We start from the raw sequence: 144,179 nt of genomic DNA, 5'->3' as shown, positions 1-144,179 counted from the left end.
CTCAGGTGGGGAAGTCGGGAAGAAGTATGGCCAATGCCACCAGTAGCCATAGTTCAGTCCTACGGTTCCTCATAGGATAGACAATTTAGGACAGTAATGGTGTAACTTGCATGAGAAAAGACAGAGCCCTGGTTCTGGGCATTCGTGTTCTTTCTACTTGCAGGACAGGTCCCCAAAGATCCTTGCCCAGCCAGATCTTTCACCTCCTGCTTGAAATTCTCAGAAAAACTAGAATGTACTAAGGACGTAACAGTTTGAGATAAGGAGGCGCTGTCTGGGCAGCCCAGGCTACAGTTTTGTCCCTCCTGGTACAGGACGTCCTGCTATAATTGTTCTCAGGGATTCCAGCTTCACTTAGAATATAAACCCACAGTGGGATGCTTTTGTGGGTCTCAGAGCCACTGTGCAACATGGAGCATGTGCAGAAGAGACTCTTTTCAGCCGAGGCAGCTTTCCTGAGCCTTGGGGCACTGGTTCAGCATGGCCTCTAGGTTTCTGTTCATCCATGCCGCCTGTCCATGATTAATGAACCCGCTTTGCCTGACTTATGAGAGATTCTTCTGTCTCACAGACCCAAGTGGTAGAGAGCCTTTACGATACCCTTTGTTATGGGAGTCAATACATTCTGCCTTTCCCTAAGTTGGTTGGTGTTAGATAATTTTATCCTGTGCAATCAACATCCTTTCACACATAAGCACATTCTGTCACTCAAGCATATGCAGTTGATGGGTTCCAGACTGAGATCAGCTATAAAGGAAGTGGAGTCCAAAGTAGAAAAGGTGGGACACAGCTCTGAGAAGTCCAAGAGAGCAGAAGGAAACAGACGGGAGAGATCTGTTCCTCCCAATATTACAGGGGAAGGGACTTCTTTGGGGGAGTACTGGGTATTGAACTCAGGGGCACTGGACTACTGAGCCACATCCCCAGCCCTATTTTATATTTTCTTTAGAGACAGGGTCTCACTGAGTTACTTAGCGCCTCGCCATTGCTGCTGAGGCTGGCTTTGAACTTGTGATCCTCCCGTCTCAGCCTCCCAAACCACTGGGATTATAGGCATGTGCCACAGGGCCCAGCTGAAGGGACTTTAAAGGTAGGAAGAACTGACAGTTTAGCTTTCCAAGTTCCAGACCAGAGATAAAATCTGAGCTTCTAGACACCTAGCCATCTAAAAAAGATGTCGAAACATCTAGACTGCAGCTCATTCTATGACAAGTGGACCCCACAAGCTAAATGGAATTTTGAATAATAATAAGAACACATGTTTGTAATAACAATTTCTCAATAAAAATGGTGACAGGCACTAAAATAAAACTCGGGTAAACTTTTACAGCTAAGAAATCAAGTAGATTTGCTCTTTTGTAACATGAAATTAGATGAATAAACATTGACATTCCTGAGAAGTTACTGGCAAGAATCACTTTTCAGATATTAAAACCAAGATGCCGAGAAGTAATTCCTTTCCTGAAAGTATTCCAGAAAAATCAGAACCCAGAGTATTTTCCAGAATAAAGGTAACTAAGGAGGCTGCTATGGACCAAATTGAATCCTTCCAAAACTTAAACACCAAAGCCTTAACTCCCAGTGTGGTTATTTGGAGGTGAGGCCTTTAGGAAGTAATTAGGATTAGATGAGATCATAAAGCCGGGGTCCTCATGATGGAATTAGGGACCTTATAAGAAGAGGAAGAAAGTAAGAGTTTGCTCTCTCCCTCTCTCTCTCTCTCTCTCCCTCTCTCTCTCTCTCTCTCTCTCTCTCTCTCTCTCTCTCTCCCTCTCTCTCTCTCTCTCTCTCCCCCCCTCACTCCCTCCCAAAACATTCACTGAGGAAAGACCATGTGAGGACACAGTGAGATGACAGCTGTCTGCAAGCCAGGGAAAGAGTCCTGCAACAGCAGCACATCAACCAGCACTTTCATCTCAGACCATCAGCCACCAGAACTGTGAGTAATAAACTTCTGGGGTTTCTGCCACCCTGTCTGTGGTGCTTTGTTATAGCACCCTGAGCTGACTGATACGGAGGCCAAGATCACAGTTGCTGCAACCAAGTGCCCCAGGTCTTCTGGCTTCTTGCCTGGATTTAGAGTATACTATGGCATTGTCAGATGAGGCCGCAGACTACAAGCCTCCTCTTCTTCATGTGAGAAAGAAATGAGATAAGAACGGTCCATCCCTGAAGATCTGGATGCAGTCAACTGTAGAGATCTTTATAGAATCCTGAGACTCTTTCTACCCAGCCTCAGTAGCTTCTTGATCTGCAAATACTTCAAACAATTAGATTTTTAAAAAATATAAAGCCTTACTATAAATGATAAAATTCATTTTCAAAAGAAGGGAAAACCCACAAACTGAAGTCAGAACCTCCTGGTTCAGAAAGTTCACAGCCACTGGTCTCTTCAGAAAGTGTCAAAGCTTTCCTTATAGTCTAAAAATACATTTTTTATTCTATTATGGAGAAATGGCAGGTAGATTTTGTTAAAGCATGAAGTCGTTTTTTAAAAAAAGAATAAGCCACCTTACTTAGAAATGTTTTTTGAGACCTGGAATAATTTTAGCAGTATTGACATTCTGCTCTTGCAAGCTTACTTTTTGAGTCATTCTCCTGACCTTGTGTGATTGAATTGAAGTGCAAAAGTTATTTCTGAAAATTGGTTGCAAACATATGCAATGAAAGGGTAACCAACCATGCAAGCAATTAATTAAAAGAGCTCCCACTTAGTTCCATGTCTTCTACGGTAAAACACTTTCAGAAAATTGCTCACATTATAGACTCAGATGCACATAGTTAATTTTTCTAAATCACAACCACATACAATTACCCTAAGAAGCTGTTATTTGTGTAGTGTCCGCCCCCCATCATGAAAGCTAGTTTCCTAAGGGCCCTGGGGTATGGTTTAATTTTGAGAAATGCTAAGCCAAAAATAGGGTGGGAAGGGAGAAATTATAAGTAAACATATGAATGTCATTATAACACTCTATTTACAAAAATTAAACATACAGACAACATATGCAGTAAATTAATTACCAATGATAGTTTGATGTGAAAAATATATACCATGAAATCGACCATCTTAATAAACTCTGAAGTGTATGGCACAGCATTGTTAACTGCAGGTTCAATGTTCCACAGCTCTCTAGAACTTTTTCACTTTGTATGACTGAAACTATTTCCATTGAATAGCAACTCTCCATTTCTCTCTCTCCCCAGTCCCTGGCAATGACCATTCCTCTTTCTCTTTCTATGCGTTTGACTACTTTAGTTATCTTAATAAAAGAAACCATGTAGTATTTGTCCCTCTTTGATTGCCTTATGTGCATAATATCCTCCAGGTTTGTCCATGGTGTAGCATCGTCTTATGGCAGATTAATATTCCATTGCAGGCATATACCACATTTTCACTCAGCAGCTAATGTACCCTTAGGTTATATCCACCTCTTGGCTCTTGTGAGTAACACTGCAGTGAACATAAGAGCTCAGATCTCTTTACTTCTTTTGAATAAATACCCAGAAGCGTGATTACTGAATCATACGGCAGTTCTACTTTTAATTTACCAATGATATTTTATGCAAATTAAATCTACATTCATGCTTTTCTATCATTGAGTTCTATTTCCAATCCCTAAAAACTAGAAACCTTTTGCAGTGTCCTTTCTTTGGGATATAATGAAACACTTGTTCCTTGTCTTTATCACTGATATTAAGTATGTGAATTATTTTTCATGTTTTGTTATGACATGGAAGCTTTTATTCTTGCAGTGATTCTAGAGATAGAGACCAAGTAGGATGTTTGAGATGCTTAGACTGTATTCTTCTGCAGCATGGGTTAGCTGGTGTTTCTTAATACCCTTTCCCAATACTGAGAGTTATACAACCTTGACATGCCTAGCATCATTTTAAGGTGAATCAGGACCAACCAGCTCCTCAGCGTCTCTGCTATGTCCCTCTCTCCCATACATAGGAGAATGTGTTTGAAATCCTGGATTAAATGTTTCCTTATCTTCCTTTTTCCCAAATTTTGGTGGAAACCCCTTCCTTCCAGATCTGCCATTCACTTATCTTCCTCATCTGTATCCAAGCTCCCAATGTTATCACTTTCTAACTCACAGACATAAGAAATGAAGCTCTTGCAGCTGAAAACATGGTATACAGGAGCGTATTTTTGCATCGTACAATATGGTGGGGAAGGAGTCACTACTCTCCATCAAAACCATGTTTTAAAGCAGTCTTGAAATTTGGAAGCAACAGTTGTGAATGTCTGTTTAGGCTACTTACTAAGTTTTAATTCTGTGCAAAAGATCCTGAGAATCCATGAAGAATAGAAGTATAGAAATTGTAGCAGATTATATTTTCCAAAGGTGACCACAAAGTCCCACATGCCCTTCTTGCAGTGTGACTTTGACAATCCTCCCACACTGAGTTAGATTCCCTGTTTCTGATTCTTAAGTTTGGGTGGACTTATAATTCTAATGAAAAAGGATATTACATGACTTTAGAAACTAAGTCATAAAAAATTATATAGTTTCTCCCTGGTTCTCTTGGGTCACCTGCCTTTGCAATTCCAACTCGACCTATCAACTACCTATTTGCTGAAGCCATGATGCTAAGAAGGAGCTCAAAGTATCCCATGCAGAGAGGTTGCATGGAAAGTCCCAGGGACAACAGGAAAAAAGAAAGATGTCTGGTCAACCTTGGCTATTACAGCTCCTGTCACTGTCTGGCCATGTCCCCATGAGAAACAGAAGCATGAACCACCCAGCTAAGCCCCTCCTGATTTCCTGACTCACAGAGATCATGAAAGTTTAGGGATGATTTGTTACAACAGTAACAGATAAATAATACAGAATTATCATTTCTCGTTCTGCCTTTAAAATACCATTCCTATTTTTCTCTCAACTTCTTACAACTAAATATTGAATGGAATTGATGTTACGTAATTTTTAATATAAAGTTACTTAGATTTGTGATACAGACTCGAAGGTAGCATGTCCCTGGGTTCAAGCTGAGTTGAAATACTAGATGCTATCTGTTAACCACATGACCTTTGACAACTTACTTAACAGGATGAGAACTGTGATTATTTCCACCTCCCAGCCCCATTTCAGTCACCCTATACTGGGTAACAGCCAGGTAGTTCATGTGAGAATAAAATTCCCTCAACTCCGTGGGTAGACTTGGTGATCCAAGGAGCCAATCATGATAATCCCATCCCAGCTGACCCAGTGATGATGTCAAGTCTAAATCACTCCATGCAGGGAATACTCACCATTAAGTGTGACCCAATCACAGCAAAGCCAGTAGCAGCTGTGGACATGACTTCCTCCCTAGAGATAGAAAAGGTAATGCTGATTCTGACAAACGGAGGCCGCCATTTTGTAATGCTGGCAATAACCAATAAGAAAGTGAAGCAACACATTGACTTTGACCATGACAAGGTAATTGCAGAGAAAGTGACCCACTACAATGACCAAATCACACCTGAAACTCATGGCTTTTATTGAGTCAACAAACCTCTATTATTATTTAGGAAATTTTGAGTTGAACGTTTTGTTACTTACACTTTAGTGTCTCTGTGCCTCAGTTTCCTATATACAATATGAGTATAATTGCAGTATCTTCATTGAATTGCAGGGAGTGTTTAGATCAGTACCTGGCACAAAGAAAAGAGCTTAAGAAAGTAATATATATGCAAATATTTAGCAAGGACTCAAGTGCAACTATTATGCAACTATAGGATAAAAACAAATTTATAACTTGAATTCAAAGACAGCATAGAGGTGCCTTCCTGTAATCCCAGTGATCTGAGAAGCTGGGGCAGGAGGATCTCAAGTTCTAGGCCAGCCTAGGCAACTTAGGTCATTTTAAAATTAAAAATAAAAAGGACTGGGGGTTTTGCTAAGTGGTAGCATGTCCCTGGGTTCAATCTGAAAAAAAAAAAAAATTCAATTCAATTCAAATAAACACAGGCACTGGAAGTACATGGCAGTATTTTACTATAATGTAGTTATTCTGGCAATTCAGAATATGCCAATATCAATTATCTTATAAACTCATAGAAATTAACACAGAAAATATGAAATTCTCATAGTGAGCCTCCTAGAACATAGACTCCACCATCACAGAATCCAAAAACATCAATTCAATACCTATCCAGAACATTCCTATGAAGTGAAGAGGCATAACAAATGTGATTCTTAAATCATTTCTGGAGAAATTAAATCAGTTGAGGTTTTCATTTTCTATCCAGAAATACCATTTCATTTAAAAAAAGAAAAGACAAAAGAGAACTTCAAAAAATTGAAAGAAAATTTAGTTTCACACCATGTTTCCTAATAACAGAGAAAGGATTGATAAAGTCTTTAAATAGAGATTGTTATATTCATCAATTTATTACCATTTTCTCTTATTACCTCAAAATTCAAGCCACTTCTTAAGACTCTTTTCATAAGCCATTACCTTTAGAGGACCAACTAGCAAGCACAAAACCGCTGAAGGTAGCTTAACTTCATCAGTGTCCGTGGTTTCAGGGTCAGGAGTCATTCATGATGAATAAAGTTGATTGTCTTTATTTTATTGTCTGTGTGATAAATACTGAGGGTTGAGCAACTGATACATTTTCTAACTTGTTAAAATAGTTTGTACACTTATCTACAAAGCTGCATTCCACTGGGTTCTTTTCTTTGCCCCAAACTGTAGTTGTACTTATCATGAGATTCTCATCCTGAATGTTCTCAGTCAAAAACAACTGTAGCATTGATTAGGTTTATATTTGGTGGGAGATCAACATTACCTGCCACTTCTTTGTCACCATGGTGATGGAGAAGAAGCATTTGACAGATCAGAGATGCTGGCTTTGGGTACAAGTGAGACACTGGGATTGACAGCAGCAAGTCCTGGCTTAATCCCAAGCTGTGTGCATCATCGAGATTCAGACCTGCATGATTTGGACTGCTGGAACCTATCTACTGGAAGTCTCTTAACAGGGGAGCTGAGATTTAGCAAAAAGGGCAGAGACTCAGGCAGACAGCTGTGACCTGGTCACTAATATCCTTGAATTTGGGTGTCTATTACTCTCTTTTGGAAATAGATGAAATGTCTAGAGGAATCTCTCTTCTGGGTTTGTTCACTTGCATGCAATCCCTACAAATGGACCTCATCAATATGCACTATGATGTTGTCTCAATTCTCTGAATACTCCCTAAGTGTCTGTTGCTACATAAATAAATCATCCAAAATGTAATGACTTAAAACAAAAATGGTGACTCACAATTGAGTAGGTCAGGAATATCGGCAGGTCTCAGCTGGGCGATTCTTTGCTCTTTGAGCTGATGACTCGGGTCACGAGATGGTGTTCGCCAGGCGGTTGGAGGATCTAAGAAGGCTTCACTCACAAACTTGGTGCCTCATGGAATGTCTGGAAGACTGGCTCAGATAGACCACTCTTCTTCTCCATTACAGTCTCAGGGCTTTCCAGGTGTTCTCTCCAGAACAGTAGGGAGACTGCTTACATGGCTCAGGACTCTAAGAGTCCAGGGTGGAGGCTGAAACCCTCTCATGACCTGCACTTGGAACTACTGTAGTCATTCCTACCACACTGTTGTTGGAGCATTACAGTCCAGCCCAGACTCAAGAAGGGGGAAGTAGACTCAAGCTCTTGGTAGGGAGAAGTTCCAAAAAAAGAGTGGCCATCACAATGCCCTCCCTCTGCTGAGTAAAGTAGACTGGAGCCCAGATGAAGATTCAGGTACAAGACAACCTGCACCCCCATGAATAGGCCGCAGGTGGGCTGGTCCTGAGATGCCTGAGGTGGATGACCTCAGCTTAGAAAGTTTGAACAATTTGAAGCATGCTTCAGAAGTCACATGCTCCTCCTGAATACCTCACTGACCAATTTTAAAGCTCAGCCAGCTCCAAATTCTTGCTCTGTCATTCTCCCCCATCCATCCAAATCTTCTCCAAGTTAAACAGGTCAAGAATCTCTCTGAAGTTCAGCCAGGTGGCACATGACTGTAATCCCAGTGACTCAGGAGGCTGGGGCAGGAGGATGGCAAATTCAAGGCCAGCTTGGGCAACTTAGTGACACCCTGACTCAAAGATAAAATAAAAAGGGGTGGGGATGTAGCTCGGTGGTAGAGCACCTCTGGGTTCAATCCCTGGTACCACAAAGAAAAAAATCTCTCTTAGAATCTTTGACTCCCTTAGGGGTTTAACCCATCAAACAGTCTTTAGAATTGCCTTCTAAGGAGATTCACATCTATTCAAAGATGAAATGAGGTCTCATCAGAAAGGCAGACTTTTTGACCCACCCAAAAAGAAAAAAGGAACTGCGTGTTTTAAAAAGTATAAATACTTGGTCAGCTTCTGCAGAGAGCTTCAAAGAAAGAATGTTATGTCTGAACCAGAATGTGAACATAAAAGTTGAACAAAAAGATAACACAATAATGCTAGTTGGGCAATCCCATCTTCCAGATGCAGACAGGCAGAGGCAGAACCACTTTTTCAAACTGGATTGTAAACGCTTGGCCCTACCGACATGCTAATTTGAAAATGATTTTATTGCTGTGCTTTTCAAGACTACATTGGAAACATCTGTCTCCTGAGAATTGACTGGGAAAAGATTACAACTGAGTATCAGAGATGGAAATGTCCGTTGTGGTTACCTCGTGTCGAAGGTGGGGGAGCACTCCTGGGTGTGGGAAGCATCTTCTATGCACCCCATTATTTCCTAAACTATAATTAAAACCATGTTATGGGTATATGAATATTATGCACCCGGAATATTATGCATATTCTCTTTATAAAACACACGTTCACCCTTTTAGGCCCCACCCCCCAAAAAATATGCAACCAGAAACCCCCAGGCCTCACAACCTTTTGCTGAAAAGATTCAAGTTCTGTCACCTCCATTTCCGGGAGTTCTGAGTTAGCCCTGGATCCCTGAAAGGCCCATCTTTTCCCAGCATCCTCTTCTCCAGTGGTCCTCACAGGATTTATATAGGTACCGGGTTGTTCCTTAGGCTTTCTTTCTAATGGTCTCAGGGAAGTGCCCCAGAGTCAGGATGCTACCCACAGCTTTCCAGACCTGCTGTTCCAGAGTCTGGTTTCTCTATCCTTTTTACCCCCTCTCTGGTTGCCTCTCCCACTCTGGCTGTCACCCACCTTAGAGCACCCTCACCTCCTAATGCCCAGGATCTTCCCTTCAGACCTGTGGGAAATGCACCCTCATCCTCTCCACCAGCTCCTTCAGAGAAGTCCCATCACCTTAGTTTGAGGTGAGTTCCTCAGCTGGGTATCGTTGTTTTCTTTCTCTGAAATCCCTCTCTTCCTCAGCATCCACAGGCACTGGGCATTGCTGGAGGGGAGGGGTGCTGGGAGGGAGCCACAAGGCTGAGGGATGGCCAAGCACAGCTTCATTCCTCACCTTCAACACCTGTACCTTGGTCAACCAACCTGCCATTGTGTCAGCCTGCCAACAGGCCCAGTTTTCTTTTTTGACTATTGTTATTATTTTTGTACCTTCACATTGGCCCTGTTTCTTCTCACACATCCCACCAATGTGAGTAGAGCATAAAATAGAAAGACGATCGCCACATAACTTTCATTACAGTGTATCTCCATACCTGTTCTATTTCACTGTTGTTAATCTCGGTCTGAAATTTTTAGGCTCCTTTTAGACATGAAGAACAAGAAGCCTGTGGAAACTACTTATGTCTGTTCCCTTGGCCGGCCAGATGCAAGGTGAGAATCTGAGTGTCAGGAGTGAGCATTTGGCATCGTCTGGAAAACACAGCTGCAGAAGGATGATATGCAAAAGCAGGACCTACTGGAAACGTCCCATGAGGGTCAACACACGCTCCACAAAATACAAGGCGGGGCTCTTCAGGCTCCATTGGCTCAGGAATCAGGCACTCACCAGAGCAGTATCTAACAATGCAAAGGGGAGTTTGTACCTTAAGGTCCTTTTCCTTTGGCTGTGCATGGAACATCACAGGTAACTTAAAAATTAAAAGACATCCCAGTGACACAGCCCCTGGCCCGAGAACGTAAGGATACATACAAAAGACCCACTTTGGACACTCTAGCATTCTAGGGCTCAAATATTCAGAGAGTGATCCCAGTTGCTCATGCTTCTTTAGACTGACCTTCACGTCCTCGCTCCACCCACTTCTCTCTCGCACCACTTCCTTCTCTTCATCCCCCTTTCCCTGTCTTCCATGCTTCAATCATAGTAAATTTTTCTCACTTTCTCAGTCTTTGATTTCTATACATTCTCCTACCACCCTCTCAGTCACCCTCTCAGTCACCAGGAAATCTCTCTTAAACCTCAAGTTGAAGTTAGACACAAACCCCATCGCACATTTTAATTATTGACTTTTTGTGAATACTCCAAGCTATAAGTTTCACAAACCAAATCTGTTTTCCCTTCATGCATTTAGCTAATATATATTGAGTCCTTTTGCTGTGCCAGCCTCAACTCTGACCTAGCTCCCTGTCTGACACACTATAGATGCCTATAGATTGGTCAACCAGATGGATGGATGGATGGATGGATAGATGGACAAGTATGGCAGGTAGGAATATGTCAGTTAGAAATGTGTTCAGCTGCCAGCAAAAGAAAACCTAAACTATGGCTAAAGTAAATAATGAATGTACTAGATTCACACAACAAGAAGACAGTGGGCTATCCAAGGTCCATCTTCCCATTCTCCACCTTTAGTGTGTTTTATAAATCAAATTGTCTCCTCCCCAGCTATGTTCAAGTCCTAAAACCTAGTACCTGTGACTGTGATCTTACTTGAAAATATAATCTTTGTAGATATAATCAAATGAAAACAATAAGGTCATACTGGAGTAGGGTAATCCCTAAATCAAATATGACTGGTGACCTTATAAGAAGAGAAGGAACACAGACCCAGGAAGAAGTCATATAACAATGGAGGCAGAGATTGGAGTGATGTAGTTATAAGCCAAGACAACCAAGAATTGGCAACACCACCAGGAGCCAGGACGATGTCAGGAGGATCCTCCTCTGGAGTCTTTAGTGAGAGGATAGCCCTGTTGGCACCTTACTTTCAGACTTTGAGCCTCCAGAACTGTGGGAGAATAAACATCTGTAACTTTAGGTCACCCAGATTGTGGCCATGTGTCCCAGCGGCCTAGGACGCTAATACGATGTTTGGCTTTCATCCTCCTACCTGGAGAAAGGCAATGACATGTCCGAGGCATCACATCTGTGGTCTGGTCAGGAAGAAGGGAAGGAGCTGAAGTCCAGTGGGTCATCCCAGTCTAGTCCACACCTTTAGGAAACTTACTTGGAACAGCAGGGGACATCACATGGACTGCTTCAAATGGCCACCCTTTAGCTGCAAATGAATCTGATAAAGTGACTATTTCAGTTTTCAAATCTGTATTTGAGTGAGACCAGGGGTATTGCACATGACCTTGGGATTGCCCATCCACAAGGAGGTAGCTATATTAAGCATATGGCTGCCCATTTGGGTTTCATGTCAATACGCTTCCCATGTCTCTCCTCCCCACACCCTGTGTGTCTTCACTAAAACCAACATAGCATTCATGAGAACAAGCACTGCTGGCAGGTTTGAGTATTACGATTAGGAACAGGTACTTTACACATAGTGAGTGTGGTTGTGATAGGTGAGAAATGTTCCTCCCTTCTCTCTCATCACCGTAGCCAAGGCTGGCTCCAGTCAAGGAACATGCTGGCGAAAGTTGTGTTCTGTCCACTCTCCCCTGCCACTGTGGTTTCCCTGCCCAAGTGCATCTACCCGTCACCAGAAAAACATGCAACCAACCATTGAGCCTCAAATGAAATTGCCCATAAACGGGGTCAGCAGAGCCCGCAATCCCTCCGTGTTTCATTTGTACACTAATTAAAAATCATACAAATAATAAAATCCCTTAAAAAGTCAACAATGCAAAGATTTATATAGTAGAAATGAGGAGTTTTCCTACTCCAGCACCTTCTATCCTCTGCACCCACATCACATGCTCCTTGGCAGCGATGACGATGTTAAGAGTTTGTGTATTTCTTCCGGCTGCCCTCATCCACACACTCACACTCACACACACACCATAAACCACAGGTAGGCATTTTGTATTTTTCAAAAATGAGACGACACTGCCACCCACCTGTTCATTTACAGCGTGTCTTGGTCTTGAAAGGATTGCCTATGATTTACACAGGACAGGATCCTTCACCGGAGGTGGGCTGTGCAGTAGGTGCTGTGGAACAGATGGGTCACACGATGCTGCTTTCTGCCAGCTGAGTGACCTCGAACAAATTGTTCCCTTCTATGGTCAGGTGCTTCTTCTGTGCACTGGTGATGATACATTTACCTGCAGGGCTCTCAGGGAGGATTAAGCAGAGTGTTTAAGAAAAGGCCTTATGTAAGTATCAGCCCCTGATGAGCAGTCATAGCAGTGATTTCCAAATTCTCTATCATAATATCTTAATAAACAACTTGTGGGTAGTTCTGCCTGAGCTCGTGTGAGTATCTCTGCGGGGTCGACCTGCTCCTGGAAGTGGAATTGCTATGTCAAAGGACACACATTTCAATTTTGCTAAGTGCTACTAAATTATAAAAGGGTAAAAGCACGTATCGATTTGCACCTCTACTAACACTTCATATTATCTCCTCTCAATCCATGGGTTGGAATGATGTTTGGATGCTTTATCTTGCTCTTCCCTGATTCCCTTCAAGTCGTACTTTTCACATGTTTTTGAGCCAGTTCCCACCCTTCCCTTTCTTCTCTGGATCCATGAACCATGGGTTTTGCCTATTTTACCTCTAGGTTACTTTTCTTTTTCTTTTTGAGTTGTATTTGCTTTCTCTATATTATGCCTATTTGCTTTTTATGATTATACACATTACATATATTTTTACCTAAAGTTATTCATCAATTTTTGTGGAAAATTCTGATGATCTTTTTCCTTGGCATTTTGTGTCTTGCTTATAGGAAAGATTTTTTTCCACCCCAGCATTAAGGAAACAGCGTTCATTATCTGAGCATAATTCATATCAAGACAAAGTGACTTAAAGTGAACCTAGTTCAGGTGCCCTTCAATAGATAAATGGTTAAAGAAAATGTGGTATATATACACAATGGAGTATTACTTAGCCATAAGAAAAATGACTTTATGACATTTGCCAACAAATGGATGGACTGTCATGGTTAAGTGAAGTAAGCCAGACCCAAAAAACCAAAGGTAGAATGTTTCCTCTGATAGGTAGAAGCTAACCCATTATAAGGAGAGGAAGGGAGGGGAAGAATAGAAGTGCAGTGGATTAGACAATGGGGAAGGGAGGGGAGGTAGGGGGCATGAGCAACGGAAAGACCATAGAATGAATCTGACATAGTTTTTCCATGTACATATATGGAAACAATACAGTGAATCCCCCCACCATGTACATCCATAAGAATGGAACTCTGACTAGAATAAGATATATTCCATGCTTGTATAATGATATCAAAATGGATTCTTCTGTCATATATAACTAAAAACAACCAATTTTTTAAAAAGAAGAAAATCAAAGGGAGATCAGTAGAGTGAAGGAACAAGGGATTGGGAGGAATGGGGGAGGAGTGTGCTGGGGAGTGATATTGGCCAAATTATATTGCTACCTTGTGTGCAAGTACAGATATGAAACAACAGTTGCCATCAATATGTACAACTATCATGAGCCAATAAAAATGTGCAAAAGAAAAATAAATAAATAAATAGAGAACCTAGTTAAAAGAGGGCACCTATTTTTCTTAACAAATAATGAAAAATTAGTTTGGGTTGAAAATGTATCTACAAAAATTAAAGTATGTGTTCTTAAGTCTAACAAAATCTTTGTTGCAATTTCAGGCATCAGTTCACTTTCAACATAAACAAGAAAGAAAGCAGAACTTTGGGGATGGATTTATTATTTCTGATAAAGTTCTATGATTATTTAAGATCACCTCCTTCATTTTTTATAACCCATTTTTACCCCCCAAAAATTCGCTTCATCAATTCTCCCACAGTCTCTCTTTCTCCTTTGCTATTTCAGTCATTCCCTTTGGAAGAACCTCCTCTTGATTTTCTTCTCAGCTCTCTTCCTCATTCCTTAATCTGCATGGGTTCTTGAGCCTTCTCTGTCCACGACTTTGCATCAGAGTTGAGCAATGATCCACCATGATTATTCTCGACTTCATGAAAAATCTTAACCTTGGTTGCCAGATTCACATCAGTTGTTTGCGTTGGCCCAGTATCACTGAGTGTTTATAACACCAGACTGTAATCAGAGGTATTTGGTATCTAGGATGGATGTTTGAACAGAGGAAGATTTTATAGGTGGCCAATCCTTAGGTGGCCAGTCCTTTAGTTAATGCTTTCATGCTGGGTATTCTTCTGCATTTTGGTGCAACTGACTCTATAACTTCAGGAACTTGGATCATGGGTTCTGGGATAATGAGGATTCCCTGAACCTACTTAACTCACCCCACACTGAGGTATTATGCAGAACACTGTTCCGGGAATAAGTAAGGGAACTTGTATCATGGTATTCCCTTTATGAACAGCATGTTTTCTTTTTTCAAAGACACTGACCAGCCCTTCCCTGACCCCATCCAATTGCATGCTCACACACATAGGCCACCACTACCGGTCTTTTCTTTCTAGTAATTTCCATGATAACCATGAATGGTTATTTCCAAAAACATTGGGGCCAGACCTAAACTTAATATCTGTAGAGAAGAGGAATCTTGGTCAGGAAATAAGTTCAGAATGATACAGTGAATACATGGGCCTCATTCTCTCACCTGACAACCAGTGAATGAGGGTCAAGTTTGGAAGAAAATGAATTCCCGCTCTTTTCAGCTCTGGCTGTCCTGAGTCAGGAACTGACCCAGGCTAGACCAAGTTCTCAAATATATGAGAACAGCTGCACTGGGCCTCTGATCATGCTGGGCTCTAGAAGGAAGGAGGAAAAATGAAAAAGCTCAGACCTGAGTCCTCAAGGATCTCACAATATCATTCATTATAAGTAACATTGCACTTAGGGTCATTCATTAGCATAAATGGGAGAGGCCATCAGGGGTGGTGACCCAAGGAACCCCTTGGAGCTTCCTTTGGGGTCCCCATGAGAAAGACCAGGCTGTACGTGGCCTCCCATCAACCAGAACTTTAACTGGAGCAATCAATGGGGAGCACTTTCTGGCTCTGACCCCTACCGCTAGCTGGTTGTGATGGTTAATTTCATACATGACAACTTGGCTGGGACATGGTAACCAGAGATTTAATAAAAAATCATTCTAGATATTTCTATGAGAATTTTTCTTTTATGGAGGGATGAGCATTTCAATGAGCAGACTGCACAGGTTCAAAGCATAGATGTTACTGAAGATGATTTGAAGAAAAGATCCTGCTTGTAAAGCCTGAAAATCAGTGGTCTGGAGCAGCGGTCAGCTAACTGCAGCCTGGACTGGCCAAATCTGGCCTCTCACCTTCCTCAGTAAGTAAAACCTCACTGGAACCCAGCCACACCAGCTCATCGACCTATTGTCCAGGGTTGTTTTGTGCTGCAACCACAGAGATGAGTAATTGCAACAGAAACCATATGGCCCACAAAGCCTAAAATATTTACTTTTTGGCCCTCCATGGAAAAAGTTTGCCAACTCCTGATTTAGAGGAAAGACATCTGAACATGGACAAGCTCAAATATTTGTGCTTCCATGGAGGTAGAGTTATGATTCAGAGGCAAGGAAGGTCAGTAGCCAAAATCGTCCAACTTCACCCTTAAATTTCATTCCTTCCATCACCTTTTAAAATGCAAACCACTGATACCTGCTTCCCACCTGCTCCAGGAGTGCTGGGGAAGCAGCCTCCATCCTCCCTCTCTTCCTCCACCTGCACAATTCCTCACACATGGCTCACTATAGGGTGGTGAAGTTCATATTCCAGGGCATGGTACCTAAGGTTATATTTTTTGTCTTAAAGAGGGCTCCAAGCAAATGGGAACTGCTCCCAGTTCTGTTTAAGGCATCCAAGGACAGCCTGCATCTGTCCACGCCTTTGCATTAAGGCTCCTGAGTTGAAGGACTGTGACATCTCCTGTGGTTACCTCATTCCCACCAACCAGAGCCTCTCACTGGGGAGCAGGATCATTCTCTGGCCTTGACATATACAGCTAGCTGGTTTTGATGGTTAATTTTATGTGATAACTCAGCTAGGACATGGTAACCAGATACCTGGTCAAAAATTACTCTGGATAACCAGGCTTGGTGGTGCACATCTTTAATACCAGTGACTCAGGAGGCTGAGGCAGGAGGATGCAAGATGGAGGTCAGCCTTAGCAATTTAGCAAGACCCTGTCTCAAAATTTAAAAATTAAAAGTGTTGGGGATGTAGTTCAGTGTTAAAGCACTCCTGGTTTAATCCCAGGTGCCAAAAAAATTACTCTAGACATTTTTATGAGGATTTTTTTTTTAATGAGACGAGCAGTTAAATCAGTGAATGGGAGTAAAGTAGATTGCCCCTCCTAATGTGGAGGGGCCTCATCCAACCAGCTGAAGGCCTGAATAGAACAAAAAGATTTACTTCCTCCAAGAAAGAAGATATTCTACCAGCAGAGGGCCTTTGAATTTCTTCTGGGTGGTCAGCTCATTCTTGGGCCTCCAGCCTGCTAGTCCACACTGCCAATTTTGGACTTGCTGTAATTGCATGAGCTGATATCTTAAAATAAATCCCTGGATAAATAGATGATTGATTAATTGATCGATAATAAATAGATAATAGATGGATCAATAGATAATAGATATACACATATCCTACTGGTTCTGCTTTTCTGAAGAACCCTACTTCCTTTCCATCCTTACAAATTCAAATTGGGGAAGGACAAGAAAGGTTCAGGTCCAATCTCCAATCAGCATCACACGGCAGGCACTTTGAGGGTCCGCGACCACCTATCCAGGGCCACTAATCCAATGAATATTCCATTTGGATCCCTTGGATTTGTTCTCTATGAATTAAAGAGGGGCGACTGATGAGCTGTTGGCGCCCCTAACCTTAAATGTTAATCACAATAACTTCAAAAGGGATTCGAAATTCATTCAAGGACAGAAGGGACAGAAGCCTGTAGCATTCTTTTTCCCAGAGATAATGCATTTCAAAAGAGAACAAATTGTACTGAATTTCCTAGTAGTCATATTTTTCTTCTTTATACTTTGTGTGAATTTTCCATATTTTCTTCGATTAGTAGGTATTATTTCTGCATTCCTTATAATAAAATTTAGATTTCATATGTTTAAATACTTTTTCCTCTAAAAAAAAAAAATAGTCACTATTTTCCCTTGTACCTGATGTTGAGTTGACTGGCATTCATTCCCTCTAAAGCCAGAACTTGGGGCTGGGGAGATAGCTCAGTCGGTAGAGTGCTTGCCTTATAAGCACAAGGCCCTGGGTTCAATCCCCAGCACCCCAAAATAATAATAATAATAAAGCCAGAACTCAATCTCACTTTTGTGGACTCATGCATAGTCATCCCTTGGGATCTGCAGGAGTTGGGGGAGGTTTGGTTCTAGGACCCCCCACTGCTTGGACACCAATACCCACAGACATGCAAGTCTCTTCTATCAAATAGTGCAGTATTTGCATAGAACTTAATCCCATGGTCCTAAGTGCTTTACATCACCTCTAGATGATTTATAAGACCTGATACAATGTAAATGCTGAGTCTGTAGTTGTTATGTTGCATTGTTTAGGGAATAAAGACAGAAGAAAGTCTGTGTGCTGCTCAGTACAGATGCCATTTTTATTCTGGATACTTTTAATCCAAGGCTGGTTGGATCCACCGATGTGGGACCCAAGTGCCCACTGTACTCACGTATTGATTCCTCCGACCCTTCGTCCTTGGCACCCCTGAGCTTCCTGTTCCACGCACTGCAGCAGGGGCTGGGCCTTCTGCGGTCGGTTGGGTGGCTGAATTCCATCCCAGTGCTGCCCTGACTTGTTATTCCAGCCCGGTGTGGTCACTTCATCTCTCTGTTTTGTTGGAGGGGGCGTGTTTTTGCTTTGGAGCATCTTTTCCTTTTTGTGTGTTTTATGCTTTTGAGGTATTTTTTAAGTCAACGGGGTGGCCTGGGAGGCAGTTAGGGCAACCCCGTGAGCACTAGGCCCTCATCACTCTGGAGGCTGAGATGGAAGCAGCTTCCGAGGAGAGAGGCGGAAGAAGCTTCTCTGAGTTGGTGTCTGTCGTCTATGCTGAGCCCACTTGCTTCCATGGGCGGTCACCACATTGTCACACCAGAAGAAACCGTCCCAGGAGCGCAGGCACGAGGAAGGCAGGGCCGCTTTCGTATTTCAAAGGGAGACGTGGCCAGTCTGTCAGCTTCAGGAGAACAAAAAACCATGCGAAGAAAGAGGGAAGTTACATGGTGGAGGATAGAGACAGGTCCACACTCCTCCAGTGGCACCAGGCTGGGGTCGTGTGCTGTTCTCCCAGCACAGGGGGTGGGAACAGAAGGACATGGATGAGCCCAGGAAGTCCTCTACCTGGGTGGCGGGAGGGAGGCCATGAGGGGTATGGGCACTGTGACAGACAAAGGAAGGAGATGGCAGGAATGCTGAGCCCTGCTTGCTTCTGTGGGAGGTCACCACACTGCTACATGACCAGAACAAACCGCCCCATGAGCTCAGGGCACAAGGCAGTGTTGCTTTTGTATTTTAAATTGAAACCGGCTCAGGCTCCACCATGCCAGATTAGCAGGAAGTTCAATGGCCCCTGCTTGTGGCTTCCCACCAAACTCTTCTTATTATCCCCAAACCACACATGCCTCTTCGGTCTCCAAGGCCGGTTCCATCCAGTGACATTAAGCAAATTGCAGACAATGCCCTTGGGGGCTAAAGAGAACCACAGTCCCCCTTCCCCTGAGAAGACAGCTGCTCCAGAATTAGTTGCCCTGCCCGGAATTAAAGATCACAAGAGCTACAATTAAGTATTCACTCAACCTGTCTGATCCAGAGAGGCCACTGTCACTACTGTGGGTTTCAAGATGTACGGATTCTTCAAGGCTGAAAACTCCCACTTTTCCAAGGATGTCTTTATATGGGGAGCTCCACACTCACAATCAATCCATCTCCATGGTCCTACTCAGAAGCATGTACCTCAGACCAGGCAGGTAGACGCCCCCGCCCAACACTGTATCAGAACCACTTCTCCCCCATGATAACCTAGGCCAGGTCACCAGGGCAGACTCCCCTTCCCTCATGAACAGAAGCCACACAGGGAGTCATCGGAGTTTCCTTCCGCCTCTGGACCTGCCACAGTGGGAGCCAGCTCAGCCTGGAGAAGTCAGAGTGCCCACCCTCCAAAGAGGTAAGTCTGGGGTTTCCACCCCTTTTCCCTAAGGAAGTGTGTTTGTCAACTTTGCATCACTGTGACCAAAATCCCTGACAAGAACAACTTAGAAGAGGGAAAATTTATTTTTGGCTCACAGTTTCAGAGATTTAGTCCATGACCAGCCAGCTCCATGGCTCTGGGCCCCAAGGTGAAGCAGAACATGATAGTTGAAGGGTGTGGTGGAGGGAAGCTGCTCACCTCATGGCAGCCAGGAAGCAGAGGGAGAGAGGAGAAGGTCACAGGCAAGATGCACCCTTCCGGGGTACTCCCGCAGGGACCCACCTCCTCCAGTCACACCCCACGTGCCTGCAGTTACCACCCACTCCAACTAGGATGGACTGATTAGGTTACAGCCCTTGTGACCCAATCATTCCCCCATAGGAGCTTTGTGGGTGGCACCTCATATCCAGTCCATAACAGGAAGTTACTTATCTTCCTTCATTTTGATGGCCACAGTGAAAGGCAGCCTCATCGAGTCACCAAAAAGGCCCTGCCCTATCCCCCGTGTGCAAAGCCCTCTGCACATTTTCATAAGCAAAAGTCTGACATGATTTATTCTGAGACAGAGAAAACCTGACTTGCTATCTCCATCTAGACAGAGAAATAATAAGCAAAGGCAGCTTCTCTCCATAAAAACGTGATTAATTTAAAATGGATTATGCTATAATTCAAGTGGTAGAGAACTTGCCTAGCACATGCAAGGTACTGGGTTCCATACCCAGCACCACAAACAGAACAACGAAGGCTGAGAGTTGAGTATCAGATTTGTGAATGTCTTTTTCTGTCCTTAGTCAAGCAGTTTGGGGACAAAACCGTGACTGGGAATAGACTCAAAAAAAAAAAAAAAAAAAAAAAAAGAACAAAGAAAGTGAAAATGAATGTAGAAAACTCCTGGGGAAGGTTTGTGGTAATGGTAATGGGCGATAGCAAGAAAGGATCGCAGGGTTAAGGTAAGAGCTCTGAGGATTCATTTTGCTCTGAGGTGGATGATCTCTCAGCAGACTTGAGTGCTGCTGGGAACCAGTCAATAGAGGGAGGAAATCGATGCCAGATACAGGAGGTTATGAGCAGTGTCTTCGAGTACATGGGAGACTATGGCATCCAGTGCACAAGAGGAGGTGCTGTTCTTAAGTCAAGTACAGAGTAATTCATCCATTTTTCCAGGAAAAGACCAACTGGAAAAACCATCAGCCTTAAGTTCACAGGATTTTGTGTAGGAGTTGCTTTTCAACGTTTTGCCATTAGGTGGCAGTAGACAGCTTCATATACAGCAAACCCTTAAAGAGCACCTTCTGGGAAACTAGGAAAAGTTGAAGCTGATTTTGGCTATATTTTTAAGGTCACAGCAGGTGTTCTGAAGGGCATGTTGCTGCCTCCTCATCTGTCCTCATCTTAAATAGCATCTTCCCAATCAGCCCCTACCTGAAGTGTCACCAAAGAGGGCCACAAAGTTCTTCTGGAAGAAATGATACCTGTCCAGACTCAAAGGATGTACAGTGTTGACATGCTCTCACTCATCTAAAAAAGTGGAACTCATAGAAACAGAGAATAACCTGGTGGTTACCAGAGGAGGATGGAGAGATGTTCAACAGGTACAAAGTTTCAGTTAGAGAAGAGGAAAGAAAACATTTTTAAAGATCTATTGCACAGTGTGGTAACTACAGTTAGTAATAATGCCTTGTGTATTTCAAAACTGCTAAGAGAGTGAATTTCAATTGTCTCACCACAAAGAAAGCATAAATAAGCGAGGACATGGATATCTTCCTTAGCTTGGTCTAATTATTGATATTGCATACATGTGCAAAAACATCACATTGTGTCCCATATATATATAGTTATGATTTGTCAATTAAAAATAGTGAAAGAGGGCTGGGGATATAGCTCAGCTGGTAGAGTGTTTGCTTTGCATGCACAAGGCCCTGGTTTCAATTCCCAGCACCACAAAATAATAATAATAATAATAATAATAATAATAATAAATTTAATGACAATGGCATTTTTTAAAAAAAAATTGTTCAAAACTTACAAAGAACTCTTAAAAGATGACAATTAAAAAGAACCAATAACCTGGTTGAAAAATGGGCAAAAGATCTTAACAGACAAAACACCAAGAAGATATATACATAGCAAATAAGCATATTTTCATATGCTCCACATCATATGTCACCAGGGAAATGTAAATCAAAACAAGGAGATAACCCCTTAATGCTCAAAACACTAGAAAAAATAGGGATAGTAGGAACATATCTGAACATTGTAAAGGCTATTTATGCTAAGCCCATGGCCAACATCATTCTTAATGGAGAAAAACTGAAACCATTCCCTTTAAAAATGGGAACAAGACAGGGATGTCCTCTTCTACCACTTCTATTCAACATTGTCCTCAAAACTCTAGCCAGAGCAATTAGGTAGACTAAAGAAATTAAAGGGATACGAATAGGAAAAGAGGAACTTAAGCTGTCACTATTTGCAGATGACATGATTCTATATTTAGAGGATCCAAAAACCTCCTCCAGAAAACTTCTAGACCTCATCAATGAATTCAGCAAAATAGTAGGCTATAAAATCAACATGCATAAATCTAAAGCATTTTTATACTCAAGTGACGAAACATCTGAAAGGGAAATGAGGAAAACAACTCCATTTGCAATAGTCTCAAAAAAAAATAAAATACTTGGGAATCAATCTAACCAAAGAGGTAAAAGATCTCTACAATGAAAACTACAAAACATTGAAGAAAGAAATTGAGGAAGACCTTAGAAGATGAAAAGATCTCCCATGTTCTTGGATAGGAAGAATTAATATTGTCAAAATGGCCATACTACCAAAAGTGCTATACAGATTCAATGCAATTCCAATTAAAATCCCAATGGTGTAACTTACAGAAATAGAGCAAGCAATCATGAAATTCATCTGGAAGAATAAGAAACCCAGAATAGCTAAAGCAATCCTTAGCAGAAAGAATGAAGCAGGGGGTATCACAATACCAGAACTTCAACTATACTACAAAGCAATAGTAACAAAAACAGCATGGTATTGGCACCAAAATAGACAGGTAGATCAATGGTACAGAATAGAGGACACAGACACAAACCCAAATAAATACAATTTTCTAATACTAGACAAAGGTGCCAAAAATATGCAATGGAGAAAAGATAGCCTCTCCAACAAATGGTGCTGGGAAAACTGGAAATCCATATGCAACAGAATGAAACTAAACCCCTATCTCTTACCCTGCACAAAAATCAACTCACAATGGATCAAGGACCTTGAAATCAGACCAGAGACCTTGCATCTTATAGAAGAAAAAGTAGGTCCAAATCTTCAACTTGTTGGCTTAGGATCAGACTTCCTTAACAGGACTCCCATAGCACAAGAAATAAAAGCAAGAATCAACAACTGGGATAGATTCAAACTAAATAGCTTTCTCTCAGCAAAGGAAACTATCAGCAATGCAAAGAGAGAGCCTACAGAGTGGGAGAATATCTTTACCACTCATACTTCAGATAGAGCACTAATTTCCAGAATATATAAAAAACTCAAAAAACTCTACACCAAGAATACAAATAACCCAATCAACAAATGGGCTAAGGAAATGAACAGACACTTCACAGAAGAAGATCTACAAGCAATCAACAAACATATGAAAAAATGTTCACCATCTTTAGTAGTAAGAGAAATGCAAATCAAAACTACCCTAAGATTCCATCTCACCCCAATTAGAATGGTGATTATCAAGAATACAAAGGAACAATAGGTGTTGGAGAGGATGTGGGGGAAAAGATACACTCATACATTGCTGGTGGGGCTGCAAATTAGTGCAGTCACTCTGGAAAGCAGTATGGAGATTCCTTAGAAAACTTGGAATGGACCCACCATTTGACCCAGCTATCCCACTCCTTGGCCTATACCCAAAGGACTTAAAATCAGCATACTACAGAGATACAGCCACATCAATGTTCATAGCTGCTCAATTCACAATAGCCAGACTGTGGAACCAACCTAGATGTCCTTCAATTGATGAATGGATAAAGAAACTGTGGTGTATATATACAATGGAATATTACTCAGCTATAAAGAATAATAAAATTATGGCATTTGCAGGCAAATGGATGAAATTGGAGAATATCATGCTAAGTGAGATAAGCCAATCTCAAAAATCCAAAAGGTGAATGATCTCACTGATAAGCGGATGATGACACATAGTGGGGAGTGCGAGGGGGGCAAGAATGGAGGAAGGAGGGACTGTATAGAGGGAAAAGAGGGGTGGGAGGGTGGGGAGGAAGGAAAAAATAACAGAATGAATCAAACATCATTACCCTATGTAAATGTATGATTACACAAATGGTGTGCTGTTACTCCATGTACAAACAGAAACAACATGTATCCCATTTGTTTACAATAAAAAATTAAAATTAAAAAAAAAAAACAAGGAGATACCACTAACACACCTATTAGAATGGCCAAAATCAGGAACACTAATGACACCAATTATTGCTGAGGATGTGGAGAAACAGGAGTTCTCGTTCATTGCTGGTGGGAATGCACAATGGTAGAGCAGCTTGGGAAGGCAGTTTGGTGGCTTATTACAAAACTCAACACATTATTGTGATATGATACAGAAATTTCACTTCTCAATTTTTATTCAAAGCAGCTAAAAAGTTACCACTATGCCAAAACCTGCACAAAGACATTTATAGCATCTTCATTCATAATTGCCAAAAGTTGGAAGCAACCTCGGTCCTTCATTAGGCAGATGGATAAATAAAAATGGAATGTTCTTCAATGCAGGAAAGAAATGAGCTAAGAAACCGTGAATGGATATGGAGGGAACTTAAATGCACATTACTAAGTAAAAGAAGCCAATCCGAATATATAATTCTATATCATGTTGCTATGGGTATAGATCTCCTGCAAAACTGAGCCCGCTGCAAAGGCTCCCCTTCCACCCGATTCTTGCAATCATGCCAGGAAGATTTTAGACATGTCACTCAGGCTAAGAGTTTATTGGAAGGGTTAGGAAAGGGAGAAAGGGAACGCTCTCAAGGGAGAGAGTGGGTCCTCTCATACAGAATGGGGATGGGGTGTCCCTCCTGCCCTCCAATTTTATTGGGGGTTCCAGGGAAGTTTCCAGAAAGCCCACTCAGGTTCACTTCCTGATTTTCCACTGACAGCAGGAGGACATCAGACTTTAGGTCACTGACAACTCTAGGTCACTTTGGTCCATGCTGATGGGTTCTGATTGGCACCTGTTCTTACAGATTTTATGATTAGGGCGACTTATCCTTATCTCCCTGAGTTCCAGAATCTCATCTGTGTAAGGATCACACACACACAAAAAAAACGTTTAGAGTAACTTGAGGTTTTGTTTTTTTTTTTTTTAAACAGTATTTAGGACCTGCATCTCTCCTGCAGATAACAGGCTGTTGGTTGAGGAATGTAACATCTTGTCTGCTTAATCCAGGCAGAGCTGAGGGTAAATTGCTTTTTACAAGAGAGAATGTGGGGGTCAGCACAGTGGGCCCATTTTATAGAATTACTCCCTCCACTCAAACCTTTCTATCCCCTATCAATACCAATTATATGACATTGACATTGTTGGGGGCGGGGGACACATGCTGTAAGATTGCAGTGGTTACCAGAGTTGGGGGGAAGGAGGGATAAATATGTAGGACACAGAGGACTTTTCAGGCAGTGACACTACTCTGTATGACATTGTAATGGCGAGCATATGTCATACACATGGCCAAACCCGTGAGCGTGTACACCACCAAGAGTGAACCCTAACATAAACCTTGAGCTTCGGGAGATAATGCTGTGTCAAAGTAGCTCATCAGTCGTAGGTGTTCCACTCCGGTGAGGATATTGATAATGGGAGAAATTATGCTTGTGTTGGGACAGGAAGTACAAGCAAAATCTCTGTACTCTGAACCTATCTGCTCCTAAAAGATAACAAGAAAAAATGACAATATGGTCTTTAAATTTTATTTTTTCAAGGGCTGGTGGTTCTATTGGGGATCAGAGGAGAACTTGGCAGGGAAGTCAAGGCAATTCTGGGCAACTATCACTGCAACTGAACCGAGAACCAAGATTGGCAGAAAAAACTATGAGGACGTGGTTGCAGCAACGTAGGCAGATGTTTGACCTGAACCAGAGCAGGAAAGTGTGAGGGACGCTGGAATTTGTAAGAAATACATATAGGGTCTTGCTTTTGTTCCTGGACACTGCTTCCGAACCCCAGGAATCTCTGAAGCAGTGTATCTTTTGGGAGGCTAACGAGATGTCTGCTGGCTGGCGACTCTGGGATGGCCTTGGAAGGGGGCTGGTTGCTAGGGAAACCAACCCTGTGATTAGAGGGTTGAACTTCCAGCCCACCTCCAAGGAGGAGAGGGGCTGTATAGATCACCAATGAAAAAAATCTTCTCCTGTCTGGTCACCAAATGTCCAAGGAGTTCCTGGAAAGGAGACCTTGACTTAAGACAAGTGGGATCCTTGGAATATGTGAAGGAAAACATTTTCAGCATGTGCCAATCAGAAACAGAGAATTCAGGAAAGCAGAGACATGAACATTCAAAGGAGAATGTAAGCTGTCCCGAGAGAAGCCCCTCCCTGGTCTGGCTTCTAATCCTCCTAGAGGGACAGCAGCTAGGAGCAGGACTGGAGGTGGCTGAGGACACTAGCTGCAGATTAGAGTCTGAAGGATGCAAGAGGATTCGGGAAAGAGGCAGTTTTACTCATAATCATGATGTTTGGAGCAGAGGTGGAGGCGGAAGTTGTGGGGCTAGTTGTTGACAACACAGTCGAAACAGAAGAGTGAGTGACATCTGCTGGGCAGAGCATATCGAAGCAGCAAGGACGTCAACCTTGAGACTCACCAGTCGATAGGATGGGCAAAGGACAAGAAGCCCCTCCAGAAAGAGCAATTGGAAAAGAAACAGGATAACATGGAGCTGTGGGGTCCCAGGGAGCAGTGAGTTTCAAACAGGAGTATCCGTCTAGTGGTCCGCCATAATAAGGCACCACAGACTGGGTGACTTCAACAGTGGAACATTTTGTCACAGTTCTAGGAACTAGAAGTCCAAGATCGAGATGTCATCAGGACTGGTTTCTCCTGAGGCCTCTTCCTGGTCATCTTCCCCCTGTGTCCTCACATGGTCTTCACTGTGTGTGTCTGGGTCCTGACCTCCTCCTCTTCTTCTTCTTTTTTTTTTTTTTAATGATTTTTAGTTGTTGATGGACCTTTATCTTATTCATTTATTTATATGTGTGCTGAGAATTGAACCCAGGGCCTCACACATGCTAGGCAAGCGCTCTACCACTGAGCCACAACCCCAGCCCAGACCTCTCCTCTTATAAAGACACCAGTGCCATTGGACTAGGGCTAACTCTAATGACCTCACTTAATCTTCAGGCTCCGTCTCCAAACACAGTCACATTCTGAGGTGCTGAGGACCAAGACCGAAACAAAATTCAGCCCACAACAGGGTAGAGAGAGTTAAACGTAGCACAGAAACCTGGAAATTTAAAGAAGCACCGGGATTTGGAAATGGAGAAATCACTGGTGATCTCAGCAGAGATTAGTGGAGTGAGATGGCAAAGGGTTATGGGAAGTTTTTCAGTGAAAACAAACACGCTTTTAAGAAATGTGAACAAATGTATATGCATAGGAGCTTAAAAGATGAATTATTATTGACTTTGATGACTTTTTCATTTGTAAAGCAGAGTATAAATATATCCAGCCCCAAACAACTGAGATGTTATAAATATCACGAAATGATCTCAAGAGTAGAATAATTTCATTTATTGAGCACTTTTTCCCTATCGGAAAATTCATTTCAACCTTAAACAAACCTAGGAATCTATTTTATCATTTTCATGACTGAGTTGAGGGACTGAGGCTGCAAGCAATGTGCCCATAGACGTCACTGCAGGTGGGTGGGCTGAGAGTCACCCTCCCAACTGTTTCCAGGGGCTAAAGCCCCTGCCCTGAACCATTTCATTACGTTGTCTGAATTTAAAGTCAACAGTCATCAAATTTACTAAAAGTTTCTGTAAGTCATTTACTTGGATCTTGGAGCACATTTGCCCATAGCCAGGTTTCCAACAGTCCACAGATGAACATGGGGTTAAACTACAATGTATGGGGGAAGCTGTTTATGGTTTACCAAAAAGAGAAAAATCTAAGGCCTTTGCCAAACTGGTGATCAAATAAAATAGAAAAATAAGAATAACATTGAGCTTGTAAAATGTATCTTAAATGCTAGAACTTGATTAAAAGTTGATAAGGAAGGAAGTTGAGAAGTTTAAAACCCCTGATTCTTTATATCCCGTCTAATTGACTGAAAAGTTGTGGCTCCCTTCCTCCCTTCTTGGTTCAAGTCATTCATTGGCCTTGATGGTGGGATTTTCTTCACTCATTGATGGAACTTTTAAGGACTGGGAATGTAGTTCAGTGGTACAGCATTTACCAAGGATGCTTGAGACCCTGGGCTCAATCTCCAGCACTGGAAAAAAAAAAAAAGTAATTTTTAAATGAATAAAAATATTTTCTTGAGTCAGGTACAGTGGCACACACCTGTAATCTCAGCAGCTCAGGAGGCTGAAGAAGGAGGATCACAAGTTTAAGGCCAGCCTTAGCAACTTGGTGAAACCCTAAGCAACTAAGTGAGACCCAGTCTCAAAATAAAAAGAGCTGGTGGGGAGCGGGGTGTGGCTCTGTGGTTAAGCACCTCTGGGTCCAATCCACAATACCCCCCAAAAGTTAATGAAATATTAAAAAGTTAATATATATGTTATTGAAATATTGAAAGTTAATATATATGTTATTGAAATATTGAAAGTTAATATATATAAAATACTTAGAAGAGTGCCTGGCATATGTAATTAGCTTATGTGCTGGATATTCCTCTAGGCTATGTAAATATATTAACTTGTTTAATATATATAACAACCCTATCATTACTCTTGGTTCCTGCTGGGGAAGTGAAGGTCAAGAAAGACAGGTAACTTTCTCAAGTTAACAAGGCAGGACAACAGCAGAATCAGGATCCAAACTCACTCCCCATTAACCCTTTTCAACAGGAGGGAAGGGTTAATGAGGATGAGTAGCCCCGTGTTGCGATGTCGCCTGGGCAAGCAGGCAGTGCTCTGGGTTTGGTCCGACACTAGCCTAGAGGCTGCTGTGCAGGTATGCTTCACCTGTGATTAACATCTAAATCAGCAGATGACCCTCCATGACATGGGTGAGCCTCCTCCAATCTGTTGAAACAACTCGCCTCACAGCTGCAATACAGAAATTCTGCCTGAGTCTCCAGACTTCTGACTCAAGACTTCAAGGTTAGGCTGGGGATGTAGCTCAGTTGGTAAAGTGCCTGCCTTGCATGCACAAAGTCCTGGGTTCAAGGTCCTGGGTTGAATTCCCAGCACCACCATTAAAAATGGTTAAAAAAGACTTCACAAGGTCAACATGTACCTGAATTTGCAGGCAGTTCTCTGCCCATTTCAACTTTGCCACCCACCACAACAATTGTGGGAGCCAACTCCTTAAACTAACACTCTGAATATGGATAGATTAGAGATCTAAATCTATCCAGAGAGATCCAGATAGATCAATCCCGTTGGCCTACTTCTCTGAAGAACTCTAACTAATACATGTGATCAAGATTGCCCAAGGTCAACAAGAAAGCTCTGAGAGTGACCAAAGCAAAGGAAAATTGAACCTACTACCACCTACCTGAGAGGACTGTGGGGAAGGGTTTGGGTAGGCTGTGCTTGGGACTGGAAGCCAGCTGGTAGTGTGAGACCACAACAGTGTGGCTTCTCACCAGCGACGGAAGGATGCTGGAGAAGGCTGGAGAAGGTCAGAGTCCTCTTTCCCCGACCCCTCTGGGTGGGGGTGGGTGGAGAAGGCTGCATTACATAATTTGAAAGCATCCAAGAAAAATCGACATTGTCAACCTGGGGAATCCTTTTCACAGACGTTCAGAGACTAGTCCGTCAACCCACTTGAAACCAGAGATAAGATCCTACCTGAGATACTGCTGGAAATGGCGCTGTGTTCTGGGCTCTGTGTTCTCACATGAGAGGATTTCAAGCCAGACTCGAGACTTAGTAAAAGTATAGCAAAGCTTATTAGAAGGTAAAGAAGAAAAGGGAGAAGACTCTCAAGAGAGAGAATGGGGTCCTCCCAGATAGAACAACCCACCATTCACTCCTTTGTAAGTTCAATTTTATTGGACAGGAGGGGAAATTATTCTAGAGAGTCTTGCCCAAGCCTCACTCCCAGCTCTTGACTGACATACCAGATTTCTGAAACTCCAGAGCTCATGTTCCTACCTAAAGGCAACTCTCGGTCATTTAGGTTTGTTCTTAAGGTTACAGAGGCCCCCATTATCCAGGCTCCACTGACTCAAGGTGACTCATGTTCTTTTGGTTGGTGGTGGAATTTTTGACCTGCATTGCTCAGTCCTGAGAAGGAAGGTCAGTGCTGAACTTGTCACTTCGTTAGTCAAGGGTTGTCACATGCAATTACCTTCGTAAACCAGAGCTGGCTCAGGAAGGCCTCGGGTCGGGGCTTCAGTGCTGAGAGTCAGTGGGCTCAGGCTGTAGGGCTGACCCTTCAAACTCAGACTCCCACCATTCTGGTCTCCCTGCTACCTGTCACCTTCACGACGCTCATCTTCACGCCTTCCTTCCTGATGATCTGTTTTCTAGTACTGGGAATTTTTGCGCTTAGCATCGTACCTTTGCCTTGCACATGCTAGGGGAGCACTCAGTCGCAGAGTTGAAAGGACACCCCCAGTCCTTTTTATTTTATTTTATTTTTTAAAATTTGAGGCAGGGTATCACCAAGTTGTACGGGCTGGTCTCAAACTTGGGATCCTCCTCTCAGTCTCTCAAGCGACTGGGTTTATGTGTATACGTATCATCAGGCCCCAGTTGGCCTGTTCTTTTGACGTATAATTCACATATGATGAAATGCATGAGTTTTGCATATGCCATTTGATGCATTCTGACCAACGTGCCTGGTCATGCCACCACCACCACAATCATAATATAGAACATTCTAGCATCCAGAGAGTTCCCTGGTGCCCCTTTGTAGTCACTCCCCTCCCCAACCCAGACGCAGCCCCTGGTAACCATTCTGCTTTCTATCACTGTGGTTTTCCTTTATTAAAAAAAAAAAAAAATGTATATTAGCAGAATCACACAGTATGGACTTTTTAAAAAAATATGGAACACTTCACGAATTAGTCATCCTTGCACAGGGACCATGCCCTTCTTCTGCAGGGTTAGTAACTGTGCAGAAGTGAGCACGATTTTGTGCCTCGCTTTTTGCACTTATCATGGTACCTTTGAGATGCGTCCATGCAGTTACAGTACCCACAATGCATTCTTCAGTGTGCTGAGTAGATTTCCTGGATATGGCAAATTGAGTTCCAGATTCCCACTGTACCTTTGGGTTGTTTCCCATCTTTGTCTATTATGAATCAAGTTCCCATAAACATTCAAGCAACTGCCTTGGTGTGGATGTGTGCTTTCATTTCTTTGGGGTAAATACCTGGGAGTGAGATCAATGAATCACAAATAAGGGCATGTTTAACTTAATAAGAAACTGCCAAACTGTTTTCCAAAGTGGCTAGCTGTGATTTTTAACTTGCAGCAGAAGAAAGGAGACAAAGAAAAAAAAGAAAATCTTGCAATTATTTAGTTAAAATCAACAAGAAAATGGTTTAAAGGAAGAAAAGCAGATTGGAATTAGAAGTAGGTTCTAGGTCTACATGCTACAAAATCAAGAACTGACTAATTTAACTTCTTTGAATTAACATACTGTGGGACATGCACAACTCTTTTCAGACTTCAAGTCAGAGTATGCCAAAAATGCATTCCTGAGATATTCTTTAGGTCAAATGAATTTGGACTCAATGTTCATATTCCTTGGACTAGAAGGAAATATCCTCAGTCACTCTTAGGGTTCTTTTCCTGACTCCAGGGAAATGACAAGGTGCCACCATCTTACCTGGGGCCAAGACAAAGAACAGGGTCCAGCAGTTATCAGCCCTGATGCCTCTGAGACACCAATGGTCTCATGCTCACGCCTCTGTGTTAGAAATTTTCTAAGTTTTTTCACTCAATCGTGGAGGCTGGCCTGAACAGTTCCAAATGTCCAGTGTCCTTGATACTCCTGAGATTCTTGGGACACAGGAATATTGGATAAGACTGGGAATCCCCTAACCCTTTCCCTTCCAAGGCTATCTCACTCCTGGGATCAGGATACAGTTCCAAAAAAGAGCTATGTAAATAAAAAGCAGGAAAGGGCAGACTTTGGGATTAACTTCTACTTTCTGCCCAAGTAACCTGTTAGCCGCTTGAATTGGAGAAGAGAAACAGAAAGATGGTGGGAGAGAAAACATAAATCAGTGCAACAAAAACTGTTCTGCCAATACAGAGTAATGCGTACGAGGCACTCATGTGAATGTGGCCAGATTCAAGATGGAGCCACTGTGGCCAACCCTGACAGATGAGGCTGGGGAAAGTCATGGAGGGAGAGATCTCACTCACAATTTGCCCGACAACAGGAACTCTCACAGCACAGTTAGCAGAACGGGGACAGTTAGAGGCTTATACAAGAACACTTGACTAATGCATTGACTTGCAAGCCCGACACAATGCAACTAGACCGTTTTACCCAGGAACTGCAACCACTTGCCAGGTGGAGCTTGCCAGTTCCTGCATAACACCAGAGTGTCAATGACCTGTCTTTCAAACACCTCACATAACTTTTTTATTTTCCTAATAAAACCCCAAACTTTTTTTCATTCCTCAGGCAATAGAGGTCACCCCAACCTGTGCATGTGTGTCCTGAGTTGAAATCAACTCTCAACTTAATTTTTTTTAAATGTAAAGAAATCTACAAAAAAAAAAAAAAAAAAGAAAGAAATCTACAAAGAACACCAATATTTATTTGGGAGTATCAAAGCATTGCCAAGAGATTACACATGCCATAGTCAGCTGTGGGTACATTCACGGAGGTTGAAGCAGAGGGAAGTTTTTAAAGACAAAAATGAGTTTTTAAAGATTACATCTCTTTGTTTCCCCTGATTGGACCCTGGGGTACTCTACCACTGAGCTACATCCCCTTCACTTTTTATTTTTTATTTTGAGACAGGGTCTGTCTAACTTGCTGAGGCTGGCCTCAAACTTGTAATCCTCCCACCTCAGCCTCTCCAGTGGCTAGGATTACAGGCATTACCCCATATATTTTGAAACAAGAGAGTGGCAATCAGCCCAAGGTGAACAGACAGCTGCTGGGCAGATGTCCTTGTAGAAGTACTTTTTGGCATAAGGTTTCAGTAGCCTCTGTGCAAGCTTGTGGTTCTGCTAACCTTTTGTGATGATCATTGTCAGGCAATGGTGACCAGGAACACTTTCTTCCTAACCGATCAGCTTTATTTGCTTTTTTGTTAGGGTTGGTACAAGTGACTCCATTTTGATTCTGACAATGTTCACACTGTTCTTTATTACCAAATAAAAGTTCCTTTACTGGAAATTCATCTCTGTATTTTTTATTTTGACAGTTCATAATAATTCATGATTTTGAAAGTTAAAAAAAAGGAACACACACAACTACAAGAAATAGTGATGCCAAATGGCTAAAGGACTACACATCCTGTTAGCTCATGACCTGCCTGCTACAGATGATACCTTTCAGAAAACACTTCGGCCTCATGAGCCCCTGATTACTCACCCAGAACCAGCAGCATCCTTAACTCAAGAAAGGCAAAGTCTGCAGGCTGGGCCTGGCTGAAGTTGAGAGAAGAATGTGGAGACTAAAGAAGGATGGGACCTTCTAGAAGGGAGAGGTCACCTGTGTGCTTCGACAAACTGGGGTGGGAATTGGGTTTTTTCTTCACCATGGACATATTCTTTCCATCCTCGATTTTCAGCTTTTTCATGCAAGAGAGTAGAAGCTAGTCTTGGATAGAGACATTGAGAAAACTGTGGAAGAGGAACCGGAGGTGCATAAAGATAAGAATGCATGCTACATCGCAGGTGCTGATCACCCAGTTCCACTTTTAGGAAGGTAATCATGAACAGTGCTTGCAATGTTATCTCAGTGGATAGTCTTGTGACATCTCTGCCAAGCACTATGAATGGATGGCAGTGGAACCCTACCAGTCACGTGACTTTCAAGGGGCCTGAGAGTCATTCACTGGAGTATCTGACTTCATTGAGACTCTCACAGCTCAGGACCCATTACCTCCATCTTGCCAGATCCAATGGGATCCTCACCCCATGGAATCACTCAGTAGTCTCATCTCGGCAGATGGATGCTTCCTCCTGCCACATCCCTTGTGCTGGCTTTGGGACATCACCAGGCTTCCTTCTTTGTCCAGCCACTCTTTCTCTCTGCTGCCCAAGTCCACGGTTGACCTGTAACTGGTGGCATTTGCATAGCCTGGCCCTCCTCCAGTGTCCTCCTGGATGGTGACATTTGAAGGTCACCTACTTCAAACACCATCTCCTCCCTGACCAGCTGCTGTCTTCTACCTCCCTGCAGTTCGAAGGTCACTTGTCCTGATCCGTTTACTAAATTCCCCCAGCCAGAAGCCACGTGAAGAGTGCAAGAAAACCGATGGAACTGCAGAGTTTCTTGGGTTCCCTTCTCTTGCCTCATTCCTGACAATCAGCCCTTTCCTTCATTCCATGACCGTTTTATGAATTTTTGCTCTTACTCTGGTTGTTCACACTATTAGGTTTTAGAGGGAGAAAGATTTTGAGATTTGAATCAGAGGTCAGAGACCATATGGATATGGTCTCATTGAAAGGAACACGCATTTCTATTGTTATCTCATAAAACAGCCTTAGTATAATTTTCCTTCCCATTCTTAATCACAGCTCCTTGTGATGATACATTTATCTGGGAAATGATTTTTTAATTTTCTTCCATTAGTTGGAAATTCTAACTAACGAAGGCAAAGACTTTATATGCCTTGTGGCAAAATGCCTGACACATGGTAAGTGTACGTGATATGTCTGTTGGATGGATTAATGAGTTAATCAGTCGATCAAACAATCCATCTATTACTGGGACTAGGTTATCCTCTCCAGCTCTTCTCCAGTAGCACAGTGACAGTTGCTCATGCTCCACTCCCCACCACATTGACGTGAGCGAGTGTGTGTGTGTGTGTGAAGTTAGCATCAACAGGCCATTTGAGTTCTTTTGATGTGCCAGAAACTCTTTTCTCTACCAAGGGATTCAAGATGTGACTCCTTCACATCCCCATAAAGTTTATGGGGTAGAAGAGACAGTATTTAGTAAGTGCCATTTGAAAAGTACAGGCAAGTGGATAGAAGAGACTCCTGGTGTTCCCTGTCACACAGGGTCATTAGGATTACTATAGTTGACATTATGGTATTCTATATTTCAAAATAGCTAGAAGGAAGGACTTTGAAGTTCTCACAACAACAACAAAATGAAAGCAATGACTACATGTTGCATATCCTGGTTTGATTATTACACAATGTATATATGAACCCCCATAAAATACACTATTATTCTGATGCCAGATACTAAGATAATATATTTTTATCTCTAGTATTGAGTATTAACTAAAACCATGTGAGAGAGAGGGATGATGCTCATGAATTTAATGAAAGCTTGGGTAAAAGTAAGGACAGAAGAAAATCCTTGTGTGTGTGTGTGTGTGTGTGTGTGTGTGTGTGTGACTGGTGACTGAACCCAGGACCCCATGCATGCTGGGCAAGCACATTACCACTGAGCTACATCCCTAGCCCAAGTTTATAGAACCCAGGACATCTGGTGATCCTCTGATAACATCAGGGTATGTAATGCCTGTGCATCAAATAACTCAAAACATGTGACTTGCTGTGATGTTTAACTTGCAGAAAAGTAATGTTTGTCTAAAGAATTATAGAAACTCACCCCAGGACCCCAGGAAGTCAAGGTCAATTGCAATGTTACAGCAGGGGTGAGGGAAACATGTTCTGGATGAAGAAGATCCGCTCAGCATGTCGTCTTTTTACTCTATTCTTTATCCCAGTCTAAAAATAACTTTAAAAATTAACTCAACAAAACGTAATGGTTTTTTAAAGGCACTAACACTGTGATTAGCCATCTAGGTCTTCATCAGCAGAAACCTTCTCTACTCGTCACATATACCTTGTCCCGTAAAGAACAAATGAAATATTTCTTTTCTAGAAAATTCTTTGCTCAGCTACCTCCAATCTCTTATTAAATATTTGTCTCAAAGATCAGAATTTTTTAAGAGGAAGCATGATGTCTTAGTCGGTTTTCTGTTGCTACAACAAAGTACCTGGGACTGGGGTGTGTGTAAAGAACAGAGGTTTATTTGGCTCACAGTTCTGGAGGCTGAGAAAGTCAAGAGCATGGCACCAGCACCTGGCAAGGGCCTTCATGCTATGTCATTCCATGGTTAAAGGCATCACACGGTGAGGCAGAGCAAGTTCGCTAGCTCAGATCTCTCTCTCTCTCTCTCTCTCTGGTACTGGGAAGTAAACCCAGGGGCACTTTACCCCTGAGCTACTGAGCTACATCTCCAGTGCTTCTTATTTTCATCTTGAGGCAACACCTTACTAAATTGCCTGGGTTGGCCTTGAATTTGAGATCCTCCTGCCTCAGTCTCCCAAGTAACTGGGATTACAGGCATGTAGCACCATTAAACCCAGGGGCACTTTACCTCTGAGCTACTGAGCTACATCTCCAGCGCTTCTTATTTTCATCTTGAGGCAACACCTTACTAAATTGTCTGGATTGGCCTTGAATTTGAGAACCTCCTGCCTCAGTCTCCCAAGTAACTGGGATTACAGGCATGCAGCACCATGCCCAGCTCTCTTCCTGTTCTTATAAAGCCACCAATGCCATCGTAGAGAACCACCTTCAAGACATCATCAATTCCTCATTACTTTCTAACGCCCCACTTCAACATACCACCAGCATATGAATTTGGGGATGAAGTTTCCAATGCATAAACTTTGAGGGTACACATTCAAACCGAAGCAAACTGAGTGTATTAAAACCTGGTTGCTTTAAGCAAATGAATAAGACTATAATTCTCCAGAGTTAACGTATGAACTAGGACTAGGCTTGCAGCATCAGAACCACCTGTTGGGGTGCGGTCTTTGTGACAGTGAGATTCTGGGGTTCTCTGATTATGTAAATGTACCATATAAATGTGCTGCGCCTCTGAGGGGGGCACTCATTTTGATCAGTTATATATTGTCAGGGCTCAAAACAAGATACTCCAAAAAATGGCACCTTGGCATGCTACCTACTTTGAAACGAAGGATACTGAGACTGTGTCACAAGCAAAAGGCTTTCTCTCACATTCTTGCATTCCCCCCTTTCTCTTTCCCCCATCTCCTTCCCCAGCACAGGTCAAAAAAACTAGAACCCCTCTACCCCAGAGCTTGCCATAAAACCCAGAAAGGTCACTCTCGGACCTGTATCCCCTGAAAGTAGGTCATAAGACGTTCATGTGGCAGCTTGTGTCCTGCCTTGTGCCCAGACAGAGGGAATGCCACCACACAGGCCAGGAGGAATCTGAAGGAGCGGGCCTTGCTGGAGACCCCAGTTTACTCCATAGATCACACCCCTCCAAGCTCGTTTCTCTAAGCTCTCCACCTCTTTGATCAGGCTTTGCGCAAAAAGAGAGTTCTCCCTGGGTCTTTGATTCCTCAGTTCTAAAGGCTCCCATGTCTTGTAAAACTTTAAATAAATTTCTTACGTTTTTCTCTTATTAATCTATCATTTGTCATAGAGGTGCCAGAAGCTGTGGTGTAACCTGGCGTGGTGGGAACAGCGGGGGGCAGCTGGCAGGTCCCTGAGGGTGTCCCACCTGGCAGGTCTCCTTTGGTTTCCAGTCTGCACATGGGGGGCTCCTGGTCCTCACAGAGGTTGGCACAGGTGAAGCCATTGGGGCAGGATGCCCAGCAGGTCTATTCTGGAACCGCTGACTGCAGAGACGGGGACCCTCACTTTCTCCTGGTTAAACGCAGCTGACAGAAGCCAGGGAAGAAGGGCAGGGCTCCCAGGAACTGGTGCCAGTCACCCCGAAACATTCTCCTGCTGCTCCTCAGTGACTACCATCAGTAGCCTGGGGACTCCACTGGGGACTCCACTGGCCACCAAAGTGCTGGGGACACCTCCCAAATCAAGGGTTGCCCAGGTGACCAGTCCAAGCCCTGAGAGTGACAGATCCCTGGGCCAGCTCTTACTTTATAAACTTCAAGGCCCTCCAGAGACACTCAGGGTCCCTCCCTGCATAGGGGGCCCAGCAGAGCCCAGAGAGTCCTCCTGGAGACCACCAGGTGGTCAGGGGCAGAGGACCTGACATCTGGGAGAGGCTGTGACGGTGGAGTGCAGCTAGGACACAGGGCAGCAGGTGCCACCCAGCCAGGCCCAGGCAGGCTCCTGGGAGGCCCTTCCAGCTTTCCAAGGCAGCTGTCACCTGGGTTCCAGGTCCCACAGCCCAGCAGTGTCCCCACAGGGGCTCCATGAGGTCCCCCTGCTGCAGCCAAGGTCCCAGGCAGGCCCTGTCACACCCACGCTCTGCAGAGCAGCAAGTCCTGGCTTGACCCCCTCAAGACCAGGGTCTGGGAATCAGCACCCCCATTCCCTTCCTCTCCCTCCTCCCTTCCCCCAGGGTCCCTGAGCACAGACAGACCTCAGTCCAGGCCACAGACAGATTCAGGTCCCCGGGGGCTTTCAGGGGAGGGAGGAGGGGTGCATCTGATTTTACTGGCAGAGTCAGGAGCTGTCACCTAGAGCTCTCCATTCCAGAGGTCAGCAGGCTGGAGGAACGCTGGCACATGTTCAGAAGCCACTTGGGAGAAAGTTCATAGCAAAGGCGCTTGTAGCACCAAACCCTCGGGCACCACTGTCCCTGAGCAGGAGAAAGAAAACAAGATAATATGTGCCATGCAGTGCTGTTATGATAAATAGAAATAATACATATAAAGTGCTTGATATATAATAGTTGTCCTATAATGGTGCTATTATTATTATTAATATAATGATCTTTTACTCAAAGGGCATATGTGTTAGTCAGCTTCCTGTTCCTGTAACAAAACACCTGAAATAATCAACTTAATAGGAGAAAAAGGTTATTTTGGTTCATGGTTTCAGAGGTTTCAGTCCATGGTTGCTTGGACCCTTTGCTTTGGGAGTGTGGCAACACAGTACATCATGGTGATGCAGAGAACATCTGTTCACCCCAAGGTGGTTGGGAAGCAAAAGGAGAGAAACAGGAAGGGACCAGAGTTCCAATATCCTCTTCAAGGGTACACTCCCAATAATTTTCTGCAATGGAACCCCAAAATGCCGTGGTTCAGAAAAGCAAGTTAGGAGGGTAGAATTGTTACTGGCAGCCAAGTCAGGGACCTGCCTGGATCCTGGCTGACAGATAACGAATAAGCAAAGAAGGTAAAAAGAAAAAAATGAATTTACTTGTAGTTTTGATCCAAACTGAGGAGAAGCAGTTAAACAGTCCCGACTGGCCCTATAGAAGTGGTTACAAATTACAGAAACAGCATATGCATATGGAGATTTAGCTAGGTAGTGCTAGCCAGAGAATATATCCCAATTCCTGCTTTTCAACCTTTGTTGGAACAGCCTGGGCTTTGGGGAGAGTTTCTTCCCTTCCATCAAGATGGAGAAAATAACATCCAGCAAGTTGCGGGGCAGAAACATTTCAGGGCTCTTAGTTTCAAAGGGACTCTGTTACAGAATGAGTGCCAATCCACCACACCCATCCCGCAGAGCTTATTTAAAGAACCTAGCACGAGGCCTGGTCCCCTAGTAAGCACTCAATAAGAAAAAAGAAAAATATTTCCCTTGTTAGCTTAGGAAAGAACCAAATGGAGGGGAAGGTTAACCTGTGTCTTTTCTCCTGGGTGGCCTTTGTCCTCAAACAGGAATGTCTCCCACTGTTATCTACCCAGCAATAACACAGATGGGTTTTTGAAGTTCCTGGCCTGCAAAGTAGCTGAGAAAGTGAAATTCCTAGATAAGCAAGAAAAGAAGGTTCTATTCAACTGAGATGGCCTCTGACGGCTCCCTAGCAGATTCGCTGAGGTTCTTTTCTTTCCTCAGATCTAGTGCTCCTTCTTAACAGTAATGAAGCCCTAGACATTTCAGAAATTTTATGAAAGGTTTTACTTCCAGCTTTCCATGAGCAATTTTGATCCTTCAAGAGAGCGAGGAGACAGAAGGATTTCTTCATGTAACCAGCATCTGCCTGCTTACCTCCACGTTAAGGGTGATGGCAGCAGGGTCCTGAATTGCTTCTGCAGAGCTTCCTGGGACACATGAGAGGAGCAAAGTCATGAGGAGACACATCTATGCCCTGGTCCCCAGATCTCAATGTCCTCACTTCTGAAATGGGAGCTAAACCTATTTTCTCTACCAACTTCTCTATATTATATTTATATAATTATAAATTATATATTATTATATTATATATTTGGGCAAATCATACAGTCTGAGTATAGATTGTGTACAAATCTCTAAACATTTTAAAGCAGCAAATTCTTTTGCCTTCCCCAGCTGTGCTACACCACAAAAGTTAGGTCCTTCCTATTCCCTCTGTGGTTTTTTTTGTTTTGTTTTGTTTTGTTTTGTTTTTTGTAAAACATATTCTTCCTTGTTTTTCTCATTCTAGAAAAAGTTTCACTGTTACTGGCAATGAAGCCAAGGAACCTGTCTGGATCCTGGCTGCCCAGGCTGGCTTACCTGCCCACAGAAGAAATAAACAAACTGGATCAAACTGCATGAAATTCATTGTTCCTTTTCAAATAGTTTGCTTATTTCTTATGTGGGCAGGCGGCAGAGTCTAGCCAGCCAGGATCCAGGCAGGTTTCCTGGTTTAGATGCTGGTAATATTACTACAGCCTCTTTCTTTCTTATCTAAGAAATAATATACTATCAGACGCTCAAGGACAGCACTAGGGTCCCATGGAGTCACGCCATGGTCATGAGGCTCTGGGGATTGGAGCTGGGTCTTGCTGTGAGAGTTGGATTCATATTCTCCACAACTGGCTTTGAGATCGGTGAGCTGCTCAGTCTCTCCAAGCCTCCACTGCTTCCTCCCTGTGGTGGGGATTGACAAGGACAGTACTTATCCACCTGGTGAAGAGGGAGGGAGGTTGGAATGGATACTGTCGTGCGGTACTCAGACCTTTCCCCGCAGCTGCTGAGAGATGGCTGTTGACCACTTCCACCTGAGATATTCCCCCAACTTGACCTTGGTCAAAGGGAGACTCCACCCAAGGTCTTTGGAGTATTGGAGGGAGAAGGGCACCTGCATCCTTTGAATGGCAGATGTGGGATCATAAAGCCCTGCTTCCCGCTTGCCCCAGCCGGGGACACTTCTGATGATCATCCCTGCCCAGAACCCTTTGTGCCTTATCAGGAATGGCTCAGGTCTTTTTCACTGTTATATTGTTGTTAAGTTTCTCCCTCTGGCCAAATTCTACCTTTTCTCCAAAGAAATGAAATGAATTCTTTAAACTCGAGGACTGGGGTGGGAAGGGGGAGATGGTCATTGCTCTTCAGAGGTGGTGTCTGCAGGATCCCCTTCCTCCTCCCTCCCCCGCGCTCAACTTCCCCGTCACATTCTGTCCCTTTCCTCTCCCTGCTTCAACTGCTTTTCTTTCTGCTTTTTGGAGCTATTATCAGGACCACTAGATTTACCACTTCGTGTCCATAAGACTGCTATTCGGAACCCACGACTCACGGGGAGACACCCACGAACATCCTTCTCTGCCACACCCTAACGTCCCCATACTTAGTCTCCATTTATTCACCCTGACCATCAGTTTTCTGGTGCTACTCAAGCATAGGTTTTTATTTTCCAAGCAATAGCCCCAAAGTGTGTTTATTTCCACTCTCTGGTGCCAGGCAGGGCACATAGTGTGTGTTTTAAAACATGGTTGCTTTAAACTATCTCACACAGAGAAGAATCCAGAGTCTTTCAAGATTGGAATACGCGAGACGGAAAAGCCCATGCTGACTTGTAAAGGAGTTGAGGACATACCACCCCAAAATGACCTGGCCTGACGTGTCGATGGTTTCAAGCTGAAGGCACTTGAGAAGCAGCCATTGTTAAAAGGGCCATCTGAACTACCCTGTCGCACCCACAGTAAGCCATAAAAATTCCTGCAAGAAACCTGCCTTCCTGTAGCAAGATAACCTTTCCTGCCAGTGACTAATTGATGCTGCAATGCCAGGGATAAGTAAACTCACTGAAGTCTTATTTTTCCACTGGCTTCGCACTATTCCACATGTCTCCTCGTGACTTACCCAGAATTTACTGCCCTCTGTCTTGTCATTTCTTCCTAAGATTTATCATCCTTTGTCTGGAAGTATTTAAAAAAATAGTTTTCTGAGTTGGTCCTTTCCTTTTTTTAAATAACTTTTTTATTTATTTATTTTTATGTTTCTTTCCCTTTGGATGTTTGTTCTCTTGTGAGGATTCTGCACACATGTAAAATTAATAGAAGTTCTAAGCTTTTCCCTGTTGATCTGCCTTGTGTCAGGTTCCTAGGTCCAGTTGAAGAGACTACTAAGGACTGAGCAGGGTGGAGGTGACCTTAAGGCTCCCCTGCACTTGATCATTGGAAAGCCTCAGTCTTTAAGGTCTTCCCTGGAGAAAGGTGGACTTGCCTCTGCCATTGAGCCTGGGGTAGTCACCTGCCCTGGGTAGTGACATGTTTGGCGGAACAATACCTGGCTCCTGGTCCTGCTTGTCTTAAGTTTCACAGAGGCCTGACCTGACTCGTTCAGTAGGCTGGGAATTCCTGGCAGGGGAAGCCATACTGCTCTTCTTTTTTAATGACTGGGATATACTTTGTATACAATCAAATCCCCTAATTTTAAGCATATAGTTTGAAAGTTTCAACAAAAATGTTCAGTCTTGTAACCAATGGGACAATGATGATTTGGAACATTCCCCAATGCCCTAGAAAGCTCCTTCAGGCCTCTCTGTGGTCCTCCCCCATACCCTGCCATGACTGGCAGCCACTCTTCTGCTTTTTGTCACCATAGTGCCACTTTTTTTTAGAGTTTTAAGTAAGTGACATCACAGAGTACCTACTCTTCTATGTGAGTGTCCTCTCACTTAGCCCACCTTTGAGATTTGTCCATATCTCTGCAACTTCTTCTGGAAAGCCTTCTGCTGGATGAGCAAACAGCCTTGCACTATCAATTCACCCACTGACGGATACTTAGGTTGTTGCCAGTTTGGGGCTATTATGGGTAAAGCTGGTAAGAACGTCTGCGGACCAGTCTTAGTGTAAACTTATGTTTTCTATCTTTGGAAACCTAGGATTGGTCTAGATCCCATGGTAAGCGCAAGCTTAACTTTCTGTATGTATTGCAATATCACACTGTACCCCATACATATGTACAAAATTATTATTCATCAATGAGAAAAATTGTAATCATTTTTAAAATATAGTTAAAACAACTGTGGACTAATAAAGATAACTAAAGCTTTTTTTTAAAAACCTACCAGTTTCCTAAAATGATGGTGCATTTCTACCACTATGAATTCAAGATTCATAGTAATGTTCCATATGAATATTTCATTGTTTCAGCACCTCATTGGGTCACTTTGTGATTCAACTTATCCAAAATCAATAGATCACTTATTTGTGTGTCTATTCCCATTCTTTTCCACTCAGCTGTATTTCTGTCCTTATGCCAATACTACTCTTTCTTGGTTACTGTAATTTCATAATAAATATTTAAATCAGGTAGTGTGCATTTTACAACTCTGTTCTGGAAAGAAACAGAGAGAGAAAGAGAGAGGGAGAGAAAGAGGGAAAAAGAGAGAGGGAGAAAGAGGGGGAGGAAAAGAAAGGGAAGGAAGGAAGGAAGGAAGGAAGGAAGGAAGACCTGTTTGGACTCTTTTAGGTCCAGTGCATTTCCATATAAATTTTTTTAAGTTCTATAAAAATTTTATTTTTTTTATTATATTTATTTATTTATTTATTTACTTACTTACTTATTTAATGGTGCTGGGGATTGAACCCACAGCTTTGTGCTTGCGAGGCAAGCACTCTATCAACTGAGCTATATCCCCAGCCCCTCTATAAAAATTTTAAAAGCCCACTGTCTTGCTACAAAATAAAGCTTGAAGATGTTATCCTAAGTGAAATAAGCAAGACTCAAAAGGAAAAATAGTGTATGATTCCATTTCCATGAAATACTCAAGAGTTTTCAAAGTCACACAGATGGAAACAGTACTTTGTGGAAATAGAATTATATTTGTGCTTTTGTGTCTGGTTTATTTCGCTTAGTACAACATCTTCGATCTCCATCTATTTTACATGAAAAACAGTATGGGGATTCCTCAAAAACTATAGTCAGAATTTCTGTGATTGGAATTACAGCAACCTCACTTCTGGATATATTCCCCAAAGAATTGAAAGCAGGGGCTGAAATCCTTGTGTACACACTCATGTCCATAGCAGCCACACACTGGACACAACAGATAAACGGATCCATCAAATGTGTTATCAACACACACTGGAACACTATTCAGTCTTAAAAAGAAAGGCAATTCTGACACGAGGTACAGTAAGCCAGTCAAAAGGACAGATACTGTCATTTCACTTACATGCAGTACCAAGGATGGTCAAATTCATAGGGACAGAAAGAATGATGGCTGCCGGGGGCTGGTGTTTAATGGGTTCAGAGTTTCCTTTTGGGATACTAAAAAGGTTCTGCGATGGACGCTGGTGATGGCTACACAGTGCAGATGTACTTCACGGTAATCAGCTGAAACTTGTAAATGGCTGAAATGGTAGATTTTGTGTTATGCATATTTTATCACAATACAAATGTTTTATGCGTTAACAAAAGGGGGAATGGGGATTCACTAGAATTCCACTGAGTCTGTTGTTCACTCTGGAGAGAATGCACCTTAACAATACTGACGCCCTCTGATTCATTGTTACGGTTCTTCACTTATTTAGATCTTTCATTTCAGCAAGGACAAACTTTTCAGTACACATGTCTTGCACATATTTTGTTAAATTTATCCTTATGTAGTTTATGCTTTTTGATGCTACTTCCAATTTTCATTAGTAACATATACAAATAAAATAGATGTTTGTATTTTGAGCATGTGGTCTTACTGACTTCTTAGTTCTAGTAGATTTTATTTTCCTCTTCTTTTTTAGGAAAAAGCTTAGGGTTGTCCACATAGATGATCATGTCATCTCTATTTTCTCTCTTTCTGCCATATTATTGCACTGACTAGGACATCCAGCACAATACTGAATAGAAGTGGTAAGAGAACCTGCCCTGTATCTCAGGAAGAAATTACTCAATCTTCACCATTAATAACATGTTAGAGCTAGGTTTTTGCAGATACATTCTATAGATTGAGAAGGTTTCCTTTCATTCAAGTGTGCTATGGTGTTTTCAATGTTTTATTAATCATGCATGGGCATTACATTTTATCGTACTTTTATATCTATGATAATGTGATTTTCCATTAGTCTATTAATATTGTGAATTAAATTGATTGGGTTTTGACTTTATACAAAACTTGAATTCCTGGAATGAAACTCACTTGGTCCTGTTTTTAAAAATAAAAAATATATTTCTGTCAGGGGCGGGCTCTGAGGGCCCCAGAGCCGCACCCTGGCCTGATCTCTAAGATGGCACCTGGCAGCTTGCCAGACTTAGCTGCACTCGTAAACAAGTTTCAGGAAGTAACTCTGGTTGGCTGTTGTACACGAGGCGATCCTGGTATCTGCCTGGAGACTGTTCCTTGATAGGCTGACTTTCCTGGTAGTCTACTCTCTGATAGGCTGATGTTCTCAATATAAGTCTGAGACTTGTGGAATAAAGCCCTTCCCTTTTGGTTCCTGTGATCAAGAAAAGCGTACGCGTTGTGATTGTCCCCGCGGGCGGTGGGCGATCATATATTTCCACATTCATTTGTTAGCAAAATTTGCCAAAGTTTTGTTAAGGTGCCTATATTCATGGGGGATTTTGGTCTGTGGTTACTTGGAATGTCTTTATCTGGTTTTGGTATCAGCATAATGTGGCTAAGAAAGTTTTCCTCCCTTTCTATTATCCAGAGGGATTTTTTGAAAAACTGATATTCTTCTTCCTTAATTATTTGTTTGAACTTAACTGTGAAGTTATCTGGGACTGGAGTTTTCTTTGTGGGAAACTCTGTGGGAGCATGTGTAACCGTTGAGTTCAACCTATCAACTAGAGGACTGTCGGGTCATCCTTCTTGATTAAACTTGGGGACTTCTGTTTCAAGGAATTCATTTTATCTAAATTGTTGAATTTATTGGTATAAAGTTCATAAGATTCCTTTTATCATTTTAAGTCCATATGATCTATAATAATGTTACCATTTTTTAAAAACTTATTTATTGTGTGTGTGTGTTGCTGGGAATTGGACCCAGGGCTTCATGCCTGCAGGGCAAGTACTCTACCTCTGAACTACATTCCCAGCCCCTCATTTTTTTTGTTAGAAAAATGTGTCATACTTTACTTTTTTTTTTTTTTCTTACCAGGATCTGGCTAGATTATCTACCTGGAAGCTAATCCATTTTATTGAACTTTTCAAAGAATAAATCTTTGGTTTCATTGATTTTTCTTCATTATTTCTCAGTTGCCCATTTGACTTATTTCTGTTATCTATTTCTTTCTTTCTTTAATATTTATGTGTCAACTTGACTGGATCAGTGGGGCGTACACTATTTATTCCAGGTGTGTCTATGAGGGAATTTGAATGAAATTAACACTTGTATCCACAGACTGAGTAAAGTCAATGACCCTCTCTCATGGGGTGGGCCCCATCTAATCAGTTGAAAGCCTACATCAATCAAAAGGGCTGACCCTCCCCCCAGTACGAGAAAATTCTTTCTGCTGATGTCCTTTGAAGTGAAATGCCAACTGTAACTACTTGGGGCTTGATCCTGCAGCCTTTGGAAAAGAATCACACCATCCATCGGCTCTCTTGGACCTCCACCTTGCTGACACACCCTGCAGAACTTGAGACGTGTCAGTTTCCATATTCGTGTAAATCTATGTATCTGTTATTCTGTTTCTCTGGGAACTCATGACTAACACACCTTCCTTCTGCTTGATTTGGGCTTAATTGTTTTGTTTTTTTAGTGTCTTAGGGTGGAAACTTAAATTATTAGAGAACTTTCTTTTCTTAAAAAAAAAAAAATGCCATGAATTTCTTGCTAAGCACTGCTTTAGCTATTTCTCACACATTTTGATATTTTTCATTTTGATTCAAATAAACAGTTCCTGATGGGCCTTATAATTTATTTTTGATACATGACTCATTTGGAAGTATGCGGTTTCATTCTTCAAGTATTGGAGGATTTTTCAGTTATGTTTCTGATTTCTAGTTTGTGGTCAGAGTACACTTTGTGTGATTTCAGTCCTCTCAAATGTTCTTGCAGGACAGTTCTTTAGGTGCCCTTAGACCAACCCAAGTGCCTCTCCCCTTTCTTACAACTCTCAAGAATGACAGTAGAATGTGCTAGGAATGCAACATCCTAAGACAGGGAGAGACTGGCTACAGCCCAGGTGCTGTTCTAGTCCACTCTAGAAAACAGGGTGTCTTTCAACTCCAGCTCAGTAATATGTGACCCCTGAGAATAAAATCCAAGATAGGTTGCTTTCTGAGCCTCTCAGCTGAAATGCAAGCAGGGCACACACAGATAAGACTCCAACCTCCTTGAGTAGCTTTCCTGGACTTTAGACAGCTGGCTCACCTTGAATCTTGGGCTTCTATTGTCCCTTGCTGTCTGCTAGTATGAAATCTGCTTCATGTAAACTGTGTGTGTGTTCTGATTCAACAGACTCAGACAACTTGTAACCACTGCACCGTGAACTTGCTTCATTGTATTGAGAGTTGTCTTGCGGCCCACAGTATCGTCTATTTTGGTGAATATCACAAGTGTATTTGGCAAAAAATATACCTTGTTGTCGGTGAGATCAAGTTGGTTGATGGTGTTGTTCAAGATCTCTCTTTACCAGTTTTCCATTTGTGCTGGGAATTACAGGTAGAATTGAAATCTACACCTGTAACTGTGACTTGTCTATTTCTCCCTTTAATCCTACCAATCTTTATTTCATGTATTTTGGACCTCTCTTTTGAATGAATAAAAGTTTAAGATTATTGTGATATACACACACACACACACATAAAAATATATATGTATATTACATATATAAACCATAATATATCTTTAAATAATGTTATACTACTTTATGTATAGTGTGGGAACCTTAAAGCAATATACTTCTATTTCACCCTTTGTGTTATGTCATCTACAGATAGCTTTGACTGATTCGAGTGTAACTTTGTCTATGATTAATAGGCTGATTAATATTCCCACTTTAGAGCAACCTGCACACATAGCCCCCAATGTATAACAAGTGAGAAGGAGAACAGTGAGTCCCATGTTGCTAATGCGTATCATTATCTGGGAGAGGCTGATACGTTGTCATCAAACCACCACCAACCTTCCTTGGCCATGTGGCATGGTGCTCCAAGACCCCCAGTTGGGCCAGGGACTGGCTCTTTACTTACTAGATCACAGAGGTATCTAGAAGAGCATCAGGAGTTTCTAGAACAAACAGGGTGAGGGTAGATGGGCTTGGGGCAGCAGTTATTGACCAGATTATGAATTTCAGTATTTTAACACTGAAATACCATTCAGGTGTGTACTAGCTATACATATGATAATAAAGCATCCCCATCAAACATCTTTTTAGAATCTTTAATGGTGTCTGGCATGTTTACTAATACTACAGAGTAAGGAAATTCTTTGAGGGCCCAAGAAGAGGCATCCAGGTTGTTCATAAGTGAAGCCAAACATAGGACCCAGAGTGGAAAGGAAAAGCTCACAGCTGTTACAAATCATAATAAATGGCAGTTATTTAGTGCTTACCACATGCCACACACTGTTAGGCAAGCCACTACCTCTAGGCATCACCACAACCCTTGGAGGGCATGTTGTTCTCAATTTATAGATGAGGACGGGGAGGCACGGAGAGACTTGATTCGCCCAAGGTCACAGAGCCCGGAAGGGGCAGACCTGAACTGCCACTGCCTTTGATCGAGGCTGTTCCTTTCAGTATGTGAAGAATTTATTACTTAATGATGTTTATCTGTATTAGTGTCAGTAAAACCAAACAAATCCCAGGCTCACATTTCATCTCTCTCTGTATTCCTGAAAGCTCCCTTAATTGCCTTTCAGATTCTTGACTAGGAAACATACTTGAAGCTGGAGGAAAAACGGGGTTACTAAAGTCCCATGACTGTGGGAAATTAGCTTCAGAAACAGAGCACTCAAGCGACCCTCAGTTGGTGCCACAGCACATGATCTTCCTAAGGCAGGATTCCCTGGAACCTGCAGCCCTTCTTCATTTAACAATGTCCAGACAGCAGGTGGAGCAGTTGTGCAAACCAGGTGTCCCCTGCTTTATATTACTAAACTGAAAGACTCAATAAAACTTTAGAAATTTATAGTCTAAGGTAGCGTACTTTTTCTTAGACAACCTTATTGTTTTTCAAATGGGAAAGTGACCCAGCTTACTTAGTAAAGGTGAATCTAGCTCATAGCCCCCTGAATCTGGCAAATCTCTCCTCTCTAAAAGGGAGTACTAGAAATTACTAGTCCTAATTCAAATATCCACAAGCCATGAACACTTTTCATAAAACTTGAAATGCCCCATTTCGTGACCAGAGCAGAAGGCACAATCATTAAAGTGATAAAACAAGTGTGGTTTAAAAGAGCCTTAGTTTAATAATAATATACCTGCAGGACCAATTATATCAACTGAAAAAGCAAGCTGCATAAAAGGAAACTGGCCTCATAAATAAACTAAAACCAACTATAAATAGATTTTATATAATAAATTCTGAGAATGCAACAAAGCTTTACACTAGAACTCTGACTTTTATGAACTCACTTAACTATAAAATGTTATATACTTATTGAGTAAAAACAGAATTGAAAACACAAGGGGCTGTTGGAAGCTGGGGATTATAGCTCAGTGGTAGAGCACTTGCCTGGCATGCATGAGATTCGCAGTTCAAATCTCCAGCACTTAAGGAAAAAAGAAACGTCTTTAGAAGACTGAAGAAAGATTTACACATGATTATAGTATTATTATTTTTGCATTATAAAATAGGTGATTTAAAATATTAATTTGCGGGCTGGGGAGATAGCTCAGTTGGTACAGTGCTTGCCTTGTAAGCATAAGGCCCTGGCTTCAATCCACAGCATCGCAAAAAAAATAATAAATAAATAAATAAAATAAAATATTAATTTGCTCTGACTCAGGTTTTTAGTTTGATACCATCCCACTTACTGATTTTTTATTTTACTTCTTGCACTTGGGAGTCTTGTTGAGGAAGTCAGTTCCTAAGCCGACATGAGGAAGAGTTGGATCTATTGTCTTCTAGTAGGTGTAAGATTTCTGGTTTAATGCCTAGGTCCTTGATCCACTGTGAATTGAGTTTTGTGCAGGGTGAGAGATAGGGGCTAAATTTCATTTTACTTCATATGAATTTTCAGTTTCCCAGCACCATTTATTGAAGAGGCTATCTTTTCTCTAATGTATGTTTTTGGTGCCTTTGTCTAGCATGAGATAACTGTTATTTGTGTGAGTCTGACTGTGTCTTCTATTCCATTGGTCTTCATGCCTGTTTTGGTGCCAATACCATGCTGTTTTTCTTACTACAGCTCTGTAGTATAATTTAAGGTCTGGCTTTGTGATGCCTCCTGCTTCATTTTTCTCAAAAAGGATTGCCTTGGCTATTCTAGGTCTCTTATTTCTCCAAATGAAGTTTCATGACTGCTTTTTCTATTTCTATGAAGAATGACATTGGAATTTTAATAGGAATTGCATTAAATCTGTATAGTGCTTTTGGTAGTATGACCATTTTGACAATATTAATTCTGCCTATCCCAGAACATGAGAGATCTTTCCATCTCTAGGGTCCTCTTCAATTTCTTTCTTTAGTGTTCTATAGTTTTCATTGTACAGGTCTTTCAGAATGGGAGAAAATCTTTCCCAACTGCACCTCAGATAGGGCGTTAATTTCCAAGATACACAAAGAACTCAAAAAGCTTAACACCAAAAAAAACAAATAACCCAATCAATAAATGGGCAAAGGAACTAAACACACTTCTCAAAAGAAGTAATATGAACAGGCAACAAATACATGAAAAATGTTCAACATCTCTATTAACAGAGAAATACAAATTAAAACTACACTGAGATTTCACTTCACTCCAACAGAACAGCAATTATCAAGAGTACAAGTATCAAGATTGGTGAGGATGTGAGGAAAAAGGCACACTCATACATTGCTGGCAGAACTACAAATTGGTGCAACCGCTATGGAAAGCAGTATGGAGATTCCTCAGAAAACTAGGAATTGAACCACCATTTGATCCAATTATCCCACTCCTTGGTATATACCTACCCAAAGGACTTATAATCAGCATACTACAGTGATGCAGCCACATCAATGTTTAGAGCAGCTCAATTCACAATAGCTAAGTTATGGAACCAATCTAGATGCCCTTCAATAGATGAATGGATAAAGAAATTGTGGTATATATACACATGGACTATTAGCCATAAAGAATGACTTTTTAATGACATTTGCCAGTAAATGGGTGGATCTGGAGACTATCAAGCTACATGAAATAAGCCAATCCCCAAAACTAAAGGTCAAATGTTCTCTCTGATCTGTGGAAGCTAACTCACAGGGAGAATAGAAGTTCACTGGATTAGACAAAGGGGAATGAAGGGGAGGGAAAGGGGATGGGAATGGGAAAAAGAGTGGAATGAATCTGATGTAACTATCCTACGTACATATATGAAAACACCATAGTGAATCTCACCATAATGTACATCCACAAGACTGGGATCCTAATAAGATATATTCTATGCTTGTATAAATGTATCAAAATGGATTCTACTGTCATGTATAACAAAAAATAAAAATTTTTAAAAATATTTTTCAATGTCAACTTAAAAGCATTTTACCTCAGATTTACCATTTGACGTTTGCATGAAAGGGTGTGAGATGATCCAATCAGCCAGAATAAAAAATGACAAATACTTGGAGATCATTGATCTAATTTAAAAACTGGAGTGATGAGGACCACAATGAGTGATCTGGGCTCTGCCCAACCATGAGGTCTATAATTCAATCAAGTGACCATTGTCAGTCTAAATATTTGAGAAGTTTCTTTAAATTCTTCTTGTTCACATATGCCTCCCACGCTGATTCAGCCTAAACACTGAGGACAGCAGAAGGAAACCCCAACAGTATCTACTCTCCTCTTCCTGGAGATGAGGAGACGGGGTTGGCTGAGGTGGAGGGGGAACCGGAAGCAGATCCCAGAAGTTGACTTACATTTCATATGTTGGCTGGGATTCCTCCAAGAATCTGGCATTTATCAAGCAGTCTTAATTTTAGGATGTTTGTGAAATCTTATTTTATGGGTCACTGTGAAATTTGGCTACCTAAAGTTGATTGATGCTATCAACTTTGAAGTTTAAGTGGTACCAAGATACAATGCAAGTTCAAGTTCATTTGTGGATCCGTGCAACAAAATGGTGGGTGGTAAAACATTTACTATTTTGGATTTTATATAGGAATTCAAGGACCTCTGGGGGAACATTAGAACTGCTGACATGGCAGAGATTAGCATGATGTTACTTTATTTTAAAAGGGTTCATAGTTCATTAACATTTATATAGAGGTTAAAAAACTAATTTCTAATATTCGTTTTATTATTGTATAATTTGGGGAAAACTAAGCAGCTCTAAGGTCTTAACCTCCTCACACATAACTATTTATCACCTACATCATTTAAGAAATTATGCTAAGCACTTTGGGGATTCATAGTTTACTTTCAAGCAGTGCATAAGCCAATGCAACACAGGAGTAAAAAAATCAAGTGTGGACCCTGGAGCAGGATCCTGGAATGGAAGTTTGGCTCTACAACTTTCTCTGAGAATTAGAGCAAGGCATATCACTCTGAGCCTCAGGTTTCTCATTTCCAAAATGGTGATAAATAGTATTTACACCTTAGAATTTTGTATGGTCTTAACATTATCATATAAAAAGGAGGGGACCTAAATCCTTGCTTTTAAGATTTTAAAATCTGAATAATGTTATATCTTTAGAAATTAAGTACAATGGCAGTGATATAACTACATATTGACAAGTGACCTATTGATTTCTGATTTAGAAATCTGAGGGTAATCTTCTATACTTAAAACCTAACAGCTGAACTGATCCAAATCCAATCAACCTGTCAGTTACTCATTCAAATAATAAGACTTCATTTCCATTTGGAAATGAAATCTTTAACCTGGGTTTACAATATTCAAACTGTTGCCATTTAGACTTGAGCTGCAAAGTTTCACCAGAATATTCTGACATGTAATACAACTTACTATTCAACAACAAAAAGGAATGGACTACTGATACACACAACAGGATCAATCTCAAAAATCTATGCAGTGGAAGAAGGCAGAGTACATATTGCAGTATTCCATTTACATGAATTCTAGAAAAGATAAATCTAATCAGTAGTAACAGAAAGCAGCTCTTGGCTGCCTAGTGCTACGTGTAGAGGAATTAACTGGAGAACTTTTGGAGGCTACAGATTATTGAACATCTTGGTTGTGATGGTGGTAACACAGGGGTACAAATTTGTCCAAACTCAATGAAATGAGTACATTTTAATATATGCAAGTAGTATCTCAATACAGCTGATTTACAAGACAAAATGCTAGCACAGTTTTAATTAACAAGTCAAACATGAATACCTTATTTTGAAAAAAATTAATACATTACAGATAAAGCTCAGGTTTCTTTTGACTACCCTCCAAATCCTGGTTTCTACCCCTAATCTCTCTCATCTATATCCACCCCCCCAGTCACTGTTATGAGTTTCGTATGAATTCTTCTGTACCTTTAAAAATATATTCACTTATATATACAGCCATAGGAAACACATAGTATTATTTTGTAGATATATATATGTATGTGAAAATATATACATATATATGTATGTGAAATATATATATATATATATATATATATATTTATCTTACTCTTTTCATATAGCATTGTTTCTGAGATCTGTCCACATTAATACAGATCTAGGTTATTTCTTTTACCCTAATAAAGTTATCTATCATACCATAGTTTATTTAGCTAGGCCATTCCCCTTCCAACAGATAATTAGATTTTTTTTCCTACTATAACTCACCAGCGTAGTGATAGAGTAGTTTATTTCCAGGATGGGAACAGGGACTACAGAAGGTTTCCCAGGCAACTCAGTCTTATCTGTAAAGTTTAATCTTTTACAATGGGAATGTATTCATGAATAACTTATATATTTTAAGTACTGACTTTAAAAAAAGAATTTTATATAAATTACCAAAAAGAATAAAATAAATCAGTAGTAAGAAGCAATCCACCTATTAAAATATTAAGAAAACAATGTTGTAGGGTGTAATAGAAAACTCATGGTTTAAAGCATAAGTATTTATTGAAAAGTAATAAGCACTAAACAGATCATAAAAACACATTCTCTTATGCAAAGCAATTACAATTAAAATATTAGCATACTGGTTATAATGACATAGCATAATTAATATATGAACATACATTTATATTTTTTGCTTTCTTCTTTTATGACTATGATGTCTTTCCCCATCCCTGAAATGAAAGAGATATTAAAATAAAGTATTATAAATGACAGACACTTAAATATCAGAGTCTTAAAATAATAATTCAACAGTAATGTTCTTTCATCATACACAAACCATGACAAGTTAAAACACGCATTTAGAACTAAATAGTAATCTTGAGAGAGTAAACAGGGAAAATCAATGATTAAAACTAGAAGACTGAAATAGGAGTAAGAAAAATTGATTTATGCTTTAGAGTTCTGCCTTTAAAATCAACTTTAAAAATATGTATACGGTAGACAACTAGAGAATTCATTTTCAATAGAACATTAAATTTGCAGAAAGACTTAAAAAATGAGTTTGAGGCCATAGCCTGGCAACTTAGTGAAAACCACTGTCTCAAAATTTAATAAAAAGAAAGAGGGGAGCTGGGGATGTAGCTAAGTGGTAGAGTGCTTGCCTAGTAAGTCATGTAGCCTTGGGTTCAATTCTTAGAATGATCATAAGTTAAAAAGAAATTCCCCCCAAAGTTCCTGATTTCCTTTATTTGGCTCCTATCTCAACTCTGTATAATTCATCCCACCTCAGAGGTGAATATAAAAGATCAGCCTTGCCCTATTAAGAAGTATTTCCCACTAATAATTTATCTCCTATAAAGGAAAATTATTTCATACTTAGATTTTGAGGACTTCTAATGGATTTAAGTCTATAGAGACTAATCAGCATCATTAAAAATCACTTAAAAGAAAGAGGACTAACAAATTTGAAAGAAATGAAAGAGCACAATTTCTGATAGGTAACCAAGTTAATTTGTATATGCATAAACTATATCATAAGAATCAAAAGAGGACTAAATCCTAGCTAGCTTTAAACCTATGAATTGGATGATAGGAAAATAAGCAAAATTATCAAACCAATATAAAAAGCTATAAATGGCCCTGAAGAGACAGGATATCATTTGAAACCCTATTATTTGAAAAATACTGTGCATATAAACCTAAATAAGACATATACCCTGCCTTCAAGGAGCTCAGAGTACAGTAAGAAAAGCAAAGACCATTAAGTTCAACTACAAGTCTGTGCGAGAGAAAGTGGTGACAAAATGGAAAAGATAATGGCTCTACCTGAATGAGGGAGAAAACCTTCAGGAGAGGACAGGGCTGCTTTTAAAGGAAAAGGAAGAATTTAGCAAGTAGACTTTAAAAAAAATCAGGCAACAGGACACAATGTGAAAAGACATAGATGTGATGCAGGACCATAAATTATGCAGGTTGCCAGGGCACAAGAAGTAGGCAGGAGTCCTGATCCTGCAGCTGCTGAGAGCCATTCGAAAGGATGTGAACTGTGTCAAGGAGGAGTTGTAAGAGGTAAATATTCACTATGGCAGAAAAGCAGGGATGGATTCATATGGTAAGTTTAGAAATAAGTAGAACAATTAGGAAAACTACCATAATTTTCTAGATAGATAGGCAAGAGGGACAGAGTGGTACTTTCATACACGTGATATATCTTCAGGTAGAAATGACAGCAATTTAGAACTGACAAAGATAGTAAGGAATAAGGAAGGACTACCTAAAATGACTGCTTCATTTCTGGCTTAGGTGAATAGATGAGGATTATCCACTAATCAGAACAGGTATACTGGGGAAAGAGGTGCAGACCGAGGAAAAGATAAGTTTAGTTATAGCCTGGATGAATGTAAAACCCAGACAGATGCCTAGTAAGCAGCTGGACATGAGTAGACTAGGGACTAAATTCAGGAGCGCTCTACCACTAAGCAACATCCCCAGTCTTTTTTTATTTTTTATTTGAGACAAGAGTCTGGCTAAATTGCCCAGGTTGACCTCAAACTTGTGATTCTCCTGCCTCTACCGCCTGAGTAGCTGGGATTATAGGCACGCACCACCATGCCTAGCTAAATTTATTATTTTACTATTAATTTGTATCATTCCAGCTATCAAAATTATACTAATAAGGGCAAAATGAACTAATGTTAAAGTTTAGCCCTTCTCTCCAACTCTAAACACCCTTCAACGAAGGGACTGGCAAGAAAAAAGAATGAGAAAGAGCACAAGAAAGAAAAAGGAAGGAATAAACAGAAGAAAAATGCTAGCTGGTACAGAGTTAGACTCACCTCTCTTTCCTTCTCCTCGACTCAGAGTTTTTATCCTTATCTTTATTTCTTTTTCTTTTGTGTGGGCTCCTACTCCGATCCCTCCTATGTCGTGAACTCTCAGCATCCAAGTAGCTTCCACCAGACTGCCGTGAATCCACTGAAGCTGATCGCCTTTCTTCATTTCTGAAACACAGAAAGGAACATTAATCAGTTTGTTTTATCACTGGTCTCCACTTCACATATACACGCCAACCTAAAGTACAATATTCCACATCACGCCAATGACAGATAAGGGCTAAATATACATAATTTTATATTCCATATAAAAGTCAAAAATAGCTCCTATAATATGCTTTATTGTTTAACTATTTTAGTAATATGGTTGTTCCCTCATAACCATCCCTTACCAAGATAAGCAATGTATTAAAACAACTCTAGTATGATTTGGAGAAATAATTAAAAACAAGCATTTTAATGAATTATAGTATGCTACCAAGGGTCTTAGAAATACTAAAATTTAATTTATAATTGTAATAGATTTTAAAAATAATATTTTAGGGCTGGGGGTATAGCTCTATGATAAAGCATTTGCCTAGCATGTGCAAGGCCCAGGGTTTAATCCCTAGTGCATTTAAAAAAAAAAAGATTATTTTTTTAACCAATAAAAATAATGACATACTTTTCAGCATCATCCTCTGCTTTTTCCTGTTCTTCCTGCCAATGGTTACTGAGTTCTTCCATGTGCACATTTATCACATCCCGAATCACCTTGGGAGAAGAAAGCACCAAATATCAGATAATATTGTTATAAAAATTAAATCTAAGGCTGGGGATGTGGCTCAGTGCCTAGTTGTACGAGGTCCTGAGTTCAATTCCTAGCACCACCACAAAAAAAAAATTAAGTGCAAAAAGTCAGAAAAATCACTAACGATGAATAGAAAATTTACTAAGAGCTATGATATAATAGACTACGGTATAAATGCATTTTAGAGAATATAAAAAGGGCACTGAAAAACTGGATTATGAATGGTAGATGAAAGTATTATTTCAATGTTAAATTTGAAGTTGATAACTATGCTATGATTATGTAACAAAATATCCTTATTCTTAGGAAATACACACTAAAAATTTAGAGATAAAGGACTAAAATGGATGACACTTACCCTTAAATCTTTCATGAAAAAAAAAAAAAAAGGCATACAGATAGAGATGAAGAAGGTAAAAAATGTCCAGAAAGAAAAAGAGCAATTCAAAAGATAAGCACAGGGGCAAAATGCTAACAATGGGTAACCTGGGCAAAGGAAAGAATATATGGGAGTTGTTTGTAACTTATCTGTGTGTTAGAGAACATTTACAAAGAATTTTAAGGTTTCTAATTAAGTCAAGATAGTCAAGAAACATTGTAGTTACATCACAGATACCTTCCCAGTGAGACTATAAACCCCTTAATTTTAAGAACCATTTGAAAGTTTTTCTTTTCTATTTTACCCACACCATCAAGCCAGGGCTAGTCATGAGAAAGTCAAAGACAAAACTAAAATAGAAGCTGATCCTTCTCTCATGCCTAATTATGAAATGTTTTAAGTTAAAAGGCATAGGGGACCAGGCAATCTCAGAGAGAGACACTATATAGTTCAGACCTGACTGCATTTTTCCCCACTTTAGAGAAACTTTCTATTAACAGCTTCCAAAGTAAAACAGGACAGTGTCCAGTCTCCGTAACAAGGCTGTGAAATCCCTCCATGATTTCACTACATTACACAGTAGACGCCATTCTTGCCTTGCACTGGATAGTTCCTCAGAAGCCCTAAGCTCTGGCCAACCTGCATTACTAATGAATCTCCAAAAAACTGAACTTTATCCACATTTAGTAATGCTAGTGTGTCCACCTGGGAAATCCTTATCGCCACTTTCCTCCCACTATGTTCTCCTGTGAATAACCCAAGACTGCCCCAGTCTAACCCAGCAGAGTAGCTAGGTGACATGCACCTGGGGTCAAATTCAAGCTCTAGTACTTCCTTAGCAGCCCCACTAGTCTTCTGTCTGCTAAACACATGAGCTCCTAGAGCCCACTTCATCCACAGAACCCACCTAGCATAGGTTTGCTTCTCCCTTCTCCTCAAACGCCAGTTTCTCTGATGCTCACACCAATCTCAGCTTTTAAAAAGAATCACTGTCCTCCATACACTTTGATTTCAACTTTATTTTTAGCACTTGCCACAATCTATATTTTGAAACTTCACTTGCTACCCTAGAAGCTCCTTGAGGGTGGGACCTATGGGCCGTTCATTTTTACATACCCCACAGTAGTATGCGAAAAATAAATACAGTATGTAATAGAAAAATTTGTCAAAATTCAGATTCTAATCCAGAGCAAATGAAAAATATGTAAGACACGAAGGAAGCCAGGAATGACCAGAGATATAACAAATCACTAAAAGATTCATAAACACTAAAGTATTTACAGATAAAAAATATCTGGGATCTACTTTCGAAATTACTGAGTGCAGGGGGAGATGGACAGTGAGTTGGGGGATAAATAAAACCTGAGGGCCATGTGTCAGTAATTGCTGAAGCTGAGTGATATTAGGTTCCTTAAGCTATGCTATCCTCTTCAGTGTATGTTTAATATTCCCATAATAAAAGGTTAACAATGAAACTGTAAAGAAACATGATCAAAAGATTCTGAGAACAGATAAGAAACAATTGATGTATCACCAAGTATCTGAGGGACTATAAGAATCACCAAGGTAGTATAACATGATCCAAGACCTGTACTAGGAGAGTCTAAAACACATACTCTAGTGACAAAAATAGCATAAAATTCAGTGCTGAGCTGTGTGGTACAGAATATTAGTACAATAAACCACAAGAATGGGAAATAATACTCCATGTAAGTATGGCATGTAAAAATACATTCTACTGTCAGGTATAACTAAAAAGAACAAATAAATAAACAAAAAGAATATTCATATAATAAACCAGCAACTGCTCAAAGTCAACCAGCTTTCCAACTTCATGGAAATGGTGGTCCACATACAAATCAAGATTTAAAAAGGCAAAAATGAAGAGCATTTTAGGTGAGAAAACAATATATATTAAGGCATGGAAATAAGAACAAATATGTATAATTAGACATAGCCTAAGAGATACATAACTAAAGCAAAAGAAAACTGCTTGGTAAAATGAGGCCAGATAGTTATACCACTCCTCAGTATTTATTCTCAAGATAAAGCTATCATACTATAGCAACACATGCATACCCATGTTTATAGCAGCACAATTCACAAGAGTAAAACTTTGGAACCAACCTAGGTATCCATTAATGGATGAATGATAAAGAAAATGTGGTATATATACACAATGGAGTTAACTGAGCCATAAAGAAAAATGAAATTATGTCATCTGCAGGAAAACAGATGGAACCAGAGACCATTATGTTAAACAAAATAAGCCAAACTCAATAAGTCAAGGGTCATGTGTTTCCTCTCCGATGTAGAAGCTAGAGAAGAAAAAGGAAAAGAAAGTAGGAGAGGGGGATTCTCATGAAAATCGAAAGGAGATCAACAGAGTACAGGAAAGGGAACAGGAGGAGGAAAGAGAAAGAGAAATACTGGGGAACGATGTTGGCCAAATTATGTTGTTTATATTGTGTGCGTGCACGGATGTATTACAACAAATGCCACCACTATGTACCACTATCATACACCAATTAAAAAATGAGGTCAGATTACAGGTCTCTCAAATAAGAAAGAACAATTCAAAGGAAGAATTAGGATTCCATGAGGAAATTATTTGTATAATCTGGGCAATTCATGCACCAAAAATATTCATCAACTCTACCCATTAAATGACATCTGAAAATAAGTCTAGATACACACCAAAAGATTGATACATTAATTTATACCAAGACATTTCTTAAACCCAAATATTTAGTAAAGTACATAAAAGCACATTAAGATTTCTGCAAAAAAAGAGATAACAGCTAATACTTATTGAGAAATTTGTGTTTTTGCACGTTATCTCAATTCTCATAACCCTGCAAAGTTTGTACTATTATAAAATGAAAAAAAAATTATATCTAAAAAGCTCAAATAACTTGCACAATTCACAAAGTCAATGATAAATAGCAGTATCAAAACTCAAGTCAAGGGCTGAGGTTGTGGCTCGGTGGTAGAGCACTTGCCTAGCATGTGTGAGGCACTGGGTTCAATTCTCAGCACTGCATATAAGTGAAGGTCCATTAACAACTAAAAAAAATATTTAAAAAAAACCACTCAAGTCAAGGTCTGTGGAATGCCAAAACTCATTCTCTTATCCTGGTACAATACTACTTTCTAAAACGTGGCTACTTTTGAGAATATACCACCTCTTTATATAAGATATGCTATTTATTTATTTATTTACTTACTCTGAAAAGCCTTTGCCTAGTAAAGGGTGGGTCTGAAATTAATGGAGCAAATACACATTAGTCATGTCACCCAGAAGATACTTTTTTTCAGAAAACCTCCAAGAAACTGAGGGAATTCACAGAACAGATTTAGAAAACTATTCACAAGAAGTTTTTCTTCTCAACAAAGCTTTATATATTATGTGAAACTTACCTCAGTATATGATTTCTTGGTTATGTGAACATTCTTAGCTCTATAGGACTGGCGTCTTCTTTTATAATCTCTCACTTCTGCCAGGATTTCAAGGTAAGATTTTGGACTTTTTCGACTATTGTCTAATGAAAGGGTAAAACAATTATATCAGTAAGAGCTTTTAAATTTGTAAGAATTAGCAGGTAGGAACACCACAATCCCTTCTATTCACGCATATATATGTGTGTGTGTGTATATATGTACAAACCCAGGGCCTCACACATGCTAGGCAAGTAGTCTACCACTGAGCTATATGTCCACAACTCCAGCCCTTTTTTTGCTTGTTTTGAGACAGGATCTAAGTTGTTCAGGCTGGTCTCAATTTGTGGTCCTCCTGCCTCAGATTCCTGAGTAGCTGGGATGCACCACTGTGCCCATTATCATCTTATATTTCATGTTTCAAGGTAGAGCACATAAACCCTGCATTATATAGATATATGGGCTGTTTATATTATTCCTTTTCTCTGACCATTAATTAAACATAATAGTGCTTAGATCCAGAGATTAAAGTAAAAGCAGTTTAAGTAACATTCTTACAGAAGGAAGATATGCTTAATATCTCAAGTCACAGGAAAACTTCATGTACTAAGTAAATATATTTATAGGTCAATACCACATTATAAAAAACTGCCTTGCTCCAACTCAAGATGGCATGATAATAAAATCAGATTAACAACAATCATAAGATGACACAGGAGGGGATGGCAATTTTGAAATGTAACATATGATATTGATCAAACCTTGATTAACTTTGGCAGCCAAGTCTACAAAGAGATCACTATCGTTTTCAATGATTTGAGAATCAGAGCGCTTTTTCTTCGTCTCCTCCACAACAAAATCATAAAGGGCAAGACGATCGGCTTGGGTTAGATCACAAACAAACCGTTTATGATTCAGAGGAACTTCAACAGGCAATGAAGAATACATTCCTAAAGTAAAAATAAAACCACAAGAATAAACAATACATGAAGCATTATGGACTTAAATCTACTACTTTTTAATAGATTAAAAATGTGCTCTAATAATGCAATATTAACAAACTATTTTTACATAGTAATCCCTAAATACACAAAATATCAATTTATATGATAAGCAGTAAACAATGACTATCCTAAATACTACAACCACAGAAAAGATGTATCACAGATGTTTGCTATTCTCTCCAACAATGTTAAGACAGATCCCATAAAGTCTGGCAATAATAATCACAAGAGATAATTAGTTCATAAGAAAAGTCTTTTCTTTTTCTCTTTTCTTTCTTTCTTTTTTGTTTGTGTGTCTGTGTGTATGTGACAGGGTCTATGTTGCCCAGGCTAGCCTCAACCTCCTGGGGATAAGGGATCCTCCTCTCTAGGCTTCTCAAGTAGTTGGGTCTCTAGGAATGTACTAAACCACTTCTAAAAGACTACCCAAACTATGAGAGTAGATATTACTTTATGTGCACAGGATTTTCCTCAAAGAAGCTGAAAAAAATGTTTTATTAGGTAATACACATTGTAGGCCCTTTGAAAATAAACTACAGATATGAAAAATACAAAAAAATGTCTTTTTTAAGACATCAAGCTAGATGTTCAATATTCAAAACACAACCCACTGTGCAATGACTTAGAGCTAGGGATCAAAAAACAATTTTGTAGAAATCCCATACTTGCTCAGACCAAAGGAAGATATATTAAACTGACACTAAACTAATTTTAATTTCTTGAGGAGGAAGTATATTTGCTTAATCAAATTAACTGAAATAAGGTAACATCAGTGCCCCCTGATAATTTCAGAACTTTCTCAAATCTGCTCATTAATGAAAAAAGTAAATACAATACCTGGATGTGATGTATTAAAACACTGAAGAAATATTTTGTTTTGAGATTCAAATGTTCTCAAAGAAATAAAATGATTGTAACTGTAAATAAAGCAATTTAAAACAATTCTTTCTAGACTTCATTATTCACCAAGGCAAACAAAGAATAACTACTACTAAAGGAATACTTCTGTTGTTTGCTAGATCATCTTAAAGAGGTAACTCTGGCTCGAAGAACAATGTAGAATAAATGGGTCTTCCCAGATATATAAAAGTTTAACCTCATTAACTTCTTAGGTAAGAGATGAAAGAAGAACTCAAGTAAGAGCATACTATGAACTACTAAGCATTATAACGAAAAAAGAGATGGCTTTTCATTTGTCCATAAATTATGAAGAGCCGCTTGGAATCCGAGGTTGTGGTTTAACAGCTATGCATGATACAAGGTCATTTTTACTAGTCAAGGGATTCAACTTAACCAGGAAGGTTCCCTTTCAAGTCAATCAGTTTTGTTCTAATGTTGGCAGGAAAAGTCCTTTTTTGTAGCCAGGTATTTAGACATTTAATTTTATAATATAAAATTGGCTTTGATAAGCCTAATTTCTTGAATGTGGACCATAAAAATCTGGGAGAAAAATACGAAGATTAGAAAACAATGATACATTACAAACAAGCTCCTCATAAACTTTTGCCTGTTATCCTTAAACAACAATAAAAAAAGTATGGGAGTTTTTTTTGATTCATTCATCTTAAATTTCTTTACAGTAAAGACTAAGACATCTTGAAATTCAACCAAGATTTCAAATGAAAGACTACAATACTGTGACAGCTATTAAGATAAAGTTGAGAAGTTTGATACTTTTAAAAGGATATCATTTGCAAAAAGGATACTGCATATCTTTAAATAAGGAGTATATTCAGGTTTCTAATTCCTCTTTATACTCACCCCAATTACTGAAAAAGAAAAAGTACAGGAAAAGTTAAGCAACAAACTGCATTCAAATCTTTTAGAACACAGATATTTGTGACAAAAGAAAAAAGGATAAACACACAAACAAGTTTACATGTACACAAAATGTAAATTTTCAAAATGTAAGTTTCAATGATTTGTAATTATCATTGTCATAATTCTTTTTTTATAGTTTCGAAAAAGTGATAAAATATAAATAACATAAAATTCCCCCCTTCAATCATCTTCAAGTGCACAGTTCAGAGACACTAAGGACAATCACACTGCTGTGCAACCATCATCTTTGTCGTTCTCATCATCCCAAAGTTAAATGCTAATCTACTTCTTATATGGCTCAAATTCTCAATTCTTCCTTGTTACACACTTTTGCCATCAAAGGGCATCTTAAACATATGACATATTGATATTAAATATTAGTAAAAGATATTGTTTCAAGGTTACAAACCAAAATTTTATGGAGAATTCACATAGAAACAATTCTCTAACATTAAAGACAAATAAATTAAGGCCCACAGAAGTCAAATGACTTGTCACAGCTGGAAGAGATCTGGTCTATCCTGTCTCTTTAAGGTTCTTTCATAGTACATTGAACTTTAAATTATGGTCATTCTCACACTTCATGAAGTACAGCAATTTCAACACTTAATATTACAGGAAAAAGATGAACTAAATATAAAAATATTAGTTGACTGAAATTGATATCTTGGTTATAAAATTAACCAGTATAATTATATCTGAAAGTACGTATGTAGATCTAAAGTCTGTTCAAGCTTCCACAAAGGTTAATGGATTGAGAATTCTGTATACTGAGCTTAAGTATCCACACAACCTTGCAAAAAACTTACATTTTAGTGTTTATCAAGTAAAATATTATTTACATGGGGAAGTCAAAATTTTTCACCTTAATCATTCTCTCTTCAAAGTACATAAATCAATAAGATAATTCAAGACATTCTTGTTCTGTGGCAAAAGGTTTAAAAATACCTAAGACATAAGTGAGCCACAAAAATAATCTCTGTTGAGAAATTGTAGAACTCTACACAGGATAGAAAAAATTTTAAAAAGGGAGTTACAAATCATATAAAAAATAGTTCTTCTAAGAAATCTTAATTTAATATAGTGTAAGAGGCCAGGTAGGTGCTGCACTCCTATAATCCCAGCAACCTGGGAGGCTGAGGCAGAAGGATTGCAAGTTTGAGGTCAGCTTCAGCAACTTAGCAAAACCTTGCCTCAAATTAAAACCTAAAAAGGGCTGGGGGTGTAGCTCAGTAGTAGAGTGCCCCTGGTTCAATCCTCAAAACCACCAAAAATAAAAAATAAAATAAATAGATCAAAATAACTAAAAGTTCTTAATTACATATGAAAAAATTCAAAGTTAGCCTTTGTTTATGTAATTAACTATGCAATTAACTATGCAATGTCTAAATCTGTCCTACTATCCAGTCATTTAAAGTTTATAAACATGGGACATTTATAAATTATTCATCCATTTCATTACACTAATATTGCTTTCTATACATTAATTTTTACTGAGACACTAACAGCTACCAATGATTGTAACTAGAGCTAGTTTAGCATTTATCATCTCTGTCTCTGTAAACAATCCTACAAGATAATATTATATTACAGATAGATAAGAAATAAAAAACTCAAAGAAGCTGTCATTTCTATAATGCTAAGCAGTTAGCTTAAATTCTTTAAACTGGGCTTTGACAAAATAGAATAGTGAACAGCACTGTTATGAGTATTCGGATTTGAAGTTTGTAATATTCTTCCACAATTGGTACTGAAGACTTTTAGAGCAAACACACCAGAACCTTATTATATCTCTATCAGATAGTTTATTTCCTGTTCATTAGATAAACGCCAAGTACTCTTACAACTCTAAATTCAACAAACCTATCTAATCAGTTAAGAGTCAAATTAAACCTTTTAAAAGTTAACCCCTATAAAAAAAATCCTCTAATTTTTTATTGGTCTATTAACTAAGCAAGGATCACAGGTAGAATCAATAACAGAGATCAAGGTCACAGTTCAGTAGTAAGTTACCCAATAAGATGATAATCAAATATCTCCCTCAAAAGTTAAAAAAAAAAAAAAAAAGCACCTCAGAATTAAGCCTACAGGCATGAAAGAGGAATCTTCAAAGCAGGAAATTTTTTTTAAAAATGTCTCTGACTGTTGGCAGGAACTAATTTAAGGTGTAAAGGCAGGCTAAGGGCAAGAAGGTCTTCCTTCTGAAGCCACAGTGCAACTCAGAGCATAATGTCTGACAGAGACTGTGAACTTCAACGAGAGAAAACTAACCAAGACTATGGCCTGTTAAGAGTGAAGAAAAACAGGTAAGATGTCCAGAGCAAGTAACCTAGAAGGTATTCAAAGACAGCTTAGAAATCCTTATAAGAGGAACCATTCATGCTTTGGCTAGATGTTACACATACCTCCATCCAAAAATCTATGTTTTTTTTTAACTTTACTTCTGTTTTGATAGATCAAAGTTTTCTTTGAATTTCCTAAAAGTTTAGGCTTAAAATTTTAATCTTGTATCTATCAAAATCACATGTAAAAACTCTAATCCAACTCCAAAGCTGGGCATGAAAGGATTTACAAATCCTCCAAGATTACATGTAAAAAATTGTTGGTGCTTTTTTCTGAGAAGGGGAATCCCTAGCATCCATCATTTCAAAGGGGTCCAAGATCTAAAAAGATATTAAAATTACACTTAACAGGTAATGCTAAGGGCAGCTGTGGAGATGAATCTCTTTTAGCCTAAGCCTTTTCCTTTACACAACATTTCAACAATCTCAAGTGAGGAACTCTCAGGGGTAGACCCAACAGCATTTATTTACTAAATAATAACTAAAAAAAAAATTATCCACAAGGCAATCTCACCTACTAGGTAACAGGAGATATGTAACAAATGACGTTGAAACACAGATTAGCTTTATGTTAAATGTAAAACTTAGCCTTTCCCATGTAACTATTTCACAAGGTTTTTCTTGAAAATTTGTAATGTGCTTGAAAGAGAAAAATAATTTGATCCATTAGTTAGCTCAAACTATGATGCCACTTACTTTGATTGTAACAGTCACCATCTTTTCCAACTGCAGCTCTAGCTTGTTTAATTATCTGGAATTGTGAGTCCTTATCTGTCCAAAACAAAAACCAAAAAGTCCACAAACATAGTTCAAATCATCAGTGTTCACAATTAAGTGATTAGCTGGTATCCAGTCAAGTTCTTAGGGCATACTGATAAGCATTCCAGAATTGTAATAGATGAAACATCCATAGTACTGCCTCTGTAATCTGAATACAGAATTCTTTCAGATCTTTCTGGAGGCCAGGAAGTGATCAGACTTCAAACAGTTCAGAAAACACTATAATCATAGTAGCTACAAATCTGAGCAACCAATGATATTTTTTGAAGCTCAGTTAAGTGCCAGGCACTATTTTAACTATATTCACATATGATTTAATCCTCACAAAGTGCCTTTATCACCATCCCTGATTTATAAAGTAATCTAGAAAAAAGATGAGTTAATTACCTTACTAAAAGACATACATAAGTAAGTGACAAAAACCAAGAGTTGAATCAAAGCATTCCATTTATCTAGAATCCAAGACTCTCCATATGCTGTGAGTACTTGAAGACATTTCCACTCTCACTCTTTTCAATTTGTGTTGTGGGCTCAGATTTTTGTTATAACCAAGAAAGAAAAGGTCTGTGCCACTGTATAAAGTTTTTCAGTTTTCACTGCCTATTAACATAAGACTGATCTTTAAATTTTGGATTACATGAACGTTTCACTGTATATTAGTTAGTCCTTTTTTTTTTTTTTTTTTTTAACAGTACTGGGGATTGAACCCAGGGGCACTCTAGGACTCCACCACTGAGCCATCCCCAGACCCTTTACTTTTATTTTGAGACATAGTCTCACTAAGTGGCCCAGGTTAGCCTTGAACTTGCAATCCTCCTGCCTCAGCCTCCCAAACAGCTGGGACTATAGGTGTGCAGCACCACACCTGGTCAATCCTACATTCTCTTAAGGTATTAAATGTCCTTCTTAATCATAAGCATGTTTATAAAATCCATTTTTCTGATAATTCAAAAATGAAAAATTAATATCTTGATATTTTAAAATTACAATCTAATATGTTAATACTTACTCAAAGTAATTGAAGGAATTTTCACATTCTCATAGAAAAAATCAGGATTATACATTTCATCCTAAATAGTAAAAACAAACAAAACAAAAGATAAAACTTAGTTTTCTTGAGGACCAGATAATTGACTATTTTAAAACTTGACAAAAACTAATAATAGGTTAATACCATTTAAATATTGCTCAGAATAATTTGTAAAATTAGGTATCATCCTACTCACAAATAGGCAAATATGAGCTGTTATTTAATATACCTTCTAAATACTATGAATTTACTAATGGGTAATTTACATTTTGTACATATATAAGTGTGTGTATGTGTGTGTGTGTGTGAAATAAAGTAAACATATAGTACCTCTTCTTCCTTGGTATAGCCCAGCTTCCTCAATCTACAAGATTCCATGTGCTTTGCTAAAGACGATTTTGGCATGTGATGATTGGAATCATAAGGACAAATCACAACTTCATCCTATAAAAAGCAAACAGAGAAAAGGGTACATAAGCCAGGCGCAGTGGTGCACACTTAGAATTCCAACGGCTCAGGAGGCTGAGACAGGAGGATTGTGAGTTCAAAGCCAGTCTCAGCAACCACAGGGGCTCAACAACTCAGTGAGACCCTGTCTCTAAATAAAATACAAAATAGGACTGGGGATGTGGCTCAGTGGTTGCGTGCCCCTGAGTTCAATCCCTGGTACTGCCCCACCCCAAAAAAGAAAAAGGTACATAATATTTTTAAATAATTATATCATTAAATATTTACTATTTAAGTGGTTCTATCTAGTACCGCCTTTTCTGCAGGCCTCTGTCACTCCCACATGGGTGTGTTTGTATTAAAACAAACAAGTTCCCTCAGTTCCCCACTGCCTAAAGCCTCTGCCCTCTCTCCACCTCTTTGAAAACTAACTCTTCAAAATATATGATTACACTGTCTCAACAACCTCAGCTAGGCCATTCCTCATCCACTGCCACCAACATTTCACTAACAGAACATCAGCAGCTCACACACAACTTTCGTGCTACCAAAGCCAAAGAACACATAATTGTCCTTACAGTAACTGGACTCTTGGAAGGTCACAATCCACATGTCCATTTCTGCCATCCTGATATAATGTAAGTCTACCAGTGAACTCAAGCCATTAGATATAAGTTTATTAGCAGATCTTACAGCTTCAATCCTCACCATAGAGTCCTCAAATCTACATTATGAAACCACGTTTCTCCTTTGAGTACATTTTATTTGAAAACACTAGACATTCAATTTGACAAAACTAAAGTCATTAGATTCATGGTCTCCTAACCCCCAAACCCATTCCTCCATTTCTTCCTACTTCAGCAAAAGGTCTCATCTACTCAAGCAAGAAATTCCTGCTTCTCCCTTGTCACCCATATCCAAATGATAACCTAGTCCTATCAATTTTACTCCTAAGTATCTCTAAAATTCTCCATATGCTATATCACTACTGCGGCTTCCCTAACTCAGAGTATCAGGGTTATGACAGCCTCCTCCTAACTGCTCTCTATCTCTGCTTCCAGTCTTGACATACTCCACTCCATTCTCCACATTGCAGCTAGTTTGAAAACCCAGCTCTGACATTACTGGCTGTATGACACTGGGCAAGGAATCTCTTTACTTCAATTTCCTCATCCTTAAAATGGAAATAGCAGGGCCTCTCTCACAAAGCTACTGTGGAGATAGAGCAAAAGAATGATAAATGAGTTACTATACATAAAGCATTCAAACAGGTCTGGACCTAGTAAGTGTTCAATAAATGTAAGCGGTTAATAGCATTTTTTGCGGGCTGGGGTTGTGGCTCAGAGGTAGAGCACACACCTAGCATGCGTGAGGCCCTGGGTTCGATCCTCAGCACCACATACAAAAATAAGATAAAGGTATTGTGTCCACCTACAGCTAAAAAAAAAAAAAAAAAAAAAAAAAAGCATTTTTGCTAACAGGCAAATAGGATTTAGATATGCCCTGACTTAAAATGTTTCTATGACTTTCCCACTTCCCACATTTAAAAAAAAAAATCTAGATTCTTTAATATGACTGACAAGGACCTTTCCAGTCTGGTCCTGCCCACCACCATCATTCTCCATCTCCACACCCTGTGCTGTCAATATCCTCAACTACTTGAGATTTCCTATCTGGTCACTCACTTGTGTCTGGACTTCTACACAGGCTGGTCACACTTCCTCTTCCACTAATTTTTATCAGCTTATAATTTACTTTGTTCAGGAAACCTTTGCTAACCCATCGAAGCCCACCATAACCTGTACTACAGCAAATACATTATAATGCAATAACTGACTTCTCTGTATTGCTCCTCACCATCACCAAACAATTGTCACTGTTGTTCACTAAACTTCAGTGTTAAAATTCTCAGAAAAGTAGAGATTAACCATCTGGATTGTGTCTATTCTAGGAGTTATGAATGTCACCTACCAGGATTTTTAAGTCACTCTCTTGAATATCAGAGATTGGGTTTGCAAAAGTTAGATGCACGCCCACAGGAATTTTACAAAGGAGTTTTAGAAATACACCATAGTCATTAAGCCTACACACTCTCAGGAATCAAAAAGCCTGAGTTCAAATCCTAACTGCCATTTGGTACCAATGTATCCTTGAACAAATTACCAACTCTGTTTCCTCTCATTTGTAAAATGTTACCAGTGTACAGTTATGATTATTAAGCAGGGTAACTGTATAGTAAGTAGCATATACAAAGTGCTATTTAAGTATTAATACAAGGAATTCAATTTTACTGCAATGGTATGGAAAGCTTTGGCAGGTCCCACTTGATGGCTTCAAATATCTCTCTACAAGAACAATGAAGTTTTTAAAAATTTTCAATGTGTTTTTAACACAACAAACAGTGCATGGTTTATAGACAAACCAAATACTTTAAATGTCTCTGGGGAATCAGACATGTGACTTAAACCAGGGGAAAAATCATTACAGCATAGTAAACCCAGAAATTACTCCACTATGGACCACAACTCTTAATTCTAATTCACCCAAAACAAAGACAAAACAAAATCCAGGATTCTTCACTAGAATACGGTGCCTAGATTTTAAAAAACAATTCTACCGTTCAAGTGAATTTGCTAGTTATCATCTCTCAGTGACATCCTTTAATAATCCCAGAATCGGTGCTTCTGAAAACAGAAGGGTCCAGTTTTCAGGCAGAGAAAGGCAAACAGGTGAACTTCCAGTTCCTACTGACACCAAAGCTGGTGCAACTGCAGAATCCTACCACAGATGACAAAGCAAATCTCCAAAACTCCGCAAGCATCACTGAGGCCCATTCGCTTATTTTCTAAACGCCTGATGTGCCATTCCCTCCTTACCCAGTGCATCTTTCAGTTCTCCTTAAACCCACAGAAGAGCCGCTGCGGAGGTCGCAAAAGAGCGCTCAAGCGGCCGTGGTGCGCCCCAGCCCGGGAGCCCGGGGCGCCCGGGCCGCTCCGGGTCCTGGGCGCCCCAGATGGCTCTGCAGACCTCCTACGCCCTTCCCTTCGCGGCTCCCTGCGCGTATCTCCCGCTGGCCAGAGCAGACCGCGCGGGCGGACAGTCCCTGGAAGGGCCGGCGACCGCGCCCCTCACCTCCTCCGCCTCCTCTTCCCCGGGGTCCAGCTGATCAAGGCTCCAGCCCAGGGACGAGGTCACCTCCTCCAGCGTTCGGCAGCAACTCTCCACAAACTCGCTCAGCTCCTCCTGCAGCCTCCGTCTCTCCTCCAGGGGAGGTGGCTCGTCTTCCATGGCCGTAGCCCACCTGCAAGAAGGAAGTGAGCGAATAGTCCGCCGCGCGCGGGCCTCTGGGAACAGTGGGCGGGACTATGTACCACGTGACTCAAATCGCCAATAGAGAAGCGCCCCGCGGAGGGCGGGACCTGTCATTTGAAAAGACTTCCTTTGCCCTGCTGCTGGGAGCTTACCTCTCTGGCCTTCCCTGAACAGCATTCCTTCTTTTCAACTTTTTAGAAAAGCTTAAAGAATAGTTCAAGGAGTGTGCATATCAATAGTCCTCCGGCTCATTAGTTGTTAACATTTTGCCACTTTTGATTTCTCTAGGTCTCACATGTTTGCCTTTCTCTGCCTGAAAACTGGACCGTTCTGTTTGGGACAGCAACGATTCTGGGATTATTAAAGGATGTCACTGAGAGGTGATAACTAGCAAATTCACTTCAAACCCCCACACTTAAATTTTTGCCGAATTCTTTTAAAGTAAGTTGCAGATTTTTTCTCCCCCCAAAATGTTAGTATGCATAGCCTCAGAACGTTTTCCTTCCTAATCATAATGCATGACCAAATCTCAGAAAACTAATTTCATGAAGTCATTCTGTACATAGCTCAAATTTCCCCAGTGGTCCCCCAAATTCCTCTTCCAGCAGTCTCATTATTTCAACCCAATGAACTCTAATTTGTTACTGTTCTAATTTTAATCTAGAATAGTCTCCTCTTTTTTATATTAAGATTGAATTTTGTGATGAGACAGTTGTCTTATAGAATGTCCCTCATTCTGGATTTGACAGATCTGCACCCCCTCCTCCGCCCCATTTTTACAAGAATACTACATTGGAGTTGTATACTTTTTACTACATCCCAAAGAGACATATACTTAGATTCTCCAATTAGTAGAGTTAAATGTGACTACTTGATAAAGGTGGTAGCTAAATATTACTTTTTTTTTTTCTTGGTGTCAGGGATTGAACCCAGGGGCACTTTACCACTGAGTACATCCCCAGCCCTTTTTATTTTGAGACAGGGTCTCAATAAGTTACTTAGGGCCTTAATAACTTGCTGAGTCTGCCCTTGAACTTGCAATCCTATTGCCTCCCAGATTGCTAAGATCCCAGGCTAACTCTTTCCACTTTGATGGTGTTTTTCCTCTCCATAATGGTAGTCTGTGGTCATACTTGGGTATATCTTGAGACCATAAAAATATCACATTCCCCAACTACCTCATATACTCCTTCACTGAGTCTATTATTACATGTTATAAATGATGATTCCCTTACAGTGTCATGTCCTGTACGCTTATTAGGTGGCATTCTTTCTACACTTTTGTTTTGTTGTTTATTTCACCATGGAATCAAGGGGTTTTAAATGTTCAAGGTTTTCAATTTTAGTGTTATAGACTCTATTATCATCAAAATTCTTGTTGATACTCAAATTGTCCAATATTTGGCCAGTGGAAACCACATTAAGCCTCCCCTTGTGGGTCTTTGACATATCCCCGTTAGTCTGGGTGCTTTGCTTTGATCACCCATGCTTTGTATTTTTCCTTCTCAAGACCTGGGATCAGCTCTTTTAGTTTTCCTATATGGTTTTAACTCCCTGAACCTAATCTTTTTTACATTTTCATTTTTTTCAAGTTGCTTGTGCAATCTGTGCTTCCCTTTGCACTTTGTTTACCCCTGATAAAGGAACTCTGGAGGAAAATTTTGAACAATTATCTCCAAAGGCAAATATCATAATTCCAACACTTTAAAAAGTGGTAAAAAATATTATAAATAGCACCATAAAACAAAGAAGTAGGCCAGTAGCTATAAGCAGATGTGGGGTAAGAGTTGAGCTCTAGAAGTAATTTTTTCATATTCTGTCCACAGTATCTTTTTATTTTCATTTCCATAGTTAGCCAAGTGATCTGGAAAACGTGTACACTAATTTTGGATGTTTCATGATGATTCTAATTGAAAGTGGGTGTGTTGTGTATGTGAAACACGTCAAAACTCAGCCCAGGACAGGCATGTCCTTTTTTTAGGACACAGCTGGTTTTAGCTCAGAGCTTAGTGACAACCAACAGCAGCATGGCGGGCGTAGGGAAGATTTGTCAGTTGTCTATATTCCTCTCTAGTTACTGTTTTAACCTGGGGAACTGCTCTACCTTGATGTTGTTCTTAAGCTGTTTTATCACTTTCCTGGAGCAGTCTCTAGACTCCTTCTGGAATAGGCCTGTTATGGACTAAATTGGGCCCTCTCCCCAAAAATCATCTATTGAAGCCCCAGTTCACAAAGTGATTGTGTGTGGAGATAGGGCCTTCCAGAAGGTAAAGGAGGAGAAGATGGGCGCCTAATCTAATAAAACAGATGTCTCTATAGTAAGACATACTAGAGCTCTCCCTCTCCTTCCTCTTCCCCCAGCTCCCCACCAATCCTCTCTGCATGTGTGCATAAAGAAAAAGCCGGGTGAGCACATATCAAGAAGGTGACCACGCAGGAGAAAAGATCTCAACCCTGACAGCACCTTAATCTTGGACTTGCAACCTCCAGAATTAATAGTTATTTAAGCCACTCTGTCTGCAGCATCTTGTTATAAGTGACTGAGACTCCCAGCTCTCGTGTAAGGAACTTGCTCTTCCACACCCACCCCAAAACATTTGCTATGTGTTTCTTCTTTCTTTTAGATGACAAGGGCTGTTTTTGTACCATCTATTCCTAGCATGGGACCCCCGGCTTCTGGCATGATGTATGGCATAGAGAACTCAATATCCAGTGAATTAAATTAATTTCAATTCCTCCACATTAGGGGAGGAAAAGAGAGGTAAGAAGAAATGAAACATGTTGTGAAGGAAAAATGGTCCATTTGTTGAGAATGCAGGTAATTTCACCCTAAGTACCCAAAGCCCCAATAACTTAAGTGAAGCTGCCTTTAACGATTTTTCTTATTCCACGATTTTAGCATTTCGTTTGCTTCCTATTTTCTATCTGTACTATAAGATTTGCTTAATTCTATTAATATACACTACTGACATATAAAAATTGTGCCACTGATTGTTTTATGTGTCTCCTGTCCCCACCCAGACCGCAAATGCAGTCAGGGGACTTGTAAATTCCACTGAATCTTCATAGTACCGGACATAGGTATTAAGTAAAGTCATTAATTTAATGAAAAATGTCTGGATTTCATTAGTTTCTCTTTGATCCAAAGGAATATGTCTATATTTCATGGTACTTCAACCAAAGTTCAAGAACTCTTCAGGAATCATTTTCATAGATTCAAGGACAATTCCTTCCTCTTGGGGAACAAAACAAAACACTGTCTTTTTGTTGTTGTTATTGTTGCCCGAGATTCAACCCAGGGGTGCTCAACCACTGAGCTACATCTCCATTCCCCCCGTCCTTTTTTTATTTTTTCTTTTCTTTTTTTGAGACAGGGTCTCACTAAGTTGCTTAGGACCTCACTAAATTGCTGAGGCTGGCTTTGAACCTGTGATCTTCCTGCCTCAGCCTCCCAAGCCACTGGGAAACACTATGTATTTTGAAGATATCCAAAAAAGGCATCTTAGCTACTTAGTGATTTTTCATTGCTATGACAGTGACTTTTGCCAGTGCTTAGTGGTACCCACTGTCCAGAATAAGCTAGAACAGGGTTTTAACTTTTGAAGTATCCTATTTCCACTGGTTTCCTTCCCTCCACCAGGTTCATAACAGGTAGAGAAATATGGAAAGAACTATCTTCAGAAGACCACTTTCTAACAAGAATTGCAAAGGGACATAAAATTTTAATGTCCTTCTTATAGTAGGTTATTTAGTAAACAAATTAGTAAACAAATTATTTAGGCCTGTTTTGTGATAAACAAAGCTGCTGCTAAATGCTCTTGTGTGTACATACTATTGAACATGTTATTAAATCAACACACAAAACTTCCAAAGTCTAAATGTTTATTGCCACAACAGCAAACTTCATAAAGACCCCTTTTTAAAGTACATAGAAAATGACAAGCAAATAAACAGGAAACTCCAACCAAAGGAAATCAAAGGTTGCTGCTATCATGCACATAGTCAAAGAAATACCAAGCCAAACAAGTGTATTAAAGGGTATATGGGTTACACAATCCACATTCTTAAACTAAAGGAAACTCACTCCAAAATGCTTGGGGTAGGGAGGGTGTGGTGGGAGGCGGGAGTAATTTTCTCCTAATACAGAAAATGGAAATATGTAGATGAGAAACAGAGTGATAATAAACACATCAGAGATGGACCTAAGGTTTGTCTCCAGGAATATAAACCTGCCTAATGGGCAAAAAAATTCAAGAGCTGACCAAAAAGCTAAACACACAAGAGAAGAAACAAATTCTAAATTCAATTTGTGCTATCGGTACAAGTGATTACCATTTTGAATACACTACATTAAAGTGTACAGCATTAGTTAAGATAAACTGAAAAGATTAAAAAGCCACAACAGCCTTTCTTACTTGATTTCAACTATGGCTATTTTGAAGCATAGAAAATTCTATCACTACACTGCAAGCACAGGGTCTTCTTCTTCTTTTTTTTTTTTTTGTTACATAATAAAATAGACATTCATTCAAATGGATCCAAGGCATAGCAACCATTTCCAGCTGACTACGAGTGCCCGATAGAGCTACTGCTAAATGAGTAGGAATAAGAGTAGGAAGAATTTCCTGTGGCATCAAAGCTTCCTCTCCGGGACCCACTGCGGGACCCACTGCGGGAGCCACTGCGGGAGCCACTGCGGGAGCCAGAGCGGGAGCCTGGAGCTGAAGACATGTTATAAGGGCTAGGTAAGCCCTTGGACGACACGGAGGCCGCTTCCAGAAGGCGTAACCCTGTGATGTCTTCTACCATGGAGCGGTTCATGGCATCCTTATAGGATATTTTTAATTTTGTTTTGGGGCAGGTCAGGATTTTGGCGTAGCTGCTGGTGTCTTGCAGCCTCTGAGCTGCTCGGCCGTCAATGAACCCTTTTCTGATGGCTTCTTCTGTGCTTATCCTCCCATGTACTTCCGGATCAACGAGGCCACCAGTGAGGAACTGGAACTCCAGGAAGCGCTGACCTGCCTCATAGGGGAGCCATTTTTCCTTCACTGCTTCTGCTGCCGACATCTTCTTCTTCCCCTTCACACCTTCAAAGCCAATGAAGGCCTTCTGAGCAGGCTTCAGCCTGGTGGCCATATCCTGGTCAATTAGACCCTGGGAGACCGCATCCTGAAGAGACAGCTTCTGGCCAGTGGTCGGGTGGATGATGCCACCAGTGCAGGCCTGAGCCTCCAGAAGCCTCTGACCGGTGATGCTGTCCACAATGCCTCTCTCTATACCTTCTGTAATGGAGATTTTCTCCAGGTTTTCTGTGTCAAAGATGGCCGCAATGGGGCTGGATTCTTCCAGGGGGTCGGAAAGAGAGCTGCTCCTGATGGTTAAATTCCTGACACTGGAGATGGTGGAGATCTTACTCACTGATTCATGTCGGGAGCTGCTGAAAACATCATCATTGACACTAGTGCACATGCCACCGCCGTTGCCGATGCCATTTTTCAAGGAGATCATGTCTGCGAACTGGGTGAGGCTCAGACTGCCGGATCGATACTGCTCGAAGAACTTCCTGTCAACAAGGCCCTTGTCGATAGCATCCTGAATGTCATACTGACTGCCCGTCTTCCTGTCCACCAGGACCACCCTGGTGGAGCCATCTGACCCCGTAATGGTTATTTCTTCCCACTCACATTCCTGCTCACACAGTTCTTTGAAGGTTTCGTAATCGATCAGGCCCTTCTTGTAGGCCTCCTGGACAGACATCTCCTTGTTGGTTTCTGGGTCAACTATGACCACTCTACGCTTCCTGAGGGTATTCTTCTGTGACGTCTGTACCTGTTTCTTCTTTTCTTTCAGGGGCAGAAGACAGAGCCCTGTTTCCTCATCCTTAATGCACCTTTCTTTGAGTTGCAGATAGGTAAGATTTTCTTCAGTGTTGGGATCAAAAAATCCTTTGGTATCATCACTTGGGTCTGAAAGAATCTCACTGAGCTCCTCATTAAAATAGCCCCTCTTGTACGCCATGTCAACTGGTAAGCGATGGCTCTCCTTTGGATCGATGATCCCTCCAGTTGCGATCTGTGCTTCCAGTAAGCGAATGCCATGGCCCTTTTCAATGAGTTCCTTGTTCATGGCTTGGAACAAAGAGATGATGTTTCCAGTTTCAGGGTCATTATACCCAGTGACAGCCCGTTCTGCAGACAGGAGCTTCTCTTTGAACTCTATGCCCACCAGACCTCTTTTGTAGGCTTCCTCCACAGGTAACCTCAAGTTGCTAACGGGATCCACTATAAAGCCAGTGGCAGCTTGGGCTTCCAGCAACTCCAGAGCAGTACCAGGTCGAACTAAGCCAATTTTCATGGCCTCATAAATGCCAAGCTTCTGTTTTGTGGTCTCATTGTATATGCCTGCTATGCAGCTTGAACCCTGGAGGAAGTCCTTAATCCTCTCACCAACCTCATCGTAAGAAATCTGACCTGATTCCAGTTCGTTTACGGTGGATGGTCTCAATATACCAGAATCTACTAGTTCAGTGACGGTCACAGGCTGTCTGATTCCTTGGAAGGACATACTTCTCTTCTGTACTGTCAGCAAGAGCAGACCAGTGTGGGGTTCGATTCTGCACCTTTCCCTCAGTTGCATGTAACTGACCTTCTTTTTGGTGACTGGATCCACAAAATTCTTCTGACTATCTCGGGGATCATTCAGGGACCGATACAGATCTCTGTCAATCAGCCCACGGGCCAAAGCGACATCTTTTGGCAGAAAGACACTGTTCACAGGGTCTACTACACCCCCTGAAGCGATCTGGGCTTCCAGCAGGCGCATTCCGGTTTCTCTGTCAATCAAATTCTTCTTTATGGCTTCTGAAACAGACACTGTCTTGCCTGAAAATGGATCATCAAAACCAGTGATAGCTTTTTCTGCCGTGTAAATCTGCTGGCGGTCATCGAAATCGATGAGATCCCGAGCTATGGCATTGTCTACGGTCAGCTTCTCATTCCGGTGGGGGTCAATGATACCACCTGTGGCCGCCTGGGCCTCCAGAAGCATGACAGTGGATTCCGGGGTGATTAGTTTCTTTCTCTTGGCCTCTACCAAAGAGTATTTCTCCTTAGGAGAGGCAGACGCTCCAGCGATAGCTCCTGCGCCCCGAAGGAAAGGCTGGATCTCAGAAGCAACTTCTTCCACTGACTTTTTGCCCTTCAACAGCTTGTCCAAGGTTGCTTTGTCAATCAGCTGGCACTCGTACAGCTGCATCGCCGTCACCTTCTTCCTCAGGCCATCGAACACCAGCTTGGAGGAGTCGACAGTCCATTCGTACTCGGTCTGGGTCTCTCGGTGGGACCCATAGGGGCGCTGCCTGAGTTTATCTATCTCTCTCTGAAGCCGGCAGCGTTCTGACTCCAGCTGGGACTGTGTCTCCCTGGAAGAATCCTCCAGCTTTCTCCTGCACCTCTCTTCGATCCTCTTGATCTCTGCTTGGAGCCTTTCAATCTCACTCCTAAGGCTGTTCTTCTCCCTCTCACTCTTTTCTCTTTCTGACTCTATCTTCCGAATCGCCTCCTCCTTGCGGGAGTATTGAGTTTTCCACTGGTTCAGGTCATTCTGGATCTGCTGTTTCTCACTCTCCAGGCGCTGCTTCACTCTGCTCTCCGCCTCTAGGGATGCTTTTAAACGATTCAGCTCATCCTCCAGCCTCTGCAGCCTTGCCTTGTCTTGCTCCAGAACTTTGATTTTCACCAGAAGGCTCTCTCTTTCCTGCACCACCTGAGTGCACTGACTCTTGGATTCCTGAATCCTATTAGATGCCTAGAATTTAAAAAGAGAAGGGAGAAAATAACATTTTGATCATATCACATGTCTATCATCATGTAACTGTCTTTCCTGTACTTTTTTAAACTCCTTTACTTGTTTTTCCTTTCTGTGTTTTCCCTAGATATACTGCTAACTTATAATCTTATAAATTTATGGAGAAGTTCTGTAAATATATCTTGCTACAAGTATAAATGGCTTCATACTTACTGTTTCTCTTTTTTTCCCATAGAAGTAACTAGGAGAAATTACTTAAAAATAATTATGGTGTGAAAAAATATGGAGAGTTTTAGTCCAGGTTATCATCCCTGTGATACCTACTTCTCACCTGTTACAGTTATGTTAACGTATTTAAGAAAGCAATACCAACATACAGATATACATGCACCCCCCCCCACCTAACCCCACACAAATATTGTCTGTGGAGGTCAAACGTATTAGAAGTTAAAGAAGTTATCTTTAAATTAGGGGTTAAAAGAAGAAAGGACAAACAGAAAGAAACATTAGGATTGTGATCAAAAGAGAATGTGACATAATGCACAAATTTTTAAAAATGAGAAAAAGAAATAGAATGCATGCAAAAAAATCATCTGAGCAAGCAAGAAAAGGTGATTTTAAAATTGCACAGAAAAATGCTTTAATATGAATTTGAGAAAAGTTTGATTTTAAAATGCATATCCTAGCTCACTAAATAAGAAGCTACCTTCTATCTTACTTATTTATTCATTTTAAATTTTGTTTGTTTATTTTAATTTTTTGGTGCTGGGAATTGAACCCAGGACCTCATACATGCTAAGCACATGCTCTGCCACTGAGCTCCACCCCAGCCAAGAGCTGCCTTATAGAAAGGAGAGAACAGTCAGAGAAAGTGATCTTATATCTTATTCTAATGCTAGTTTTGTTTTGTTTTGTTTTGTTTTGTTTTTGTGTCAGGGATCGAACTGAGTCACATCCCCAGCCCTTTTCATATTTTATTTAGAGACAGGGTCTCTCTAAGTTACTTAGGGCCTCACTAATTTGCTGAGACTGGCTTTGAACTTGAATCCTCCTGCCTCAGCCTCCCAAGCCACTGGGTTTACAAGTGTGCACCACCACGCCTGGCCATGCTAAAGTTCTTAAGAGCACAGCCAAACACAGGTTCCACACAGACTGACAAGTGATAAGACAGAAGGGTGAACAGCACTAAAATTATTTTAAAGCAGTTATCTGGATTTTGCCAGGTAGTAGTTAAGCAATAGAAAGGAAAATTAGACATTCTGGAAGCATCCACGTCAGTAGTAAGAGCACACAGTTCAGAAGAGATGACCGTAGAGTGGATCATTTGGAAAAAACAGTGAAGCTGTGATCAAATATTTGTGAATACCTCTAAAGCCTGCTTTTGGAATTTCTCAATTTCCTGTCTCAAATTTTCCCTCTCTCTTTGTAAATCATTAATCAGCCCCTGCAGTTCCAGGGTTCGGTTGTTGCTGATCTGCAGCTGGCTCCTGAGCTCAGAGATGGTGGCGTTTTTATCGCTATCCGCTTCGCTGCGGCCCCTCCGCAGCTCGTCGTATTCCAGCCTCAGGTTCCGCAGTTCTTCCTCCAGCATCAGGTGCTCCTTGGTCAGGTTCTCTGTGAGTGACTGCAGCCTCTCGATTTCTATTTTGCTTTCGTTTAGGCTTCTGCTCTTATCTTCTATGGCCTTCTGGAAATGCTCATTCCTCACGTGAGCCTGCTTGACGTTCTCTTGCTCCTGCAGCAGCTGCCGCCTCAGGGCCTCGACCTCGGAGGACAGCCTCCTCAGCTCCTCCTGGGTCCTCTGCTTCTCCCTGAGGTGGCCGTCCAACACGTCCCTCTGCTGCCGGAGGTCATCCTCGCTCCTTTTCTTAACAATGGACGCCTGCTCCAGCTGCTGGGTCAGGTTGGTGATTTTGATGACTTGCTCTTTCAAAGACCGTCTCATGCCTTCCAGCTCTTCTTCCAACTTCTTCCTCTTGGAAGAGTCTTCGGACGCCGTCCTCTTCAGCCGATTCAGCTCCTCTTCCACTTTCTGCTTCTGCAACTGCAGCTCCTTCAGGGAGCTTTGGAACCGCGTGATATCCTGATCCTTCACAGTCCTCTCCTGGGAAACCCTGTCGAAGTCAATTCTCAGGCGCGTCAGCTCTTGCTCCTGAACCTTCAATCTGCTTATGGTCTCGGTCGCGCTGCTGTTGGCTTTCTGCAGGTCGTACTGGACCCTCTGCAATTTCACGTTTTCATCTTCCAGGCACTTCCTTTCGTTTGTTTCTTTTTCTACCAGCTGTTTTAACCTCTCTATCTCCTTGTTTTTATCCTGGATGGTCTTGGCAGCGTCGTCGAGAGACTGCTTGTATCTCATGCTCTCCTCGGTTCGCATCTGAGTGACCTGTCTCAGCTCGATCTCCAACTGCTGTTTCCTCTGAGACACCTCCGAGCCAGTGGCCTTTTGCTGCTGGACGTTTTCTTCAACCCTCCTGAGATTCTCCGTGGTCTGGGCTAAGGTGCTCTTTAGCCTCTTGATCTCCTCAGACAAGCTCCTGTTCTCTCGGGTGAGATTGTCTATCTGAGCCCGGTAGCCGCTGGTGTCCTCCTCCTTCTGCATGGTGAGCTGGTGGATGGTGGTCTTGGTGATGTTGATCTCGGTCTCGAACTGGTTTTTCAAGCTAATGATCTCCTCATCGTAACTGTTTCTTACCTTACCCAGTTCGTTTTCGTATTCCCAGCGGCGCTTGGCCTCTTCCTGAAACTCGGCTTTGAGCCTTTCGATCTCCTTATTTTTGTCCTGAATGGTCTTGGCAGCCTCTTCCAGCGACTGCTTGTGCCTGGCATTGTCCTCGGCGCGCTGCTGGATGACCTGCTTCAGTTCAATCTCCAGATGCTGCTTCTTCTGCATGATCTCCGAGCCGCAGGCTTTCTGCTGAAGGGCATTTTCTTCAGCCCGCCTCCGCTGCTCGGTGGCCTGCAGGATGCTGTCATTGAGCCTGACGATCTCCTCCTTCAGATCTCGGTTCTCCCTGGAGAGTCTGTCAAGCTGGTTTCTGAGATTTTTGGAATCATCCTCTTTCTGCATGGATATCTCCTTGATGGTGGTCTTCGTAATGTTAATCTCTGTTTCATACTTGTTCCTTAAATTACTCATCTCCTCATTATAGTGGTTTCTTACCTTTGCCAGCTCATTTTCATATTCTCTCTTCCGGGCGCCCTCCTCCTGCAGAAGAACCCTCAACCTCTCTATCTCGTACTCCTTCTCCTTGATGGCTTTCTCAGACTCTAATTTCTGCCAACCGAGGCTCTCCTTTTCGCATTGCCTTGCTTTTTGCAGTTGATCGTAGTCATTCTTCTGTTGGTCAAATCTGTCTTCCACCGTCTTCCTTCTGCGCTTCTCATCCTCAATCTCGTAGGTCAGCCGGGTGATCTTCTCGTTGAGCTCCTTTATTTGGGCATAGCACTTGTCTAGATTTTGCTTGGCTGACTTCCCGTCCAGTTCAGCTTGTCTCTTCAGCTCCTCCAGGCTCACGAGCTTTGCCTTGAACTGGGAACACTCCGCCTGGTATTTCTGCAGGTTCTGATCCAGGAATTTGTTCTTGTTGCAGTTTTCCGAGTTGGCGTCTCGGGCCAGCCGGAGCTCCTCTTCCAAAACCTCAATCTTGGTGTTTTTCAGCTGTGGATGTGAAAACAGAAATTAGGTTGAAAGAGAAGCACCTTGCATCACAAGAAAGAAGGAGTACGTTTCCCCGCCCAGACCAATATGCACTCTTGCTCTTTACACAACCATCCTAACACCCCCCCACACACACATACAGACACACTCATAGTGAGGAGGCAGAAACCACTAGACAACAACTCAAGAAATCCACATCATCATCCTCATTCTTCCATCAGCTTCTTGCATAAACCCAGAATGACATGTCACCTTTGAGCCCCCGTTTCCTCATCTATAAAATAATTTCTTTCAAGATCAAAAGCTTATGATTTCACACAAGATGTTCCTCTTTCTTTCTTTTTTGTTTGTTTGTGGGGTTTTTGTTTTGTTTTGTTGGCACCAGGGATTGAACCCAGGGTGCTTGACCACTGAGCCACATCCCCAGCCCTTTTTATTTCTTATTTTGAGACAGGGTCTCGCTAAGCTACTAAACATCTCACAAAAGTTGCTGAGGTTGACCTTGAACTGTGATCTTTCTGCCTCAGACTCCTGAGTTGCTGGGATCAGAGGGGTGTGCGTCCACACCCTGCCAGATGTTCCCTATAAACTCAATTCCAGTATTAGAAAGGAGGAGTAAATTAAATAGTTAACATGAAAAATTCAAATCCAGCTAGTCCAGGATGTGCTTATCCAAAAATTTACACAAAGAAATCCTTGACTAAATACCTATAAGTTATTGTTTTTTTCCAGCGAAACAAAATGACTACAATTTTGCAAATATTATCTAAATCCATTTAGAGGAGCAATAGGCTAATCCCAAACTCACAAACTGTATTACATTAAATTTTTAGAGGAAATTCGGTTTTATCAGTTTCCAAATCCACGTTTTAATGAGGCAGTGATAATTACATTCTATTCTATTTTTTTTTAATTCTTATTTTTCTGGTACTGGGGATTGAATCCAGGGGTGCTTCATCACTGAGCTACATCTCCAGATCTTTTCATTATTGAAATAGAATCTCGCTAAATTGCAGAGGCTGGCCTCAAACTTGCAATCCTCCTGCCTTGGCCTCCCAAGTAGCTGGGATTATAGGGATGCACCACTATGCCTGGCTCTATTTTATTTTTTTGATGCCCCAAGGAAATCAAGTCAATACCTTCAGATCTTCCAAACTCTTCAGCATCTCACTTAAGAATCTATAATAGTCTCCAGACCTTGTAAGTAGTTCTATGTACCGAGCATGAATATCTGCAGCCTTGGAGAAAAGGAAGAAAAGAAAAGAAAAAAAAAAATATATATATATATACATATATATTGCATTACATTTTTTAAAGTTATATGTATTCTATGCAGGCTGATCAATTTTGCCATCTAAGATAATGACACAATAACATGATAATTTAAAAAATAAATTCCTTTCTTTCATGTATGCCTGTTACAAAATCTAGAAGAACAGCAAAACGAAGAGCCCAAAACATTTATACGCCATCCTCATTGCTCCAGTACTTTTTCCCCTAAACCATCTGATAGTTGATATTCTCTAACATCTTTAGGGAAAACTTGTCTTTTTCTCTGATATAACTCCCACTTTTTAGACGTCTCCTTCACCAAACCCAGAAATTTAAGTCTGATTTCTGCAAAGACTAATATATAATGACACATTTAGACTCCACGGATCAGTTCCTAAAATGTATCATGCATTGATGACTCAAACTAGAGGGGGCATAACCTGCTATTAAAACTTTTCTAATGGGTGTCCTATAATAGGGGTGAATTCAGGATGAACAGGCAAGAAACAGGGAAAAGAGAGGCAGAGGGAAGCTGGAATCTAAGAGGTATGTAACAACATGTACCTCCTGCAGAATCACCCCAGATGGGGACTGAACCATGGTTCTCTTGATAGGTATGTTCAGTAGAGTTTCCAGGCCCGAGGTATATGATGCCAGCTGGAGTTCATAATCCTACAGAAAAAAGTTTAAGGAAATTTTTTTTTTTTTTTTTTTTTGCAGTGCTCCTGACCAAGCCCCAGGGCCTCAAGCATGCTAGGCAAGCACTCTACCACCAAACTACCATAGCCCTTAGAAAAACATTCTTAATGGACTTAAAAGGAGTCACTAAATCCTTAAATTATTTTAAATCCTTAAATTATTTCTAATCACCAACCCCAAAGACTGTATTGTGCTGTAGGGTCCAAGCAGTTGATAATTATGTTATTAAACAAAGCATGTACATTTTTACATGTTAATTGGAGAATTGTGCACAAAGCACCAGTCTTAAGAATAAAGACTAACTAGTTCCAGAGATATCGCCAATGTGCCATAAATTCGAGTTAATGGATAAACAAACTTTTATGGTTTGTTGAAGAAAGAGAAAACGGAGAAGTCATAAATCACCATCCTCAAAAGTTTATAATCTTTAAAGCAAATAGAGCAACATTCTCAATGAAACCAACATACCTTAATTGAGTTTGCGCAAAGTTCAGCAATTTTTTGCACTTCTTCAGATTTGTCTCGTTTTCCAGATATTTCATTGTGCAAGTTCTATACAAAGAATGTAATTTTACAAATATTAAAACATAAAGTTTTTAAAATAAATGTTATTTCACTCTTTTACCATGGTGACTAGTTTTTATTTTTTATTTTTTCTTTCATTTATAACTACATATATGGGCATCTTGCTTTCAGTTATATTTAGGAAAAGAACATTTTTTTTCCATTTATGGAAAAAAAAGTTATTTCAATCATCATCATCATCATTATTTATAAAAGGTTACTTTCTAGGCAGGACTGTTTTCTGGTTCTATCACCTCAATTTATAAAGCTACTTTAACAGAATATGAGAAGAACAATATTACATTACTTCTGCATTCATAATTGCATTTCTTTTTAAATACCTCAGTCACTTTTCACCTGAGCATTTTTTTAAGCAAAATGGATTTATGATATGAAATCTTTCAAATTATTATTATTATTTCAAATGAAGGTATTGCTGTGAAAACCAGAAGAAAGCACAGCCTACACACAATTAATCTTAAAACAACTTCGGGATGACAAAATAACTTGTACCTTCTGCTCATTCAAAAATCGCATGACCGTGTTGGAATCTCCAAACTTCATGGACTCCAAGGAATCCTGGCGGCGCTTGGCATCATACAGCCACTTGCAGAAACTCTGATAGTTGTCACGGTAATTTCTTAGTTGTTTAATTTGTTTCTCAAGGTCCCATAATCTGGGGAAAAGAGATATAATAAAATTATTATGATTACACTTATTAGTTCCTAAAATACGCACTGAGCCACTCAGCAATTCCGCTGTAAACACATGTCCAACACAAACACACATGAACATTCACAACAGCATCTTCCATCTTGGAAAATGGAAACAACCCAAATACCCATCAAACAACAAAAGGATAAAGAACGTAATGACAAGTGACAGCCCGTTCTGCAAATGCCAAGCTTCTGTTTTGTGGTCTCATTGTATATGCCTGCTATGCAGCTTGAACCCTGGAGGAAGTCCTTAATCCTCTCACCAACCTCATCGTAAGAAATCTGACCTGATCCCAATTCGTTTACAGTGGATGGTCTCAATATACCAGAATCTACTAGTTCAGTGACAGTCACAGGCTATCTAAGAAACAGTTACGATGAGGAGATCATTAGCTTGAAAAACCAGTTCGAGACCGAGATCAACATCACCAAGACCACCATCCACCAGCTCACCATGCAGAAGGAGGAGGACACCAGCAGCTACCGGGTTCAGATAGACAATCTCACCGAGAGAACAGGAGCTTATCTGAGGAGATCAAGAGGCTAAAGAGCACCTTAGCCCAGACCACGGAGAATCTCAGGAGGGTTGAAGAAAACATCCAGCAGAATAGCCAAACACTGGAATACTATCCGTCATAAATAAGTACTGCTACACTATGAATAAGACTTGAAAGCATTATACTATGATGTGAAATAAATCCAAGGCCATATATTATATATTCCATTTATATGGAGGGCCCAGAATAGACAGATGTAGAGTGACAGGAAGTAGCTCTGTGATTGTCTAGATCTGGGGCACTGGGAGATAAAGGGGAGTGACTGCCATTAGACATGTTATGGTGAGATTGCAATAAACCACCCAGTCGATCTTAAAGCAGGAGTTGGAACCATCTTTATTCACCAGCTGTTGGTCTGGATTCACCAGCAGGCAGGACAGAGGGGCAGGCTGCAAGTCAACACCCTTCAACCCCCTCCAAGGGTTAAAGTGCACCATAAGTAACCTTTAATACCATAAGTAAAGCATGTCAGTGTGTTAATCACAAGTGGCTGTTGCTATGCTTTAAATCCATAAACAAACATCATGAGATCTAAAATCATAAGCAGAAGGGGAAGTGGGTCAAAAAGACCCAAGTTGAGTACAAGTTAAAGAATGGTTACTAATGTCTAGACCATCATTCTTTGACAGGGTACATTGTCCATGAAAAGCAAGACCCATGGGCTGGGGATATAGCTCAGTTGGTGGAGTGCTTTCCTCGAAAGTACAAGGCTCTGGGTTCAATCCCCACCACTGGAAAAAAAAAAAAAAAAGGTGGGGGGGACGAAAAAGAGAACAATTTTACATTGTATAAAAAGAACAGAAACCTCTGCATTTCTAAGCAAGGTGTGCTAAGCAGGATCAGGATGGCAGAGGAGAGTTTTCTCATGGGAGAAACATTTCTTATATGACATGGAGTCTCAGGGTAAAATGGAGTCTGTTTGGTCATTGCCCATACAGCCTGGCCCCTAACAGATATGGAAAATGTTCAAAACTCATGTTGTAGGGCTGGGAATGTGACTCGGGGTAGAGCACTTGCCTACCATGTGAAAGGCCCTGAGTTTCAACTCCTGCACCATGAAAAAAAAAAAAAAAAGAAAAAAGAAATCGGGTTGTGATGTTTGCACAACTCTGAATATGCTAAAATCTACTGAATCATGTTTTTAAATGAGGGAATTGTATGTAACATCTCCATGATGATTTTAAAAAACACAAAAATTGGGCAATAAGTAAGGAAATTCAGTAGACCTTGACTAGTAGATATTTCTAGATCCTCATTTGCAGTAAGGCATTTCCTTTGCGAACAATTTAATCTTTGGACAAAAATTCACTCAAAGCAACTCCTCCTTCCGATGGTCATCTCAGGAGTTTATAGAGCCTCAAAGAGCTTGTCAAATGACTCCTGCTGTTTCTCCAGGGCCCTGGCAGGCCATAGGGATCTACTCTCCATTGCAAACAATGCTGCCCACAGGCAGTCCATGGAAAGAGCACTTACAGGCTTCACTTCCACACAAAACAAAAGCATTGTTTTTGATAGTGCCTGCATCAAGTGGTATTATCCACTGGAACCACCAAAGGAGAAGAAAGTGGGAAGGGGTTGACTCACCTGTAGTCTATCTGTTTATCGATTTTTTGCCAGCGATCTGTCAGCTGTGTGACTTTTTCACTGAACTTGCCCAGATCCAGGTCGTAGAGCGGATACTGCTGTGAGGTCTGAGAGTGGATCTGCTGGGCTTTCTGCAGTTCCGTCTTCATGGTGGCCAACAGCGACTTCTTCAAGTTCAAGTCATTTTTTATTTTCTGCAAGAGATTTTTAAACAACAACAAAAAAAATGAGCACATGCAAATTAATCTCTTCTCCCACTCTATGCCACACCACAAATCACTAAATTTAAAAAAAAGTTCAAGAAGGTTTATCAAAGTCTTTATTTATATTTCTTAGTGATAACAAACCTAGGAAAATACATTCACTGAATTACTACTTCTCAGTATTTATTTCAATGACCTAGTTCCCTTTGCTACCCTGGTAACAAAGGGTTGAGGGTGTAAATTGGCTTGAGAAATGATAAACATTACATTTTATTCCTGCATAATTATAATACCTATGAACGTATAAAAGGTTCTGAGAAGCCCCATAGTAAAGAAATCAGCTGGACTCTATTACCCAAACTAATCCCACCACAAATTACTTTCTTATAAAGTTCCTGCTAATGCATGCTGGGAAACAGAGTTCCAGAGGTGACAACTGATGCCAGCTATGTATGGCAATGAAAGTCCAGTAATCCTCAAAACTTATAAAATGTAAGAAATCTGAATAAAGTATGAACTTTTTAGTTCATATTAATATAGCTATTGATTCATTAATTGTAACAAATATACTATACAAATGTGAAGGTGTTAAAAACAGGAGAAACCAGGTACAGGATATATGACTCTGTACTATCTTGTCAGTTACGGATTTTTCCATGAATCTGTAACTGTTCCGAAAGCAAAATGCATTTCAGGAAGTTAAAACAAGCCAGCTTGGTGGTGCATGCCTGTAATCCCAGTGACTTAGGAGACTGAGGCAGGAACACTGCAAATTTAAGGCCAGTCTCAGCAACTTAGCAAGACCTTATCTCAAAATTTTAAAATAAATAAAAGGTTGGGACGTAAATCAGTATTAGAATTCACTGGGTTCAATCCCAGGAGGGAAAAAAAAAATCAAAATAATGCTCATGGAAACGAAGTGAGGCTTTATAGTGGGAGCTGGTCTCTGTTACTTCCTGTGAACTGAGCTGCTGCTACCATTACCTTCAGTCCACAGCGGTAAGCCTCCACTTTATCCAGGTCCAGGCAGACGGTTTCCTCTTCGGTGAGCCTGGCTTCGTAGACCTTCAACATGTCCTCGGTTTGGAGAACAGCCTGCAGCAGCGCTCTCACTGCGCACAAGCTGGAAAGAGCGAGAGCAACAGAAAAAAATTGCTGGTGACATAATCACAGGGTGAGCACTGAGTTCCTGCCACTACTCATGAAAAAGAATGATCCAATTTACTTTGCCTATTTTATAAGCTGTGGAAGCAGTCATCTTTTTCTTTCTTGTAATTCAGATCACTATTTCACATTCCCTGAAGAATTCCAAGTTTTGGCCCCCAAATATGCCTTAATTCTAAGATACAGACGGCCAAAAAGCAAAATTAACTCCTTAGGCTGGAGGACACTCGCCCCAAACCACAGAGAAGTGTTAAGAAACCTCTAGTGATAAGAGGATCTATAAGGCAAAAGCCCCCGGTAAGCCACACACATACAGTAAATGAAGTCTTCCAGACTGTCACTTGGCAAAAGCAAAATGTCTTTTAGTGTTAGCTCTGCTTACCTATTTAAGTAGCCATCCGTAACACCGTTGATATTTTCTAGTTTCTGGAACAGTCCAAATACCTCATTCTGTAAATAGCAGTATTTTTCAGAACCTCTGAAGTTTGCAAGCATATCTTTAAGTTGGTTGAGAACTTCAGCAATTGCTTGGGAATCATTCTGTACACTCTGTCAAAAAAGAAGGAAAGCTCTTCTTATTAGTTGCGTGATTTTTGGAAATTTATTTTTATTATATATACTTAAGGTGTACAACATGGAATTTTCATTTACATATGGAAAATGACTACTCAAGTAAGCAAATTAATATATCTATCACTTTCCACAGGTTGGGTGTGTGTGTGTGTGTGTGTGTGTGTGTGTGTGTAAGAACACCTCAAATTTACTCTCTTAGCTAACTTAATTTCTTTCTTTCTTGTGTATGTGTTGCAGATTTTGTGAGTGTGTGGTACTGAAGATTGAACCCCAAGGTGCTTTACCACTAAGCTATATCCCCAACCCTTTTAACTTTTTATTTTGAGACAGGTCCTCACTAAGTTGCTGGCATTAGCCTTGAACTTGTGATCCTCCTGCCTCAGCTCCCCATAGTGTTATTTCCTATAGTCCTTGTTCTGCAGGACTCTAGATCTCTAGACTTATCCCACACAACTGCAAGTGTGTATCCTCTGACCTATATCTCCCCATTTCCTGCTGGGCCCCATTCCTGGTAATCACTGTTCTGCTTTCTATTTTTATGACACTGACACTTTTTTTGATTCTACCCTTAAGTGGGATTATGCACTGCTTATCTGTGTCTGGCTTATTTCACTCAGCACAATGTCCTCCTCCAGGTTCATTCATATGGTTGCAATTAGCAGAATTTTTTTCTTTTTTAAAACTGCATAATATTCCACTGTGAACATATCACAATTTTGGCAAAAAGTGCTTAGTACTCTGCATTACAGCTGTGATTTTTAGGATCATTGTTGTCCTTAAAAAGTTCTATTTATAGCAATAAAAAACAGACTAGTATACTTGCCTATAAACATGCTAACCATGAGGTTTTAATTCATGTACAGATAAATGTAAAGATATATGCAGAATCAAGCAAAATATTAATGGATCCCCACCTTGAGTTCATTGATTTTCACTGTGATGTGATGTGAAGACCCTTGGTCTGTCAGCAGGAGGTTTTTAAGTGACATCCTGCCCTCACAGTGCTCCATCTGCCTGCGAATCTTCTGGAGCTCCATCAGCAGCCATGTCTCTTGCTTGTCACTTTCTCTGTTGGTTTCAATTACTTTATTATGGTTGACATCTTGGCAGGAACCAACATGAGTGATTTCAGTTGTGGTTACTGTAAAAAATAAATTAGGACCACAAAAATCAGAATTCCCAGCTGGCAGGGTGCTAGACCTCAAAAAATATCCATACTGAATAAAAGTATGCCTACTGCCTTTGATTTGGCTCCAGAAATTCAGTGTATAAATGACTTCGGATATATATTTGCTATGGTTTGGATAAGGCTTAATCCCCCAAAGATTCATATGCTGGAATATTGATCCTCAATGTAACAGGATTGAAGTGATAGGACTTTTAAAAGCGGGGGGGTGCCTAGTGAGAGATGATTATATTATGGGGGCTCCACCCTCAGAAAGGATTAATGTCCCTCTCTTGGCATTGGTTAAGGCTCTGGAGACAGGTTAGTTCTCCAGAGAGCATGTTGTTCTAAAGTGAGGCCACCCCATGCTCATGGCCCCTTCTGCATTTTGCTTCGCCTGTTGTGATTCAGTCAGTGGTCCTTCACCAGACACCACGCCGTTTAGACTTTCCAGCCACCAGAATGTTGAGATAAATAAGCCTTTTTTTTTTTCAAACAAATTACCCAGTTTGGAGTCCTCAGTTATAGCAACATAAAACAGACTAAGACAATAGCTTTCAAAGAAATGATCTGATACAAGTTTCATACAAAAGACTTTCTTTTTAAAACCACATATGTGTTTGAGACAAAGAGTAAGATGGCCTAGCTGACCTGTCTGGTGCTGGGGGTGGCCAGGGAGCTGAATGACCAGTGTCTGGTAATGCTTCTGTGCATCAGTGAACTGAGACTGCATCTTCCGCTTGTCATCATCGCCAAACATCTCGGAGCCCTGGCTGTTTCTGATGAACTCTTGGTAATGTAACTCAAGGTCAGAGATGGTCTTCATGTAATCTTCCTGCCGCATCGTCTTCAGCTGGAAATTAAGTCATAAGAAGTGATTTACCATGAACCCAGGGTCCTGTACATTCTAGCTAAGCAGTCTATCACTGAGTTATAACACCAGCTCTTTTTTAAAAATTTTCTTTTAAGACAGAGTCTCACTAGGTTGCCTAGGTTGGCCTCAAAATTGTAGTCTTCCTGCCTTGGTGTCCTGAGTAGATGGGATTACAGCCATGCACCCCAGTGCCTAATCTGATTATTTTTTTCCTATAGAATTAATTATTTTCTTTAAGTAATATGTTAGAGCACAGCAAAGCTGCTCTGACTGTAAAAAGGGGCATGAAGGGACCCCCAAATTTGCTCATTCTGTGTCCCTCTCCTTACTGATCCCTGATCCCCCAAGAACACCCAAAATAAGATTCTTCAGACAACTTAAAAACCCCTGATATGGAGTAACTAATGTTTTCAGTGTTCTTCTAAGAGTTCCATCCTGCCCTTGACTTTTGTGATATTCAGTTCACCACATCTAAGGAGAACAGGCTCCAGAACCGTACAATGCCTTTTCCATGGGCATTTCTAGTCCATCGGTTTCTTCAATCAGTATTTCTGATTGTCTCACTCCTCCTGGCTGCTTTTGATTTGTTTTTCCCACAGTGCCAGGGATGATCCCGGGGCCCCGTGCATGCTGGGTAAGAGCTCTAGCCCTGAGCCACACCGCCAGCCCCTCCTATTCTACACCAGACAGATCAGAACCTCTACGGAAGGCTGAGCATCCTCTCTTGATGAGATGCAAAAGCGCTAACTGTCCAGCTCCAAAGTTTGACTGGGAGACTGGGGGTGTAGCTCAGTGCTAAGTGCTTCCTTAGCATGCACAAGGCCCTGGGTTCGATACCCAGGACTGAAAATAAATATTGCCTGGTAGAAATGGCACTGCAGTGAGCAGCAGAGTGCTCCCTCCAGGTAGCCTAAATGGTCCTGGGGACATACCTTGGCAATAGTCATGGCCCTGATTTTCTCGATGTCAATCATGCAGTAGTGCCAGGACACCAGGCTCTTCATGTTGATGTACAGCTGGTTCCACAGAGCCAAGATGGCTTCGTAGTACTGCTCAATCCTGGGAGGCGCAAGGGAGAAACAGGCTAGGGTAGGACTTTCACACCTCAACCGGAACAGATGTGTTTACACCGCTGAACCCATCCCTTACAAAGTAGCAGGTACATGTTTAATTTTTAACACTGTCTGCATTTCAATGGATTTGGACTCATCGACTCCCTACAAGTACATTCTCTACTTCATCTACATTATAACATCTCCTCCAAATCATCCTGGATGAAACATGTAGTACGATTTTGGTGGTTGAGTTGTTTGTCAGCAACTTTTTGATGGACAGAGGTCTGATGCAGCAGGGCAGGTGCACCTGATGCTGATGACAGCCAAAGTCTGTTCATGAGGACGTGGGGACTTGTTGAGCTACTCTCTCTATTCCATGTATGGTTGCAGATTTCCATACTGAAAGGTTTAAGAGAATCTACTCTGGACAATCTGTAAAATAGCCTGTCTATTGATGAGCAAATACTGATATTAAAGCCATTTTACATTTGTGACTACATGCAAAATGACTGATTTGCTAATAAGGAAAGAGGAACCTCGAAGCAACAACTTTGAAATATGTGACAAGTATGATTCATTGTGACCCCTCCATGGTCAGGTTTTTTTTTTTTTTTCCCCTACCAGGGATTGAACCCAGGTGCACTAAGTCCCTGAGCCACATCCCCAGCCCTTTTTATATTTTATTTTGAGACAGGGTCTTGCTAAGTTGTTTAGGGCTTCCCTAAGTTGTCGAGGCTGGCCTTTGAATTTGTGATCCTCCTGCCTCAGCCTCCCGAGTCACTGGGTTTTACAGGTGTGTGCCAGTGCACCTGACTAGAATTTTTGTTTGTTTACTTCTCCAATAATAATCATAGTGTCTTCAACATAAAATTCCAAGACAAAGTAAAGGTGAACTTCACGTGGTTCCTTTTCTGGGAAGCAATTATGATTTTAAAAAAATGCTGATCAGTATATGCCGCCCCCCCAATCCCTCACCAACCCCCACCCCGTCTCTCTCTCTCTCTCACACACACACACACACACACACACACACACACACACACGCTTGCACACAGGCCGGGCTACCAGGATCTCTGACAACTTACTTGGAAGAGAGGTCCACCGCCAGCGGATTCGGAGGAGGAATGATCAGCCCCACGGAAGGGACCAGCATGTCCACGCCTCCGGGGCCCGTCACGTACCACTTGCTGCGCTCGTTGTTGTCCTTCAGGATGCATTCGTCCCCCTTGTGCACGATTTTCTGTAAGGAAACAGCCAGCACCTCAGCTCTGCTCCTCAGAACACATTTCCATCTTTTTTCTCAAAGTTAAGAAACAGAGATGAAAGCGTATCAACTCTGGACGCTCTCGTTTTTTTTTTCCCTTCCAATGAAGCCAATCGTTATAAAACCCAACAATATGGATGCTTTAAATAATTCATGTGAGCCCAGAAGGTGCATTTAGAAAGTGAGTTGCATTGCAGGTGAATTAGGGAAAGTGACGTTCTGTGGATAATCTGGGGAAATGGGGAAGTCACCAGTAGCATGAGAACTCCTTCGGTGAAGCAAAACTTGACCCTGTGTGTTTCCATTTTTGTGAGTTCATGTTTTGTATATTAGACTTTAATAGTATTTAATATTTTAATATTAACGATTTAATATTGGCAGAAGGACTCACTCATTTGCTCTGAAAATCTAAATATAGAAAGAAAAACACATTCTGGTATTGGTGTCCAGAAAAATAACTTTCAAAATTAACCCCAGCATCTAAACTGCTTCTTTTATAAATTAACACCAGCCTCTAAATAGCTAGCTACATTTATAAAGTAGCTCCTGTATCTAAATAGCTTCTCAAAATGGCTATTTAAGGGCTGGGAGTGTAGCCCGATAGAGCATTTGCCTAGCACACAGAGGCCCTGGGTTCAATCCCCAGCACCCCCTACCATTCCCCTACCCAACCAAGGCTACTTAAAATATGACAACTATCTCAACTGGTAAAACTTGATTTTAAATGGTGGAATGAGACAGACATCATTACCCTATGTACATGTGTGATTACACAAATGGTATGAATCTACATCTGTACAACCATAGAAACAAAAAGATATACCTCATTTGTGTACAATGAATCAAAATGCAGTCTGTAAAAATTTTTAAAATAAATAAAAAATTAAAAAATGCAGTCTGTAAAAATAAAAAATAAAAAAATAAACTAAAAGTTGCAAAAAAAAAGAAACGATTTTTGTGTATTTTAGTCACCACTCAAATTTCCTTCTTACTTCACTCACCACACGAATTCTTAAAATATAACACATAGCAGAACAGACTTCAATGTCTGATAAAGTTTATCTGATATTTTATGTTTCTAACATCCTCCATGATTTTATAAGAAAACAGAGCTAGCTCAGTGGTGGATCACGTGTTTAGCACAACATGGGCTATGCATCCAATCCCAGCACCAAAAGAAAAAAGAAGAAAGAAGGAAAGAACTATTGTCCTAATTATTGGCAACTATCAGCTGACTCAAAAGAGCCACTGCATTTGTTCAATAGGTTGCTGCTTTATATATAAAGACACGACTATGCTGCTTATTGAAAGTGAGATTAAATTTTCTTCTTGATTGACAAAAATCTTATGAAAAGAAAAGGAAGAGCTTTGTATCATTTTGAATAACTGTGTACGCACCTGGTCTTGTTTGTAGTCACAGAGAGCCCTGAGGATAATGGGTTTATTGCTCCTGTAGTCTGGGTTCCTCGGTTTCAGCTGTACAATCTTCTTGGACTTGTTTACCAAATTCTGCACCTGACGCTTGTATTCAAGAATTTTCTCTCGTTCTTTCTGCAATTGCAAATCAAATTATCCTTCAACATAGATACCCTGAAATTATTACAGGAGATCTTCAAATGACATTAATATAGCTTTCATGATGTTACTAATTAAATGTCACTGTAATTGCATTAGCTGTAATAAGCCACAAATTTGTCTGCAGGGAACAGGAGAACTTTTTATAAGCCTCTCTAGGAGGCTTATAAAAGTAACCAAGAATTAAGCAGGCAGGAAAGAATATCCCTGAGTGAAAGGACCATAGTGATGGAATTTGAAGTGTTTTCCCAAAAGGAAAGTAGAAAAGAAAAAGGAAGTTCTGGGAACGTGGTTATTTCGTGGGAAGTAACCAGTACCTTTTTGGCTTTTATTTTTAGAAATAATCCAGATTCGGAGGCAAATGACACTCTCAGCAGCAACTGAGCATGCAAAGTTCATTTTGAGAAAAGCCACTGCAAGATGCTAGCTTGGGCTCTAGGCGTGCACTGGACAACAAGACACATCAGCAATGTGGGCTGAGACTGGGTGCATTCATCTCCCCTGGGTGTAGCTGCTAAATTCTGAAACGGTACCTCCAGCTCCTTGATCTGTTCCAGCAGGTGCTGCAGGGGCATGTTCTTGTCACAGGGGTACTTCTTCCTGATGGAGTCTTGTAGGCCCTTCAGGTAGGCTTCAGTAGACTGGGCCTCTTCAAAAAACTGTTAGGGACGAGAGTGAGTCTCATAAGTGACTAAATGGAAAATGACCTCATAAGCAATATTATGGCTATAATTTGGATCTCAAATGGCCTTTCGATGCCCATATTTTGAAGGCATGATTCCCAGGGTGGTGCTATTGGGTGCTGAGGGAGTCTTCAGGAGATGGGGCCTGCTGGGAGGTATTTAGGTCATTTGCGGGCATGACCTTGAAGGGGACTGTGGGACCCTGAGCCCTTCCTCTTCCTCCCTTTGCTCCCTGGCTAGTACATAAGTGTCTTGCCCCACCACATGCTCCCCACCATGACACGTTGCCTCCATCACAGGCCCCAAGTAACAGGACCCATCAGTCATGGATTGGTACCTCCAAAACTATAAGCCAAAATAAACCTTTTCTCTTTATAAATGAATGATCTTGTGTATTCTGTGATAGTGATGGAAAGCTGACTAATACAATCATTTAGTAATTATGTTTCAAGGACTATCATCCCTAAGCCTCTCCTTGGTAAGTGGCTAAAGGAAAGAATTAGAACATTAAGTATTTATGTATGTGATAGCAAGAGACTCAGTGACTGGTGCCCAGGTTACAAATTATGCTTCTGTAAACTGACAACAAATACATAGAATTTATGCAATATTTTCAAGGTTATTTTCGGGGCTTTTTAAAACATACTCAAAAGATAAGGTAGTAAGACCTAAAAAGTCAATGAAGTTATTAATTATAAAAACCTGAAAGTAGGCAGCATTTTCTTTGAGATGAACATCAATGCATTTGGTGATCTGCAGAATCCAACTCCACTGCGTCTGGAGAGTGTCCATGTACGCCTGAAAGGAGAAAACATCAGCTATCTTTCCCCTGTCTGCAGTACAGAGGCAAAGGTGCCTATTCCTGCAGAGGTGTGTGATTCTGCAAAAGCTATGAAATACCTTTTTGTCTAATTCTACCTATCAAACATTGTCTACTGATTGAAAACAGAATTTCCCACTAGAGAACTCTTGGTATGAGAGAAATAAAATTTTAAAGTTAGTTTTCACAAGTAGCTACCATTGGGACTATTAGTCAAAATGGGTCTTGCCAGAATGGAACAGGTACTGACCAATCAAAACAGACAATGAGGATAGCACTGGAGTGAGGTCCTTCTGCCACATTAAGCCCTGTTCCTATACAGGTGCTAGATCATGGGGAGGTGCAGGCAGCCGGCAGGAGAACCAGGGATTTAAGGCAGACACTCTGACCAACCACCAACATGGAAGCTTCGATTTAACAACTGACATGGCCAATCAGTGCTCCCACCTAATATCAGCCTTGAGCACAGCCCATGGATAGCTGTCTCTGGAAGACCTCAGCAATCTACAGCCCAAGCCGACATCCGGCCCACTGCCTGGTTCTGTAAACAAGGTTTCATTGGAACACAGCCAAGCTCATTTACATACTGTCTCTGGCTGCTTTTGCAAGACAATGCAGAGTCGAGGAATTGTGACAGAGATCACATGGTCCACAAATCTGAAACACTTATTATCCATTTTTTCCAGAAAAAGTGTACAAACCCCTGGCCTAGGGTATGGATCCCAAAATAGAAAAAGTTGGCAGAGCTTTATGATAGAGAAGAACCATGCATCTAGAAAGTCATGCTTTAAAAGTTTCCCTCAGGGCTGGGGAGATAGCTCAGTTGGTAGAGTACTTGCCTTGCAAGCACAAGACCCTGGGTTTGATCCCCAGCATCCAAAGAAAAAAAAAAAAAGTTTCCCTTTTTCCCTGAAATATAAATTTTATTTTATAATATTTTTATATTATAAATATTTTTAAAGTATATTTTATACAATTTTTAGTTTTAAAATGTTATTTTATTTATATTTTTATTTAATATCTCCCTAAAATTTAAATCTCATGGAGCTGACCTCAATTTTGTCGGAGGCTGGATGCTGGTTGAGGACAAGTTGGTCGCTTTCTTGTTTAAGCTTATTGAGTTCTTTTTCCTTGACTTCCAGTTGACTCATGCGTATCTATGGAAAGAGAAGAACACATTTTTAGAACAAGTCGCCATCAGGCCTCTCTCACACCTGAACATTTAGAGCAGGAGAAGCACGATACTGCTTTTTGCAAATGAACAGCACCAAAGAATCATGTTCGGTTTTCCTCAAGAATCACAGCATTTTTAAGGCTGGAAACATGTTTGCGATAGGATGATATGTGACCAAGGCATCAGATTGGTGACATTCCCTGTCCAAGATCATGCTGTTGGGGTGACAGAGCTGCAGTGAATACCAGTTGAGTGTCCTTTACCCAAAATGCTTGGGACCAAAAGTGTTTCTGATTTTGGATTTTTTTCAGATTTTAGAATACTGACATATACCTAATGAACTATCCTAAGGACAAGACCCAGAACTGAACACAAAATCCACTTACATACTTATACGCACCTTATATACATAGGCTGAAAGTAATTTTCTATGATATTTTTTCATGTGCCTGGGTTTTGTCTGCAACCTTTCACATGAAGTCAGGTGTGGAATTTTCCACTGAGGGCATCATGTGGTCACTGTGAAAGTTTCCAATTTTATAGCACTTGGGATTTCAGATTTTTTTCTTTAATTATTTTTTCATTTTTTTATTTTTTACAGACTGCATTTTGATTCATTGTACACAAATGGGGTACATCATTTTGTTTCTCTGGTTGTACACGATGTAGATTCATATCATTCATGTAATCATACATGTACGTAGGGTAATGATGTCTGTCTCATTCTATGACTTTTCATACCCTCCATTTCAGATTTTTGAATGAAGGATGTTCAACCTGTTCTAATTCTTGATTTCCAGTTTTAATCTACCCCACCCTAGGTTATCTGAGTGAACGAATTCTCACCCTACCTAATGAACTACTTACAATCTTCTGGGATATTAAACCATTTATTGGTGGAAAAGTTATTTAGCCAGAGCAGTAGTGTGCACTTGTGGTCCCAGCTACTCAAGAGGCCCAGGAAGGAGGATCGCTTGGGTCCAAGAGTTTGGGACCAACCTGGGCAACATAAGAAGATCCTGCCTCTTAAGATATAAACAAACAACAAGTGTATTGCCCCTCTTACTTCAATGAATAGTTTTCAGAAAAGGAATAGTTGTTTGAGGCCAAGTTACAAGTGGCTGATTAAGTTATTAAAAGGCCACTCTCCCCACCCACAGCTCCCTGCGCACTGGCCTGGAGGCAGTGCCCACAGCTACCCAGGCAGCTTACAGAGAAGGCCTCCTGTTTCTGAGCGATGTTGGTGTTCTTGTCGCTCCAATCATATAGCAGCTCCTCCTCCTCGCAGTCATTGATCCACATGATCTCTTTGGAGGTGGCCTGGATGATGCTCTGCAGCTGACGCAGGTGATCCATCCTCTCGAAGGACGCTTTCTGCAGGACAAGTTCAAAAGAAGCATCAGAATGACACTAGCAGATGAAGAGTGGTCTCTGCAGACTTCACAGAGGAGCCTGGGTAGTTTCTTCACCAGAATTTTTCTGAGACCAGGTAAAACCTATAAACCTGATGGGTTCCCTGGCCACCTCACATAGGAAGGGGACCAGTCCAAACTTGTGATGAATGAGACAACAAAATCAGACTCAAGCAGCCTAATCCCTGAGGATCTTTTTTCCCTTCTTCTTTGTCTTTTCTTATGGTACTAAGGATCAAACCCAGGGCCTTATGCATGCCAGTCAAACACTCTACCACTGACCTTCACCCCCAACCCTTAAAGGGTCTTGATTTAGATACCAATGTTTGCGTTTGATAGTTTTAAACAATAGTAGTTTTTCCTACTCTCACCTTCCCCTGCAAAATCCAAGGTGCCAACTCAGCCCCAAGAGCAACATTGTTCTATTACCACTAGCCACATTACTTAAAAAGTATTGCTGCCACATAGAAAATATTGGAAAAGTGAAAATAAAGTGACACAAACAGGTAGAATCGAAATCTCTCTGTTTATCAATCAGGTGACTGATACAGAATCCGTCAAAAGATGGGGATCACCTATCTGATGGGAAACCTATCTGAAGAAAATACACCTTATTTTTGCTAATACTTCTAAAATCTGCAATTCAAAATGGCGACACTTTACTACTTCAGCTGCAAGTATTTATTAACAAGCATCATTTAGGTGACACAACTTGAAAATAGAACAGTTGTAAGCACCGTCTGCAGAAAGAAGAAAAAACTTTTAAAATGCTTCTAAAGGAAACTTAGCTGTGGCAATGAAATTAGCATCCATGAGCAGAAGAGTAAGAGTCCTTCCCAAGCCTTCTGTGGGACACTGAGCAGGTGCCTCACCCCAGGAAGTGAACAGTATTTAACTTTAATTGAACTAAAAACAGAGACTACATGCAGTTCAGATATAAGTCCACTTACCAGCAGGTTTTCATATTCCTCTTCCAACTGGTAGATTGCAGACTTCTCACGCTAAAAGATGACAAACAGCAAGTCGTTATTTAATTCTCCTTGGGTCTGTAGAGAAGGAGCTGCCCTTCTAAACCTCCTTTCTGTCTATACTGGCCTCAGGTCCCAGTGAAAAGAAGCGTTTGCTCTATGAAGTCTTTTACCCCTGGGAACCTTCTCTCAGGTGTTTGACCCTTAGTGGCCTCGCAGTGAGGCCACAGAGCAAAGGCCTGACCTCTGCCATTTAGAGACTTACTTCTTACAACTTTTTTTAAGTCTAAAATTATGATGTAGAATGTTCTAGATCTTAGAGAAAGAAGGGGAGAAAGTTGATCAGGTCCTCAAGTGGAAAAAAATAAGGCAAAAAAAAGAGGTGGCAGAACAAGAAATAAGGATGAACAGTTTTGATCTATGTGGAAAATTAGTGATTTAAAAGTGTAGAGATCTAGCAGGAGACTGAGCACCTCAGATCAGATTAATATCTTATGGGGTCATTCTTGTCCCAGCTGCAAGTCTAACTTTTTGCCAGCACTGGAGAGGTGTCAGGAAATCCACCTAGCAAAGGACATGAACCGTACGATCATCACGTTTTCTCAGTTAGAAGGGATGCTCTGCTTTCTGCAGAAACAGACCACCACCCCACGTCCCCCCAAAGAACACTTGTTTACGAACTGCGAACACATGAGTGTTCTTATGCCTTTGTCCTTTGGTTCCACTCCTCCTCGAGATCCAGTAGGACTATCTGGTTTCCCTTCCCCTGAAGAAATGGGATTTTTAAAAATTTCCAGTCTCTTGGGAAAAATAGAATAAGAAGCCTGTTTCAGATAAAATTGCCTGTGAAGGAAATTATACAATCCTCCAGGTTTGTTGTTTTGTTTTTTTAAAGATTCTAAAATGGAACAATGAAAAGTACCAAGTCGGCTTTAATCTTGTCCAGCTGCCAGCGGTAGTCTCCGATGGCATTGTGGATGCTCCTGTGGCTGTTGATGTGCTGCTCCACCGAGGCCAGATCCACCCCCCAGGCCATCAAGTCCATCTCTGCCTGCAGAGGGAAGGAGAAGAGAGGTGCCCATCAACGTCTCTTGTTTGCAGCTGACTTGAGTGTTCTATGGTATCAGGGGAAAAGTACCAAGGGACAAACGTAGCTCTGCTTCAGATGAAACAAAATACTCAGCTACTTGGGAGACCGAGGCAGGAGGATCGCTTAAGCCTAGGCATTCAAGACCAGTCAGGGCGACAGAGCAGGACCCTGTCTCCAAAAGGAAAGGGGGAAAAAAAAAAAAGCAAAACTAAAGATATAAATATCAAGTATGTTTGAAGTCAAAATATTTATTAAAGGTTCAAGATTTCCTAAGAGGGATTGCCAAATACATTCCTCAACTTATTTGGACTAAGGAAGAAAGTCAGAAATGGGTTCCTCGAAACCTGTATCATGACTTCCAAAGGAAAAAAAAATCTATGTGTATACATGCAAGTTCATGTGTGACTAGATATTAGCATGTGTATACACATGTGAATGATATAATGAAGTTATAAAATATCCACATGTTTATTCAGGAATTTTAAGTGTACATCAAATATCATTAATGAAGTATAATTGTGCAGTGCTTCCCAAGCTAAGTAGCTAAACTAAAAGCATCTGTCATTGTTTAACTCTTTAAATTAAGTTTTGTTTGTTTTTTGCAGTGCTGTGGGTGGAACCCACGGACTTGCACATAACTACACAACCACCCTACCACTGAGTGACAACCCAGCACTAAATTGCTTTGACTAATGTTTATTGTTGACTCAGAAGTCCAGCATTTATCATTCTCTTTCAAGATGTAAAATTCCCTATGGCCCATTTCAAAAGGAAGTTACTATATAAACTCAAAGTCTTCAATTAATGTTGGGAAAATTAAGATTGTGGGTGTATGCTAGCTCTTTTAAAAATTAAACCTCTCTAGATTTATTACTACGTAAAAAAGGCTGCATAAAATATAGAAAAAATATCAAACGCATCGTTCCACAGGGTTCATTCTGGGACAAGTCCATTAGCTCAACTTTCTTTTGCATAAGTATATGTAAATTTTCAAATCACCTGTACCATCTCCCGGGCATGCCACAGGCAAACATCCCAGCCTGGCATGTCAGCAGGAACATAAAGCACATTGTTCTAAGTCACATCCATATTCCAGTGCACTTGGCAAGGTGTCAGAAAGGGGAGCCATTTCCAAGTGAGACCAATGAAGGTCCCCTTCCCCTGGGGACTTCCAGCCTTATCTCCCTCGGCTGTCCTGGCTTTTACAACAGAAATAGCAGGTGCGTGTGCCAGGAAGTTAGCAAGGCGACTGGGCTCCAGCTCATGCTGTTCTCTACTGACCAGTTGCATGGTATCTGGCTCGTCCATCAGCAGAAACACAAGTCAGGGAAGCAAGACAATCCTGGCTGTCTCCCACTGAGCTGCTGGGGAAGAGGCTCCCTTATCAGCAGAGCCTGCAGCTGGGTCTCCGGGGAGTGAGTGAGGAATGCAGGCTATGTGAGCGGGAAGAAGGCCTGGGAGGAAAAGGGCTGGAGGGAATCCCAGGGTGAACTTGCAGTTAAATGATCGACCTTTGCTTTGTAGGGAACCACGAGGGCCACCTGCCTGATCTGAAAGCCTCACTCATCGTGACTCAGAAAATGACATCAAACTCAGTCCATGCCATCATGCCTTTTCTGAAATTTAAAAATGTTGAGCCTTTGCTACGAACTATTCTTCCAAAGCAGCCCCCAATGCCCAACGTGAATACAGAAAATGGCAGAGTGTGAGCTGTCATTTTACACAACTGTCGTTACTGACGTGGAAGACAGGAGGCGTTGTGATGTTTCATAATTAATTTGGTTCAGAGGCTGTTTGGCCTGCCATTCAGGATCCTTAAGGTGTGGTTCAAACCCCGTCAACTCTTCCTGCCACTGGGACACCACTGACCCCCAACTAAGCAAAAAGTTACTACAGCTTTCACATGGCGACAGTTTAGCATTTGGGGGTACCTTATTTTCCTCAATAATTTTCATCCTCGGGACTATAAATCATAATTTTTGAGTCCTTCATTTCTGGCACAGTGAATACATAAAATCCTCAAGGCATGTGCATCCAAAGATTTGATGGGAATTTGAAAACACGCTGACAGGTTGTATTTAAGTTTCTGAGGTTATTCCTAGCTTTTCTCCTGTCTATACACCACCTTCTCGAATAGTTATGGCCTTTATAAAAATAAGAGACAAGGTTAACTGAATGAATAAATGAGTGAATGAATGTTCAGTTAAAAAGAAAAGCCCTTAGGAAAGAACAAACATCCAAATTCTAAAAGGCCAGGTGTAGTAGAGTGTGCAATGGTTCCAGGTACTCGGGAGGCCGAGGCCGAAGGACTGTCTGAGCCCAGGAATTGGAGACCAGCCTGGAGACACTGTGAGACCTTAGTGTCAAATAAAGAAAAAGCAACACTGTGGCTGAGATACTTTTGAACCAGGGCTGAAATGGTCCAACAACTAATCAAGCTCTTGGAACCACAAGGCTGTTGCATAACAATCTCTCCACAAGGTATCATTCTAACATATCCACCTTCTCAAGAGAAAGATGGTTCATTAGGAGTAGGTTTTCATTATAAAATTCCCATCTCCATGATTATGGCGTAGTTCTCCTGCCACCTGTTCATTATAGGGCGATAATTAGTACATAAAACAACAAAACAATAATTAGCATTGAAATAGACATTGGAGAAACCTCAGTTGGAGGGAAAGGATCAGCACATACTTCTGCTGCCACTACTTCAGTTCACTCCCACACCGGTGACGGGATGATTGCCCAACCAGACAGCTGACACTTCAAAACCACGAGGCAGGCAACCGAGGAGCCCAAACCAGAATGTCCAGTTTGACCATTCCCAGCGCTTCCAATTTGTGAATATTTTAAATGAACCACCACAATATTTTTTTTTAAATAGCTATCTGCAATAGAGATGAGGTCAGTTACATCCGTAGAACAATGATGTCATTTAGCATATGGCAGCAAGCGGTCATTGTCACCGGAAGTCCTTGGTGACCAGAACACCAGGACTCGCCTACCACCCTTTACACGCCTAGGCTACCCAGGTTTGGGGGTCTAAGGACCAACACTGTCCCCCGGGCACTGCTCACCCTTTGTTGTCTCATCCATCCCAAACATTCTCCAGTGAGACGCTTGGTGAATTCATCCCACCCGGAGCCGCTCTGACAAGTGTATCCTCCTCCACCCTTGGAGCTGGCCCTTCGGACTCGAGGGACACTGATGGCTTTGTAAAGGGCTCGCATTTGCTCCTGGAGCTGTAGCAGCCTGAAAGGAAAGGAAAATAACGATTTCATGCAGGGAAGCAGCCTATGAAAACACATCCGAACAAATTTTCCTCCTCTGCATCTCCTGGGGGTCAATGTGGAGGCCACCGATGTTTAATGTGAAGATTTTTTTTCTTTATCCCATGACTTAAAACTTCATCACATACAAAAATATTAAGTTCAGCCAGCTGTGGTGGCACACACCTGTAATCCCAGTTGAAGGGAGGCTGAAGCAGGTGGATAGCAAATTCGAGGCCACCCTCGGCACTTGGAGAGACCCTGTTCCAAAATTTTTAAAAAATTTAAAAATAATATTAAGTCCTAGGAAGATATTCAAAGCCTGAAACATCTCGGTACGTGTCACTGTCTTTGGCAAACCTGGTTTAGCACCTTTCGATTTCTCATGAGTTTTGTCCTGGGGATTTTTCTACTACCCTGGACCCCAAGTGGCCTGGGAACAAGTTCCCAGCTTCACATCCAAGTCCAAGATCCTCACTTTCATATTCATTAAACCAAACTTGATATTAGAATCTTTTAAAAAGTCAGATGTTGGGCCAGAGGGCTATGCTGTCCTCTAGATGAAAATGCGGTTGACATCTAATGAACTCGGTGCTTCAAAATAAGATCTAGAATTTTGAAAGGTCACACAATGGTCTGTTTAATTCTTCGCACGGCAACTTTGTGATGCTACAAAAGATGAAGGCAGTGTTTGGGTCCATCTGTATTGCAGATCGTGAAGGTACAAATGGCTAAGGAAGGTAGGTTCTCCTCGGGCAGGAGTCTGCTTCCTTCAGAGGAAGACCCGCTCATGGGACTGATCATAACAGGGTGTGTGGCGCCTGCCTGATCCGTGCTCTGTGGACAATACCTTTTCTGATAAGCCTCACAGGGCTGGCCCATCTGCCGCATCTCCCGGATCAAGCTGTCAGTGATTTCCATCTGGTCATTGGCCTGCGCAAAACATTCATCCAGTTCTCTACTGCGAGCCAGCTGTATTCCATCTCCATACTTCAGTTCCTAAGAGACAGAATTCACAGGAAGGACAACACACGTGAGTGGAAAGAAAGGCTTCAGGCGCATTAAGCGAAGCAAAAGCTTCTACAGTAAATACAGCAAATACAAAGCACCCCACCGGAAGTACAAACATTTTTAACTGAAAAAGATCTTATAAATTTGAGACGGGGAAGTAAAAAGAGGGAGATTCATGAACTACAATTTGCAGGCTGTCTTTTACATTTGCACTTGGATTTTAAAGGCAAATTGACAGAACGCTCATCTTCCCCTTGCTTCAATGTTGAATGTCAATCTTTCATATTGACCTGGAACTCTCATTTATTAGGATTTCACAGTGGTAAGAACACTGCCATTTTACCACATAGGGTCTTTTACACACCAACTGAGGTTGTTTTGCTTTTTTAAAATTTTGTTTTATTTTGTTTTGTTTTTCATTTTATACAAATAAGACTTTTTCAGATCTTAAAAATAAAGCTTCTGTCTGGTTAACTGTACGGGTCAATCCACGTCTGGTTTTGATGAAGCTCTTCTGTTCTCTAAGATGTCAGCAACAGGGGAAGCTGGGGGAGGGACACACAAGGCTGCTCTGTACTATTATTTATTTCTTCTTGTTGCTACAATACTGGGGATCGAACCCCGGGCCTAGGCAAACACTCCGTCACCGAACTACACCCCCAGCCCTGCCCTGAACTGTTCTTGCAACTTCTTATGCATCTACAACTATCTCAAAATAAAAGTTGGGTTTTTTTGTTTTGTTTTGTTTTGTTTTAAAGAGAAAATTTCCCCTGCTGCTTTAGGGCCACACAGGAGCTTTCTCTACAATTTTACCTTTGCAGCAATGTTAGTAAATACAATATCATTTCCCTGCCATTTCTATTGCACTTCAAAGCATGTAAGTAGAAATAAACTCAGAACGTGAGCCATATATATTTCTAGAACTACGTGTAAAATGTAACCACAGTCACTACACGTTCAGGGCTGGGGTATATGCTCCTTGCTGTCACTGACACCTCCTGTTTAGATTTGCGTAAAGGAATCTGGGCATGGTCAGGAGCATTGATGGAAGTGTGTTTTAAACCAGAGGCCTGAAACAACCAGAACCAGGACCAAGCTGGTTTGCTGATCCCCAACTCTATTTTTACATATACTAAGCAAAGATTTTTTTTCTTTTTTTGGTACTGGGGATTGAGCCCAGTATCTGTGGACACTTTACCACAGAGCTTAATTCCCAGTTCTTTTAAGTTTTTATTTTATTATTTTTTAAAAATTTTGTTTGTTCTAATTAGTTGTACATGACAGTAGAATGCATTTATACATTACAATAGATCATACATAAATAGAGTGTGAGAACATTTTTCTCATTATCCATATTGCAGGATCACATCACAGGGTCTCACTAAGTTACTTAGAGCCTGTTTAAATTGCTGAGGCTGGCCTCAAACTTTCCGTCCTCCTGCCTCAGCCCCTTGAGTTGCTGGGATTATGGGCATGTGCCACTGTGCCCTGCCATAAAGATTATTTTTTTTAATTGAACAAAAAAAACCAGAACAAGAATCCACATTATATCTAAAGTAGGAAATTAGAATATTGCGATATTCTTCAAATAGAAGAAGCCATAAATTTGCTTGTTTTAAATCTCCGTTTCAAATATAGACTATTTAATAGGGGTACTACTGTGATAAGGTAGGGTCCAGATTTAACCCCAACATTAGTGCTGGCCTGGGGAGACTGGAACTTGATTATATTGTTGAAAAGAATTATTTGGAAAAAGGAGAGAAAAGGTGGCTACTTCCCCATCATTTTCTAGTCTGTTCTTCAGAAACTTGGAGCAAATGAGAATGCTACGATTTTACACAGCAAATATCACAGAAGTCATGACTTCTAACCCCTATTCAGTGAGAACTAAGAGATCTCAGTTATCGTAAGAAAGAGCACAAGGTTCTCACAGATGCCACCCTTTTCCCTCAATTTTCAATTGTTTATTTTTTTCATACTTTTATGTTTCTTAAACAGAACTGAGGATGGTTCCAGCATGGTCACATTCCCTTAAAAAGTACTTATTAACTTGCTGGTGCCTATGACAACCCATCCCAATCCCGGAACAGCAACACAACAGGTTACATTTCTAGGAAGAGAAAAGATTCCCAAGTCACATAAATAGCAATAGGATGCGGCAATTCCAGAAAGGTGACCATCGGTAATGTCAACATTTGCTGAGGTCCGGTCCCCATGATGAAATACGGAGAGGTGGAACTTTAAGAGGTAATTAATCCATTCAAGTGATTAATGGATTAATCATTTAATGGGCTATCTTCAGAGTGGGTCTGTTATAAAAGCCAGATTGCAGGTTCTCTGTTTCTTCCATATGATGTCCACACTGCCCACACTCATCACCACGTGTGACCCGCTTTGACCATGAACCAGAACTGGGGATCAAAATAAACCTCTCTTCTTTATAACTTGCCCCAGTCTGTGGCATTATGTTATTAGCAACAGAAAACAGACTAAGGCTATGTCCCTCGCTAGCCTGTCCTGAAAACCACCGCCTCTAACTGCACAGTAGGGACAACAGGTCAGAGAACAGCACCAGGAGAGTCGAAGCCCAGCGGGGAGCCCACTGCAGGAAAGCGGGGAGAACAGGATGCTTACGGGCTGCACGATCAGCTCTGCCCGCATCAGACAGTCGGAGCAGTTCTGCAGGAGATCCTGGATGGTGTTCTGGTTCTGGTGCCTGGACATGGTGCCGGTTTGACTGAGGAGGCGAACACAAAGAAATCCGACATGCAATAGCTTCAATTTTGAAAAAATTCAAAATGTTCAGAAAAGTTGTTGACACAAGACAAAAACATTCCTGTGAGCCTCTTCCCCCAGACTCCCCAAGTACTAACATTTTGCTGTATTTCCTTCTCCCCTGTCTGTATGTGTGCATTTGTTTATGTATATATTTTTTATGAATCATGTGAGAATAATCATGCCTTTTGACCCTCAAATATATCATCACATATTTCCTAAGAATAAAGACATTCACTTATAAAACCACAGAACAATTATTAAAAGCAGGGAAATTCAAATGGATATAATACTATTTTCTAATCCAGGGAAGTTTTCAACTTTTATAATGTCCTTCACAGCACTTTTTCTCCCAGGTCTATGATTCCATCCAGAATATGCCTTTGAAATGTAAAAACATATTTCTGGTCTCGACAGGGAGCTATTTTTGTCTATTTATCACCCCCTCCCAATTCAGCTCATAGCCATTGATATTGCCATGTCCCCAACACCTTGAGTTCCTCTGCAGGAAGACCTCACAGCATCAGACAGTAAGCATGAAGATGTCACCAGCAAATCCGGCCAAAGGAAAAAGTAAGAGACAAGAGAAAAGCTAATTGTACAAAAGTACCTTCTGCAGTCACACTAAAAGATGATGGTAAGGAAATGATGGAAATTTTAAGTATTTTTAATGACCCTTTTTTTGCAAGATGCTCCTAGAATCAATATTTTTCTCAACAATAAGACTCCTTCAGTATACATTTCAAATGAGGTACTTTTCTGGAAGACAAGTGGCAGAAACCTTAAAATGAGGGTGATGTTGGAAAAAAATAAAAAAACTGTCATAGATTGTCCACACTTTAAAGAAATAGACTAGAGGAATTTAATTTGCTCCACGACATAAATGAATCCATTCGAAAGCACGGTGTAACCAAAGAGTCTCACTTTTTAATTTGCCAAGATACATCATGCCACACCACTGCCTAGTATGGTTTAGTGTCAGAGATTTAGCACATGCGAGGCCTTGGGTTGAACTCCCAGCACTGCAAAATAAAAAAAGAGGGAGAGGGCTGGGGATGTAGCTCAGTTGGTAGGGTGCTTGTCTCACATAAGGTCCTGGGTTCAATCTCCAGCACCGCAAAAAAAAAAAAAAAAGAGGGAGATTTAAAGCATGTCACATTATTGCTTGATGTTCATGAAAAGGCTTCATAAGTGTGCTATGAGACAAGAAGTGCTCCTCAGAGGGCTCCAGAGGTGTCTGGTCCTTCAGTTAGGGCCAGTTTGCACCTGCTTCTGTTTGCTGTCTCTCTGACAAACTGGACTTTCCTCTGTGTGTGTTCCTGTGTCCCCACATGTTTTAAAGAAAGAACTTCACTGTTTAAAAAAAAAAAAAACAGTATTGGCTGCAAGGTGTAGCTCAGTGGTGGAGCACTTGCCTAGCAAGCATGAGGACCTGGGTTCCACCCCAGCACCACCAAAAAAAAAAAAAAAAAAAAAAAATTAAAAACAATGATTGTACTATGCACAGTGGAATCACAAAAGTGTGAGAACATCTCTCCCAGGACTCCTGACTATGCATCATCCACCATACGGAAGCACTTTCTTTCTTTAACTGCCACTGATTTGGGGTCCCTCCCTGCAAGCAAGCTCCCCAACAAGTCAGCACTAGCTGAATGTGGGTGAGGAGCCCAACCCAACCTGGGAACCACTCCCAAATGATGATGCCAGCCCTTCCAGGCAGGCCCAGACAATGTGCTGCTGAAAGGTCCAACCTATCACAACCAGGATGGCCTCCCCACTCCTCCTCCATGAAAGCAACCAGTCTTTCTTTCACTCAGAACTGCAAAAGAAATCTGGCACATTGTTTTGAACTGTTAAGACACAGACAAAACTGTTATCTGTTGTCCTAACTTGCACAAAATTCCAAATGTCTTAGGGCACTTTCCCAAATGTACCTGTTAGAAAATAGAGGAAAGAAACTCAAGAGACAAAGGAAAGCACTTTAAAAGACACAGAAAACTCACACAGAATCCCACTAAGGAATAGAATGACTGTGTAAGTACATCTGTTCTCTCTATTGAGGGGGGATCAGAGTACTTTTCTTTGGAAATGTTTGGAAATTCTGTTCAGCAATTTGGTTCTGAGGGTGATTCCCATGAAGAAGGCCAGTCCCAAGCATATAAAATGAAAGCCAGAGTTTCTTCAACATTTAAAAAGGTGTGCCACCGTAAAAACTAGCATGGACTGAGCTGTCAGAGGAAGATCAGGGAAGTTGGGTAAGGCGTATACAAGAACTTTGGACTTATCTTGGCAACTTTTCTGTAGATAAAAAACTATTCCAAAATAAAAAATGTGTTAAAGCAGAAAAGGTCTCAGGGTGTAGCTTAGTGGTAGAGTGCATCCTTAGCATGCAAAAAGCCCTGGGTGCAAATCCTAGCGCGCGCGCGCGCACACACACACACACACACACACACACACATATGGAGGTCAAACTCCATTGTGAATAAATGTATCCAGAAAGAAATTGCATTCAAGAAAAAGGGAGGTGAAGCAATTAAAAGCTGGATTAAAACATTGGTGGTCTTTCTCTATTTTTTTTTTTATTTTCTCCTCCAAGTTTTAGGAGACATTTCCTACTTCTAAAGATGGACGGGCATTCCCATAAAAACAAGTCTTCTTATCCTCCCCCTCACCCACACACGTCTGAACTTTAAAAAATAAAATAAAAAGTAACTCCATATGCTGTTAATACTACTCAAAAATTCACACTTCACTGAAAGACTTGCATAAGTTCACCACGTTACACCCTTGATACTAAAATCCTTGGGTGTTTTGCTTTGCATTTCAGTAAACATATTAACAACTGTATGGAAAAGAGGAATGCATAGAAATTAGATTTCTTTGAGGGTCAATAAGATGAAAAGCTAATTTTTTTGGATGATGAAAGTAAATATCTCTGATACTGTTATTTGCCTATAGGAAAGTATAATCTTATAACCTCATTAACCAAATTTCACCTTTTATAGTATCCCTCCTTCTGCAAGCAGATATGTTTCAAGACCCCCAGTGGATGCCTAAAATCTTGCATAGTACTGAACCTTAAATATACTGTCTTTTTCCGAATGTTCACTCATGATAGTTTAATTTAAATGTTAGGTGTGGTAACGGAACACTAATAGTACAATTACAACAATATGTGTAATAAAAGGTATTTAAGACTTTTGAATTGTTTATTCCTAGAATTTTCCATTTAATATTTTTGGACTGTGGTGGGCCGTAGGTACCAAAACCACAGAAAGCAAATCCATGGAGGTGGGGGGAGGGGAGCTGTGATATGCAACTTCTCAAGACCGCATCTGATCCTAAACCAAGTCCACTTACTCTGTCCCACTTCCACCTGAGGTGTGGCCAAAACACCCTTTGAAAACACAGGTCGGTGAGAAAGGGAACCAGCTGTGTGCCTGGTGATTGGCTCAGTCCATCACGAAAGACAGACTCAGGCCAACCAAGGGTTCAATGACTGGGGAAGAAAGAATCCACCATGACCTTTCAGTTTGCTTGTTTCCTCCAATGAAGAAACCACATCAAACTGGATGTGCTTAAATCAAGAAGGAATTGTAGGTAGAAAGGATTTTGATCCATCGACACCATCCAATGTGAGATATTCACCTGTCACACATGCAGCAATGGACTTTGGGAAAATGCAAAATTTTATCACATAAGAGGAAATAGTTTTTAAATAAATGTACTCATTCGACAAGTGCATAGGATTTTAATAATCTCTAGACTCAAAAAAATTAAACATTAACACATATGGGCAAGCATTATAAACCATGTCAGGAACCAAATTATGAAAGCTCAAGATTCCATCTTTAAATCTCATTTCAGATGGAAAACATCATATGCTTCTTTCAGGAAAAAAAATAAGTAAGTCAATTTGCGTCAAATCAATTAAAAGACTTTTCTTCCAAATAAAAATTTTTAAAAATATATTTCTAGTTGTAGGTGGACACAATACCCTCATTTTATGTTTATGTGATGCTGAGGATCAAACACAGGGCCTCATGTGTGCTAGGCAAGCAAGCTACCACTGAGCCACAGCCCCAGCCCCCCAAATAAAAATTGACAACTGTCCTTGAAAAAAGCAAATTCATCCTTCAAACTTTTAACTCTTTTGAAATTGCTTTATCTTCAAACTCACAAAGACAAATGATTCATACTACAAAGCAGCTGCCTGCACAAACTTTTTTTTTGCAGAGGCGGGGGACAGATACTGGGGGTTGAATGCAGTACCAAAAAGGGGTGTGGGGGGTGTCAGCACTGAGCTATAACTCAACTCTTTTTAGTTTTTATTTTGAGACATGATCTTGCTAAATTGCTTTGGGCCTCACTAAATTGCTGAGACTGGCCTCAAATTTATAATCCTCTTGCCTTAGTCTCCCAAATTGCTTGGATTACAGGTGTGCACAACCCCATCAGGCTACAGACTTTTCTTTTTTAAAGTTCATTTTAAAACTTGTTCAAACAAGTAATGGTTCCAAGCATTTTTATAAAGATCCCTTTGTCAGTGGATTAAAGGAAAACACAGTCTAAAGTTTAATCCCACATAAAGATGTCAGCAATACCACAGAGCTATGTTTTGCCTTACTACGGTCAGATAACATTCTTTTCTTTAAAAAGTAAAAATACAAAATTAGCTGTCTTGGGGCATTAGTCCAAATCTCATTGTCAGAATGTTAGAGAAAGAAAATACAAAAGAAACATTTTTAAAAAGTGCAGGTAACATTACAAAGTAAAAATATTTTTAAATGGTTGCTCACTGTTTTACAAAAATTATTCTATAGAAATTTAACTGCTCATTGGACATCCATGCTATAGACTCGTATCTGGTTTTGTGCATATATTTTCTCTCCCATTGAATTCCTTTTTCCTTTCTTCCTCTTTCCATCTCTCTCCTCCTCTCTCTCCTCTTTCGTTTGTTCCATCAACACACAATCTTGGATACATGCCTGAAACAAAGTCTTATGTCTTTCTGTATTCAGATTCATGGAATAATTGCTTCATATATGCGCATTGAAAAAGACAATTATATAGTATATTAATATCTTTAGACCTATTTGTTTAGTTCTTTATCATTCATTATCAAAGCATTCTCCCCACATACTACATTGTTTGAGTTTCTTTTAAGGATCTTAAATAAAAGAAAAAAATATATAATTTTACTTTTTCATTTGAGGATGATACCTTACTACCTCCAAGACTTGCTAAACAGGTGAAATGTCCGTGTCCATCCCTCTGGAGTTACAGATCAAATGCTGCCTGCTGGGTGGAACTCACCTCCTCACACCTCTGCTCCCACTTCAACTTTCGGTGTTTACACACCTGGCTGCCTCGCTCCTGGAGAGCAAAGTCCCATACCTTAGTCATCTTGACTCCTACGTGCACCTGACAACACAGGGTTTGCATACAGAAGGCCTTAATATGCGTTTGTTTGGCTAAGTAAACAGAGCACAAACGAAGACAAATCTGACTGACCTAAGGATGTTACCATGCATCACCCCAGCCTCACGAGATCAGCCAAGGAGCGCATCTATCCTAAGGAGCCATTCCCAACTCAACAGGGGAGCAAAAAGCAGGCTTTCTTCCTCCCGACTTCAGAAAGAGGGCCTCCTCTGGTCCTTCACGCTGTCCCCAGCCAGGAGGCATTTCTCTAACACAAGTGCCACTTCTTTTCTGAGTGGTTCACTCTTCACTTTTACCTGTGTGCATACGGATTGCGTTGAGACGGGGAGGAAGAGGACTGATCACTTACACTGGCTTCATAAAGACGTTGAGGTTGGCCGTGGGAGCCCAGTCCCAGCTCAGCGCCTGTCAGCTCTACATACAGCTTGTGACTCTGAGCAGGTTGGAGTGACGCACTCAGGGAGCTGGAGTTTCTGCGGCTGTGCAGGTAGGAACACCGCCCTCTTGGTGTGGGGGTGAGGCTGAGAGGGGTCAGTAATGTCCCCGGGGTGCTGCAGAAGCTAATTCTTCTCTTAATAGCAGGAGGTTGACCTGTCGTTATGACATGGCTCTGAAATATCCTTTTTGCATCTTTTGTCTTTGTCCCTGTCTATAATGTTAAGAACACTGTGCAGAAGATTGGGGATAAGACAAAAGGGGAGTATGTATATCTGCAGAGGAACATCACATGGTTCCCATAAATATGCACGAGTTTTGTGCTTTTATTTAGCAGCTAAAATACATGTAATTAAACAAGGAACCGAGGAGAAAGAAAAATTGGATTAGGTGTTATGTGTAAAACATTTCTAGTTCTTAGATGACCTACAAGACTCACAGGTAACAATTCAACAAGAATAATACATTTTAACAGAAGGAACATGAAAATTCAGAGAAATATGTCTTTATTTTACTAAGAAGATAATTGGTTCCTACAAATTCAATGCCAAAATAGGGATTTTTATTTTGAATTATTTCCCCAGGCAAAAATTTACATTTATTTGACAGAATCCTGAAAAACTCTTTACAAGTTATCAGTTATCCATGAAGAAGTCAATTCATTTATCTCTCAGATGCCAGACAACACAAGGAATGTCTGAAAATTTTTAATTCCAAGCAAAACCTTATTAAATCTGTTTGTTCTGGCATTTCACTAAAGAGTCCCCATTTTCTTCAAGATATATAGATTTCACTTTCATGAGATTTGGAAGGACGGTGGACTCTTCAAGTGCTGGTGGTGAGGTGTAATTATGGGATGCACTTGTATTTTAAAAGATATTACTTAGAATGAATGGCTCATGGTCTGGGTCTTCTGGGTTGTGGTGCTGTGGCTTCAACATCAGAAGCCACATCTGACTGTTTTCAAGAGCCAGGACAGCCCAGGAGGAGACAGAAGAAGAAAAGACAAGGGAGGAGCAGAACTCTGTGAACAGTAAGGCTTCCAGACTGAAGCGCTCCTTCTAGAACCTTCTAGAACCTCCCCATCTGGAAAGACTGGTTAGCTGAGAGTCAAGTTAGACTCCCCCAGTCACACCCAAGCCTTCCTTTGCTCCACCCTAAGAAGTCAGCACTGAGGTATCAGAGACATCAGCAGATTCTTTTCTTCCCAAGGCATTTCAGTCTCCTGAACAATGAAATCATGCCCATATTTAGAGAAAAAATTAACTAGTGTTGAAAGCTTTTTTTTTTTTGGTCCCATTATATAACAATTAGATGGCTTAATACAGAATAAACAATTAGTCTGCTTCATGCAGAATCATGTTGAGTATTTTTTCTTTTTTCTAAGCAGATGGAAACGCCACAAGAGTATTAATGGGAAAAAAATGGTTGGGAAATAAATATTTCACAGGACCACAACCAGTTAAAAAGAAGCAAAAACTCACAGAAGTCAGAAAAGAGTTTACAAGTAGAAAAGACAGATTCTAACAACAAAGGCTGGATTGTTTCTTGGGGCCTGTGTTATCGGGGATTCAAACCCAGCTCTGCCACTTACTAGCTGCATAATCTTTTAACTATTTTAGCCTCCGTTTCCCATCTGTAGACTGGGAGGAGTGTTGTGAGACTTGAGATAGCATATATAATATACCTGGCACATCACAGTTGTCTGCCAGGTAATGGGAAGGATTATTAACCATTGATCTGATTTTTATAAAATAACACAACTTCCCCCACATTTAACCACATGTGAATGTTATCTGCCATATATTAAGTTAACCTGAATCTTCCTCAACCATCATTTCCCAAAATAAAGATCAAGGATATTCATTCAATGAGTCACCCAAGCTCTGAGTCTGTTTTCCCAGCTCTTGCATGTAGCTCTTAGCTGAAGCTGTCACTCCGCCTGGCCAGCCACCTGCTTTCCACTGCCACAGTCCACCCTCAGACTTTCATTACCTCCCTCCTTCACTGGGGCAATGGCTTTCCCCACATGGATTCCTCCCAGTGTCTCTCTCCATTTCATGCCACCTGCACAGTGCTGCTGCAGACGCAATCCTAAAGCTCTGATGTGACCATCTTATTTCCTTGCTCCCTCAGTGGAAGAGATTTCCACTGGCTTCAGTGAAAACCTGCCATGGCTGCCCTCTGTCTAGCCAAATCCCTCTCCATGGCATTCCGAAGATCCTTCCAAATGTCTTCTTATGGCTTCTTCACTTTAAACTGGATGCTCAAAAAGGACAGCACATTTTAGGCTTCTCGAACTTCCCCATCTTCTTCTCTGCCCACTCATCTTTACCAAAAGAAATACTCCAAAGACAATTCAACACCATTTCCTTTATAATGTGCCCCCTCTCAGATGTTATCTCTGTTACCCTGTCTTCTTATGAAGATTCTGAAGTCATTTACATCTCTCCAGCCCTATACCCTTGGTGTTTCTTTTATTTTTTAATTTTTCTGTATTTGCAGTGCTGAGGATGGAACCCAGGGCCTCCCTGAGTGTTAAGCAAGTGCTCTATCACTGAGCTACACCCCCCGCCCTATCCTTCTGTGTTACAGTACTTGCATATGTCTGAGTACACTCCTTTCAAGTCTTTGAATTTCAAGTCTTTGATACCTAACACATGCATGCAAATGTTCAGTAAACACCTGAATAAATGAAAAACGCATTCAATGCTGAAATGAATTTGAGATGCAGTCATTTAATTACTGGTCTGCCCAGTCTAAAAGTTGAGCTGCAAAGGCATGGGAAGGATCAAAGTGAGGAGCCTTGGGTTCTTGTGTCAACCAACCCAGCCCACCCAGCCAGGAAAGGGCTCTAGGATTTGGGGCAAGTCTTTAGCTTCTATCCCCACCATGGGAAAGTAGGATTTCTGCCCACGAGGTAACCCTTAGTTGTCCTTCCTGTTCTGCAATTCAGTGCAAATGGTGTTCATCTCATGCAAAGGAAAAGGCTTCTTTTAAAAGGTAATATAAAAATAAACCTTAAAAAGCATATCAAGTAGTGATCACATGTTTGGGGGTTGTGTTGGTTTGTTTTGGTGCTGAACATTGAACCCACAGTTTCCCATGCTAGGCAAGTGCTCTCCCACTGAATGACACCCCCAACTCCTATCTAGTTTTGAAATCATGAGATCTGGCGAAAAGTAAGCATTAATGTAACCACATACTTCTGAAGCTTAATTACTATGTTCTGCTTTTAATCCTCCTACAAAATCCACACTTTGGTAAAAGATCTAACTGTGAGATTGGCTTACTCTGGAGACAAATTTCACTACAGATTAGTGCTTTGTTTTAACTACAAGAAAAAGATTAATAGAAATTCTGCTCTAACTGAAATCAGTGTTAATATAATGTTTTATACTAGAAAAATCCAAAGTTTACATTTTCAAAGCTCTGCCTCTTATATTATCAAGTATTTAAAATTTACTAAACCTTAATGAAATAATACATAGAACACAAGAAGTTAAATAACATAGTTGTAGATTCCACCCAACCTAAAATAACACAGGGCAGGTGCATAATGGGGGAAGGAGAGAGAATTACAAAGTAAAAGTGACCTAAACTGTCATAAAAATGGGCAAGTGTTAGTAGTGGAAAAGAACAGTTAGGAGATGTTTTAAAATCGTTTTAAAGAGAAAAATAAAATTGAGTCTCTCGACATACTCAAATTAGTTTACATAAGAAAAGGATAAGTACACTCATTTGAAAAATCATGGATCTAAACCAGGTATGGGGAGGCGGGCATGCCTATAGTCCCAGCCAATGCAGGAGGATCACAAGTTCAAGGCCGGCCTCCGCAATTTAAGAAGAGGTTCTGTTTCAAATAAAAATTTAAAAAACGAGGGGTGTAGCTCAGCAGTAAAGCACTTGCCCAGTATATATGGGAGACCCTGGGTTCAATCCCCAGTACCAAAAAAATAAAGAAAAAGAAGAAAAATCACCAACTTCACCAATCTATTTAGTAAATAAACCAGCAGTTTTTGAAATAAATGAGTTTAAATTCAATCAGTAGTTCTCATAGCATTTTGTGCTAAAAGAATGAAAGAAAAAAAGAAACATACAGGGGGAAAAAATCTTTGGTCAGAAAACTAATTATTAAATTCTTAATCTTCCTTCCCTGAGCAGAGAGCAGTGGCCCTCCAGGGCAGACAAGGCTTCCTAGTTCAACAAAGCCCAAGCCAAGGGCGAACAGATTCCTCCACACACAACTATAACGCCACCAGAAAAACAGGTACGGGTGCTCAGGCTGACTCTGCCCAGACAGTCGCCATTATTTGAAAATGCAGAAGTCAGCATTTACGGGCTATTTCGTTTTCAGATGCACCACTACAGGCAGGGACAGGCTTGGGGGAAACTCCATTACCTGGGTCGGGAGAAAGAATGACAGCCGGCTGACTCAAGTCACCAGGCCCGACGCCCCGCTGAGCCGCGGATCAACACCCACCCGCAGAAAAAAAACACCCTTCCTCCGAGTAAAGTCACTTTTTCACTTGGATCTGTTTTTCCTGGATGTAACACTTGACAGGTTTATAAACAGGCTTTTAGTTGTAAAAACAGAATGCAGAAATATTATCTAATAAAAAAACATTGATCCTCCCCAAAGTAAACGGGGAGGAATCCTAATAAAACATGTGTCGTTATGCTGTTCATTAACCAATGAATGAATTAACTAAAATTCTACTTCTCTAAAATGTGTATAAGAGGCCAAGAGAGTAAAATATTCAATTAATAGGTACTGATCATTGTCAATTCAAAAGACAAGAGGTGGGGGTGTAATTCAGTGATACAGCACGTTCCTAAGTACAAGCAAGCGAGGCCCAGGATTTGATCCCCAGCACCACAAAAAAAAAAAAAAAAAGAAAGAAAGAAAGAAAGAAAATAAAGAAATTCAGGATAATGGAAGCATATTAAGTAACAGGGGGAAAATAAACAATTCATAAAATGTCTGAAAATCCTTGCATATTCTGACTTGGATTTAAACCGTGTGTGTGTGTGATTCACACATTGAAAAGAATGTGCCTTCCAAATCCTGGAAGACTGCAACAGAAAAGTATAATTTCAGATACAAATGATGGAGAATTTTTTAAACAAACTTAAAAGTCCAAATTTTTATTCCTCCTATCGTTTGGCACATTTTAAATGGAAATCCCCGGAAATTTTTTGTTCAGAAAACAAAGACAAAGATCTCCAAGACTGAGATAATTCTTTGCAAAGAAAGAAAGAAAGAAAGAAAGAAAGAGTATGAAGATGCTCCGGAAACAAGTCGAAGCAGAAGTAGAAAACAGGTTGCAACTCGCATAGTCCAGCTTTCAAATCCGCTTGCAAAAACAAAACTCCGCTGGAGCGGATTGAGGTTGCTCCTCCTCTGCCCAAGGCCTCAACGCGGGGTAAATAATCTAGCACTGATATAGCACTCAGGCCTCGTTCCCAAAAATCCGATGTGGGAAGGGCTGGCAGGGGGCGGGGAGGGGGCGGGCGGCAAAACTCTCACGACTCACGTGGGCATCCAGAGTCCAACTCTCCGGACTGGGTAGAAAACCTATCCATTACTTTTCCCCTAGTATAACAAAGACCTCGTCGGTGCATTTCCGTGACGATCAGGCGAGGTCGTCACAGCCCTCTTACCAGTGGGCCTCTCCAGCCAGGGTCGCCCCCCAGCTCCTGGCCCACATTGCAGATCAAAGGGCAGAATCTGAGCCCGCTCTGCGACCAGGGCACTGGGGAAGTTCGTCTTTTTTTTTTTTTTTTTTTTTAAGGAGAAACAAAGGGCCCAGACCCGAATCCACAGGTGCTATGGCGTGGCCAACCGGAGGGATCAGACGTGTCCCAGTCGAGTGTTGCCAATCTAGCTGCCGCCCCAGCAGAGAAGCTTCATTTGGAGGGAACAGAGTCGTCCGAGGCGGGGCCTCTTAGGGACCCGACCCAGCGCCCCAAGACGCTCGCCCTCCATACAAATGCCAACGGGTGGCCGAGTAGCCCAGGCGCCACTGCGGTTGTGATCCTGAAGTGACCAGGAATTTGGGGTACGCCAGGACAGACGGTGGAGCCTGGAGTCGATCGCGGTCACCAGATAGCGTCCGGGGGGGTCCCACTTCGTTACCGTTTTACTTTTGATTACAATTAAACTTGGGTTTTGTGGTCGCAGCCCCGCCTCCCCTGATCTCCCACCAGCTGGCGGGAACAAAGGCAACTGCAACCAAGCCGGGTTACTTAGGTGGCAGCCCTGGGACAGAAGAGGGCCGCACGCTGCGCCCCTACTGGGGCGCACGCCTGTCAGGGCGGAGAAGCTGGATATGACGCCCCCTCTGGCCTCCAGTCCCGCATGCAGGGGGTGAAAAGTGGGATCAAGTCCCAGTAGGCAGGAAAGGAACGCCCCTCTCCCTACAGGCACGCACACCTGGATCGGAGTGGCAGCACTGGGCGTCAGACACTTGGGTCCAGTTCCCAGCGCGGCCATCAAGTGCTTATGTGACCTCCGGCAAACATTTTTCTCTTTCTAAACCTGGGTTTCCTGGTCGGCCACTTGAGAACGGTGCCTCCTAGTCTCAAAGTCCTAGGATTTTGCTAAAAGGTGGGCGCCCCGAGCCGGACCCCGAGCCCCGCGCTCCCGCTCGGGGCGGGTACCCACCAGTAGCCGTCCGAGTTCTGGTCGTTGACTGTGCAGCGCCGCGAGTAGTACATCCTGCTGGTGCCCCCGCCGCCGCCCCCGCCGCCGCCGCCGCCGCCACAGGTCATCTCGTAGCGCAGGTCGGGGCCAGACTCGGCTCGGGTCATGCGGCCCAGGGTGTTGATCCGCGGGTGGGAGCCCCCGTTGCAACTCATGTCGGCGGACACTCAGGAGAGTGGCTCAGCGCCGAGGCATAAGCGAGGCGGGCTGCTCGGAGAAGGTGAAGGGGGCCCGAGGAAAGGCGGGCAACCGGGAAACGGGTGGCGGAGCGCAGGAGTGTCGCGAGGACGCTCCTCTCCACCAGGACCGTCCCGGCCGCAGCGAGAGCGGGGACGACGACCGGCCCAAAGCAGGAGCGGGAGGAAGAGCTGTGGCTCGGAGGGCGGCGAGGGCGCAGAGGAGCTGGGTCGGGGCTGGGTGTTGGTGTTGGTCGGCGGGGGAGCGAGTCTCCTCCCCGCTGGCACCCGGCGCCGAAGCCACACCTGGCCGGTTTCTTCCCAGGGCGGGGTGCGGCCGCCGCGCCTCCCCCGCCCCCGGCGGGTGTCACGGACGCGCTCGGGCCGCCCCTCCCCACCTGCGCCTGCCGACCCGCGGCTCCGCCCTGCGCCACCAAGACCTGAGTAACGCCAGGCGGGGCGGGGTCCCGGCGACCTGACCGCCCCAGGCGCGGCGACCCCGGGAAGGAGGTGCGCTCACAGGGCTGCGGCGCGCCAGGTTCGGATCACACTGGCCCAGAAAACAGGCTTTAGCTTTTGAGGATTTCCTCCGTCTGCAGCTTGAAAATAAAATGGAATGGAAGAGCCATTCAATTGGACAATTAGTGATTAAACATTTACTTTTGCTCATCCCTGGAAACGATGCCAACCAAGCTTTGAATAGAAACACAATTCAAAAGGGAACCCATAGATGATGGGATTTTGTCCAGAGACTTTTTAAAAAGTTTTCCTTTACTCCAGTAATCCAGGAAATTGTTTCTGATTTCCAACGTGTAAAAACTATTTTTACAAACTACCACCTCTTTATGGAAAAATCTTCATCAAAAATAATTTATTTGGCATGAAGAGGAAGATATTACAGCTGCTTTTCGTTGGATAATATGAAAATATACGTTGCGATTTCTTTATTTCCCCTTTTAATGGTCACTTTCAACAAGAAATTGTGCAGACTTCAACCTCAATACTCGGTTTCCAATTTTTGTAAAAGAACCTTGGATTTCCTTGTATCACACGTGCCCCTGCGCATCTCCTCCTCAGCCCCTGTTCCTTGAATCTTTGCGAACAAGCGAGTGGCAGAGGCCCTGCTGGAACTTGAGCCTGAGGGCGACGGAGAACCCTGGACAGATACCAATCCACTTGGTACAGATGAGTAACTCTAAGCCAGAACATTCCAACGACTTGTTCCAGGGCCACTCCCAGTTGGTAGATGAGTGTTAACTACACCGTGGTCTCCACCAACCAGGTTTAGATATAGACCTGGTCACACCATCAATAAAAAGCTGTTTGTATCATTTGGAAAACTGTTCTACTCTTTAATAAACACCATTTAAAGAGCCTTATAATAAATATTTCTTATCTTCACAAACAGTGCCAGCTAATTTGCCTTATTAAACAATATATTTCTGAAATGTTTATGAACTGAAAAAAAGAAACCAAAAAAATATGTACACACTATACATATGTGTGTATATATACATATACCTAAATATACATTTATGTATATATTACTACATTTGTGTATTCTAAAGGAAGTGGAAGAGAATTTTCTAAGTTTTCTGTTTGTACCTCTAGACACTTAAACCTTTTAGACACAACTTTCAACCAAATATCTTGCTCTTTTTCTTCACAGTTTATCAGAGCTAACCTGCTTAAATCCTAGTAATCAAACGTACAAGGAGCCCCTCAGTGGTGCAGGCCTGTAATCCCATCAACTGGGGAGGCTAAAGCAGTGGGGGAGTAAATTCCAGACCAGCCTCACTAACTTAACAAGATCCTTTCTCAAAATAAAACATTTTTAAAAGGAACTAGGGATGAGGCATGGACATAGCATAGCACTCCCCTTTCAATGAGATAAAAGTTTAGCACTGTTTAGCCCTGTTGGCATCTTCTCATTTCCTCTCATTTTTAATAAAGGTAAATGCAATCAAGCATTCAAATGATTACACTAACACTAATGGATAGAACGCAGTGTTTCTCCTGAAACATAATGAATGGCTGTAAGTCAGCCTTAGCATAACCAGCCCATAATATCCATTGGTTGGAGAGGAGAAAGGACATTTCTGGTATTAGTGAACACTACACAAAATTTGATGCAGGATGATTTCCTTCTGTGCATCTCATTTATTCAGCAAATAATAATAACCTGCTATATGCAAGGGTCAATACTAGACTCTGCAAAAGACAAATGAGTAAGGTACAGCCCTTAAAAATGTCATAGTAAAACTTTAAACATTTCAGGGATTCCCCTTTTCCAATAATGTGCAATAAAAAGGGCAAGCAATTGCACAGTAGAATTCTCCTTTAAAATAAGATTCATGGTTGTGAATCACCTCCTAGGAAGACAAAAGCTAAGAAGCAGCTCTGAGAGTTCATGTTGGACATTCAGGAACCAGGATCTGCGCAGTGCCAGGCAACACCCAGACTCAGCTGTTGAGTCTGCTTGCAAATGGTTAGAGGTGAAAAGCACAGTTCACCAATTACCTCTGTCTACCACTCCTTCCTAAATGCCCTGTCGTGTCCTGCCCTCCTTGAACACAAAGGACTTCCAACTAACCAAACATGCCAAGTCTAAGAAAACAATGAATTTCAATTCTCTCTAAGGGTGATACAGGAAGATGAAAGGCTGGAGTAACTAGATTGACACGCTAGGAAGATGGAATCCAGATGTGCACACAATATTAGTTGTCTAGGTTGGCTCATCTGATGGTAAAGTTTGAACATTCCAAGAGACCATATTTCTGATTTTTGTGCTACAGTTTACTTGGGGAAGAGCTCAGCTTCTTCATCTACAAAATGGAAATAATAGTACTCATTCTTTCAACCTTCCGGAACAATAGTGAGTATCAGATGAGATCAAAGATGTGATCATTCTTGAAAACTGTGGAATATTACATAAAGCTTAAGGTACCAACCATTAACCCAAAAACTCTTGGTTAAATGTGAAACTTAAGTGTTAAAAATGTCTCCATCTGTATCCCACTTATAAATCAGTAAACCTCCCGCTTGGAGATGCTTAATATTGATTCATTTAAAAATCCATATTAATATTTATTGAGCCACATAATAGGCTCAATGCTGGACACAGGAATGTGAATAAGGCTGACACGCCTCATAGGGTGTCAAAATCTGCATTAGGAAAACAATTGCTTTAGATGAGTTATAATAAAGGTGTATTTACAGAATCCTGGGAGCACAATGCATGAATCTAAAAGCAGTTTATTTCTTACAACCAGGTTTAAAAAATTCAGGATCCAAAGTCTGGCAGTCTTCACCACCTGACCTGAATAAGGTCAGCTATTTTTTCCCTGCCACTTATACATACCTCCCCTGTACTGATAGAGAGAGATCACTGACAGGCAACCTTCTCGCTGGCTGACCTTAGAAATGACCTTGCAGTTTAGAAAGAGTCATCAGCCACATCCTAAGCAGATTTTTTTTTTTTTTAACTAAACAGAACACCTTGATTTCAATGAAAGTAAGAATCATTTACTTGCTCAAAATTCCATGGAAACTCCCTTATCTCTTTGTTGGTAAATGATATCCCTTTGTCACAGAACGATTTACGGCTTGTGAGTTAAAACAGGCAGTCTGCCTGCCAGAGTAGTGATATTTTAGTAAATCAGAACCACAGACAGAAACTAGGAATGAAATGTAATGTGAGGTAAAGAAAATGTCTATTTAAAAGGCAGGCGATTTTTTTTAGTAAGAAAATATATAGCGGCCAAGGGTGTAGCTCAGTGGCAAAGCACTTGCCTACCATGCTCGGGACCCTGGGTTCTATCCCCAGCACTGCTCCCCCCAAAAAGAATATATACACATATTTGTATGATATGTATACCCTTGCTTACACTTTCATTTATGTAAACAAATTAGAATCCTCCAGAAATCGTGAAATTTGGGATGTCACTATTACAGAAATAAAATTGATCTCTCCTAAAGTTGTTGAAACTATTCAAAGCTTTTTGTGAAGAAAGCAATTTAACAAACAATATAAAGAGAACTTAAGAAATATAGAAGTGTTTGTAAGGCATATACATCAGTCCAAAACTGTCTATCTTTGCCTTTGTTTAAGCCTCCTTACTAACAGGAAAATATTTGTTTGCCAGAGGATGGTGGTTTACGTTTTAGAAATTAAGTAACTGAGAAAAGCATCTCAAATACATTTTCTGTCACTACAGTGAAGAGATTTTTCTGTAAATGTTGACACTTTTTTTATTTTGGCACAGGTAATACCTAACACATTGGGCTTACCGTCTATGTTTTAAGAGTACTGTATTTTTTGGAATGCCCATCATTGGGTAACAAGGATGTTGGACTTATCCGTACTTTCCAGTCTTAATCTCTTTTTAATGAAGAGTCCCAGTTTGTGAGATGAGAAGCTAAAGGTCAAGGGTGCAAAGATGGCAGCTCAGGTATGGACCCCACAGGGCCACCCACACCTTGGCTGAGTGACTTCTAACCCACCAGACTAAATAATATTTTAGTGGGCAAGCCACATAGACCATAAGTATAATTCAGGAGCCAAATAATTGACCCTTTTAATATACTCATAAACCAATTTCCTAAGCTCATCATGATTGTGAGGACCTGCCAGTCTGGCTAACCTGCTGGAATTGGGACAGTTACTCAAACTTCTATAAATATAACATCAGGATGCAGATTATTGCTGGTAAACCCAGATGTCAGCAAAAGTCACACAGATGCAGCATGTGCTAATAGTTACATAAAAGATCATGATGAGCTCTTCAGTCCTTACTGAAGGAATTCAAAGTTTATATTCTATATAGAGAGTTTTGGAAGTGAAAACTGCTTTCAAGAACCATTATGCCAAGCTGGGATTGTGGTAGAGCATTTGCTTCTCATGCGTGGGGGCACTGAGTTCACTTCTTAGCACCACATAAATAAATAAAATAAAGGTATTGTGTCCATCTACAATTAAAAATTAAATTTAAAAAAATTTAAAAAAAAAAAACCTTTATGCCAGTTGTTTGGGTTTTGGTTTTTTTCTTTTTTTTTTTTTTTTCTTGGTGCTGAAGATTGATTCCAGGACCTCGCACATGCTCCCTGCCACTGAATTAGTCCCTAGCCCCTATGTCACTTGTTTTCAAAACTTTTACAGCCTCAGACCTGTTTCCACAAATGAAACCCCAAGATGACAAGCCAGCAATAGAAACAGATCATGGTGGTGGGATTTGTCACCCCCCAAGACTAAACCTGGACCCTGTCCTCTGATGCTCTGCCTCAGAAGCATTCCCCTAGCAGAAGCACCATAATAAATCAAATCCACACTTTAACAAAAGAAAACAGTGAGTCCTAAAGAGGTTAGATACTTCCCTGAGTTACACAATATTTAAAATATCAGAATTCTGTTTCTAATCTCAGCCCTTTCCATTATGCCAAAATTCCTGTCTAATCAGGCATGAAAGAACACATTTCTAAGCAATGATTTGGGATCAACTTGAAACCAAGGAACTATCCTATTAATTGTTATTTTCCTACACTAGGTGCATGGGCTATCTGATATGCAGCTACTATAAAGTAATAAATCTGCTTTGCAGAAGTCACACCGAAAATAATTTCTCTTATTATTTTTAGTCATGTTCCTAAAGGTTAGTTGATTGTTTTTCTTGGTGTCCTCAAGTAGCAGTGCCTGCTCTGTAACCCCATGCCAACCCCTGGTTCTGCATGTGCAGATTCAACCAAGCACATACTGGGGGAAAATAAATGTGTCTATATTAAATATGCAGAGACTTTCATCTTTTGTCACTATCCCCTAAAAATATAGTGTAATAACTACTTATAGAACACGTACATTGCATTAGGTATTATATGTAACCTGGATGACTTAAAATAAGGAGGAGATGTGCAGGGGTTACTTGAAAATACTATGCCACTTTATGTAAAGGAACTTGAAATCCATGAAATTTGCAATTCAAGGTATGTCCTGAATTAATGCCCCATTCTTATAGAGAGACTGTATTTGTTTTTTGTTTGTTTTGTTTTGTTTTGTTTTAAATAAACATGATTGTTTAGAAAAAGTGAAATTGGGGATTGATATATGGAACCACACACAATCAGACCAGAAACTAAGCCATAAATAATCTGACATCTAAGGCAAGTGAAATGTAATCTGGTTTCTTAAGTGATCATCTTTCAAAATTCTAGACATTTGTAGGCAATAACAAGTTCCCACAGTCTTCATCATGAAGTATTTATTGCACATACATTGCTTCCCTGCTGCAGAGAGAAATGTCAACACAAGATTAAAGAAGAAGGAAAATGTCCAAATTCCTAACTCCAATGATCTTAGTTTCTAAAGCAGGAGACAGAATATGAAACAACCAATCAGCAGAATTAATAAAACATAAAAAGTGATCATTTAAATAGAGCAGCAGCTGAGGATAAAAACCATCTTCAGTTTCAAATGACTATTAATCTAGGGTCCCCCAAAACTTTTTTGTTGTTGTTGTTGTTTTGTTTTTTTGGTCAGAGATTTGGTAAGATCACAGATCACAGGAAAGAAACCCTATGCAAACTCTCCACCTCATCCTGCACAAAGAAAACTGAAACCCTGAGAAAGGGTTTGCATTTACTGGCCAATGTCCCAGCCCAGGAAGAGCAAAACCCAGATTAGAGTCAAGAGCTCACTTTGCTTGAGCTTTGCTTAGAGGATGAACTCAAAACTGGAGACTTTTTTCCTCCTGATAATAAACCTCTGCACACCCTCTTTCTGTGTGTGTGTGATTGTGTGTAAAATACCTGCAAAAAACAGAAAGAAGCTACGAAAACTTTCATCTACGATTATACCAACAAGCCAAGGTCATGACGCTAGGCATTTTTGTTAGATTTCCCTCCAGGTTTTTGTTTGTTTCTCCCCCAATGAATATTTTACCTGAATGATATGAGATTACATATACCATTCCATATTTTAGCATTATATCATGAGCAATTTCCAACCTCATTTAAAACACCTCGTCTGAATTGCTTGAAAAGGTACTTAATATTTTCTGGTGGCATTTTCTGTTGGTTTTGCTTAAGACTCTTTGAAAGTGACAAAACACAGATCTTGGAGCTTTCCATGGGAATTATCCACCTTTGCTTAAGAATTTTTCACATCAATGGCAAATAGCATTCACCATGGATGAGAAAGCAGGAGGGGTGAGGCAGTGAGCAATCGCTTCGTGGAAAGCTGCTACAATCACCAGCTCAGAAAACCAGACCTGCCCAAGGAATGCAGGCATTATCTTGTAGGGTCTTCCCAGCAATCCTTCAGTTGCTCTCAGCCATAGGGCCACCAGAGACAAGAGCGAGTTGCTTTCTGAAACGTCAGGTATCCATAGACCTTTCGTACTTAGGAAGCTCTAAGAGAACTGGGATACTTGGGTTTCTTTAACCAGCTCCTCGAATTGAAGTGAATCGATTGCTAGCCTCCAAAGAAAAGAGCGTTCCTTTAGCAAGAGTTCAAGTTCAGAAAAAGTGATGCAAATCAAGAGAGACCAAAGGACTATCCCTTCATGCCCTGGACAGTATATCCAAGTGCATTCAATACGTGATTGTCGTCCGAAACATTTAAATCATGGCATCACAAGTCAGAAATATTTCAAATATAGGAAGAAGTTATCGCTCCATTCCACAGCAGTTTCAACGAACCCGTGAAGCAGTTCTGTCCTGCAGAGGCGGGTGTGGAGAGGTACGGTCATTCTCGTTAAACCTGTCTGGCGGCTCCTGAGTTTTAACTGCTTAGCAGTTTGGCTTCAGGTGGACTTGAACAAAGCATCTTCAAGTCCTTTCCCACCAAGGCACGCAGAGGAAACGTCATCTGTCATCTCTAAACAGCCTCTTATTGTGCTTTACTCAATAGGGAGACAATAATCTCATGGTTTAAAATAGGCATTGCTGTCTTTTTAAAACAAAAATTGATATTTGCATCTAATGTTTCCTTAATATACAAAAAGAGGTTTTTTCAGTCTTTTTTTTTAACTACCAAGGAGCTTGTCTAACTATAGAGGAGCTTATATTAACATGAAATATTTCTCTATTTCAGAATTATTACAAATAAATGTTAATAAAATGTGTGTTTATATGAAAAGAAGGTAAAATATAAAGTTTTATTAGAAGGCAATTTTTAAGCCATGTATACAGTATGGTTAGATTTCTTTATATTAAAAATATTTTTTTAAAAACTTACGAAGTGATCTTCAGGCTTAGAAATTATTCGCTGGAAGATTAATATACAGAAGGCTTATTGTTTAAGTGTAAATGTATGATAGATTTTTAAAATAAAAATGTGCAAAAATTTTTTAAAAGATTTAAGCACAAAATTTTTTAAAACATAAAAAAATAAAATGTGCAGTCTTGCCAGGCTCAGTGGTGCACACCTGTTAATCCCAGCAGCTCAAGAGGCTGAGGCAGGAGGATCATGAGTTCAAAGCCAGCCTCAGCAAAAGCAAGGCACTAAACAACTCAGTAAGACCCTGTCTCTAAATAAAATACAAAATAGGCCTGGGGATGTGGCTCAGTGGCCAAGTACCCCTGAGTTCAATACCCAGTACTTAAAAAAAAAATGTAGTCTTGTAAGAAAAAGGTAGTTTTCATAGCAGGTTTTGAAAATAAAGGTGAGAGTCCCTAACATCTGAGTCATTAATCTGGTATTTATCACTATGATAAAAATAATTAAAATTCCATTCATTTGTAGAGCACATACAGGACATTTTTGTTTGGTTTTTTAAAAGATGTTTTTATTGTGGCAAAGTACACATAACATAAAATAAATTTTCAATCATTTTTCCATATTTTTAATTGGTGCATTATAGTTGTACACAACGATGGGATTTGTTGTTACATATTTGTGCATGCACACAATATAACAATATTATTTGGTCATTATCACTCCCCAACACTTTTCCCCTCCCTCCCCACCTCTCAGACCCAGATCTCCCCCTACTGATCTTCCTTGGGTTTTCAGGAGATCCACTCCGAACTTTCTTTTCCATTTCTTCTCTAGGTTCCACGTATGAGAGAAAACATACAACCCTTGACCTTCTGAGTTTGACCTATTTCACTTAATGGTGTCTAGTTTCCTCCATGTTCCTGCAAATGACATAATTTCATTTTTCTTTACAGATAAATAAAACTCCATTGTGTATATATACCACATTTTCTTTATCCATTCATCCGTTGATGGATACCTTGGCTGGTTCCATAGTTGTCTATTGTAAATTGTGCTGCTATAAACATGGGTATGCATGTACCACTATAGTAAGATTATTTTATTCTTTAGGATAAATACTTGGGTCATATGGTGTTTCCATGCCTTGTCTTTTGAGGAACCTCCATAGTGCTTAGACTAATTTACAATCCCACCAAGTGCTTAGACTAATTTACAATCCCACCAACAGTGTAAAACTGTTCCTTTTCCTCCACATCCTCTCCCGCATTTATTATTATTTGTATTCTTGATGACTGCCATTTGGTCTGATGTGAGATGAAATCTTGGTCTAGTTTTGGTTTGCATTTCCCTAATAACTAATGATGTTGAACATTTTTTCATATATTTTTCAGCCATTTGTGTTGCTTCTTTTGAGAAGTTTCTGTTTAATCCATTTGCCCATTTATTATTTGGGTTATACAATTTTTGGTGTAAAGTTTTTTGAGTTCTTTGTATATTCCAGATATTAATCCTCTGTCAGAAGAGTAGTTGGCAGATTTTCTCCCACTCTGTAGCTTCTCTTTACATTCCTAGTTGTTTCCTTTGCTGTGCAGAAGCTTTTTAATTTGATGCCATTCCATTTATTTATTCTTGGCTGTATCATATGTCAGATTTTCTTTCCTAAAGACCGAATAATATTCCATTGTCTGTACACACCACATTTTGTTTATCCTTTCATCCCTTGACAGACATTTGGATTGCTTTCATCTGTTGACTATGGTATACAACGCTGCTAGTTTGTTTTTAAGTAGTAAATTTATCATAAGCGTTTCCTTTCCTTTACAACTTCTCCATCCCCCAGAGTTATAACTACCCCCCTATTTTTTACTTAGTTTCTGTTATTATCATTAATTTACCTCAACTCTCCCCTAGTTGAGTAATTATCTTCTCAATACAAACATTCACATCAGTTATTATATTAATTTTGTTGCTCAAAGAAATCATTCCTAGAATCTTCTGGCTTACTCCAATGTGAACTGAGCGCTCTCCAGGTGAGCTTCTCAGTTCTTGTGGGATCTCCCTTTACCTTTACCTCCTTTGCCTGCCATGCGTGGGTTGGACCTTCTGTTTTCTGGGTCCAATGACTTTCATTTTCTGTCAATCCTCTTTTTTTTTGGGGGGGGGGGTACCAGGGATTGAACCCAGGGACTCCTAACCACTGAGTCACATCCCAAGCCCCTTTTTTATGTTTTACTTTGAGACAGGGTCTCACTAAGTTGCTTAGGGCCTCACCAAGTTGCTGAGGCTGGTTTTGAACCTGCGCCGATTCTCCTACCTCAGCCTCCTGAGCCTCAGCCTCCCCAGCCTCCTGACCGCACCTGGCCAATGCTCTAGGTTTAGTGGCATTCATCGTCCACCAACTTGACCGAGAACGCTAGCAATGGGAAGTCAACTTTTTGCATTTGTGTTTGAACGTGTTCCTATTCCACTGCACACTTCATCGTTCATTTCACCAGATATATATAGAATTCTAGCCAGCAGATCATTGTGCCTCAGATTGTTGGAAGCTCTGCTCCCTTTCATCTTCAGCATTGCTTTGGAGAAAAGCAAAGTCACTCTGGTTGTCCATGCATTTTACAAAACCTGCAGTCATCAGCATGTAAAAAAATATATATATATAAAATATATATTTATATATTTTTTATATTTATATAAATTTATATAAATATATATTTATATATTTATATTTATTATATATTTATATATTATATATATTTTATATATTATATTAATCTAAATATATATTATATAAATATATTTATATATTTTTATATAATATATATATTTTTTAACCCCTTCAGTGCTAGGGATGAAACCCAGCACCTCACACATGCTAAGCAAGCCCTCCACCGCTGACCAACATCTCCAGCCCCATCATTTTTGAAACAGAAATTTGGGGAATTCAAATAAGTGCCCTTCCAGCTGGGTCATCAGTGCGGGAGAAAGAGAATGCCATTCTTCCCAGAGAGTTGCTGCGGCCAAGATGAAGGTTCCTAAGATAACAATGTCTGTTCACTGTCATTGTCACTATTACCCGTCCTTGTCTCATGTTAAAGGCATTTTTTTTCCCCTGCTGGAAAAGGGTAAATAAACCTCCTATCCCACTGGAAGGACAGGCGGATGCTTACTTTCCAGGGCTCCCCAGTCCTCCAGGGCAGGCTCCAGCTGTCACCCACCGGAAGTCACCCACCGGGTTGTCTTCAGGTCAAAAATGGCATCTTCCCTTCCACGTTCATGACCCTGGAATCCCCACTGCTGCTCTTTGGGTGCTTTTCCAAGTCCCCACCTTTTAGCTAAATGAAGATCCCTGCCTCAAACCAAGCACCTGCTTATAGCACCACAGACACTGGAATTGCTAATTGTTCTTCCTGAATTAATCCTCAGAACAAACCCAGGTGTTACCGGGACACATCTGAGGCACGGGGAGGGCGATTGACTTGCCAAGGGGTCTGACCAAGGCTGGGGTTCAAATTCAGTTCTGTCTCACTCCAAGAACCGTGCTGTGAACCACTTTGCTATGTGACCTTGGTCTGCAAATATACAGCGGGGTAGTTCCCAGGTTCTCATCTTATGCTAATCTACAGAGGTAATTGCTCTAGAAGGTTAACAATGATTACCTCTGAGTTTGGGAATAATGAACAGATTCTTTATATACTTCTCTGTATTTTCCAAATGTTTGTCTTTGCGATGACCTAATTGCTGGGAAAAACTTAGTAAAAACATTTGATTTACAATAACTTTAGAGTCAGAAAAATACAATAAAAACAATGGATTCCACAGCTGTGATATATGATTCAGATTCGACACCTTGCTCATTGTTTTGTTTATCCAGAACAGGCTGGAAAGTCCTGGGGGCAAGAGGGCAGAACTTGATAGCACTGATTATCCTGCCAAACACTGGATGATAAACCCTAATAATACATCTCTCCATTCCTCTGTCCACTTAGCCTGCACTTCTGTCTGAAAAGCTGTCAGGTCTGTCTGCATCCTTCAAGACCCGCGACAGCTTAGCATCAACCCCCGCCCCACCCAGAACTGGATTAATGATACCCCTTGGTTCATGACACACATCCATGATTGGTCCCTGAATGCCCCCTTCACCATGTTTGTAAATGAACTTATAGAATGTCCACAACCCACCACCCAGAATGAATGTAACTGAGATCTGCCCACTTGCATTAGCAATCCTTCCTGAATGCTGATTGACCATCCATTTCCTGATATTGTTTTGTTGTTGCTATTTTTTGGGAACTAGGGATTGAACACAGGAGTGTTTAACCACTGAGCCACAGCCCCAGCCCTTTTAATATTTTATTTTGAGACAAGGGTCTCACTAAGTTGCTTAGGGCCTTGTTGATTGCTGAGGCTGTCCTCAAACCTGCAAGCCTTCTGCCTCAGCCTCCCAAGTCACTGGGATTACAGAGACGCACCACCACACCCAGCATCTTGTCTTGTTTCTAATGTTATAAAAGGGGCTTCATGTTGCATTGAACTTCTTGGACCTGACTTTCTCAATATTATATTTTCATGATTCATCCGTTTTGTTGCCTGTTGCTATAGTTCATTGCTCATGTTGTCGTCTAAATTACTTTCCATCAAATAGACCTACTACAATGGATCTATCTTCTCCGTTAGCTGATGGGCAGTTGATTCACTTATAAGCTTTTGCTATTTCCAACAGGTCTACTCTGAACATTCTTAGATATGGCTCCTGGATTTTCTTGTGGGTATGCCCAATGGTGGAGTAGCTGGGCCAAAGGGTATGTGAATTTTTAACTTTACTAGATATGGTCTATCTGTTGTCTCACACAGTTGCACCAATTTACATCCCCACCCGTTGTGTATAAGAAATCTGAATGTCTGCTTGCTTCTAAGATTTGTGTACAGATTTTCCAATACCATCTGTTACATCTTGTACCACGTTTGCCAAGCAGACTTATACTAAAGTTTTAGCTCTGGGTCGGTGTTTCTTACCCTTTGTGAACTTTTAAAGGTGATGGCTACATGTGATTTTTCCCCAACCTTCTTGGATTTATTTAATTCCCCCAAGAAATTTTTTAAATCCTAAAGAATACCTATCTTCAATGGTATCCTGGTATGTTGCAGAAAAGTCCCTACTGAGTGGGTGTTTTTGTTGTGGGTGCTGGTGATAGAACCCAGGATCTCGAACATGTTAAAAGCACACTAAGGAGCACACTAATGAGGTGCTCTTACTTCATCTCTGGTGCTCACACAGGCTCAATAGCAGAGGATGCCAGGTGGGCAACCTGTAAGCACAAAAGGACAGGAAGCAGACCTCAACGGATTCAGAGAAACCTTTATTCCTTCGAGGACTCAGGCGCCATTGGGGCTGGTTTTCTGGATGGGGAAAATGGCTGTCAGTTACAGAGGGGAAATGGGTTTTATAGGGTGCAATGATGTCATCATTGGAAGCCATGGATGTGCAGTTTTGACTGTCAGGGGATAGTAGAATAGGTTAAAACTTTAATTTAGGAGAGTAGTTGTAAAAAGGTTGAAACTCATTGTTGTCTGGGGAGATAAGAGTCCAGACCCGGAGGGATGAGCACTCAAATCTTGCCCATTGCTATTTTCTGTGCCTCCATTTAGGACTAATTTGCCATGGGGGAAGGTCAGGGTTTAGGGCCCAGCATTCGCTCCTTCCCCACAGGGCCTGTTGTTCCTTGGCTAATTTCCCCTCCCTCCTCCCAAGCTGCACCTCTCTCCATTTTTCTTGAGGGGGGGAGCTATGTTACAGGAATATTATTTTCCATAGCCCTTCACAACCGAAGAATCAAGTCCAGCAGTCAGTAAGTATGGTGCTTTCAGAAGAAGAAAGTGACTGTTTTTATTTTCAATGCAATGAACATCATGATAAATGAAGAATGAATTCCTCCTCAAAGTAAGAGAAAGGAGAGTTCTTTCTTCTCCCCCTCCTCCCTCTCCCCCCCCCTCCTCTTCCTTCTCCTCCTTCTCCTTTTTATGCTGGGGTTTAAACCCAGGGCCTCATACATGTTAGAGAAGTGCTCTACCACTGAGTTGTTCTCAGTCCTTTCTATTTTATTTTGAGACAGGATCTCACTAAGTTTCCTGGCTGGCCTCAGAATTGATCCTTCTACCTCAGCCTCCTAAGTAGCCGAGATTATAGGCTTGTCCTTATTTTTCTTCTTCTTTCCCTTCCTCATCCTTCCCACGAATATTTTTCTTTTTCTTTTTTTTTTTTTTTTACAGAGATGGTCCTTTTACAGAAAAACAACTCCCTTCAGAGAGATGAACCTTCCTCGTGGATATGTAACCAAAGCAGGTGGCCTCCTCAGGCTGGATTCGCCACCCGTTCTCCACTGTGTAAAGGTCAGGGAAGGGGAGGCGACCTTGAAGAGTGGAGGAGAAAGAGGGGGGAATCCATGGAAAGTAAAAAGGGAAGGGAGTCTCCACGGGAATTGGAGCAGGAAAGGAAAGGAGGGTGGCCGGAGGCATTGCCTCCCCAGCAGGGAAGGGGGAGTGGTCAGGTCTGCTCCGTTCCCTCTGGGGCCCCCACCCCACTGCAGGGAGAACCATCCGACCTCTCTCTCCATCTCCTGTCGGCCATCCCCGGCCATCCCCAGCCATCCCCGAGCCTAATGGTGGACTCCAAGTTTGCTTTTTGACTGTGGGGTTCTTTGGTGCTAGGGCGAACCCAGGGCCTGGCACATCAGCTTTCTTCTGTCCCTACAGGTGAGTCTCTGCCGGGCAGTGGGACCACCTCAGCTAGGTTCCACAGGTTGCAGGTGATTCCTGTCTGTTGCCCAACCCGACCTCACCACTCTGAGTCTTCCTAACTCTCTAAGAAAAAAGGAAGGCGGGGAGGAGGGTCTGCTTCACACCACCTCTCCTTCCTGGCCACCTTGGGGCCACACACTCAATTCTCTTGTCAACCCAACCCTCGTGGAAGCCCGTCTCCCCCAATCAGTGTTCACCTGCAGATTTTCACAGACGTCGTCTTGTGTTTCAAGAGTCAGCATGCGTGTTGGCGAGTGGTTTCAAGGACCACATTAAGAATTCACAGAGAACAGAAATGACATAAAGAAGCCCTCTGTGTCCTTAAACTGCCCTTCGTCTCTCTATGTCCATAGCTACCCTGAGCAGGGACTGACTTCATGCTTCGGATGAGTGTCCAGCAGACTCACCTGAAATGTTCTCTCCTCAGTCCTCACTCCCAACTTGACATGCACAGTACAAGGCCAGCAATCCCTAACCCAATCCCAGCCCACCCTCCGCACACTTGGTGTTTCTCTGCCTCTGGGCTCTGGTTTCAGCCCCTCCCTCATTGCAGATGCCCTCCTTTCTTTTCCACATAAGATCTCAAAGGGCTGGGGATGTCGCTTGCTCGTCATAAGATCCTCCCAGGGTCCCAAAGCCCATCCTTCTTTTTTCTTTTTTAATGCCTTCCACCATCTATCCATCCAACGTTCCATTCAATCATTCAGTAAACAGTTTGGTTTTTTTTTTTTTTTTGAGTATCTATTATGACATTTTACTACATTTTGGAGAAGCAAAAATAAGCCACACCTCCCATCCTGGAGGGATTCACAATCTCATAGAACAAATAATAGCTGCTATTTAGTTAATGCATATTATATACCAGCTGTAATCCAAAGCGTTTAAAACACTTTGTCATCAATTATCTTCACAATGGCACTGTGAGGGAGGTAATATAATCCTGGTTTTACTGACGATAAAACAGAGGCTCAGGGGTCAGGTTATCTATCCATGGTCACTCAGTGCTAATTAGCAGAGCCAGGGCCTGGAAGTGTCCCTTCCTCTGCCTTCTCTCCCTCCCTCCTTCTTCCCTTCCCTCCCTCCCTGCTACCTCTGAGTTCACAGCATTTGGCAAGTGTTCATGTACACGTAGGGTATGTTTTCTCCCTGCATCTTCTAACTTGTTATTTAATTTTGTGTGTGCTCCTGTCTCATCTCCCTAGTTAGGTTTGTAAACACCATGAACGAGAGGGAGTCAGAAAACACCTCGATATTTTACAGAGCTAGGGGGACATCACCCATGGTTAAACAGATCACCAACACTCTCAATGACCCTCCAACTTTTAAATTATAAAGACCATTTTATTATTAAAAATTGAAACTCTACACCTAAGCAAAGTTATACTTCTGATAGCAGATAATAGGAGAAATACTAAGCACATACTAGTATTATTTTTTAATACTTGTGTGAACTTGGCAACATCTTTACACAAATTCATATTTTGGGGACCTGGGGGTATAGCTCAGTGGTAAGAGTGTATGTTTAGCATGTGCCCTGGGTTCAACCCCCAGCACCACACCCACCCCTAAATTCTGTTATTAATCACAATTACACAGCTCTGTGCTTTCAAAAATAGTAGGTGTAGGTGTAAAACATTATTTGTGTAGTCTGTGAATTGTGCTTCCAAACCCAGGATGAAAACACCTGTCTCCTGGGGCAATCATGTCCCATAGGTGAAGAACCCTCTAGGAGTTTGTTAACCCTGAATCCAGAGAAGACAGGGTGATGTTACCGTGAAAAGGGCTTGCTTCTCTTTGAGTTTGGAATTCTTTTATGGGGAGGAAACTTAATTTAGGGCAGAGCTGTGAAACTTATAGATGTTTGCAATAAGAATAGAAGGAAAGAAGGTCCTCCTCCACCCCACTCCCTTACATTTTGATTATGCATCATAATTACTACGGGTGTAAAAGGGGTCAATTAACAGATTGACAGTTGTGGATTCAGTGGGTCAAACTTAAATACATTCATTGAGAAATTTTCACAGTCCCTCTTTTGAAGAAATGTGAACTAACAGATAGGAGTTTGGTCAGAGCTGGACACAGGCAAACTGTAAACTGGTTATGGGAAAAGGCGAATCCCTCCCCCATGACCTTTGTTGGACCTTTTTGGTAACTCACCTGTGTTTCTTATCAAAAGGAGAAAGCCTTATTCTCTGACTAGAGAATGTTTCTGAATCAGATGGAAGAAATCATTGGTAGCACAAAATATATCATTCATTGCATAGCATGAAACATATTCAATATTTTCTCCATTCATCTGCATAATGCTTCCTTAAAGATTCCAAGATTCCACAAAGCAACGTGGAAATGCAGAACATGATTATCACTGTCACCATAAAACCAAAGGAAGGGAGAGAGACTAAAAGTTAGTAAGCACACCCCAGAAAGAACTGTCCCCTACCAAATGGCTGTGAATATACATGGAGACTAGACTAGCAGAGATTGATTGATTGATTGATTTTATTGAGCACTAGGGATCAAATCCAGGGCCTTGCACCAGATTAGGGTCAATTTAAAAGTAATATTGACTAGGTGTAGTGGTGCGCCCTTGTAAATCCAGTGACTAGGGAATATGAAGCAGACCGGGCAACTTAGTGAGAGCTTGTCTCAAAATAAAATAAAAAGAACTAGATGCGTGACTTAGTGATAAAACACCCCTGGGTTAAGTCCCCAGTACTGCAAAAAAAGAAAAAGTAATTATGGAGTAATAGTGATCTATATTCATTTAAACAATCAGAGTTTGTACCCATTAATTCTAGAGAAACATCCAACAATGTATTACTCTCATCCCAAAATATGTAGCGTTCTCATTATGTGCATGGCATAATTAAAAGCAACAATATTCTATTTGAAGGAATAGGGAACTGGAGAGGGAGCTCAGTGATGGAGCACAAGGCCCTGAGTTAGATCCCCAGATGGAAAAGAAAAGAAAAGGAATTAGATGCCTCTTGTATGCTACAAGTCAGATCTGTAAATACTCTATTTGGGCTTCTGAGTTTCCCCTTGGTCTGAAGGGAAGTCTCTAATACAATGGCTGGCACATAATGGAACTCAGAAAAGATTTGCTGGATGACTGAATTAGTTGATAAATGAATGCCTATCAGCTTCACCAACCGATGTAGAAACACAGACACTCCTTCCTCATTCAAGAAAAGTTCAGGTTGGGGGCTGAAGATGCAGCTTGGTGGTAGAATGTGTGTTTAGCATGCCCGAGGCCCTGGGTTCAATTCCCAGCTCCACCAATAAAAAGAAAAACTCAGACTGGAGCTTGACACAGATAAAAAAAAAAAAAAAAAAAACATGTATTCTACCAGTTTCCCTTTCCAAACCTAGATTCGTTATGATCTTTACATCAAAAGAAGAGGTAAAAAGGGATTCTCCACAGTTGTGTGTGCCTTTTGCAGGTGCAAATAGATCAGTTCAGGTATCATGTGCAGGATGATATTGATTCTGGAGACCAGACCTTGTTGAGGAAGGTTGGTATGAGGAGCCCAAGGGAAGAACAGCATTAGGTAGAGAAGGTCGCCTCCTGAGAAAGAGAGAGAGAAATCAAAGCAGGAAGAAACAGGAAGCTTCATGTGTGTGTACATTCCATGACTGAATAAAATTAAAATATGCACACATAAATGATTAGGATTTGATGCACAAATAAGTGTTGAAATGCACCATCTGTCAGAGATGTCCACAGCACTTCTTGGTCAAATGATTAGACAAGAAGACTGGCTCCCTCTGCTATAGTTTGGATGTCAAATGTCCCCCAAAGGACCCTGTGTTAGAGACTTGGTCCCCAGCTTGGTGCTATTGGGAGTTGGTGGAAAGTTTAAGAGACAGGACCTAGAGGGAGGTCTTCTGGTCCCCCTTGAAGGGGACAGTCAAACTCCAGCCTCTTCCTTTTCCTTTTTTTTTTCCAGCCATGAGGCAAACAGCTTTGCTCCACCACACGCTCTCTACCATGATGTTCTGTGCCATCGCAGGCCCAAAAAGCAACAGGGTCAAACAACCAACTTAAACTTCCAAAACCATTTGTCAAAATAAACCTTCTATCTTTATAAGTTAACTATCTCAGGTATTTATTAAGTAACAGAAAACTGACTAACACATAGTCTTTGAGCTCTATAATTTTATATCGAACTTTTATAACACATTAGGCACGAAAGGAAAAGGTGACAATAGCATCCTTTATCATTATGATTACTGGATTAAAAATGTTCACAAGGAAGCACTCTGACCACTAAAACAGACTTAAAGTGGTTAACTGTTAAAATGGAAAAAAAACATGATATTATTAGTGTATAGTGTTAGAATTAGGGTAGGGTTTCTCTTGGATGGAGAGTATAGAGGAGACAAAGAGGGATTTCTGGGGATGATGGTAATGTTTTGTTTTGTTACTAGGGCACATGGTACACCCATGAATGTCAAAATTTATCCAATGATACTCTTATGTTTTGAATTTCTCTATGTATTCTATACTCCTACAAAAAGTTTACTTAACATGCCTATATAGAAAAATCTATTTCCTTGGCAATCGAGTTTATACAAATCATAAGTAATTTCAAAATTCATAGGTATATTCTTTAAAGAGTGTGGTTGATGGATAGAATACTAACAAGACAATTTCTATTCATGAGTCAAGTATTTGGAGCTTCCCAAGGAGATGGGAAACTGGTCACACATAATTAAAGGGAATATTGGGCTACACTTAGTACAGAGCCCACACTGATCCGCCAGATAAAAGTCTAGGCTCTCTGCAGGTCATTCGGTCATCTGGGCTGTCCCTTCCTAATTGTTTCCATCTCTGGGATCACTAAAGGTTAATTAACCTGCTGGTAAACAATGAATATAGATCAGTGGTCATTAACCAAGGTCATGGGTCAACTAGTAGGGATGCCCAGGGAGTGGTTTACTTGGCAGTTACTATTTGGATTTTGAATTTTCCCCCAAAGGTCTATATGTTGAAAACTTGGGCCCCAGCCTCTGACATTACTGGAAGTGGTGGAATCTTTAGGAGGTGGGGTCTAGTGGAAGGAAGTTAGATCGTTGGGGGCATGCCCTTGAAGACGACATTGGGACCCTGGCCCTCCTCTTCCTCTCTTTTTATTTTCTGGCTGCCATGAAGTGAACAGACCTCTTCTGTAACGCACACCCGCCATGATGCGCTGTGCCACCACAGACCCAAAGCAACAGGGTCAAGTGACCATGAACTGAAACCTCTGAAACCATGAACCAAGATAACTTTCTTTTTTATATTGATTATCTTTTTAATCTTTTGATCTTTTAATCTTATTATCTTTTTATATTGATTATCTTTGATTAACCTTTCCTTTTTATATTGATTATCTTTTTAATCTTTTGATCTTTTTAATCTTATTATCTTTTTATATTGATTATCTTTGATTAACCTTTCCTTTTTATATTGATTTATATCTCAAGAATTTTGTTATAGTGACAGAAAACTAACTAATACAATACTCAGTGATCATGGGATAATCATTTTTACTTTAAATGTGTCACAATCATATTCTCAGGAGGAAATGATCTTTCCTCTCATTACCCACCCCACCCTCAGTAGACAAAAGCAACAAACACAACCTGGGACCAAAGTGCCCCTGCATTCTTACTTAATCAGACTTCAGATTTAAGTCCTGCTCTCTCCCATGAGGTTTTTCACCCAGGGGCCCCCTCCTCTATTGACATCTGTAGTAGAACTATGAGAGCTATTTGTTCTCAAGGCCTTCACCATCAACATCTGCCCCTTTTCTTTGTTATCTTCAACCTCAAGAGTAAGAAAAAATGACTTGCAGTTCTCTTTAATAATAGAAAATCCTCAATAGGATTTTTCTCATTTTTCATACTTGGAGGTAAAAATCTGATGGCATCACATGATGATTTGGTGGGATTTTTTAAAGTCAATGCTGATTTTTATCAGCATTCCAGGCAAGTGTACTTCCATCTTGACAGGGACAGTTCCACCTCTATCTCTATTACATACCAGGATGCTATCTTAGATTTCATGAATGAAAAGGAACTCCGGTGCATTTAAGAAGTGTGGAAACAGGAGTTGCAGCAGCTTGGGGTGGAGACAGCAGCACGTGGCCAGCCCAGCTCTGCAAAGGCTGTCGCTGCACTGTCCCCACAGACACCAGGCCTTCCCCATCTTAGCCATGGTCTTTGCCATGATGCCCAAGAATGAGGACAGCAGGGAGCTAGGGGTGTACCCCAGTGGTAGAGCACTTGCTTAGCACGTGCGAGGCCCTGGATCCAATCCCGAGTACCAAAAATACGAAAATTTTTAAAAGGGCAGCTAAGGGAGACCCCAAAGAGGGACTGGTGACATTTCCTCCAGACCTACTCCTGAAACACTGGAACTGATTTAAAAGCAAAGAAACAACAACAAAAAGCAGCAAGAAAGCTCAAACCCCAGGGAAACACAAAAGAAACAAGCTGAAGTGCTTAACCCAGAAAGGAAAGCTCCACCTGTGGAAAATGGAGATGCTAACTAACCCCAGAGGCCAGCCCCAGGTGAAGAAGCCAAATCTGATTGACACCCTAAACCACGTCTCACGGATAATCTCAGTATCACCTTCTTGTAGAAGCCAAAAAACTTGCTTTATCAACTATTTTGTACATGCAAGTTTTCTTTCTTTCTTTCTCTTCTTTTGGGGGCTGGTGAACCCTGGACCTCATGCCTGCCAAGCACACACTCTACCACTGAACTGCACCCCCAGCCTCTAGCAGTTTTCAAAGCTCTAGAAACATACTTGCAAGAAGCAAGAAAGTCACCTTACCCTTAAAACTTTATTTCAGGACTCGCTATTTTATTCC

At 40.9% G+C, this 144,179-nt stretch overlaps 2 protein-coding genes, 1 long non-coding RNA gene and 1 other non-coding gene across 5 annotated transcripts; 2 read left to right on the top strand and 2 right to left on the bottom strand.

The window, feature by feature from the left end:
* Positions 1 to 17,388: 17,388 nt before the first annotated feature.
* Trnai-uau (transfer RNA isoleucine (anticodon UAU)) lies at positions 17,389 to 17,462 on the top strand. Its single transcript has one exon. It is a non-coding gene; the product is annotated as a tRNA-Ile (tRNA).
* A 36,518-nt stretch (positions 17,463 to 53,980) lies between these two features.
* Positions 53,981 to 71,632, bottom strand: Snrnp48 (small nuclear ribonucleoprotein U11/U12 subunit 48). Its single transcript, XM_047559572.1, has 9 exons — positions 71,442 to 71,632; positions 68,193 to 68,306; positions 67,842 to 67,902; positions 66,749 to 66,823; positions 61,647 to 61,835; positions 60,868 to 60,989; positions 56,943 to 57,031; positions 56,282 to 56,446; positions 53,981 to 54,175 (listed from the first exon to the last, which is right to left on the bottom strand). The coding sequence occupies exons 1-9, from the start codon at positions 71,595 to 71,597 to the stop codon at positions 54,127 to 54,129; spliced, it is 1,020 nt and encodes a 339-aa protein (XP_047415528.1). The 5' UTR covers positions 71,598 to 71,632; the 3' UTR covers positions 53,981 to 54,126.
* Positions 71,633 to 75,489: 3,857 nt separating this feature from the next.
* Positions 75,490 to 122,577, bottom strand: Dsp (desmoplakin). 2 transcript variants are annotated; one of them, XM_047557326.1, is made up of 24 exons: positions 122,100 to 122,577; positions 109,415 to 109,517; positions 106,620 to 106,768; positions 105,578 to 105,752; positions 102,333 to 102,461; positions 101,393 to 101,443; positions 100,243 to 100,404; positions 98,909 to 99,013; positions 97,739 to 97,834; positions 96,887 to 97,012; positions 96,177 to 96,329; positions 94,600 to 94,754; positions 93,392 to 93,518; positions 92,237 to 92,438; positions 91,335 to 91,561; positions 90,230 to 90,396; positions 89,668 to 89,806; positions 88,481 to 88,674; positions 86,137 to 86,299; positions 85,528 to 85,611; positions 84,925 to 85,032; positions 84,228 to 84,326; positions 80,794 to 83,088; positions 75,490 to 79,427 (listed from the first exon to the last, which is right to left on the bottom strand). In XM_047557326.1, the coding sequence occupies exons 1-24, from the start codon at positions 122,291 to 122,293 to the stop codon at positions 76,188 to 76,190; spliced, it is 8,643 nt and encodes a 2,880-aa protein (XP_047413282.1). In that variant the 5' UTR covers positions 122,294 to 122,577; the 3' UTR covers positions 75,490 to 76,187. The 2 variants fall into 2 exon arrangements, with proteins under 2 accessions (XP_047413282.1, XP_047413283.1); XM_047557327.1 differs by having other exon boundaries at positions 82,591 to 83,088; positions 122,100 to 122,574.
* LOC124988134 (uncharacterized) lies at positions 115,015 to 120,234 on the top strand. The gene is made up of 3 exons (XR_007109372.1): positions 115,015 to 115,484; positions 119,597 to 119,702; positions 119,790 to 120,234. It is a non-coding gene; the product is annotated as an uncharacterized LOC124988134 (long non-coding RNA).
* Positions 122,578 to 144,179: the final 21,602 nt, after the last annotated feature.

The sequence above is a fragment of the Sciurus carolinensis genome, chromosome 7 (genome assembly GCF_902686445.1).
Source record: "Sciurus carolinensis chromosome 7, mSciCar1.2, whole genome shotgun sequence".
Lineage (NCBI taxonomy): Eukaryota > Metazoa > Chordata > Mammalia > Rodentia > Sciuridae > Sciurus > Sciurus carolinensis.
Note: the sequence above shows the minus strand (reverse complement) of the source record. Positions and strands in the feature narration are given on the sequence as shown.

Excerpts from the sequence above, each read along its gene's own strand:
- Snrnp48 (XM_047559572.1), bottom strand. The coding sequence starts at position 71,597 with ATGGAAGACGAGCCACCTCCCCTGGAGGAGAGACGGAGGCTGCAGGAG. Across the intron at positions 61,836-66,748 it reads TGGTGACTGTTACAATCAAA|GAATGTATTCTTCATTGCCT; the intron begins GTAAGTGGCATC and ends TTTTTACTTTAG. Across the intron at positions 57,032-60,867 it reads CCAAGAAATCATATACTGAG|GTGATTCGGGATGTGATAAA; the intron begins GTAAGTTTCACA and ends TCTTCTCCCAAG.
- Dsp (XM_047557326.1), bottom strand. The coding sequence starts at position 122,293 with ATGAGTTGCAACGGGGGCTCCCACCCGCGGATCAACACCCTGGGCCGC. Across the intron at positions 100,405-101,392 it reads AGGAATATGAAAACCTGCTG|AAAGCGTCCTTCGAGAGGAT; the intron begins GTAAGTGGACTT and ends CTTGTCCTGCAG. Across the intron at positions 88,675-89,667 it reads CTTACCGCTGTGGACTGAAG|AAAATAAAAAATGACTTGAA; the intron begins GTAATGGTAGCA and ends AATCTCTTGCAG.